This window comes from Oncorhynchus mykiss, chromosome 28, assembly GCF_057628025.1.
Source record: "Oncorhynchus mykiss isolate SJ-2025 chromosome 28, ASM5762802v1, whole genome shotgun sequence".
In the NCBI taxonomy this organism is placed as follows: Eukaryota; Metazoa; Chordata; class Actinopteri; order Salmoniformes; family Salmonidae; genus Oncorhynchus; species Oncorhynchus mykiss.
In genome coordinates this window covers 34,304,827-34,430,000 of record NC_143049.1, presented here as the reverse complement: position 1 = coordinate 34,430,000, position 125,174 = coordinate 34,304,827, and the positions used below count along the sequence as shown (strand labels likewise).

The 125,174-nt window shown below is 43.8% G+C and overlaps 6 protein-coding genes, 1 non-coding gene and 2 pseudogenes across 17 annotated transcripts in view; 6 read left to right on the top strand and 3 right to left on the bottom strand.

Moving 5' to 3' along the window:
- Positions 1-3,750: 3,750 nt before the first annotated feature.
- LOC110509039 (KN motif and ankyrin repeat domain-containing protein 4) lies at positions 3,751-31,356 on the bottom strand. 2 transcript variants are annotated; one of them, XM_021589984.3, is made up of 11 exons: positions 30,939-31,356; positions 27,387-27,487; positions 18,072-18,214; positions 16,247-17,887; positions 14,255-14,330; positions 11,307-11,666; positions 11,037-11,121; positions 9,198-9,417; positions 6,830-6,972; positions 6,225-6,425; positions 3,751-5,143 (listed from the first exon to the last, which is right to left on the bottom strand). In XM_021589984.3, the coding sequence occupies exons 3-11, from the start codon at positions 18,088-18,090 to the stop codon at positions 5,045-5,047; spliced, it is 2,844 nt and encodes a 947-aa protein (XP_021445659.3). In that variant the 5' UTR covers positions 18,091-18,214; positions 27,387-27,487; positions 30,939-31,356; the 3' UTR covers positions 3,751-5,044. The 2 variants fall into 2 exon arrangements, with proteins under 2 accessions (XP_021445659.3, XP_021445658.3); XM_021589983.3 differs by lacking the exon at positions 27,387-27,487 and having other exon boundaries at positions 30,939-31,221.
- A 1,786-nt stretch (positions 31,357-33,142) lies between these two features.
- On the top strand, positions 33,143-33,215 carry trnav-cac (transfer RNA valine (anticodon CAC)). The gene has a single exon. It is a non-coding gene; the product is annotated as a tRNA-Val (tRNA).
- A 7,058-nt stretch (positions 33,216-40,273) lies between these two features.
- LOC110509038 (angiopoietin-related protein 3) lies at positions 40,274-44,231 on the top strand. 2 transcript variants are annotated; one of them, XM_021589980.3, is made up of 7 exons: positions 40,274-41,050; positions 41,302-41,412; positions 41,949-42,072; positions 42,244-42,357; positions 42,680-42,775; positions 42,899-43,171; positions 43,385-44,231. In XM_021589980.3, the coding sequence occupies exons 1-7, from the start codon at positions 40,535-40,537 to the stop codon at positions 43,600-43,602; spliced, it is 1,452 nt and encodes a 483-aa protein (XP_021445655.2). In that variant the 5' UTR covers positions 40,274-40,534; the 3' UTR covers positions 43,603-44,231. The 2 variants fall into 2 exon arrangements, with proteins under 2 accessions (XP_021445655.2, XP_021445656.2); XM_021589981.3 differs by having other exon boundaries at positions 40,280-41,050; positions 41,302-41,406.
- Positions 44,232-47,231: 3,000 nt separating this feature from the next.
- Positions 47,232-50,391, top strand: LOC110508228 (phosphoglucomutase-1-like; annotated as a pseudogene).
- A 1,961-nt stretch (positions 50,392-52,352) lies between these two features.
- LOC110509037 (ubiquitin conjugating enzyme E2 U) lies at positions 52,353-59,473 on the top strand. Its single transcript, XM_021589979.3, has 10 exons — positions 52,353-52,511; positions 52,692-52,773; positions 52,951-53,043; positions 53,135-53,226; positions 55,273-55,399; positions 57,705-57,741; positions 58,209-58,297; positions 58,403-58,493; positions 59,032-59,150; positions 59,245-59,473. Exons 1-10 carry the CDS (start codon positions 52,443-52,445, stop codon positions 59,403-59,405), a joined length of 960 nt encoding a protein of 319 aa, XP_021445654.3. The 5' UTR covers positions 52,353-52,442; the 3' UTR covers positions 59,406-59,473.
- Positions 56,102-56,965, bottom strand: LOC118944849 (uncharacterized; annotated as a pseudogene).
- A 2,430-nt stretch (positions 59,474-61,903) lies between the features above and the next one.
- LOC110509035 (tyrosine-protein kinase JAK1) lies at positions 61,904-87,475 on the bottom strand. 8 transcript variants are annotated; one of them, XR_016492786.1, is made up of 26 exons: positions 86,911-87,030; positions 86,800-86,823; positions 83,617-83,812; positions 82,888-83,005; positions 82,559-82,697; positions 82,280-82,443; positions 81,943-82,147; positions 81,616-81,768; positions 80,707-80,889; positions 80,445-80,602; positions 80,148-80,262; positions 79,734-79,923; positions 75,873-75,976; positions 75,325-75,480; positions 72,186-72,273; positions 71,206-72,049; positions 70,236-70,371; positions 69,949-70,100; positions 69,446-69,596; positions 69,021-69,115; positions 68,436-68,616; positions 68,215-68,339; positions 67,737-67,909; positions 64,417-64,534; positions 63,786-63,896; positions 61,904-63,057 (listed from the first exon to the last, which is right to left on the bottom strand). XR_016492786.1 is itself a non-coding variant. In XM_090225164.1 (26 exons), exons 9-26 carry the CDS (start codon positions 80,707-80,709, stop codon positions 62,932-62,934), a joined length of 2,310 nt encoding a protein of 769 aa, XP_090081290.1. In that variant the 5' UTR covers positions 80,710-80,889; positions 81,616-81,768; positions 81,943-82,059; positions 82,280-82,443; positions 82,559-82,697; positions 82,888-83,005; positions 83,617-83,812; positions 86,800-86,823; positions 86,911-87,070; the 3' UTR covers positions 61,904-62,931. The 8 variants fall into 8 exon arrangements, 5 of the variants coding, with proteins under 5 accessions (XP_090081290.1, XP_036822624.2, XP_036822625.2 ...); XM_090225164.1 differs by having other exon boundaries at positions 71,206-71,333; positions 81,943-82,059; positions 86,911-87,070; XM_036966729.2 differs by having other exon boundaries at positions 71,206-71,333.
- On the top strand, positions 87,248-95,139 carry leprot (leptin receptor overlapping transcript). The gene is made up of 4 exons (XM_021589978.3): positions 87,248-87,387; positions 91,727-91,802; positions 92,080-92,266; positions 92,943-95,139. Exons 1-4 carry the CDS (start codon positions 87,372-87,374, stop codon positions 93,057-93,059), a joined length of 396 nt encoding a protein of 131 aa, XP_021445653.1. The 5' UTR covers positions 87,248-87,371; the 3' UTR covers positions 93,060-95,139.
- Positions 95,140-98,015: 2,876 nt separating this feature from the next.
- LOC110509034 (3',5'-cyclic-AMP phosphodiesterase 4B) overlaps positions 98,016-125,174 on the top strand; it is a 116,142-nt gene continuing 88,983 nt past the window's right edge. The window contains exon 1 of one of the 2 annotated variants that reach the window (XM_036966732.2): positions 98,016-98,708. The gene's annotated coding sequence lies outside the window, so the exon portion shown is untranslated. The remainder of the gene's footprint in view (positions 98,709-125,174) is intronic. The other variant, XM_090225166.1, reaches the window with a different exon arrangement.

Sequence of the window (125,174 nt, the reverse complement as noted above, 5' to 3'; positions counted from 1 at the left end):
TCTCCATACAGCCAAGCCTCACATACTCCTTCTATCCATTACAGCCAAGCTTCACACACTCCTTCTCTCCATACAGCCAAGCTTCACACTCCTTCTCTCCATACAGCCAAGCCTCACATACTCCTTCTCTCCATACAGCCAAGCCTCACATACTCCTTCTCTCCATACAGCCAAGCCTCACATACTCCTTCTCTCCATACAGCCAAGCCTCACATACTCCTTCTCTCCATACAGCCAAGCCTCACATACTCCTTCTATCCATTACAGCCAAGCCTCACATACTCCTTCCCTCCATACAGCCAAGCCTCACACACTCCTTCTCTCCATACAGCCAAGCCTCACATACTCCTTCTATCCATTACAGCCAAGCTTCACACACTCCTTCTCTCCATACAGCCAAGCTTCACACTCCTTCTCTCCATACAGCCAAGCCTCACAGCTTCACACACTCCTTCTCTCCATACAGCCAAGCCTCACACACTCCTTCTCTCCATACAGCCAAGCCTCACACACTCCTTCTCTCCATACAGCCAAGCCTCACACACTCCTTCTCTCCATACAGCCAAGCTTCACACTCCTTCTCTCCATACAGCCAAGCCTCACACACTCCTTCTCTCCATACAGCCAAGCTTCACACTCCTTCTCTCCATACAGCCAAGCCTCACATACTCCTTCTCTCCATACAGCCAAGCCTCACATACTCCTTCTCTCCATACAGCCAAGCCTCACATACTCCTTATATCCATTACAGCCAAGCCTCACATACTCCTTCTCTCCATACAGCCAAGCCTCACATACTCCTTCTCTCCATACAGCCAAGCCTCACATACTCCTTCTCTCCATACAGCCAAGCCTCACATACTCCTTCTATCCATTACAGCCAAGCTTCACACACTCCTTCTCTCCATACAGCCAAGCTTCACACTCCTTCTCTCCATACAGCCAAGCCTCACATACTCCTTCTCTCCATACAGCCAAGCCTCACATACTCCTTCTCTCCATACAGCCAAGCCTCACATACTCCTTCTCTCCATACAGCCAAGCCTCACATACTCCTTCTCTCCATACAGCCAAGCTTCACACACTCCTTCTCTCCATACAGCCAAGCCTCACATACTCCTTCTCTCCATACAGCCAAGCTTCACACACTCCTTCTCTCCATACAGCCAAGCCTCACACACTCCTTCTCTCCATACAGCCAAGCCTCACATACGCCCACTAGGATAGAGAATAAGTCCTACTGGTCCGGTTATAATTCATGTGCTCTATTATGGCTGACAGGGCATTGTATCTCAATTTGTAAGCTCAAGGTGGATTACTTTGAATGCTTTTGTGATTATTATAACACTAGTAATGGATTGGAGCTTTTGTAACTTCTAAATGCATTTAGCATTTTAAGGGGGCGGACTCACCTTATCCAGATGCACTACTACTACTACTGCTACTACTACTACTGCTGTTACTACTACTACTACTGCTGTTACTACTACTACTACTACTACTGCTGTTACTACTGCCACTACTGCTGTTACTACTGCCACTACTGCTACTACAGCTACTACTACTGCTGTTACTACTGCTACTACTTCTACTACTACTACTATTACTGCTGTTACTACTACTACTACTACTGTTACTACTGCTACTACTACTACTACTACTACTGCTGTTACTACTACTACTACTACTACTGTTACTACTACTGCTGTTACTACTGCTACTGCTACTACTACTACTACTACTACTACTGCTGTTACTACTACTACTACTACAACTACTACTGCTACTACTGCTGTTACTACTACTACTGCTACTATTACTACTACTACTACAACAACTACTACTACTACTACTACTACTGCTGTTACTACTACTACTACTACTACTACTACTACTACTACTACTACACCTGCTGTTACTACTACTACTACTACTGCTACTACTGCTGTTACTACTACTAGTAGCACTCATTGGAGAAATAAGACATTTCAGGTTGATGTGTCACTTTACAAAATTATTTTATTGCTAATCCCATACATACAGTTGAAGTCGGAAGTTTACATTCACTTAGGTTGGAGTCATTAACTTGTTTTTCAACAACTCCACAAATTTCTTGTTAACAAACTATAGTTTTGGCAAGTTGGTTAGGTTAGGACACCTACTTTGACACAAGTAATTTGTCCAACAATTGTTTACAGACAGATTATTTCACTTATAATTCACTGTATCACAATTCCAGTGGGTAAGAAGTTTAGATACACTTGACTGTGCCTTTAAACAGCTTGGAAAATTCCAGAAAATGATGTCATGGCTTTAGAAACATCATTTGAGTCAATTGGAGGTGTACCTGTGGATGTATTTCAAGGCCTACCTTCAAACTCAGTGCCTCTTTGCTTGACATCATGGGAAAATCAAAAGAAATCAGCCAAGACCTCAGAAAAAAATTGTAGACCTCCACAAGTCTGGTTCATCCTTGGGAGCAATTTCCAAACACCTGAAGATACAACGTTCATCTGTACAAACAATAGTACGCAAGTATAAACACCATGGTACCACGCAGCCGTCAGGAAGGAGACACGTCTCCTAGAGATGATCGTACTTTGGTGCGAAAAGTGCAAATCAATCCCAGAACATCAGCAAAGGACCTTGTGAAGATGCTGGAGGAAATGGGTACAAAAGTATCTATATCCACAGTAAAACGAGTCCTATATCGACATAACCTGAAAGGCCACTCAGCAAGGAAGAAGCCACTTTTCCAAAACCGCCATAAAAAAAGCCAGACTACGGTTTGCAACTGCACATGGAGACAAAGATCGTACTTTTTGGAGAATTGTCCTCTGGTCTGATGAAACAAAAATAGAACTGTTTGCCCATATTGACCATCGTTATGTTTGGAGGAAAAAGGGGGAGGCTTGCAACCCAAAGAACACCATCCCAACCGTGAAGCACGGGGGTGGCAGCATCATGTTGTGGGGGTGATTTACTGCAGGAGGGTCCGGTGCACTTCACAAAATAGATGGCATCATGAGGGTGGAAAATTATTTGGATATATTGAAGCAACATCTCAAGACATCAGACACCAAGTTAAAGCTTGGTCGCAAATGGGTCTTCCAAATGGACAATGACCCCAAGCATTCTTCAAAAGTTGTGGCAAAATGGCTTAAGGACAACAAAGTCAAGGTATTGGAGTGGCCGTCACAAAGCCCTGACCTCAATCCTATAGACAATTTGTGGGCAGAACTGAAAAAGCGTGTGCGAGCAAGGAGCCCTACAAACCGGACTCAGTTACACCAGCTCTGTTAGGAGGAATGGGCCAAAATTCACCCTACTTATTGTGGGAAGCTTGTGGAAGGCTACCTGCAACGTTTGACACAAGTTAAACAATTTAAAAGTAATGCTATCAAATACTAATTGAGTGTATGTAAACTTCTGACCCACTGGGAATGTGATGAAAGAAATGAAAGCTGAAATAAATAATTCTCTCTACTATCATTCTGACATTTCACATTCTTAAAATAAAGTGGTGATCCTAACTGACCTTAAACAGGGAATTGTTACTAGGGTTAAATGTCAGGAGTTGTATTTGGCTAAGGTGTATGGGAACTTCCGACTTCAAATGTATGTACGTCTCTGAATAAAATTTCAAGACATTCAGTCAGTACTGCATTCACAACATGCATTCATAACAGTATGGAAAGGTAGCGCCATCTGCTGTCCATTTCTGTTATTACAGAGTACAATGAGTTGTAATGTGTTTTCCCCAATACAAAATAATTGGAAAACTTTATTAAAACAGTTATAGGTCAACAGTCTTGCTTTGCTTTAAGAATAATGCATGGAAATAAGTAGTTAAATCAACAGTCGGGTTTGTCTACAATGGATATTGATCACAATGAAATCCATTTTTAACAGTATAGCTCAATATTTTACTTCATACAGTATTGAGATTAACATGCAACATATTGCTGATAGTAGGAAACAGTTCAATGTAAATGCTCTGTATATTAACTGTAATAATTGTCTCTGGCTGAAATGCCTCGAGGGTAGCGGTGCAGACCTGAAGACCATTGTCTTTCTTTGATATTTTAATCAGTCTGATGACACAGCTCTCCTTCCTGCTGCACATAGTACAGCTAGTATAAGCAGAGTCAGAATAACAGATCAAAATTAAAGTCACACATTACAATGTGAAGACAAAAAAAAAGAAAGCATTTAACACACTGATAGAACATCTTCCCCCAAATTCTTATTTGATTTCTTTTTTTATTTTACCGTTATTTAACTAGGCAAGTCAGTTAAGAACAAATTCTTATTTACAATGACAGTCTACTTGTAAAGCACACACACACACACACACAGTCTTTAAATATTTTTTTTCCCTGTCCAGGAACAGGAAGTGGAGAGCTCAGTCCAATGTCATTGACCTCACAACCTGATCCTTAGAGGCCCAAGAGGGAGTGAGGAAAGGAGACCGAATCAGACGAGCGGAGGTGAGAGATCTTCATCTGTGTCTGAAATAGAACCCTATTCTCTACTGTATAGTGCACTACTTTTGGCCAGAGCCTAGTAGTCAGCGACTAACGCGACCAGCTGAGCTCAGTCAATACTGAGCCAATAAGTGACCAACACAAAGAAGAAGAGAAAGAGACAGAAGGAGAAGAGAAAGAGAAACAGAAGGAGAAGAGAAAGAGAGACAGAAGGAGAAGAGAAAGAGAGACAGAAGGAGAAGAGAAAGAGAGACAGAAGGAGAAGAGAGAGAGACAGAAGGAGAAGAGAGAGAGAAAGAGAGAGAAGGAGAAGAGAAATAATACCGAAGGAGAAAGGAGACAGAAGGAGAAGAAAAAGGAGACCGGAGACAGAGAGACGGAAGGAGACAGAGAAACAAGGAGATAATTGACCTAAGTTGTGGTATAAAGAAGGGCTCTATATACAGTAGGAAGGGCTCTACTGACAGCACGGAACAGGGTTCCATTTGGACTTGGACATTCCTTGCACTGCAACATCTGTGTCTTTGAGTCCATCCACGGGGACAGGGCAAGGAGTCTCAGACAGACGTCTCAGCGTGTGTTTGGTGGGCCTGGAGAAGGGCTGTGATGTCAACGTGGGACCCCTGCTGTGCTACAGACAGGGCCGTGCGACCACGCTGGAGGAGGTGGAGACGAAAACAGGGAGATGAGAAAGAAAGAAGATCAATACTTGAGGTATGCACTATAAATCATTCTGGGTATGCTAAGTCAGTATTCCCTAAACCTCTCCTTGAGGAACCCTAGCTATTCCACATTGACATTCCTGAATTAGCACACCTGATTCAACAACTGAAGGGCTTGATGAATCAGGTGTGCTAGTACTGAACTGGGTGGGAGTACTGCAGGAGAGGTTTGGCACACACTATACTTAAGTATGCAACCATGCTAAACGACAGTGATATAAAATAAAAAACGTGAGAGAAAAGGGTATAGTGCAGATTCGCCAAGTGAATAAGAATTGATTCAATGAACACTTTGAGGATAGGCTGGAGTCAATTCAAAGCAGGAGGCCCTAAACTGAGAAAGCTTGGCTCTTATCCTCTACCAGTCTACGGGGAAAGTCGGACAGCGTACAGGGTTTCCTTTTTATTTTTGCCCTCTTTCCCTGCAGATTTATCGGATTAGTGATTAGCTTGTCAAAGCCCAGTGAGGTTTGCCTCAACAAAAGGCTTCATTAATCCACAGAGAGCTGAGTGTTATTATAGAACAGCCACTCACTGTCACTCTCAGCTCAATGAGTCACGGGCTGCATCCTAAACTGCACCCTATTCCTCGTTTAGTCCACTTCTTTTGACTAGGGCCCATAGAGAATAGGGTGCTATTTGGGACTCAAACCGGGGTATTTGGGCTATCAAATGCTTCCAATTGCCTAAGCTGCTCTTTCAGCAAAGTCGCTAATTGTAGTGAGAAAAGAGGACTGACATCCTGTTAACATTGAGTCTTATAATGGCAAAATAATTAACTTGAGATGGTTGATAATTCCCCCCAAGAGTGTAGTTTGTAGTCTTATTCACTAGGTGGCGTAGGAGGTTGTTAGATGTATTGTTAGATGTATTGTTAGATGTATTGTTAGATGTATTGTTAGATGTATTGTCATCTCCTGAAGTTACCGTTGGCCTCATGGTGAAACCCCTGAGGCTTTCAGGGGGTGGTTGGATTGTGTGTGTACAGAACGTAGTGTATCCATCTAGCACTCACCCTGTCAGTGACGCTGGTGTCACACTCGGCCGCCTGCAACAGCAGCCGGGCGATGTGTGTGTGGCCTCTCTCGCAGGCGCACACTAGGGCCGTGGCCCCCTGGCAGTCCTGGATGTTGGTGTCGGCCCCACAGCGCAGCAGCAGACGCACCATCAGGCCCCGGCCATGTCTCACTGCTAGCATCAGAGCTGTTTGACCCCCCTGGAGGGAGAGAGACAGGCAGAGGGATGAGGAGGGCCAAGAGAGGAGAATTATCTCGGCATGCAGAGAGAGCTGAAACTGACTAGCCAGGAGGCAGTTTGGGCAAATCCATCTTTAGTACAGAGGCTGGTCTTATAGGACAATGTTTTGTAGTGTGTTTAAAATAGAGAGGAAAATGATGCTGGCGCGGCCCTTGGGTCAGTTAAGACATGTTATGATGATTTCTGAGCAGAAAGACTCCACGGTATTCCCATGTGGCTCAGTTGATAGAGCATGGCGCTTAAAAACGCCAGGGTTAGAAGACTGAGATGCTTGGTCCTACAGTACAATATGTACCATATAATAGAGTTAGGATGAAGTATGAGGTGTGTATTTGGGGTGTCGACAGAGGCAGTGACAGTGACCTGGCTGGCTTGAGCATTGACGTCCCCCAGCTCCATGAGCCTGCCGACCACCTCCATGTCCCCAGAGCTGTCCGGGGCCGTCAGGGAGGCCAGCATCACCGCTGTGTACCCCGCCTTGTTCTGAAGGTCCACCTCACAAACACCTGCAGAGGGAACACACACTCATTTAGAAACGTGTATTGGACCATGTAGATGCACTGTGGAACCATGTAGATACACTGTGGAACCATGTAGACACACTGTGGAACCATGTAGATACACTGTGGAACCATGTAGATACACTGTGGAACCATGTAGATACACTGTGGAACCATGTAGACACACTGTGGAACCATGTAGATACACTGTGGAACCATGTAGATACACTGTGGAACCATGTAGATACACTGTGGAACCATGTAGATACACTGTGGAACCATGTAGATACACTGTGGAACCATGTAGACACACTGTGGAACCATGTAGACACACTGTGGAACCATGTAGATACACTGTGGAACCATGTAGATACACTGTGGAACCATGTAGATACACTGTGGAACCATGTAGATACACTGTGGAACCATGTAGACACACTGTGGAACCATGTAGATACACTGTGGAACCATGTAGATACACTGTGGAACCATGTAGATACACTGTGGAACCATGTAGATACACTGTGGAACCATGTAGATACACTGTGGAACCATGTAGATACACTGTGGAACCATGTAGATACACTGTGGAACCATGTAGACACACTGTGGAACCATGTAGATACACTGTGGAACCATGTAGATACACTGTGGAACCATGTAGATACACTGTGGAACCATGTAGACACACTGTGGAACCATGTAGATACACTGTGGAACCATGTAGATACACTGTGGAACCATGTAGACACACTGTGGAACCATGTAGATACACTGTGGAACCATGTAGATGCACTGTGGAACCATGTAGACACTGTGGAACCATGTAGATACACTGTGGAACCATGTAGACACACTGTGGAACCATGTAGATACACTGTGGAACCATGTAGATACACTGTGGAACCATGTAGACACACTGTGGAATCATGTAGATACACTGTGGAACCATGTAGACACACTGTGGAATCATGTAGACACACTGTGGAACCATGTAGACACACTGTGGAACCATGTAGATACACTGTGGAACCATGTAGATACACTGTGGAACCATGTAGATACACTGTGGAACCATGTAGATACACTGTGGAACCATGTATACACACTGTGGAACCATGTAGATACACTGTGGAACCATGTAGATACACTGTGGAACCATGTAGATACACTGTGGAACCATGTAGATACACTGTGGAACCATGTAGATACACTGTGGAACCATGTAGACACACTGTGGAACCATGTAGATACACTGTGGAACCATGTAGACACACTGTGGAATCATGTAGATACACTGTGGAACCATGTAGACACACTGTGGAATCATGTAGACACACTGTGGAACCATGTAGACACACTGTGGAACCATGTAGATACACTGTGGAACCATGTAGATACACTGTGGAACCATGTAGATACACTGTGGAACCATGTAGACACACTGTGGAATCATGTAGACACACTGTGGAACCATGTAGACACACTGTGGAACCATGTAGATACACTGTGGAACCATGTAGACACACTGTGGAATCATGTAGACACACTGTGGAACCATGTAGACACACTGTGGAACCATGTAGATACACTGTGGAACCATGTAGATACACTGTGGAACCATGTACACTACGTTCAAAAGTTTGGGGTCACTTAGAAATGTCCTTGTTTTTGAAAGAAAAGCTAATTTTTTGTCCGTTTAAAATAACATAAAATTGATCAGAAATACAGTGTAGACATTGTTAATGTTGTAAATGACTATTGTAGCTGGAAACAGCTGATTTTTTTCATAGAATATCTACATTCAGCTGTGCTAGCCTAATTGAAAAAGGGTTTTCTAATGATCAATTAGCCTTTTAAAATGATAAACTTGGATTAGCTAACACAACATGCCATTGGAACACAGGAGTGATGGTTGCTGATAATGGGTCTCTCTATACGCCTATGTAGATATTCCATAATAAATCTGCCGTTTCCAGCTACAATAGTCATTTACAACATTAACAATGTCTACACTGTATTTCTGATCAATTTTATGTTATTTTAAACGGACAAAAAATTTGCTTTTCTTTCAAAAACAAGGACATTTCTAAGTGACCCCAAACTTTTGAACGGTAGTGTAGATAGACTGTGGAACCGTGTAGATATCCCATACAGTGAGTTCTTATGTACACATACTGTCCTACCTTCACCATTCTCATAATAGTGTAATCATACACAGTGGTGCCTACCTGTGTCCAGTAGCAGGCTGACAATGGGGTAGTTGGTGTGAGACACGCTGTAGTGCAGCACTGTGTTGCCGTTGTCGTCTGCCATGTTAACTAAGAAGGGGAGGAGCGACGGCGTGGCCGTCCTCACCTCTCTGAGGTGCACAGACACTGTATTGGCCAGAGAGTCCTCCTCAGCCGCCACCCGGAACCAATGCTGGAACAGCACCACCAGGCCACGCCTCTGGGGAACAGACGGAAGATAACCGGGGAGTGTTAGTTAGTTTGGGGCTGGGACAAAAGCCTGCACACATTGTGGTCCATCTGGACTGGAGTTGCCCAGCCCTGCCATAGACTCTGATCTAAAATCAGTTTAACTGAAGACTTATTTCCATAATCCTTGAATATTTCAGGGAGAAAATGCGCAGAGCAGATGGACATGTTAACGACGCTAACAGCAGATGGACATGTTAACGACGCTAACAGCAGATGGACATGTTAACGACGCTAACAGCAGATGGACATTTTAACGACGCTAACAGCAGATCGACATGTTAACGATGCTAACAGCAGATAGACATGTTAACGACTAACAGCAGATAGACATGATAACGATGCTAACAGCAGATGGACATGTTAACGACTAACAGCAGATAGACATTTTAACGACGCTAACAGCAGATCGACATGTTAACGATGCTAACAGCAGATGGGCATGTTAACGACTAACAGCAGATAGACATGATAACGATGCTAACAGCAGATGGACATGTTAACGACTAACAGCAGATAGACATTTTAACGACGCTAACAGCAGATAGACATTTTAACGATGCTAACAGCAGATGGACATGTTAACGACTAACAGCAGATAGACATTTTAACGACGCTAACAGCAGATAGACATTTTAACGATGCTAACAGCAGATGGACATGTTAACGACTAACAGCAGATAGACATGATAACGACGCTAACAGCAGATAGACATGTTAACGACACTAACAGCAGATAGACATGATAACGACACTAACAGCAGATAGACATGATAACGACACTAACAGCAGATAGACATGATAACGACACTAACAGCAGATAGACATGTTAACGACACTAACAGCAGATAGACATGATAACGACACTAACAGCAGATAGACATGATAACGACACTAACAGCAGATAGACATGTTAACGACGCTAACAGCAGATAGACATTTTAACAATGCAAACAGCAGATATACAGGTAACTGCCCAAATAATGGAAACACTTGAGTAAATGAGGGATACAAAGTATTATGAAAGCAGGTGCTTCCACACAGGAGTGTTTCCTGAGTTAATAAGGCAATTAACATCCATTCATGCTTCGGGTCATGTATAAACATGCTGGGCAGGCCATTATTTTGTCTACCTTGGCTATGTCCCCATAGGATGACAACACTCCCATCCACAGGGCACAGAGTGGTCACTGAATGGTTTGAAGAGCATGAAAACGATGTAAGCCATATGCCATGGCCGTCTCAGTCACCAGATCTCAACCCCTCCGGTAGAGTTCCAGACACTTGTATAATCTATGTCAGGGTTCATTGAAACTGTTCTGGCTCGTGGTGGCCCTATTCAGACACTTTATGTTGGTGTTTCCTTTATTTTGGCAATTACCTGTACATTTTAATGATGCTAATGAAAGTAATGAGGTGCATAACTATGCTCCTCTTCGTTAAATGAAAAATGATTTCATCATTAACACACTGTGTTTTGGTGTTGCCTGCCTTATCTGTGTTGACAGCCATTCATGTTGAATAAGGCTTGTGTAATTAGGTTTGTTCCTATAGGGCCTATGTCTAAGTGTATTTCTGTACCATGCGTACCATTTCATCATTGGGGTTATCCATGTTATCCATGTGATCGCTGACGAAATGACATGCTGCTATGAACTCCCCTTCTACAGCCTCCCTATGAGGACATAGAATCATCAGTCCCATGAGTCCCATTCATATACTCTCACTAACGTCAATACGTTACAATAAAGATTGTCTTGACACTTTTCAAAATTATGAAATTAATATGCCAAAAACAACTGGCAAATCATCAAATTGTATAATTCATGAACGAAATACAATATACTCAGTTCCCCTCACCTGTCTTGTTTGGGATCTGTGTTTGGATCTGGTTCTGCTTCCATGGGTTCCTCTGGTGTTTTATCTGTCTTGTTCTGTTCCTCTGGTTCTGCAGCTTCCACATCCCCACCACTATCTGTCTGTTTGTCTGGTTCTGCAGTTTGAGTAGTCTGGTCCATCGGATCGGTTCCTTCCATCATCTCTTGACCTGGGCTTGGGTCTCCCTCTTTCTGGTCTCCATGGTTGGAACCCCCATGGTCTGCAAGTTTCTCTGCCATCTCCCCAGGGTAATGTTGTCCTTCTGGTTGTTGCTGTAGGGCTGACATGTCCTCCTTTGCATGGCTCTTACGATCCAAGTCCTCATTTGGTGTTGTTTCAAAGCTAAATGCATATCAGTAGGAACCAATGTGTTTTGCCATTATACTATTAGGAAAAAAGGGTTCCAGAATGGTTCTTCAGCTGTACCCGTATGATAATCGTTTTTGGGTTCCATTTAGAACCCTCTGTGGAACCAAAAAGGGTTCTTCAGCTGTACCCGTATGATAATCGTTTTTGGGTTCCATTTAGAACCCTCTGTGGAACCAAAAAGGGTTCTTCAGCTGTACCCGTATGATAACTGTTTTTGGGTTCCATTTAGAACCCTCTGTGGAACCAAAAAGGGTTCTTCAGCTGTACCCGTATGATAACCGTTTTTGGGTTCCATCTGTGGAACCAAAAAGGGTTCTTCAAAGGGTTCTCCTATTGGGACAGCCAAAGAACCCTTTTAAGTTCTAGGTAGCACCTTTTTTCTACGTGTGTACAGCCGTCCTGACAATCTAGCCATGTACATTGCCTTCAGAAAGTACTCATACCCCTTGACTTATTTCATATTTTTTTGGTTACAACCTGAATTCAAAATGGTTTCAATATTTTTTTTTCTTACCCATAATGACAAAGTGAAAACATTTTGTAAATTTATTTTTGCAAATGAAATACAGAAATATCTCATTTACATAAGTATTTACATAAGTATTCCCTGAGTCAATACATGTTAGAATAATCTTTGGCAGCGATTACAGCTGTGAGTTTTTCTGGGTAAATCTCTAAGAGCTTTCCAAACCTGGATTGTACAATATTTGCACATAACTAGGCAACTAGGCAACTCAGGAACATTCATTGTCATCTTGGTAAACAACTCCAGTGTACACTGAGTGGACAAAACATTAGGAACACCTGCTCTTTCCATGACATAGACTGACCAGGTGACCAAAGCTATGATCCTTTATTGATGTCAGTTGTTAAATCCACTTCAATCAGTGTAGATGAAGGGGAAGAGACAGGTTAAAGAAGGATTTTTAAGCCTTGAGACAATTGAGACATGGATTATGTATGTGTGCCATTCAGAGGGTGAATGGGCAAGACAACATATTTAAGTGCGCTTGAACGGGGTAGTAGGTGATAGTAGGTGTCAGGCACGTCGGTTTGAGTGTGTCAAGAACTGCAACACTGCCTGGTTTTTCACACCCAACAGTTTCCTGTGTTTATCAAGAATGGTCCACCACACATAGGACATCCAGACAACTTGACACAACTGTGTGAAGCATTGGAGTGAATGTGGGCCAGCATCACTGTGGAATGCTTTCGACATCTTGTAGAATCCATTACTGATGAATTTAGGCTGTTCTGAGGGCAACTCGATACTAGGAAGGTTTTCCTAATGTTTTGTACACTCAGTGTATATTTGGCCTTGTGTTTAAGGTTATTGTCCTGCTGAAAGGTGAATTTGTCTCCCAGTGTCTGTTGGATAGCAGACTGAACCAGGTTTTCCTCTAGGATTTTCCCCATGCTTAGCTCTATTCCGTTTCTTTTTATCCTAAAACAACTTCCTAGTCCTTGCCAATGACAAGCATGCCCATAACATGATGCAGCCACCATCATGCTTGAAAATATGAAGAGTGATACTCAGTGATGTGTTGTGCTGGATTTGCCCCAAACATAACACTGTGTATTCAGGACATAAAGTTAATTTCTTTGTCACATTTTTGCAGTTTTATTTTAGTGCTTTATTGCAAACAGGATGCATGTTTTGGTATATTTTTATTCTGTACAAGCTTCCTTCTTTTCACTCTGTCAATGAGATTAGTATTGTGGAGTAACTACAATGTTGTTCATCCATCCTCAGTTTTCTCATATCTCAACCATTAAACTCTGCAACTGTTATAAAGTCACCATTGGCTTCATGGTGAAATCCCTGAGCCGTTTCCTTCCTCTCCGGCAACTGAGTTAGGAAGGACGCCTGTATCTTTGTAGAGACTGAGTGTATTGATACACCATCCAAAGTGTAATTAATAACTTCACCATGCTCAAAGGGATATTCAATGTCTGCTTTTAAATGTTTTACCCATTGAACCAATAGGTGCCCTTCTTTGTGAGGCATAGGAAAACCTGCCTGGTCTTTGTGCTTGAATCTGTGTTTGAAATTCACTCCTCGACTGAGGGTACAGAGATGAGCTAATCATTCAAAAATCATGTTAAACACTATTATTGCACACCGAGTGAGTCCATGCAACTTATTATGTGAAGCACATTTTTACTCTTAAACTTTAGGCTCGCCATAACAAAGGGGTTGAATACTTATTGACTTAAAACATTTAATCTTATTATTTTTTATTTGTTTGTGAACATTTCCAAAAACATAATTCCACTTTGACATTATGGGGTATTGTGTGTTGGCCAGTGACACAGAATCTCAATGTAATCTATTTTAAATTTAGGCTGTAACACAACACAATGTGAAAAGTCAAGGGGTGTGAATACTTTCTGAAGGCACTGTACAAGAGGTTTTCATAGCTAAACGCAGACTGTACCCAACTTGAGTTGCTGCACAGTGAGCTCTTCAGGGTTAGCCATAAATTGGTCATACATTCAGAGGGTGATGCTCAAGTTAGTTATTTGTTAACAACATAAATGTCAGGAGTCTAGTGTCTTACCCTCCGTTCACACCAGCAAAGTGGAGGTTCTTTGACATCCGAGCACTCCCATTTCTCTTCATGATGGATTTTGGGACTGGGAGAGAAAACGCCAAGATTAGGATTGCAAAGCTACTGGTAAAAGCTATGGTAACCTATAGGAACTCTGGTAATTTATACTTGAATAACTTTAAACAAATGTATTCATATCTATTATTCATATTGCCAATGTGTTTCTAGTGCCGAGGTTCCCAACCAGGAGAACTAGGACCCCTGGGGGTACTTGGTCTATCCACAGGGGGTACATGAGAAGACACATGTGACCATAGGTCTACTGGTAAAATGAGGGGGTACTTCAGGGGTACTCCGGGCAGAGCAAAATTCAGTTGGTAGTACAGCAGCCAAAAGAGGTTGGGAACCACTGCTCTGGCCACATAATTCAAGAGAAAATAGCCTACTTAAATGAACAAAAAGCATCTAATGAACAATGGCATTATTTTCCATTAATTATGAGACTCTTCCAACTATTGACTTCTTACACAACTACCACCAGTTTGGCGCCAAAACATTTACAACAAAGACATATTGACATAGTAATATAAAAACAGTATAAAGGATATTTCATGCTGAAAGTCTCATATTAAACACCCTATGGTATTCACTAAGTTGATGGTCTATATTCATATTTAACATGTGATAAGGCCACACAGAGGGACAGAGATAATTACAGACACCTGTGATCATCTAAAGTACCCCCAAAAAAGGCCACTAGATAAAACTCCTAAAATACCTTGAAAGTTCTGGTAAACTTCAGAAGTTTCCAGTAATATACCCTTCCTTTGCAACCCTAGATGAGACGAAAACATTTTTTTAAGGCGTAGGAGTTGTTAAATCACACTTTGAATACAACAACAACTAAAGGTTGGTGAAGCTCGAACCCTTTATAAAAAATACAGAATTGTAAATGCTTTGCAAATTATTGTAATTTCAGGTGGGACCAACCACACAGTATGACATGGAAATAGACAGTCCTTAAACATACTCCATTATACATGGTTGGTAGCCTAATAACAATGGGACACTATGCGGGAAGTTTGATAACTACATATAAACTTTATTTATGTTAATTTCTTTGCTTTAATTAGACACACGAGTCTGGTAAGATGTGTCCTCAGCAGCATTGAATTGTCTTTAGCACAAGAACAAAATAATTTCCCTGTAACTATGACCAAAGTGCTAGTACAAAGGTAGAGAAGGGAAGTACTTGTAGGAACTGTAGAGTCATTCCAATATATCTTCATAAAATACATACAGTATGAGAGAGTTACAGTCATCAATACACATCTATCGTGAATAAAGCCAGGCCAGCTATAACCATTCATTTACACTGCATCGTGAATAAAGCCAGGCCAGCTATAACCAACCATTCATTTACACTGCATCGTGAATTGTGGGTCTCAATGTAAGCGAGGCAAGGAAAGTTGTCTGTGAGTAGTCTCTGACATGGTAATGGGATTTCGTGTGCAGTAAATTCCTGTCATTGACTCAAAAATCGGACCTAATCTTTCATGCTAGATGGAGAAATAGCTCAAAGCTACGAGTTAAATGTGCTGAGGTGACGTGAATGGCGTTTCAAAAGCATTGGGAATCGATTGTATTACATTATGACTGTGCTTTGAAATTCAAATGAGTTCGAAAATGTCTCATTTATTTAAAGACAAAAGAGCCCTGTTGTATAAAATAAACATTGGAATTGAATTTGCTTTATAAGGAACCTGAGAAAATGATTCCTTGTTCCAAATAACTTTTATTTTTATATTTAATTGAAGATATTTATTGTCAATGTAGACTGGCAATTGTTTTCCAGGTTCCCAGTCCTAGATCAAGTCTTCTCCTGGACTAGAAAGCACTTTCAATGGAGATTATTCATTGAGTATACTTTTTAGTCCAGAAAAAAAGGCTTAATCTGTGTTCTGGAAATCAACCCGAAAGACGTGTGAAAATAGGCTATACCTCCTTGAGAAACCTCTCTGTCACTGGATCCATGGATGTAGTAGGAGGAAAGAGTATGAACCAGACTCATCATCTCCTCCTGCAGTGAATTGACCTCGGGGTCTGGGTGCTCCAGGGCCTTGCCCCCCTCTGGTGCTGTCCCCCCACACAAACACTCCCACTGCTGTTCCAGGAGACACTGGATCCTCTTTACGTGGAGGGCTGCCACAGCTTGATCAATGCTCCCTGGGGGGGCTTCCTCCTGGGGCATGTGCTCCATGGGTACTGCTAGGCCTGGTTCTCTGACGGAGCAACGGACCACCGTTTTTGAACTGTGTTGACCAGCTCCAAGACTGTTCGCTTGGGCCTCCATCATGAAAGAGCTAGCTGAAACCCAAACTTGATCATCTTCTAGGTCCTCAATCTGAGTGCCTGGGTTTTGTCTATTTGTTCTAATGGTCACTGTATTTGTCGACAAAGCTTCTACATTCAAGCTTTCTCTAATGGATGTACCATGCACACCTGCTAAGACCCACCGAGAAGAATTCTCAGTCTGTTTTTCATCTTGCTCCACAGGGACTCTTTCTGCTCTCCCCCAGTCCCCAGTGTTCCTGATCAGCTGGCACATCCTCTCATCGTTCCTCCGGCCCTCCTCCTGCTGTTCTCTCAGTAGCACGGTGGCCTTCTGGAGGTCCAGGCTGCTCTCGTGAAGCCTCTGCTCCAGCATGGCTACTTTGGCCTGCAGAGACGTCACTGTGAGAAGCTCATCCAGGTCTGTGCTTGTCCTCCATTCGTGTGTCTGGTTAGAGTCGTCATCGGTGACGTCATTGTTGGCGAGGAAGAGATTACTCTCTTTCCTGGGTCTTTTGAGGTCAGAGGTCACGTAAGAGTGGTCTTTGGCCCTGTTGGAGAAGCTTCGGGATGCGGGTTTGGGGTTCAGTCCAAGACGGAGCATCTCCCTCTCCTCCTGCAGGATGTATATCTGTGCCTTGAGCTCTGGGATGACCCGGACCTCCTCCTCCAGCTTGCCCATGTGCTCCAGGGCTTCATTGAGGCGGCGCATGGTTCCAGAAAAATCCTGGTTGGACTGACAGTTGGACGAACGGTCCAGGGAGTAGAAGATGTCTTCCGTGGAAGTGTCCCTTCCTCTGAGATGGTCTCTGGAGCTTCGGAGACTGGCCGGGTCCTCAGTTGACTCTGAACCTTTCCTTAGCAGGACGGTGAGAGGCAGGCTGGAGGCCCGCAGGAGATTGGGCCTGATGTGCTCCCCCAAGGGCTGCTCATCAAAGGCCCTGATACTGGCTTCCATCTCTGCCACAGACTTGTATCCTCCAGGGGAGGCTGGCGATCTGCCGTCATAAGCCCAAGAGTCATAGCCTTGGTGGGGGTTGGGGAGGCGAGACCTGGAGGCCAGAGCTCCAGTGGAGCCCCAGGCGCTAGGCTGGTAGCCATGCCCAGAGAGATTGAGGTTCCTGGGGAGAGTGCTGGGCCTCTGCCCCCTGCTCCGGCGCTGGATGGGGACCCTCTTTATGGTGTGGCCCTTCTCGATGTCGTCAACGTACTTGAGGAAGTCCAGGTCCAGGCTGAAGCCATAGGGCGTCTCCACAGAGTACGGAGGAGGCTTCCCCTTCACCCTATTCTCTGGGGCTTCGGGCCCATTTCCTAAAAAAGGATTGCAGTGTTTCTATACTTGTTATCATAGCATTGATACATAATAAGCACTATAGTGTGTGGAGCATAAATGTGTTTAGGAATTATCTAACAAACATTTTGTTTCATATAACTATCAAAAATGTAGCCAATTTTCATTGATACATTTGATATGATATATTTTTAAAGCTGTTACCATTTTGTTTGTCCGTCATTGTCAGGCCTTGTTTTTTTAGCACATTATATGTCTGTTGGTAGTCTGAGTGTCAGTTTCAGCTCTCTGGCCAACCTCTACAGGCGTTGTGACTCTTTTCTCGTGATGGAAAGCAACTTGGCTGCCTGGCAAGAGAGAGCAAACAGGGGACAGAGGAGGAGGGTGAGAACATTTGTATATTATTGTTGTTAATGTCTCTGTTGTGTGTTCTAATGTCTCTGTTGTGTGTTCTAATGTCTCTGTTGTGTGTTCTAATGTCTCTGTTGTGTGTTCTAATGTCTCTGTTGTGTGTTCTAATGTCTCTGTTGTGTGTTCTAATGTCTCTTTTCTGTGTTCTAATGTCTCTTTTCTGTGTGTTCTAATGTCTCTGTTCTGTGTTCTAATGTCTCTTTTCTGTGTGTTCTAATGTCTCTGTTCTGTGTTCTAATGTCTCTGTTCTGTGTTCTAATGTCTCGTTTCTGTGTGTTCTAATGCCTCTGTTCTGTGTTCTAATGCCTCTGTTCTGTGTTCTAATGTCTCTTTTCTGTGTGTTCTAATGTCTCTTTTCTCTGTGTTCTAATGTCTCTGTTCTGTGTTCTAATGTTTCTTTTCTCTGTGTTCTAATGTCTCTGTTCTGTGTTCTAATGTCTCTTTTCTGTGTGTTCTAATGTCTCTGTTCTCTGTGTTCTAATGCCTCTGTTTCGTGTGTTCTAGTGTCTCTGTTCTGTATGTTCTAATGTCTCTTATGTGTGTTCTAATGTCTCTGTTGTGTGTTCTAATCTCTGTTCTGTATGTTCTAATATCTCTGTTCTGTATGTTCTAATGTCTGTTCTGTGTGTTCTAATGTCTTTTCTGTGTGTTCTAATGTCTGGTCTATGTGTTTTAATGTTTCTGTTGTGTGTTCTAATCTCTGTTCTATGTGTTCTAATGTCTGTTCTGTGTATTCTAATCTCTGTTCTGTAGTTATCAAACGGTTCTGCACACGGATCATGTAAAACACTGTTATTTTCACCATGATTTTCTTTTTACCATTTTGAAAAAATAAGTAAATTAGACACTGTAACTGATATTTATAAAAGTGGTTATTAAGTAACCTTCTGTTTACACAACCTTCTGTATCCTTCTAATTCATACTGAATGCACTAGGGCCTACATGTCTGGAACTGGTGGACTTGTGGTTTACTTCTGGTATTTCCAAATGAGGACTCGCCCTGGATTTTCGAGTGGACAGCTGATCATGAACTTGTGGCAGTAACATTGACCTCTCACTCACTCACTCACTCACTCACTCACTCACTCACTCACTCACTCACTCACTCACTCACTCACTCACTCACTCACTCACTCACTCACTCACTCACTCACCTGCTTCATCCATACATCAGAATTAACCCTACTGACTTGCGTATAACAGTGAAAGGCCTGATGTTCGCTTGATTATATCAGCCTTGGCATTTCTAACACACCGGCCCATTATTTTCCCTGAGGCCCCCATTATTAGCCAGATAATGGACCAGCCCATCTGGTAATTTCCCGAAATGCCAAATGGCCAGTCCGCCCCTGATTATAGACCTTCAGTCCAAATACAGATCTCAAAATAACTCCTAGACGGTTGAGACCAATAGCCAGGGAACCCAATACACTCCTACATATAAAAATGTCTCTCCTACTCTCTCGGCCTCCCTGCTTTCTCTGTTTCTCTCCCTCAATATATTTCTCTCCTTCAACTCTCTTTACTCATTCTACATTCTCCCCTCTTGTCCTCCAGCCATCTTGTCTACTTTTAATCTATCCTGACCACCCATATCTATCCATCTCACTCTTCTTTTAATCTATCCTGACCACCCATATCACTCTTCTTTTAGTCACTCCCCTCTTCCAAAGCGTCCTCCCTCCTTCCCCTCTATAACCCTAAACCCCCCTCTCTCTCCAGACCCCTCAGTGGGTAGGTGCTAGACTCTAAACCCCCTCTCTCTCCAGACCCCTCAGTGGGTAGGTGTTAGACTCTAAACCCCCTCTCTCTCCAGACTCCTCATTGGGTAGGTGCTAGACTCTAAATCCCCTCTCTCTCCAGACCCCTCAGTGGGTAGGTGCTAGACTCTAAACCCCCTCTCTCTCCAGACCCCTCAGTGGGTAGGTGCTAGACTCTAAACACCCCTCTCTCTCCAGACCCCTCAGTGGGTAGGTGCTAGAGTCTCTGGCCTCTTGGAGGACCACAGTGACAGCCACACGCAGCCACAGACCCAAACAATGTCAGCTATGCAGTAAACAGAGAAACACCACTGACTGAACAGTCCCGCTGTGAATGACGCCCTACACACAGGCGATAAGCACAATAACAGACGTGCACACACACACACACACACACTCTCCATGCATACAGAACATACTGTGCATACATTCATAAAGACCACTTACATACATGTGCACACTACTGTAAATAAAATAAGATAAACTGGACAGTTTTTATCTCCATCTCTTCATTCAAATACTCAATCATGAACACTCTTACTGACAGTTGTGGTTGCTTCACGTGATGTATTGTACCATGTTTTGTGCTGCTACCATGTTGTGCTGCTCCCATGTTGTATCGCTACCATGCTGTGTTGTCATGTGTTGCTTAATCCCAGCCCCCGTCCCAAAAGGAGGCCTTTTGCCTTTTGGTAGGCCGTCATTGTAAATAAGAATTTGTTCTTAACTGGCTTGCCTAGTTAAATAAAGGTTAAATACATTTAATAAAAAATGTACTGTGTCAATGGAATGTATTGTTACACACAGTTCTTGTTACATACACACAACACACAACGTGTGACCCACAACAATCCACACACAGTTCTTGTTACACACACACAACACACAACGTGTGACCCACAACAATCCACACACAGTTCTTGTTACACACACACAACACACAACGTGTGACCCACAACAATCCACACACAGTTCTTGTTACACACACACAACACACAACATGTGACCCACAACAATCCACACACAACGTGTGACCCACAACAATCCACACACAACCTGTGACCCACAACAATCCACACACAACGTGTGACCCACAACAATCCACACACAACCTGTGACCCACAACAATCCACACACAACCTGTGACCCACAACAATCCACACACAATGTGTGACCCACAACAATCCACACACAACCTGTGACCCACAACAATCCACACACAACGTGTGACCCACAACAATCCACACACAACCTGTGACCCACAACAATCCACACACAACCTGTGACCCACAACAATCCACACACAACCTGTGACCCACAACAATCCACACACAACCTGTGACCTACAACAATCCACACACAACCTGTGACCCACAACAATCCACACACAACCTGTGACCCACAACAATCCACACACAACCTGTGACCCACAACAATCCACACACAACCTGTGACCCACAACAATCCACACACAACCTGTGACCCACAACAATCCACACACAACCTGTGACCCACAACAATCCACACACAACGTGTGACTTATCCCTTATTCCCCAGGCTACACACATCATCGCTGACACCAATTGCCCCCCAGTATAAACAAACAATACAAATCACAGTACGAAGGTAGATGGAGACATTGTGGTGCCAGGCCTTTTCACTGAGATGAAAGTAGTCTTTGAACACCTGATCAGGCCTGGGGCTGTGACAGCCGAGGGTATAGACCAAGGCACGTAATCTTAATGTTCACAGGTGACTGTTGACAGAATACTCTAGTATCTTCAATGGGGTGAAACAAACAGAGACATCTTAGGAAGGAAAGAGAAGGGGAAATGTCAATCAAAACAAACTGTCTTAGGAGTTAGTGAAGAGAGGGAGAGCAGGGTGTTGACTGAGACGCTCTGTTACCTCTAAGATACTAAACCGTACACACATGTCTATCTATTCTGTGGTGTGATCAAGTGATAATGCCCGAGAAGCAGGTGATTGGAGGATATAATGGTCCGGATGTTGTTAACCCCGAGACGGAATGCCGTTTTAACCAATCAGCATCCAGGATGAGGCCGCTGTATGAAGCTATGTACTGTACATGACTGTTCCCATTGTAACGGCCTTAAACTAACACATAGGGACCTCCTCAAGCGGTTCAGATGTCTTGGCATAACGCTTAAGGTGTTGGCTTGACATTTGCTGGATCTTGGTTCGAGTCTTGGTCGGACTTCCATCAAACAATTTGCCACACTGTGGTGCATAGCTAATTAGAAACTTTAACTATGGTGCATAGCTAATTAGAAACGTTAACTATGGTGCATAGCTAATTAGAAACTTTAACTGTGGTGCATAGCTAATTAGAAACTTTAACTGTGGTGCATAGCTACATAAGAACTTTAACTATGGTGCATAGCTAATTAGAAACTTTAACTATGGTGCATAGCTACATTAGAACTTTAACTGTGGTGCATAGCTACATAAGAACTTTAACTATGGTGCATAGCTACATAAGAACTTTAACTGTGGTGCATAGCTACATAATAACTTTAACTGTGGTGCATAGCTACATAAGAACTTTAACTGTGGTGCATAGCTACATAAGAACTTTAACTGTGGTGCATAGCTACATAAGAACTTTAACTGTGGTGCATAGCTACATAAGAACTTTAACTGTGGTGCATAGCTACATAAGAACTTTAACTGTGGTGCATAGCTACATAAGAACTTTAACTGTGGTGCATAGCTACATAAGAACTTTAACTGTGGTGCATAGCTACATAAGAACTTTAACTATGGTGCATAGCTACATAATAACTGTGGTGTATTCATGGGTTTCATGTTTTTTCACAATATTGTTTTGGACCATTGCCCGACTGAGCATTCTACTCAATGCAGATTTGAGTTTAGATGAGTATAACATTAGCTAGAAGGACTGGGTTTATCACCACTTTAAGGCCGCCGGCAGAGGGTGGATTGAGAATGTTCATAACAATGGCATGACGCGACGAGTGACAAAGGTGCAACCTATGAATAGCTACAGACATACCTTTAACTATGGTGTTATAGCTACAGACATGACTTTAACTAGGGTGTTATAGCTACAGACATGACTTTAACTATGGTGTTATAGCTACAGACATGACTAACTATGGTGTTATAGCTACAGACATGACTTTAATTAGGGTGTATAGCTACAGACATGACTAACTATGGTGTTATAGCTACAGACATACCTTTAACTATGGTGTTATAGCTACAGACATGACTTTAACTATGGTGTTATAGCTACAGACATGACTAACTATGGTGTTATAGCTACAGACATGACTTTAACTAGGGTGTTATAGCTACAGACATGACTTTAACTATGGTGTTATAGCTACAGACATGACTAACTATGGTGTTATAGCTACAGACATACCTTTAACTATGGTGTTATAGCTACAGACATGACTTTAACTAGGGTGTTATAGCTACAGACATGACTTTAACTATGGTGTTATAGCTACAGACATGACTTTAACTATGGTGTTATAGCTACAGACATGACTTTAATTAGGGTGTATAGCTACAGACATGACTAACTATGGTGTATAGCTACAGACATGCCTTTAACTATGGTGTTATAGCTACAGACACGACTTTAACTAGGGTGTATAGCTACAGACATGACTAACTATGGTGTATAGCTACAGACATGACTTTAACTATGGTGTATAGCTACAGACATGACTTTAACTATGGTGTTATAGCTACAGACATGACTTTAACTAGGGTGTATAGCTACAGACATGACTAACTATGGTGTATAGCTACAGACATGACTTTAACTATGGTGTTATAGCTACAGACATGACTTTAACTATGGTGTTATAGCTACAGACATGACTTTAACTAGGGTGTTATAGCTACAGACATGACTAACTATGGTGTTATAGCTACAGACATTACTTTAACTAGGGTGTTATAGCTACAGACATGACTAACTATGGTGTTATAGCTACAGACATGACTTTAACTAGGGTGTTATAGCTACAGACATGACTTTAACTAGGGTGTTATAGCTACAGACATGACTTTAACTAGGGTGTTATAGCTACAGACATGACTTTATCTGTCTTTGTACTTAAAAAAAAAAAAACGTAAACACTTAACATAGGCCAGGCCCTGTTGTTACCTCACATCCCAGCAATAAGGCCTTACATTATGCCTGGGAAGAAAAAACTTCAACTTGCTCAATTTTCCATTGGCTCAACTTACCCCATGGCCATTGGCTCAACTTACCCCATGGCCATTGGCTCAACTTACCCCATGGCCATTGGCTCAACTTACCCCATGGCCATTGGCTCAATTTACCCCATGGCCATCCATTGGCTCAATTTACCCCATGGCCATCCATTGGCTCAACTTACCCCATGGCCATTGGCTCAACTTACCCCATGGCCATTGGCTCAACTTACCCCATGGCCATTGGCTCAACTTACCCCATGGCCATTGGCTCAATTTACCCCATGGCCTTTGGCTCAATTTACCCCATGGCCATTGGCTCAACTTACCCCATGGCCATTGGCTCAATTTACCCCATGGCCATTGGCTCAATTTACCCCATGGCCATTGGCTCTACTTACCCCATGGCCATTGGCTCAACTTACCCCATGGCCATTGGCTCAACTTACCCCATGGCCATTGGCTCAACTTACCCCATGGCCATTGACTCAACTTATCCCATGGCCATTGTCTCAACTTACCCCATGGCAAACATTTAGACTATATTGGCCCACACAGCTATAAGTACAGTATGCACATTCATGCTAGGTTTAGGACCTAATATTAAAACGTATAGACTCCAACTGATGTATAGAACAATCTTAAAATTATCTACTTTGTTTTTGATACAAGTATCATCTAACAAAATATATTCATTTGACTTGATGAAAATAAAACAATTTTTACCTAGAGACAAGGGTGGCTCAAATGACCTCTTTGGCTCAAATGACCCCTTTGGCTCAACTTACCCCTTTGGCCTAACTTACCCCTTCGGCCTAACTTACCCCACTCTCCCCTACTGCAGAACAATAAACTGTCCGCTGGTGTGGATGCTCGTCAATGTTTATAGTTACAGTATGTATAATTTATCGCTATAGTTATCATCCTTGGTGTGTATGGCCCTTAAAGCCTTTTCCCCATTGTAAAGAAAGAAGTCTCAATATTTTTCAATTGCAATTTTGGGGCCAATTTGAGGGCTTTGTTTCTCTTCCTGTTCCCACCACTGCTCTGTCCTGTGTATAAATGCATTGGTTTCTCCTCACATCGTTACAAACCAAAAATCTTCAGCCACAGCATTCTTAAAAAACGCAAATTAAATTTGAACTCATGACACTGTTAAAACGGTCGCCTCCCTAAGATGATATGTTCTAGAGCACCAAGGCCACCATTTTAGTTGCTGGTTTATGATAAGTTCTAGAACACTAAGGCCACCATTTTAGTTGCTGGTTTTAGATATGTTCTTGAACACTAAGGCCACCATTTTAGTTGCTGGTTTATGATATGTTCTTGAACACTAAGGCCACCATTTTAGTTGCTGGTTTTAGATATGTTCTAGAACACTAAGGCCACCATTTTAGTTGCTCGTTTTAGATATGTTCTAGAACACTAAGGCCACCATTTTAGTTGCTGGTTTATGATATGTTCTAGAACACTAAGGCCACCATTTTAGTTGCTGGTTTTAGATATGTTCTAGAACACTAAGGCCACCATTTTAGTTGCTGGTTTATGATATGTTCTAGAACACTAAGGCCACCATTTTAGTTGCTGGTTTTAGATATGTTCTAGAACACTAAGGCCACCATTTTAGTTGCTGGTTTATGATATGTTCTTGAACACTAAGGCCACCATTTTAGTTGCTGGTTTATGATATGTTCTTGAACACTAAGGCCACCATTTTAGTTGCTGGTTTTAGATATGTTCTTGAACACTAAGGCCACCATTTTAGTTGCTGGTTTATGATATGTTCTAGAACACTAAGGCCACCATTTTAGTTGCTGGTTTTAGATATGTTCTAGAACACTAAGGCCACCATTTTAGTTGCTGGTTTATGATATGTTCTTGAACACTAAGGCCACCATTTTAGTTGCTGGTTTATGATATGTTCTAGAACACTAAGGCCACCATTTTAGTTGCTGTTTATGATATGTTCTTGAACACTAAGGCCACCATTTTAGTTGCTGGTTTTAAAAATGTTCTTGAACACTAAGGCCACCATTTTAGTTGCTGGTTTATGATATGTTCTAGAACACTAAGGCCACCATTTTAGTTGCTGGTTTTAGATATGTTCTAGAACACTAAGGCCACCATTTTAGTTGCTGGTTTTAGATATGTTCTAGAACACTAAGGCCACCATTTTAGTTGCTGGTTTATGATATGTTCTAGAACACTAAGGCCACCATTTTAGTTGCTGGTTTATGATATGTTCTAGAACACTAAGGCCACCATTTTAGTTGCTGGTTTTAGATATGTTCTTGAACACTAAGGCCACCATTTTAGTTGCTGGTTTATGATATGTTCTAGAACACTAAGGCCACCATTTTAGTTGCTGGTTTTAGATCCAATGGGGACACAGACACATTGTTTAGATTTTTGTTCTAGAACACTTTGAAGTTAGCCTGGTCCCAGATCTATTTGTATTAACACCTATAATGTATGGTGACACTGACCATTGTTGGCAAGCACAAACAGATCTGGGACCAGGCTACATAAGTTGCTACAGTAAGACAAAGGGTTGGGAATTGGGCTCTCACACAAGCTTTGTGGAGAATGTCGTAGAAGACATAAAGCTGTCATCAACATATGAGTCCAGAAGATTCCTGGTATCTCAGCTGTTCCTGGACTGGTTCCTCTGATAAGATCAGATGTTCTTCTCTCTCTTTCCTTAAAGCGCCAATCAGCAGTTGAAACAATAACAAAGCAAAACAAGAACGAACCACCACTGGTTCACTAAAAAGCTGAGGGATGGGACTGGAGAAATGGAACCACTCTCATAGACCACTATGGATGCAAGGACTGACCATCCATGATATCAAAAAGATAGTTTTAACCATGTTTAGAGGATTTTTAGTGTTTGAAAAAACAAACATTTACTTTGTTTACAAACATTGGGGTAAAACAAGCGTATATTTTGGATTCTGATGGGGTACGACTGTTGAACTAAGCTCATGAGCCATTTATAAGTTATATTCTTCAAGAATCAATGGGTACATAGTCCAAAAATAGATGTACCTACTGCAGATTGACCCTTTAGCTGTGGCGGTGGTGGTGTGTGTGCATTTTATTTGTGATTCACTCTGAAGTGCTACTTACAAAGTGTTGTGGACTGGAATGAATGAATGGTTCCATTAATAACAAAGCAATCCATCCCACTTCTACATCCAGGTGATTGTTTTCTCTTCACTCATGGCACCCTAGTGGGTAGAACAGAAGGTCATGTGTTAGTTTTACTCTGTAGTCAGTGTACTAGTTACAGGCATGACTACAGATGCATCCCAAATGACCTCCCTTCCCCATTTGGTGCACTACTTTCAACCCATAAGGCTCTGGTCAAAAGTTGTGCACTAGATAGGGATTAGGGTGCCTTTTGGGACGTACTCTACAACTGGAGGGCGCAATGACTTTCTCATCTCTGTTCTGTTGTCAGGAAAAGGGATATTTTCTTCGTCCAGTTTGGCCATGCTGACTATGTGGTATTTCCAGTACATAACTCTATTCCTTGTCTTCTATTTGGAGTTGGTTTAGAAACTCAAGCCAACTTGTTGGACTCCAACCGCCCCTAACCAACCACTGTCTTTCTCTTCTCCCAACTTCCTGTATCTGTCACTCTCTCACACATGCACTCTTTCTCTCCCTCCATCCAGTTTGATTCCCTGTGGTTCTGTAGTGTTCTCTGTGTTCTAATGTCTGTATTCTGTGTTCTAATGTCTCTTTTCTGTGTGTTCTAATGTCTCTGTTCTGTGTTATATTGCCTCTGTTCTGTGTTCTAATGTCTCTTTTCTGTGTGTTCTAATGTCTCTGTTCTGTGTTCTAATGCCTCTGTTCTGTGTTCTAATGACTCTGTTCTGTGTGTTCTAGAGAATTTAGATAATTCTGCTATCTCTTCAACATTTTGAGACCTTTGCTTTTGACATGGACTCTTCCTGTTCATGGACTCTTCCTGTTCATGGACTCTTCCTGTTCATGGACTCTTCCTGTTCATGGACTCTTCCTGTTCATGGACTCTTCCTGTTCATGGACTCTTCCTGTTCATGGACTCTTCCTGTTCATGGACTCTTCCTGTTCATGGACCCTTCCTGTTCATGGACTCTTCCTGTTCATGGACTCTGCCTGTTCATGGACTCTGCCTGTTCATGGACTCTGCCTGTTCATGGACTCTGCCTGTTCATGGACTCTGCCTGTTCATGGACTCTGCCTGTTCATGGACTCTGCCTGTTCATGGACTCTGCCTGTTCATGGACTCTGCCTGTTCATGGACTCTGCCTGTTCATGGACTCTGCCTGTTCATGGACTCTGCCTGTTCATGGACTCTTCCTGTTCATGGACTCTTCCTGTTCATGGACTCTGCCTGTTCAAGTATGAGGATGATGCTGCCCTCTTGGTTTTACATTAGAATGAGAAGATATACTAAACTATATCAAATCCAAAACCATATGAAATCCATACCAAACCATATCAAACCCATACCAAACCATATCAAACCCATACCATACCAAACCATATGAAATCCGTACCAAACCATATGAAATCCGTACCAAACCATATGAAATCCATACCAAACCATATGAAATCCGTACCAAACCATATCAAACCCATACCAAACCATATCAAACCCATACCATACCAAACCATATGAAATCCGTACCAAACCATATGAAATCCGTACCAAACCATATGAAATCCATACCAAACCATATGAAATCCGTACCAAACCAAATAAAATGTATCCCATCTATACCATACCAAACCATATAAAATCCATCCGTATCAAATCCATACCAAACCATATCAAATCCGTACCAAACCATATCAAATCCGTACCAAACCATATCAAATCCATACCAAACCATATCAAATCCGTACCAAACCATATCAAATCCGTACCAAACCATATCAAATCCGTACCAAACCATATCAAATCCGTACCAAACCATATCAAATCCGTACCAAACCATATCAAATCCGTACCAAACCATATCAAATCCGTACCAAACCATATCAAATCCGTACCAAACCATATCAAATCCGTACCAAACCATATCAAATCCGTACCAAACCATATCAAATCCGTACCAAACCATATCAAATCCATACCAAACCATATCAAATCCGTACCAAACCCATACCATACCAAACCATATCAAATCCGTACCAAACCATATCAAATCCATACCAAACCATATCAAATCCATACCAAACCCATACCATACCAAACCATATCAAATCCGTACCAAACCATATCAAATCCATACCAAACCATATCAAATCCGTACCAAACCATATCAAATCCATACCAAACCATATCAAATCCATACCAAACCCATACCATACCAAACCATATCAAATCCGTACCAAACCATATCAAATCCGTACCAAACCATATCAAATCCATACCAAACCATATCAAATCCGTACCAAACCATATCAAATCCGTACCAAACCATATCAAATCCGTACCAAACCATACCAAACCATATCAAATCCGTACCAAACCATATCAAATCCGTACCAAACCATATCAAATCCGTACCAAACCATATCAAATCCGTACCAAACCATATCAAATCCGTACCAAACCATATCAAATCCATACCAAACCATATCAAATCCATACCAAACCATATCAAATCCGTACCAAACCATATCAAATCCGTACCAAACCATATCAAATCCGTACCAAACCATATCAAATCCGTACCAAACCATATCAAATGTATCCCATCCATACCAAACCATTTAACATATATCCCATCCATACCAAACCATATCAAATCCACACCAAACCATATCAAATCCGTACCAAACCATATCAAATCCGTACCAAACCATATCAAATCCGTACCAAACCATATCAAATCCGTACCAAACCATATCAAATGTATCCCATCCATACCAAACCATTTAACATATATCCCATCCATACCAAACCATATCAAATCCACACCAAACCATATCAAGTCCATACCTTAAGAAATGGTTTATTGGCAAAATGCTTTAAAACTGCACAGCCTAAAAGAAAGAATAATTGCTTCAATTAACTTACTGTCACTTGGTAATCCATTTTTTTATTTTAACAGTTTCCTCCCTATTGTGTTTGAGATGTATTTTGATTGATATGTGTATATATCCCCAATGGAAATACGTTTTACAACTGTTTTTGTGTCATCCTCAATTAATTGTAATACCATTGTTCTGTATCCACGTGTGTGGTTTCATTGTGTTCAAAAAGTGTGTGTGTGTGTGTGTGTGTGTGTGTGTGTGTGTGTGTGTGTGTGTGTGTGTGTGTGTGTGTGTGTGTGTGTGTGTGTGTGAGAGAGAGAGAGTTTGTGTGTGTGAGTGAGTGAGGGGTGTGGTAGACATCTGACCTCTAAAAGTCGACTGTCTGTCAGACAGTCCGATGAATAACTGTAAGGGCTCCAAGTCCAACCTGTATACCTGATTCTCGGACAACTGAATACCCCCTTTGCTATCTACTTGTTATTTAAATTCTAAGTTTAAAATGACCCATGTTTAATTCAAGACAATTAAGGACAACATACATATATTCTGAAAAATACAGCACCTACAAGTAGTATCCACCTTGTGAATTATTATAATACAAGCAAGCAGCACAGAACTGGAAGAAACAACAGTGTCCAACTTTACCTTTACCAACTCTGCCCCAGCTTGTTCAGAGTGTTCTACTGTAACCTGATGTCAGAGTGTCCACTCCAGTCTGAGTTCCAGTACTTCTCCAGTCGCTTCTCTCAGCCCAGCTTGTCTGTCAGTCTGTCTCCTAGAGGGAGGTACCAACACGGAGAATGGGATGCCTGAGCTGCTTGGCAAATTTAGAATCCTCTCATAGCACAGGCTGTACTGTTGTTGTGGGGATGGGTTTCAGAGCATGCCTTTCTCCCTCCGTCCAAATAGACTGCGGGTGGGGGCCCACACTGAACAGCCACACCCACGTTATTAGATATCGACCAATAGGAGCTTGCAGGTGGGGTCCCTCACTCAAAGCAGTGGACAGCAGCTCACTCGAGACCCGTGCTGTTGGATGTGACTTTTCAAAAATAAACTCCCCTAGGTAGTCAGTAATGTGTGTTTCCTACAAACAAGCACACTTCTATTTTAACTTGCCTAATGGCACTTCATCTACCCAGGCCAAGAGAAATATAGTCCTCCCAGCAATAGAGGAAAATTGAAAAAAAAAAAAATTACCAATCTCAAAACAGAAATCCTGTACTTAAACGAGTTTGTTCAAACTAACAAAAAACCTTCTTGACATAGTCAAAATAATATTCTGCTGAATTGAATTACACAGAAAGAGATGCCCATGGAGCATTAACCACGGCATTTCACTTTCACCGTGTTCCTAACACGGATAGAAAAGGAATGAGCAAAGAAGGCTCCTTTTCCATTACACACACAGACATCTGACTCCGAAAGGGATTGTTGTTTAACTCCGCAGGCAAAAAAAAACTAAACACTGGACCAAAGCACTGCAGAATGACTACATACTGCAGCGTACACAACAGAAAACTCTGAGCTGCCATAGCTGGTCTGCAGAAATGGACTGGCCATAGGGCAGTTTGTGCAAATTCCAGATGGGCTGGTCCATTTTAGCCCAGTGGACCAGTCTAAATTACAGTTTTGTGCAAATTCCAGATGGACTGGTCCATTTTAGCCCAGTGGACCAGTCTAAGTTACAGTTTTGTGCAAATTCCAGATGGACTGGTCCATTTTAGCCCAGTGGACCAGTCTAAATTACAGTTTTGTGCAAATTCCAGATGGGCTGGTCCATTTTAGCCCAGTGGACCAGTCTAAATTAGTTTTGTGCAAAATGATCATTATGTGGCTAATAATGGTGAGCCTAAAGGAAAAGAATGGGACGTTGTGTTAAAAATGCCCAGACGGATTTTTGGTTCCATTCTGCCCCTGCAGGTCTGGGCAGCTACAGTATAAAGTGAAGAGTTATCGTTACTTTACTGTGGTAAGGAAAGGCATACATTTAAAAAATGTGAATGTAGGCTAGTTGAAGATCACTCTCTCTTGATTAGTACTAAGACTGCAACTCATGTAGATGTTTGTTCCTACCTGTATAAATCCTTGTTCTACATCTTTGGGACATGCATTGTATGTTGGCCTGCAGGTAGTTAGCTTAGCGGTTAGAGCGTTGGGCCAGTAACCAAAAAGTCTCCCGTTCAAATACCCAAACAGACAAGGTAAAAAAATTATAAAAAACGGTCCATTTTTTGTCAACACTTGAGCAAAGCACTTAACCGTAACTTCATCTAGGGGTGCCGTACCCTGTAAAAACAATACATTTAGCTGTGACAATAAAAAAAAAAACATTTAGCTATGACAATAAAAAAAACTATCTAAAATCTGTTCCATGTCAACTTTCCCCAATGCTTATATTGTTAATTTGTCAAGAATGCCCTCTAGTGGTGAAAGGTGATCATCACATAAAGGTTAGGTTTAGGAGAGCTCCAATTGGTGCTTTTATTACGTGCATATTTGATATTGGTGACGACGGTACCAGCTTGCAGGTATAATACTGTATAATGTGTTTTAAGCATGTATGGCCCTTTTATAACGGAGGCTTTAAGTTAAAGTTTTACTTTGAGATTTTGTTGTAACTTTCCAAACTCAGGAGATTTTGTTGTAACTTTCCAAACCCAGGAGATTTTGTTGCATGTAGTGTTGCGTAATTTGCATAACTGAAAATATCTAAGTAAGAAATATGTTTATCTAAGTATGACTGAATTCACTCCATAAACATTTCTCTATTGGAAGTGGTACACAATCCATAGGACTGTGCCAGTGGTGTTGACAGTGATGGCAGACTGCAAGTAATACCTCTCAAGGTTTCCGTAGTGTAGTGGTTATCACGTTCGCCTCACACGCGAAAGGTCCCCGGTTCGAGACCGGGCGGAAACACATTTTAACAAAATTGTCAGCGTCGATAACTGAAAATAAACTAACAAATTCATAGGACTACCGTATAGGCTACATAAATAGAACAGGCTTGAACATTTCCTTAAATAAAAAACAGCAGCAATGCAATGATAATACGGAAGTGTTTCCGATGAAACAGAGGCTAGGCTAGTTTACCACAGTCACAGGCTTCATCAATAAGTGCATAGACTACGTCGTCCCCACAGTGATTATATGTAACGGATGTGAAACGGCTAGCTTAGTTAGCGTGGGCGCTAAATAGCGTTTCAATCAGTGACGTCACTTGCTCTGAGACCTTGAAGTAGTAGTTCCCCTTGCTCTGCAAGGGCCGCGGCTTTTGTGGCGCGATGGGTAACGATGCTTCGAGGGTGACTGTTGATGTGTGCAGATGCTGTTGACCCGGATTACTGGTTGCTGCGGAAAAAGGAGGAAGGTCAAAAGGGGGGTATGGGCGAGGGGACGGTCTAAATTTGTACTGTTACATATATGAAGGTATCCGTGCTGGGTTATTGTAAATCATAAATCTGGACTACAGTATACATGAATTTGATGTGCATTATGTAACTCTGTGCTACTGTAGGTCAGTGTGGTTATTGGTTCCTATTGGGTTCCTATTGGCAGTATTAGTATAGTCCTCTATGCTACTGTAGGTCAGTGTGGTTATTGGTTCCTATTGGCAGTATTAGTATAGTCCTCTATGCTACTGTAGGTCAGTGTGGTTATTGGTTCCTATTGGCAGTATTAGTATAGTCCTCTATGCTACTGTAGGTCAGTGTGGTTATTGGTTCCTATTGGCAGTATTAGTATAGTCCTCTGTGCTGCAGAGGTCTCCTCTCGATCGAGAGTTCATAGACCTCAAACTGAGCCGGCCTCTTTCAGCAAGAAGGACCAATCACAACCTATCTTACTAGAATCCACATCCACAAACTGATTACCTGTCGGTGTAGTATGTATTGCACTATCCAAACAGTTACTATAGCGACGATTCGACTTTACTGCAAAGGTCTATGCAGTTTAGTGTGAAGTCCTGTTCCTTTGTATATATTTCAAGGATCAAATACGTTCCATATTTACTTGTCTCTGTGTATCCTTTCCTTACACATTTTTAATTTGTAAAGTAACAATTTGTTCTTAACTTACTTGCCTAGTTAAATAAATATGCGAACCCATCTGGCACTACAGACTTAATCAAAACAAGTATTACACTACATAAAGAGAGACCTAGGACAAAAACACACATCACAACAAGAGGAACAACACTACATAAAGAGAGACCTAGGACAACAACACACATCACAACAAGAGGAACAACACTACATAAAGAGAGACCTAGGACAACAACACACATCACAACAAGAGGAACAACACTACATAAAGAGAGACCTAGGACAACAACACACATCACAACAAGAGGAACAACACTACATAAAGAGAGACCTAGGACAACAACACACATCACAACAAGAGGAACAACACTACATAAAGAGAGACCTAGGACAACAACACACATCACAACAAGAGGAACAACACTACATAAAGAGAGACCTAGGACAAAAACACACATCACAACAAGAGGAACAACACTACATAAAGAGAGACCTAGGACAACAACACACATCACAACAAGAGGAACAACACTACATAAAGAGAGACCTAGGACAACAACACACATCACAACAAGAGGAACAACACTACATAAAGAGAGACCTAGGACAACAACACACATCACAACAAGAGGAACAACACTACATAAAGAGAGACCTAGGACAACAACACACATCACAACAAGAGGAACAACACTACATAAAGAGAGACCTAGGACAAAAACACACATCACAACAAGAGGAACAACACTACATAAAGAGAGACCTAGGACAACAACACACATCACAACAAGAGGAACAACACTACATAAAGAGAGACCTAGGACAAAAACACACATCACAACAAGAGGAACAACACTACATAAAGAGAGACCTAGGACAACAACACATGACAACACAGCATGGTAGCAGCACAACATGGTAGCAACACAAAACAGGGTACAAACATTATTGGGCACAGACAACAGCACAAAGGGCAAGAAGGTAAAGGCAATAGTACATCACACAAAGCAGCCACAACTCTCAGTAAGAGTGTCCATGATTGAGAGTCTTCGAATGAAGAGATTGAGATAAAACTGCCCAGTTTGACTGTTTGTTCCAGTCGCTAGCTGCATCGAACTGAAAAGACGAGCGACCCAGGGATGTGTGTGCGTTGGGGACCTTTAACAGAATGTGACTGGCAGAGCGGGTGTTGTATGTGGAGGACAAGGGCTGCAGTAGACATCTCAGATAGGGGGAGTGAGGCCTAAGAGGGTTTTTATAAATAAGCATCAACCAGTGAGTCTTGCGACAGAAATACAGAGATGACCAGTTTACAGAGGAGTATAGAGTGCAGTGATGTCCTATAAGGAGCATTGGTGGCAAATCTGATAGGCCCGTATGGTAAAGAACATCTAGCCACTGCTACACAGATGACATGGATAGGAACATGATGAAGCAAAACGGGGTTATAGGGGGTGATTGACAGCGAGGACAAAAACGTGACATTCATCACTGTTGAGCTTGAAACGTGACTTATCGATTGCTCAAACACACACATTGGCTTTGGTTTGATTAGCAAGCTGTGTCTACTGTAGATATGCTGTCTGGCGAAACTGTTTGACTAGTCAATGATAAAAAGCCACTGTAGACTCGTATAGCATGCCTGGCCGCAGACAGTTCAAGGAAAACCAGTTATCTACTGTCAAGCGTGTGCCAGATGAAACCTTATCTTACTGAATCTTTAACTGAATCTTCAGATACAAATTAGCTCTATATTCAATTGGTCAAATCAGATTTTCCTCCACGAGACAATTCTAAAGCCTCATTTATTGTCTACATAGATAAAGCTGACAGTGCAATTAGCTACTCAAAATGACTACGTTGTGTAGTTGCGTCACATTACACTGCGTTCCAGCCTGACTGAGCTACAGACAGAAAGCATATGTGAGGCAAGAGTAGCTTCTCTTGCATCACATGAGACACATGGTTCCACGACCAAAAGTCAAAAGGCTGTTGGCAACCATGAGTAGAGTTTTTTTTTTTTAGCATAGCAGTCAACCAGGCATTTTGCGTAGCTAGTTGCATTTTTCTCACAGACTATAAACTAGCCTTTATGGTCACTGTCAGGTTAACAGGTACTTCCATTTGAAGTGATCAAGCAAAAATGTAGGGCAACAGGGCAATGTGTCAACTCCTGTTGACCAGTTCCAACTTACTTCTCCGCCGTGCCCCATGAAACTATCCCAAACTTCAGCACATTCGCCCACGCAAACATATGCGCTCACACACACACAGCATAGAGGGTTAGAGCCGCTCCCATCCAGAGAGTGACCAGAGACAGGGGCCTCTGGTTCAACACAGGGGTGAGGGCAGTGTTTGCTGTGTCCACACACTGGGGTTTGATGTCGGACCAATCAGTTAACATTTAACAGAGGGACCTCTGGAGCACGGGCATATCTTATGTTGCATCAGAGTTTGTTTATTAGGTTGTATATAGGTTCTATATAGGTTGTATATAGGTTGTATGGATCAAAATCACATCAGCACTACTGTACAGTAGCAGTATTTGCTGTATCAATATCCTATTTTCTATTTTAAACTGGGTGGTGGGAGCCCTGAATGCTGATTGGCTGACAGGCGTGGTATATGGGATCGTATGCCATGGGTATGACAAAACATATATTTTTACTGCTGTAATTACGTTGGTAACCAGTTTATAACAGCAATAAGGCACCTCAGGGGGTTTGTGGTATATGGCCAATATACCACGGCTAAGGGCTGTGTCCAAGCACTCGCCGTTGCGTCGTGCTATGAATAGTCCTTAGCCGTGGTATATTGGCCATATACCACACCTCCTCGGGCCTTATTGCTGAAGAGTAGAACCAGCCCAGGATGTAATCTAAGCGGTGTAAACTTTTATTTTTCTGCAGATGATTGCATGAATTAACTTACTATACACGATAGAGATGTATGACCTCACTGATGTTTTAATCAGCTGTTGGAGCTGGAGTTTTTCAAGGGAGTGTGATTTAATTCCTAAATTTACAAGAATTTCAGCGGAATTGATCGCTCTCTGGCATATACAGTCAATTCAGAACGTTTTCAGACCCCTTCCCCTTTTATAAAATGATGTTGAGTTATAAAATACATAAAACATCTCATCAATCTACACACAATATCCCAAAATGAAAAAGCAAAATTAGGTTTTTAGACATTTTTGCAAATGTATTAACAATTAAAAAAACTGTAATAGCTTATTTACACAAGTACTCAAACTGTTTGCTATGAGACTCAAAATTGAGCTCAGCTGCATCCTGTTTCCATTAATTATCCTTGAGATGTTTTACAACTTGATTGGAGTCCATCTGTGGGAAATTCAATTGATTTGACATGATTAGGAAAGGCACACAGAGCAAAAACCAAGCCAATTGTCCGTAGAGCTCAGAGACAGGATTGTGTCAAGGCAAAGATCTGGGGAAGGCTACCAAAACATTTCTGCAGAATTGAAGGTCTCTAAGAACACACTTGCCTCCATCATTCTTAAATGGAAGACTTTTGGAACCAGCAAGACTGTTCCTAGAGCTGGTAGCCCAGCTCAATTGGGCAATTGGGGGAGAAGGGCCTTGGTAAGGGAGGGGCTAAGAACTCGATTGTCACTCTGACAGAGCTCCAGAGTTTCTCTGTGGAGATGGGAGAACCTTTCAGAAGGACAACTATCTCTGCAGCCCTCTACCATTCAGGCCTTTATGATAGAGGGGCCAGACGGAAGGAAGCCAGTCCACAGGAAAGGAATATGACAGCCCGCTTGGAGGACTCTCAGATTATGAGAAACAAGACTCTCTGTTCTGATGAAACCAAGTTTGAATTCTTTGGCCTTAATGCCAAGCGTCACATCTGGAGGAAACCTGGCACCATCCCTTACGGTGAAGCATGGTGGTGGCAGCATCATGCTGTGGGAATGTTTTTCAGCAGCAGGGACTGGGAGACTAGTCAGGATCGAGGGAAAGATGAATGGAGCATAAAGAGATCCTTGATAACAACCTGCTCCAGAGTGCTCAGTACCTCAGACTGGCGCGAAGGTTCACCCTCCAACAGCACAACGACCCTAAGCACACAGCCAAGACAAAGCAGGAGTAGCTTCAGGACAAGGCTCTGAATGTCCTTGAGTGGCCCAGCCAGAGCCCGGACTTGAACCTGATCGAACCTCTCTGGGGAGACCTGAAAATAGCTGTGCAGCGACGCTCCCCATCCAACCTGACAGAGCTTCAGAGGATCTGTAGAGAAGAATGGGAGAAACTCCCCAAATATAGTTATGCTAAGCTTGTAGCGACACAGCCAAGAAGACTCGAGGCTGTAATCGCTGCCAAAGGTGATTCAACAAAGTACTGAGTAAAGGGTCTGAATGCTAATGTAAATGTGATATTTCTGTTTTTTCTTTGTCATTATGGGGTATTATGTGTAAATTGATGAGAAGAATAAGGCTGTAACGCAACAAAATGTGGAAAAAGTCACTTTCCAAATGCACCCTTATTGCTTGCAAGTACACTAAATATACAAAAGTATGTGGACATCCCTTCAAATTATTTCAGCAACACCCGTTGCTGACGGGTGTAAAAAATCGAGCACACAGCCATGCAATCTCCATAGACAAACATCAGTAAGAGAATGGCCTAACTGAAGAGCTCAGTGACTTTCAACGTGGCACCATCATAGGATGCCACTTTTCCATCAAGTCAGTTCGTCAAATTTCTGCCCTGTTAGAGCTGCCCCGGGCAACTGTAAGTGCTATTATTCTGAAGTGGTGTTGTCTAGGAGCAACAACGGCTCAGTCGCAAAGTGGTAGGCCACACAAGCTGACAGAATGGGACTGGCAATTCCTGAAGCGTGTAGCGCATAAAAATTGTCTCCTCGGTTGCAACTCTCACTACAGAGTTCCAAACCACCTCTGGAAACAAAGTCAGCACATAACTGTTTGTCTGGAGATTTACGAAATGGGTTTCCATGTCTGAGAAGCCGCACACAAGCCTAAGATCACCATCCGCAATGCCAAGCGTCGGCTGGAGTGGTGTAAAGCTTGCCGCCATTGGACGATGATCCAACTTTTAAAACAAGTCCTTTCTGGCTAGCCACATAAGTCAACTAGCTAGCTAAGTAGCTGTTTTGCATTCTAGCACATTCACTAATTTGTTTGTAAACAAATTAGTTAGCTACCACATGTGCTTGTCAAAACTGTCAACAGAGTAGCTAACACGGAACAAGATATGCCAAATAACAGTCTAAAAACCACTTGAGGGAAAATAAATCAGATTTGACAGTTCGCATGGCGAACAGACACAAGTCGCATGGCCAGGAATCAGAGGTCGTTTGAAATGGGGCTTGAAATATCTTATTCCATCTGCTTTTTGGCTGTTCAGACTGCAGGAAAAAGAACAGATTCGAATACGATATTTAACTCCCCCCCAAAAGAAATGTGTTACTTCAAACTGCCAATTTGAACAAGGCTTTAGAATCACTGTACTGCACTTCTGTAGCTTAATTTCCTGCAACTCACCCAAAGTAAATGTTATGAATGTCTATTTCAAAATGTTAAAAAATAAACTCCAATCAGATATAATAATTATACACAGTGGTTGTTGATTATTGTGTGCCCTGTTCAAGTCTAAATACATTTGGACTTGGAACTTTATTCCATTTTTTTTTGCTTAAGATGCTTTCTGAGAACCAACAAGAACATCTTATTTGGTCTTCCATGACGATTCCCTGACTGGCACACGGATGTGGCAGTTTTGAAATTGGCATCGATGGTACCAGACTGGTACCAATTTTGGAATTGGCATTCTTGTACCAGACTGGCACACCAGTGTGTTTTGAACTGAACATTCCGATTGAATGCATCACACACAGCTGCCCACTCAGTTATTTTCTTTTGAATTTCAGAATAGAACACTGAAATAATAGTCAGACTCCAGTCATTTCAAACAGAGTCTACTCATGAAGGAGTTAAGCTCTTTGTAAATTGGACTCGTGAACGCTGCATCCATATATGTAGAGATAAAATCAGTTGAGTAAGTTAATAATCAACCTCATCCCAGGCAGCCTATATAGTTTACTAGCTCTGTGTCCTGTGGTGTCTTTTCAAGGGAAGAGGGGACTGAAGCGGCTGGCCAGCTCACTACCAACACCTTGAAGGTCTCAAGACAGAAAAAAAAACACATAATGAAGCTAACGCTAACCTTTCTGTTCGTTCTTGTGGCTTCTTGGCCCCTGGTCCTCTGCGCCAAGGAGGAGCCCATGTCCAAAGATTCTCCTCTACCTCAGGTTCCCGCCGTTGAAACTCGCTCCCGCTTCGCCGCTCTGGATGACGTGCGCCTCCTGGCCAACGGTCTCCTCCAGCTCGGCCACAGCCTCAGGGACTTCGTCCATAAGACCAAGAGCCAGATAAACGACATCTTCCAGAAACTCAACATCTTCGACAGCTCCTTCAACCAGCTCTCCGTGCTGGCCAGCGAGATCAAGGGGGAAGAGGAGGAGCTGAAGAAAACCACAGTGGTGCTCAAGGCCAACAACGAAGAGATACGGAACCTGTCGCTGGAGATCAATTCAAAAGTGGAGAGCATCCTGCAGGAGCGTAGCCAGCTTCGGAGCAAGGTGGGAGGGCTGGAGGTGAAGCTGAGCAGCCTGTCTCAGGGCCTGGTCCCCGCCGAGCAGCTGGCTGAGATCAACTCACTGAAGGTGAGCCACCCCAAACCTGACCTTAACCCATGGGGGGGGGGGGGTTTATGGGGAGATTTGACAGGGTTTTCAGTCACTTCATCCAACCTCAAGAAGATACATTGACCAAAGTCACCTTTGAACCTTTGGTTCTAGTGATTAGCTTACTCCCTAACACCACTTTAGTACCAGATAGAACTGTTGAACCCTATAAGGATAAATAGTCATGTCTGGAGAAATGACCCATCCCTGTCCCGTCATGTGTCCCACAGGATGTGATCCACACCCAGGAGAGGAGCATCAGTGAGCTGCTGAAGGCTGTGAGAGAGCAGAGCGACCAGCTCGACCACCAGAGGAGCAAGATGAAAACTCTGGAGGTGAAGGTAGTTAATTGTACAACATGTAGCTTGAGCCTTACAGTCTTACAACCATGAGAACAGGCAAATTACTTCATTTTTTTATGTTCAATCCATTATAGTAACGATAATTATTTGGATGTATATATCACCAGATGCTCAAGGTGCTTTACATTATATGTGTGAAACTCACTTCATCTACTGTGATTATTCAGCAGGTTGACGTTTTTTGTCATGAATCTTGTCCTGGAGGTAGAACCGAGCGATTTCTGCTAGATGGGCCAGCTGCAAAGTTAAAATTGTCTATAGTGTAAAAAAAATAATTGAGGTTAGAGTTAGGTTTAAAATCAGACTTGATGACTTTGTGGCTCTGCCAGCTAGTGACCACTCTGCAGAGCTGCCTCCAGAACAAGATTCATGACTAAAAATGCTAACCTGCGATTATTTACCTCATCTACCAGGATTATTTGTGTGTACGCTTCAAACCTATTAAAACGACAATTGTGCAGAGTGACAGAAATGACTGCTTGTGCCGTAACAACACTATTCCTTCTCATTTTCAGCTCACCTACAACCCTTTCATGCAAGAGACCATTGAGAAACCATCTGACAACTTCCAGTCTGCCACACCCACCCTCGCTGGGTATTTGACCAACACCTCCACCAATGGCAGTTTGGACATGACGGGTAAGGTGCTTTAAAAGGGTCATGATCTCTTTGTTTATTTGTATTCCCATTAGCCGCTACTCTTTCAGGGTCCCTACAAAACACAAGGTCCACACTAAAACACAATGTTTGAGGAACAACAGGTTTCAGCAAGGTGCTGCTGATAGACTGTAAAATATGGTTGTGTCACAGATCTCTCATCAGACTGCAGTGAGCTATTCAACAAGGGCGAGAGAGCCAGTGGAGTGTACGCCATCAAGCCTAACCAATCTGAGCCCTTCATGGTCTACTGTGACATGGGTGAAGGTAAGACAGACGAGTAGCACCAATGCTCCATTGAATGCTGCTGAGGGGAGGACGGCTCATAATAATGGCTGGAATGGAGTGGAATGAAGGGAATGGAGTGTAATGGAGGGAATGGAGGGAATGGAGTGGAATGGAGTGGAATGGAGGGAATGGAGTGGAATGGAGGGAATGGAGGGAATGGACTGGTATCAAACACGTGAAAACCATGTTTTTGATACCATTCCATTTTCACCATTCCAGCCATTCGTATGAGCTGAAACATTTGTGTATTAATGTAGATTTATTGATTTGAAGTTAAGCATTTCTTCTTTCCTTTCTGCAGATGGAGGCGCTACTGTCATCCAAAGAAGGAAGGATGGGTCGATGAATTTCCATCAGAATTGGGAGAAATATGAAAACGGATTTGGAGACTTTCAAGGTGAGTGATCAAGTTGTGAGGTGTAATGTGTACTTCCCATGACCAGTGAACCAGACCAGTCACCTGCCTGGGTATGTGTGTACAACTTCAGCACTGAGCCTTATTGATTTGTCTGTGTCACAGGAGAGTTCTGGCTGGGCCTGAGGAAGATCCACTCCCTCGCTAGTCAAGGTGACACTTTCCTGAACATCCAAATGGAGGACTGGAAAAGGGGCAAGCGCTTCATTGAGTACAACTTCTCTCTGGATGGACCCGAGGCCCACTATAGAATCCACCTCTCACAGGCGTCCGGAAATCTGCCTGACGCAATGAGCAACCACACCGGTATGATGTTCTCCACCAAGGACCAGGACAATGACAAACTTGAAGACTCACACTGTGCCTATACCTACACAGGTAAAGTGGTGGGGAGTGAGGAGTGGGGAGGATGTTATAGGATTTTATGGATGCATGGTTTATCGTAGGGCTCAAGTACAGGGTTTGTTTGAATGAAATGATTTAATTTCCTCTAATTTATGAAGCATACTATTTAATGGAACATTAGATTGAATGCAGATTGCTATTGTTCACACCAGCATCCAGTTGAACTAATCCGATGGGTTTTTGCAGGCGGCTGGTGGTTCAACGCTTGCGGAGACACCAATCTGAACGGGAAATATATCCACGTGAGACCCAAGGGACGGTCAGAGCGTAGGAGGGGAATCCACTGGAAGCCAACCCGAGGGGCCTCCTACTTCCTCCGATCCACCCAGATCTCCATTCGCTCCACCCCTGCCACTACCTTCGCTTCAACCTCCTCAGAGACAGGCAACTTCAGCTCAGAATGAACACCAGACATTTGGCGAAAATATGTGATAAGTCTCTGACAACAAGGCCTTAAGGAGATTTAGGAGGTCAGTTTAGTGAGTCTCTTCTGTCGACTGCACAGTCGGACCAAGTTGATTGAATAGGACTCTGAATCTGTGTCTCTAAACCACAGTTTGCCTTATAGCTAGTCTGAAAAGGATTCACTTCTCCTCTTCGGTATTAAAGGCTTTGGGACACAAGGAACCAAATTAATTGTCTAACATTTTTATACTCAGTTCAGCGTTCTAATTTTAGGGTGAAATTGTTCGACAAATCCTCGTTATTATTACATGCACTTGAGGAATCCTCTGTGTAACTGTATTTCAGACTGTATTAATGGTGGATGGTAGTCATACCTGAGATCTGCACACAAACCTCATAAATATGCAAAACGTACATCATTCTTTCATGTGAACATTTGAGTTGAGCGTGCAGATCTTACTGTAAGTCTGGATACAACCAGGTATGAAGTGATGAGGAGCTGAATGGACAGCACACAGGCATCCACCTGAATAACAGCAGTTATCACCACTTAATGAGTCACATTGACTCTCAGCACATATGTACTGTAAATAGTGTATTTTTAAAAAATAAAGCATATTTATGACTACTGGTGTGGTTCTGAATAATTATCCTCGAAAGACTACAACAGTCGGTAGGTAACATGACAGTCCAAATAAACAAATAATTTGATTTCTAGCCAGCTCTATAGCCATGTTCCAAAAAGGTCTATCTGTAGCTATTAATAACTATACCTGTAAATATAAAGTATTACAGTATACAGTAGTATTACTACTCAATCAAAATGTTCTTGAATGGACTTACCCTCCCATAGCCTCTGATATCATGATCGGCAGAATAAGTTTAGCCTGGGCACAAGTCTGACTTCGTGTCATGTTTCACAATGACATGAGTACAAGGAGTGGGATGTTAGCTAAACAGACTGGTACCCAGGCTAAAACAAGTTGGTTCCTTTACGTCAACTGAGGGATGGCCTTTAGTGAGGGTACGACAACATGGTGAGTGTCTGACAGGTACCTTTTGGTTTCCCTCTGTTCAGCCTTGACCTGAAGAACATCACGTGTCTCACTGACCTCTGATGCAATCAGACCTACAAATAATTATTTTCTTAAATCAGGCTAATGAGTAGACGTAATGAGTGGACATGATGTAACAGTAGTGCACTACAGCACTAGTAGTTTTCCCCCAAAAAAGTGCACTTGGACATCAAAGCAGCTTTCAACTGAGTTGTGGCTAGAAATATTGTTTAGTCTGACTGGAAGGTCACAAGAAACGTTGAAAGGCTTAAGGTAGGTCAAGACGTTCATAACGTTTGGGAATTAGGCACAAGCCTCTCAAAACAGACCACATTAGCCCCAGGAGGCAGCATTGTATTCTACTCTCTGAGAAGTTGACCCTTCACACTGCTCTGCGATAGTATTACCAGCTTCTAAACCCAGAGGAGCAACACTGCGAGACTTACAGGAACGCTTGGGAAGCAGACTCGGCAGACCATACCCGGGTTTGGGGTTTGAGAAGTCAATGAGAAGTGAACCTTTTTTCCGTTGTTGTTAATTTTCTCAAACTCTAAAGGCACAACCTAGATTTGCGCCAATGTCTTAAAGTAGCTAAACATATTACTCCAACCTTATGAAAGTGACAAACAGCCACGTTTTCATTTTCGTTAAAATAACGACTTTATATCGAACGAGTGCCTTTCATTTAACGACTTGTACATGCGCACGTCGGCGCAAGACGACCGTTAGACCTGACTAAGTGTTTCTGTGCATGAGCTTAGCCAACGTCACCATGACATCACATACAAGCGTGATCGGGGATTTCTATTGGAAAAGCAGTTTCTGCCGAACTTCATACTGTACTGCCTTTGGTATTACCATCACAAATCAACACTGACCCTGAATCAGTGCTTAGGGTCTCTCTTACTGGAGACAACAGCCCTGACAGTGATCCCCCTGCACATGTGTGAACTAAGGAGCGTCTTCAGTTACCATCTGCCTGTACACACATACTAGTTAGTCTCCATGGTTATTTTTGGACCCATAGCCTCCCCCTACCAGCCCGTGAAATACTGGGCGTGCCTAAGACTTTTCCCTCCCGTAAACCCTGTAGTATATTTCATGTGTTTCTACCACAGTGACTGTAGTATATTTCATGTGACTGTAGTTTTTTCATGTGACTGTAGTATAATTCATGTGACTGTAGTATATTTCATGTGACTGTAGTATATTTCATGCGACTGTAGTATATTTCATGCGACTGTAGTATATTTCATGTGTTTCTACCACAATGACTGTAGTATATTTCATGTGACTGTAGTATAATTCATGTGACTGTAGTATATTTCATGCGACTGTAGTATATTTCATGTGACTGTAGTATAATTCATGTGACTGTAGTATATTTCATGCGACTGTAGTATATTTAATGCGACTGTAGTATATTTCATGTGACTGTAGTATATTTCATGTGTTTCTACCACAATGACTGTAGTATATTTCATGCGACTGTAGTATATTTCATGTGACTGTAGTATATTTCATGTGACTGTAGTATATTTCATGTGACTGTAGTATATTTCATGTGTTTCTACCACAATGACTGTAGTATATTTCATGCGACTGTAGTATATTTCATGCGACTGTAGTATATTTAATGTGACTGTAGTATATTTCATGCGACTGTAGTATATTTAATGTGACTGTAGTATATTTCATGCGACTGTAGTATATTTCATGTGACTGTAGTATATTTCATGCGACTGTAGTATATTTCATGTGACTGTAGTATATTTCATGCGACTGTAGTATAATTCATGTGACTGTAGTATATTTCATGTGTTTCTACCACAATGACTGTAGTATATTTCATGTGACTGTAGTATATTTCATGTGACTGTAGTATATTTCATGTGACTGTAGTATATTTCATGTGTTTCTACCACAATGACTGTAGTATATTTCATGCGACTGTAGTATATTTCATGTGACTGTAGTATATTTCATGTGACTGTAGTATATTTCATGCGACTGTAGTATATTTCATGCGACTGTAGTATATTTCATGCGACTGTAGTATATTTCATGTGACTGTAGTATATTTCATGCGACTGTAGTATATTTCATGTGACTGTAGTATATTTCATGTGACTGTAGTATATTTCATGTGACTGTAGTATATTTCATGCGACTGTAGTATATTTCATGTGACTGTAGTATATTTCATGCGACTGTAGTATATTTCATGTGACTGTAGTATATTTCATGCGACTGTAGTATATTTCATGTGACTGTAGTATATTTCATGTGACTGTAGTATATTTCATGTGACTGTAGTATATTTCATGCGACTGTAGTATATTTCATGCGACTGTAGTATATTTCATGTGACTGTAGTATATTTCATGTGTTTCTACCACAATGACTGTAGTATATTTCGGTTGGCTAAGTATAACCACCAGCAACCATAGCCTATGGATTTCTCATGTTAAAATCCAGAAGTGAATATGGAATAAAATGCAATCTATACCATCCACATTAAGTCATAAAATGTGTATAACTCCAAGCCATAGTGGCTTTTTTCAATAGCTAAAATGTGTGACCACAACAGAGATACTAACCTGAAAGACCTGTCATCTTGGCAGGTTGGTCAGCTCGTGATGGGTCATCACGGGATCATATCCACGCAGGCGGTTTCCTGTATGATCAGGAAGTACAAGGCCATCGGCGGTATCATCCTCACTGCCAGTCACAACCCCCGGGGGATCCAATGGAGACTTTGGCATCAAGTTCAACACTGCTAATGGAGATAGTGTAACTAGAGAACAGGGACCAGTGGGAAAGGTTGTTAGCCAAGTGCATTACAAGATAAGATAGAGACATTTCCCACAAGTATCTCAGTGATGCAGATCTGACACTTTGATACAATGGCATTCTAGATCAATAATTGGTGACTTCAGCAGCACAATTGAATAGACTAGAGCAGCACAATTGAATAGACTAGAGCAGCACAATTGAATAGACTAGAGCAGCACAATTGAATAGACTAGAGCAGCACAATTGAATAGACTAGAGCAGCACAATTAAGATCAACACAAATGAGTGTCCTTGTGTAACAACATGAAGTCATGCTTTTGTTTGAACCAACCTAGGCCCAGGAGGCAGTCACTAACAAAATATCCCTGATCAGTAGATCCATAGAGGAGTACGCCATGTGCCCAGAACTCCGTGTAGACTTGGCTACCCCGGGCAAACAGATGTTTGACCTGGAGAACAAGTTTAAACCCTTCACAGGTGAGCACAAACACATCGCTCACATCAACCTGACAAGAGTTCTGGAGAAATAAACAGGTACCTGATGTTTGAATAGAAGGAAATAAACGGAATTCCTTGTTGGCAGTTTTAGAGTAGGTGTAACAGTATAACTTTAGACCGTTCCCTCGCGCATACCCAGGCACGAACCAGGGACCCTCTGCACACATCAACAACTGACACCCACGAAGCATCGTTACCCATCGCTCCACAAAAGCCGTGGCCCTTGCAGAGCAAGGGGAACCACTACTTCAAGGTCTCAGAGCAAGTGACGTCACCGATTGAAAGGCTATTTAACGCGCACCACCGCTAACTAGCTAGCCGTTTCACATCCGTTACATAGGCAATAGAAAAAACGTCACTTACATACTTAGGCTAGATCTCAATACAACCTGCACTATAGAAAAACGAATAAAAACATTACAAGTTTGCAGTGCCAGATCAATGTGACTTTTTTTTAAAAAGCATAGGTTCTGGTTCGATTGAATCTGGCCACAGAACATGGCCTCTGTGTTTATTCTTTCAACTGGTTCCCTACTTGGATCCCTGAGGATCTTTGTCTTCTCACAGTGGAGATAGTGGACTCGGCAGAGTCTTGTGCCAACATGCCGAGGACCTCCCCTGTGATAACATTTACCAGACAAGCTTATCCAAAGCAATTAGGGTTAAGCACTTTTCTCAAGGGAACATTGACAGATTTTCACCTGGTCAGCTCAGGGATGTGAACCAGTAACCTTTTGGTTATTAGCACTAAATTCTTAACCACTAGGCTATCTGCTGCCCCACTTTCAGTTGTCTATTCATATTTCTCAATAATATCTCTCATTTTGGTTTACCAAATGTCTCCATCTATGAAACCCTCAAAGTCTAAGGCCGGTTTCACCCTAAACCTCACTCCCTATCCAATAACCCAGTTTCTCTGAACTTCTCTCTCAAAGACTGAGAGATTTCTCTAATTATAGTCTCTTTGAACAGTCCCAGTGGGGCACTGGAGAGTTCTCTAAATCAAATGATTGAATTATTCTTTAATCCTGTCCCTTAATACCTCTGCCCATGGACCCCATGTCACTTGTCCCATCAACCTGTTCATCATTAAACTTGACTATCCTTCCTTCCTTCCTTCCTTCCTTCCTTCCTTCCTTCCTTCCTTCCTTCCTTCCTTCCTTCCTTCCTTCCTTCCTTCCTTCCTTCCTTCCTTCCTTCCTTCCTTCCTTCCTTCCTTCCCTCTGTTTAATCATCAGAGGTAGGTCCCAATGTGAGGAGCTGGGCTGGGCTCCCCTGCTAAATGTGCCATTAAGTATGTCCCCCTGGAAGACTTTGGGGGTCAGCACCCTGATACTAACCTCACCTATGCAGCCGACCTGGCTGAGGCCATGAGGGATGGCCAGCACCATTTTGGAGCTGCCTTTGATGGTGACGGGGTGGGTGTTCAATCAACCAATAATTTAACGGTCCTTTTAATAGAGGCTACGCACGCAGCATGCCCACCAGCCCTGGACAACTAACACCTCGGCATTATCCAATTAGAAAAAGAGCCATTGACCATTACTGCATCTCATCCTGTCTCAAGAAATAACAAACTAGTGGACACTGTAAGGTTTACATGTACAGAATGATCAGAAACCGTAATCATGTAAGATCACCAAAAAAAAACTAAATGACTATATCCCCATCTCATAGTGTGTCCAGAGCGATAAAGATTTAACTCTACGAGACCCCCACGGGGTGGAAGTTCTTTGGCAACCTGATGGATGCAGGCAAATGGAGAAGAGAGTTTCGGGCACAGGTAGCTCATCAGTAACTCCAAATGTCAGGAACTAGTTACAAGAAGAGGTGGCTAACACAGCGAGAACCTCAACCAAACCTACACTGTATCTATCATGTCAGATGCTGACCATATCTGTGAGACGGATGGATTTTGGGCCGCGCTGGCGTGGCTGTCCATCCTGGCAGAGAGGAAGCAGAGTGTGGATGACATCATGAAGGACCACTGGCAAAAGTTGGGCAGGAAAAGTCTTTACCAGGTGAGCAATGGACAGTGTGAATCACAGTAAGGACCTCTGGTGGTCAAAGCATATCATTGCAAATAACTTATTTCTGAATGGTCACAAGACTTTCTCGGGGCCAGGGAGTTGTCGTTAAGGCAGGCTAAGTGCTGAAGTCTGAGTGAAACCTTGAGTTGTATAACAAGCTGAAAATGAAGTCAAAGAGACACTATGCAAAGTGCCTTGCAGTCAATAGCCTGTTCCTTCTTGAACAAATTACAAAAGGAGTTGGGCTGCAGAAACAAAAGAGGCAGCCAAAGCTCCTGGTTGTATCTTCTGCTGCGCTGTCTTGGGCAGGTATGACTGTGAGGAAGTCCACCTGGATGCGGCCGTTCAGATGATGGAGGATCTGGAGCTGACGATGCTGGAGAAGGCCTTCATAAGGGCGGCAGGGTAGCCTAGTGGTTAGAGCGTTGGACTAGTAACCGGAAAGTTGCCAGTTCAAATCCCCGAGCTGACAAGGTACAAATCTGTCGTTCTGCCCCTGAACAGGCAGTTAACCCACGGTTCCTAGGCCGTCATTGAACATAAGAATCTGTTCTTAACTGACTTGCCTAGTTAAATGAAGGTAAAATAAAATAAGCCACAGGTTCGCAGTGGGCGAGAAGCTCTATCAGGTGGAGAGGGCCTTCATAGGCCAGAGGTTTGCAGTTGGGTGAGAAGCTCTATCAGGTGGAGAGGGCCGACAACTTTGACACACTGACCCCGTAGACAGGCACGTCTCCAGAGACCAGCTGGCTGTTTTGGTGTGCTCACAGAACTGGACATGCTTATAGAATATAAGAATGACATCATCTTCTGTAGCTAGTGTAAGAGTCTCCAATACTTTAAAAAATGAACTTTATTAACTGGCTAATCTTGTCTCTCTATTGGGTTAAACGCAGAAGACACATTTCAGTTGAATACATTCAGTTGGACAGGGCTTGAGGATAATATTCACAGATGGCTCACGAGTCATCTACAGGCTCAGTGGAACAGGGAGTATGGGGGGAAACAGTGAAACAGTTTGGGTCTACATCGACAGCAACAAGACAGACCCCCAACAAGATCTTCCAGGATCCACATCAGACAAAGGATGATTCAGAGATTAGATCTCACTGAACAAACTGTGGTGTTTCTGAGACTATCATCATAGAACATGGGCATGTAGCTACATACTAGTGCATAACCTATGTCTGTGTGTGTGTATGTGTGCCCCCCCCTAACCATAGCCCTGAAGTTCTCACAGCTTCATGAGAGGACAGGCCGCACACACGATTGTCCCCTGCCACCCCCTGCCCCCTCCTAATAAAATACTCAAAACTACACTTTCTTTCCCCGATCCTATCTACAATTAGATGACCATTTTACCCTCTATCAAAAGCATCTTTGTGTGATATTGCATCTTTGTCCGATATAGCATCTTTGTGTGATATTGCATCTTTGTCCGATATAGCATCTTTGTGTGATATAGCATCTTTGTGCGATATTGCATCTTTGTGCGATATAGCATCTTTGTGCGATATTGCATCTTTGTGCGATATAGCATCTTTGTGCGATATTGTATCTTTGTGCGATATTGCATCTTTGTGCGATATAGCCCAACTCAAAACACTCACCACTCAGATTCACATTGAGCAAGAGTGTACTGTACCAAAAATAAAACATGATCAAATTCTTATTTAGTTGTTGTCCTTAGTCAAATCCCACAAGGTATAAATAATGGAGTCTTTCATAAATGGGTAGCCTAATGAGTAACCTAAATAATTATATAATCAAAATGAAACAAGTGAAAAATGCATCCCAAATAGGAAAACGTATAAATTCGGTGTTCATATAATGTGATTTAAAAGCCAAACTGCAGTTCAAACAACATCGACGCGCCAACCCGACAACCTTTTTTTTAGGTAAATGGCTTAGGGATGGAGACGGAGAACCTCTCTCAAATTCATAGACAGAGCTACAGATGTAGCAATATGATCAAAATTATAGTTTAAGTTATATGTGAAGCTATACAGTGTGTTTACAATTACGATGTCTATAAACAATGAAGTAAAACAAGGTTATGTTTTGGATTCTGATGGGGTTAGACAGTTGAACTAATGGCATGAGGCATTAATAAGTTATATTCTTCAAGAATCAATGGTTGAATATCATTCATTTAAGTCAAAACATGGATGTAGCAATCGCAGATTGCCCCCTTTAATACGGAGCTTGTTATAGCGACACGAGAAACAAGTGAAATTGGCTCCATACAAAGCTGTTCTTCCCACCAAATTGACCGACATGTTGCTTGACAACAGCTTCAAAACATTACACGACCTTGCTCCATTGTTCTCTTGGAAAACAGTATGTCTATGCGTTGCGCCAGTGTAATATTTTATCATTTCAGACTATGAAAGCATGCGTTTGTTCTATGAAATATTCGCACATACAGTTGTCAAATTGTGAAGGACCGAGTGAAATCCAATGATGCACACCCACGCTCACTTCTTGCTGCGAAACCAGTACCTTAAACTGCAGACGGCGAATCTAAAAGTACGTTTTTAGAACTTTATTTACAATTATGTTTTATGTATCCATCATATATATTTAAAAATTGTAGGTTATTCTGTGTGCTCATCAAAAACAAAATCTCTCACAGGAAACAAGCGTGTAATCAATGTCACCTTCAAATAACCAGTGAAGCACTAAAAGTAGTTTTTTTTTTATGACAAGGGAGTGGAGGCCAAGCCAGTAAGTCACAGCCTGCTTGAATGGGAGGCTAAAGTGGAAGGACTGAAAGACACGTTGTGGGAAGGTGTGATATGGCCATGAATGTTCAGCCTCCACAAAAATAAAATCCATGATGATGATCAGCTACTGATGATGATTACACGCGGTCTACATTTAGGGCTTGGGTGTCTGAACTACCAAAAGTACATTCTGGAGAAAAAAAAAATTCAATTTTAGTTTTAAAATCTTTCCATTCTATAAGGTGCTGTTTTGCTGCTGACATTGCTTTTCACTGAGTCTTACAACTCTGTTCCTCCAACCGTCGAATTCACTGCCATCCCTTTCCACCCCAATGGTGAGTTGCTGGCAATATCTATTGTCCATGAAAGTGTCATAAAAAGGAAAGGTGTTTAATTTCACCCTGTACATGTCTGTTGTGACTGAAGTGGACAAGGACACAGGTAGCCCATGTATCCCCTGCCTGGACAGCGAGTGGAACCCCAGCATCTCAATCACCAGTATTCTTCTGAGCATCCAGGTTGGCACCCATTTCACTGCACATATTGAGATACAGCAGCCTGGTCTAGAAGTAAACGTAAAGCCAGGACACAAAAATGTACAGTCCCTTGCGAAAGTATTCGGGCCCCCTTGAACTTTGCGACCTTTTGCCACATTTCAGGCTTCAAACATAAATATATAAAACTGTATTATTTTGTGAAGAATCAACAACAAGTGGGACACAATCATGAAGTAGAACGACATTTATTGGATATTTCAAACTTTTTTAACAAATCAAAAACTGAAAAATTGGGCGTGCAAAATTATTTTTTTCCAGAATGGTCCTGTATTTGGCTCCATCCATCTTCCCATCAATTTTAACCATCTTCCCTGTCCCTGCTGAAGAAAAGCAGGCCCAAACCATGATGCTGCCACCACCATGTTTGACAGTGGGGATGGTGTGTTCAGGGTGATGAGCTGTGTTGCTTTTACGCCAAACATAACGTTTTGCATTGTTGCCAAAAAGTTCAATTTTGGTTTCATCTGACCAGAGCACCTTCTTCCACATGTTTGGTGTGTCTCCCAGGTGGCTTGTGGCAAACTTTAAACAACACTTTTTATGGATATCTTTAAGAAATGGCTTTCTTCTTGCCACTCTTCCATAAAGGCCAGATTTGTGCAATATACGACTGTCCTATGGACAGAGTCTCCCACCTCAGCTGTAGATCTCTGCAGTTCATCCAGAGTGATCATGGGCCTCTTGGCTGCATCTCTGATCAGTCTTCTCCTTGTATGAACTGAAAGTTTAGAGGGATGGCCAGTTCTTGGTAGATTTGCAGTGGTCTGATACTCCTTCCATTTCAATATTATTGCTTGCACAGTGCTCCTTGGGATGTTTAAAGCTTGGGAAATATTTGTGTATCCAAATCCGGCTTTAAACTTCTTCACAACAGTATCTCGGACCTGCCTGGTGTGTTCCTTGTTCTTCATGATGCTCTCTGCGCTTTTAACGGACCTCTGAGACTATCACAGTGCAGGTGCATTTATACGGAGACTTGATTACACACAGGTGGATTGTATTTATCATCATTAGTCATTTAGGTCAACATTGGATCATTCAGAGATCCTCACTGAACTTCTGGAGAGAGTTTGCTGCACTGAAAGTAAAGGGGCTGAATAATTTTGCACGCCCAATTTTTCAGTTTTTGATTTGTTAAAAAAGTTTGAAATATCCAATAAATGTCGTTCCACTTCATGATTGTGTCCCACTTGTTGTCGAGTCTTCACAAAGTTGTATATCTTTATGTTTGAAGCCTGAAATGTGGCAAAGTTCAAGGGGGCCGAATACTTTCGCAAGGCACTGTATATGATATGTTACGTTTGGTATGGTAAATTTTTTTTTGACCATAACCTTTCTATAACTAGGCAAGTCAGTTAAGAACAAATTCTTATTTACAATGACAGCCTACCCCCCGGCAAACCCTAACGATTCTGGGCCAATTGTGCGCCGCCCTATGGGGCTCCCAATCACGGCCGGTTGTGATACAGTCTGGAATCGAAGCAGGGCCTGTAGTGACGCCTCTAGCACTGAGATACAGGGCCTTAGACCGCTGCGCTACTAGGGAGCCCTAGTCATAGCCATAAGACAGAAGTTTACTTAACCCTTTAACCTAACTCTTAACTTTAACCCTAAACTTAACCCCTAACCCTAGCTAACGTTAGCCACCTAACCACCTAGCTAAGTTAGCCACAACAAATTCGTTAACATATTGTAGGAATTGCAATTGCTAACATATCATAAATTGTAATTCGTAACATATCATATGAATTGGATGATGGACATCCACAAATTAATACCGTACAAAACATATCATACTAATTGGAATTTCCCAGATGTACGTTTACTATGCTACGTCTACCTCTGAGTCCAGGTTGGATACAGCAATTTGTAGTTTGTGATAAAGATAGTTCTATCACATACTCGTTTTAAAAAAGCACTGCCACTTGCTGTGTTCATAGACCCATACAACAGTAGTAGTGTAGTAATATCAAGTCTGTATGGTCTCCTCTCCTATGTCTCCTCTAGACCATGCTGTCCAACCCAGTCCTGGAGGGAGCGGTGAACCCCGAAGCTGCTGACATGCTCTGGTCCAGCCCATCCTCCTACCACCGTGTGGTGCTGGAATGTGTCAGGGCCAGCCAGGAACTGGAGAGTGAGTGAGCACCACCAAGTACAAGGATTAGCTATTGGTTACATTGGGCTACGTTACAAAAATATTATTGTACAATTGCAATATGATTGTGAGTTTGCACAACAAAAATGTTGTTGATCGAACTTGCAACAAAAAGTTTGTGTGTGAAAATGTTGTTGAGCAGAAATACATGCAATAATTACCATAAACGTTTATAGTAATGTTAAGACACAAACGGCAGCATTCTTTTTCAATGCTTCCTATTGGTTAGAGAGGAACATTGGAGGCTTTCTGCTCCTATCAGAGTTCATTACAGCAACGGTGCTTCCCTATGTGAGGGGCGGCAGGGTAGCCTAGTGGTTAGAGCGTTGGACTAGTAACCGGAAGGTTGCGAGTTCAAACCCCCGAGCTGACAAGGTACAAATCTGTCGTTCTGCCCCTGAACAGGCAGTTAACCCACTGTTCCCAGGCCGTCATTGAAAATAAGAATTTGTTCTTAACTGACTTGCCTGGTTAAATAAAGGTAAAATAAAATAAAAAAATAAATGTGACCCGGAAGCCACTGAAGGTGTTGTAGTTATTAGTACTGTCATAGAGCCCTTTCCCTGAGGGGAGACATATGTAGACCACATCCCAATGGTCCAGCTCTAGAGACAATGCCTTTGAAACATACTTACCACGATGGTCAGTGCGTACATAATTAAATACAACACTTTTTGGTCATCATGGAACAGGCCTACTCTCATGGTATTCCCAGGCAGTGAATCTGAAGTAGTAGACTCATCTCACTGGTGCTGGGAACATAGCAGTTATTGGGTTATAGACCGATCCAATGTTGATGATGACTCTCTTGTAGATCAGTTGGGTTTCAGTATTGAATGGTCCTACAGTTCCTGAATCAGTCAAACCAGCAGAGAACATATTGTCTGTTTTCTCCCTCTTCAGCTCCTCCTCCACCTCCTTCTCATTGGCTGACACTCTGGCCTCCATGACTGTGTTCTCCCTCTTCAGCTCCTCCTCCACCTCCTTCTCATTGGCTGACACTCTGGCCTCCATGACTGTGTTCTCCCTCTTCAGCTTCTCCTCCACCTCCTCATTGGCTGACACTCTGGCCTCCATGACTGTGTTCTCCCTCTTCAGCTCCTCCTCCACCTCCTTCTCATTGGCTGACACTCTGGCCTCCATGACTGTGTTCTCCCTCTTCAGCTTCTCCTCCACCTCATTCTCATTGGCTGACACTCTGGCCTCCATGACTGTGTTCTCCCTCTTCAGCTCCTCCTCCACCTCCTTCTCATTGGCTGACACTCTGGCCTCCATGACTGTGTTCTCCCTCTTCAGCTCCTCCTCCACCTCCTTCTCATTGGCTGACACTCTGGCCTCCATGACTGTGTTCTCCCTCTTCAGCTCCTCCTCCACCTCCTTCTCATTGGCTGACACTCTGGCCTCCATGACTGTGTTCTCCCTCTTCAGCTCCTCCTCCACCTCCTTCTCATTGGCTGACACTCTGGCCTCCATGACTGGGTTCTCCCTCTTCAGCTCCTCCATCTTGTTCTTCTGGAGCTGCAGATCAGTCTTGGTGATGCTCATCTCCTCTCTAAGTGCTGTCAGCTACTTTGTCCTGCTCTTCCACCTCCTTTTCGCTGGCTGTCACTCTGGCCTCCATTGGCGGACAGTTCAGCTCCTCCTCCACCTCCTTCTCATTGGCTGTCACTCTGGTCCCCATTGGCGGACAGTTCAGCTGCTCCTCCACCTCCTTCCCATTGGCTGTCACTCTGGCCCCCATTGGCGGACATTTCAGCTCCTCCTCCACCTCCTTCTCATTGGCTGTCACTCTGGCCCCAATTGGCGGACAGTTCAGCTGCTCCTCCACCTCCTTCCCATTGGCTGTCACTCTGGCCCCCATTGGCAGACATTTCAGCTCCTCCTCCACCTCCTTCTCATTGGCTGTCACTCTGGCCCCCATTGGCGGACAGTTCAGCTGCTCCACCACCACTGTCACTGTAAAAGGCTGTGTGTTAACTCCATGTGTCATTCAGTTGAAGCCCCTCTTTTTGTTTTTACTGGTGGGTGATTTGCGTCCTGCAGTTTCTTTGCTGATTTTCTTCATGTTGCACCATGAACGTTGGCTACTTTACATTCCACTGTGCTTTGGATTTTTGTTACTGAGTAGAAGAGTCTGTGGTTTCACTCTCAGTCTTCAAAGATGAAATGATTTACCGCTGGTAAAGGTGGGATGCCGCTAGTCTATTCTAAGATAAGGCGATCATATCCCGTCTCACACTGAGTGGTAATAATGATCTGTCTATTATCACCACCTCTCCTGTAGGGAACAGGAAAGCTGTGCAGTTGAACTCACACAACAGGTGAGAGAAATCAAATCAAATGTTATTTTGTCACATACACGTGTTTAGCAGATGTTAATGCGGGTGTAGCGAAATGCTTTGTGTTTCTAGTTCCGACAGTGCGGCAATATCTAACCATTTCACAACATATATCCAAATACACACACATTTGTAAGGAAGGAATGGAATTAAGAACATGTAAATATATAACGAGCAAAGTGAATATTTTCACTTTCCCTGTGCGCATCTCTTTCATTTCCAGAATATTTTTCCTCTTGTTTTCCCTTGATTAGTTAATTCACAAATGATGCCACTGACATCACAGTATTATATTCTGGTTTATCCTCTTTCTTTGACATGACACAATCAAAGTGAAATCATTATGAATTTCTTGCACAGTATCATGATAGTACTATACTGTTGATTACTGTAGTTACGGCAGTTCAGTGTAATATTCTCTGTTCCATGGCTAAATGTAATGCCTCCAGGCCTGTGAGGAGAATCCCCTTTGAGGATTATCTGAAGACATGGACAAAGATAGCCACCACTAAAGCTGGCTCGTGGATGAGGAAGGAATGTATGTCTTTCCATCTAAATACATGCACTCCTCATGACCTTGGAGTGTACATTAGGAGTTAGCACTGTTAGGCGTGTAACAGGTTAATCTGATGATGTATTCCAGCCCTGGAGGATCTCATCAAGCGCCCTGAGACCTTTGCCATGTATCATGGGACACCAGACAAGGACTCTCCCATGGGGACACAGTGTGAAACGTAAGTCTGTTTACTCTGAAAGATAAAGAGGAGCAGTAAATAAATAAAATAAGAGATGACCTCTTGGCTTGTAAGATTGCTGGTTAAAACACGTGTCTGATTTCCCATAGCTGCTGCCTTTCCTAAATATGATTTGGGTTTTGCATCAACTTTCCGTAATTCACTGTTTGTTTATAAACCATGCTATACAAAGGCAACATCTCACTCATTCAGAAATTGAAACCAGATGTGCTCTGTGACAGGTTCAGAACCCTAATAACCAGATGTGCTCTGTGACAGGTTCAGAACCTTAATAACCAGATGTGCTCTGTGAGAGGTTCAGAACCCTAATAACCAGATGTGCTCTGTGACAGGTTCAGAACCTTAATAACCAGATGTGCTCTGTGACAGGTTCAGAACCTTAATAACCAGATGTGCTCTGTGACAGGTTCAGAACCTTAATAACCAGATGTGCTCTGTGACAGGTTCAGAACCATAATAACCAGATGTGCTCTGTGACAGGTTCAGAGCCATAATAACCAGATGTGCTCTGTGACAGGTTCAGAGCCTTAATGTATGGTACCGTGCACCAGCCTAAGAAGACCAAACCAGTGAGTGAGTGGAGACAGGCGAGGATGGACCAAATGAGAAAGATTTACCTCCTCTACAGAACACCAGGTAAGTCTATGATGAATTCAGTGTGTGTGTGTGTGTGTATGTATGTGTTACTGTGAGCAATGACAGAGCCCATCATTTATGTGTGTCCTTGTAGACATGCTGACCCCCCAGGTGAATGTGCAGAGAGACTCCATGGCCACCAGGAGTCTCTGTCGAGCACATGACAAACAGCAACAGGACCTCTGGGAGAACGAGGTGGACAAACTGGTGGCCTGGACACACTCACTGTCATTCGAGGAGTTGGAGGAGGAGTGATGCCTCCACGTGCATGTACATACACGCCTTGCAATTAGATACACTTGACCAATAAAATGTGAAAACGTCTTGTACTTTATTATTATATAGAAATATTTTCTTCTTCTTGAACTGCACTGTTGGTTAAGGGCTTGTAAGAAAGCATTTCACTGTAAAGTCTACACTGTTGGTTAAGGGCTTGTAAGAAAGCATTTCACTGTAAAGTCTACACTGTTGGTTAAGGGCTTGTAAGAAAGCATTTCACTGTAAAGTCTACACTGTTGGTTAAGGGCTTGTAAGAAAGCATTTCACTGTAAAGTCTACACTGTTGGTTAAGGGCTTGTAAGAAAGCATTTCACTGTAAAGTCTACACTGTTGGTTAAGGGCTTGTAAGAAAGCATTTCACTGTAAAGTCTACACTGTTGGTTAAGGGCTTGTAAGAAAGCATTTCACTGTAAAGTCTACACTGTTGGTTAAGGGCTTGTAAGAAAGCATTTCACTGTAAAGTCTACACTGTTGGTTAAGGGCTTGTAAGAAAGCATTTCACTGTAAAGTCTACACTGTTGGTTAAGGGCTTGTAAGAAAGCATTTCACTGTAAAGTCTACACTGTTGGTTAAGGGCTTGTAAGAAAGCATTTCACTGTAAAGTCTACACTGTTGGTTAAGGGCTTGTAAGTAAGCATTTCACTGTAAAGTCTACACTGTTGGTTAAGGGCTTGTAAGAAAGCATTTCACTGTAAAGTCTACACTGTTGGTTAAGGGCTTGTAAGAAAGCATTTCACTGTAAAGTCTACACTGTTGGTTAAGGGCTTGTAAGAAAGCATTTCACTGTAAAGTCTACACTGTTGGTTAAGGGCTTGTAAGAAAGCATTTCACTGTAAAGTCTACACTGTTGGTTAAGGGCTTGTAAGAAAGCATTTCACTGTAAAGTCTACACTGTTGGTTAAGGGCTTGTAAGAAAGCATTTCACTGTAAAGTCTACACTGTTGGTTAAGGGCTTGTAAGAAAGCATTTCACTGTAAAGTCTACACTGTTGGTTAAGGGCTTGTAAGAAAGCATTTCACTGTAAAGTCTACACTGTTGGTTAAGGGCTTGTAAGAAAGCATTTCACTGTAAAGTCTACACTGTTGGTTAAGGGCTTGTAAGAAAGCATTTCACTGTAAAGTCTACACTGTTGGTTAAGGGCTTGTAAGAAAGCATTTCACTGTAAAGTCTACACTTGTTGTATTCGGTGCATGTGGCAAATTAAGTGTGATTTGATTTGAGAGTGTAGGCTGTAGAAGGACTGGGAGAAGGACAGGAGTGGGGCTTAGCCAGTAAGGGTTAGTAAGTAAGGGTGAACCAGTTCATTTGTAATCTGCTTGTGAGGGATGGTAGGCCAAACTGGTCATAGAGAGAACAGTGTTGGGTGTGGTAGGGGGATCCAGTGGGAGAGAACAGGGTTGGGTGTGGTAGGGGGCTCTAGTGTGAGAGAACAGGGTTGGGTGTGGTAAGGGGCTCCAGTGGGAGAGAACAGGGTTGGGTGTGGTAAGGGGAAAGAACAGGGTTGGGTGTGGTAGGGGGCTCCAGTGTGAGAGAACAGGGTTGGGTGTGGTAGGGGGCTCCAGTGTGAGAGAACAGGGTTGGGTGTGGTAAGGGGCTCCAGTGTGAGAGAACAGGGTTGGGTGTGGTAGGGGGCTCCAGTGTGAGAGAACAGGGTTGGGTGTGGTAAGGGGCTCCAGTGGGAGAGAACAGGGTTGGGTGTGGTAGGGGGCTCCAGTGTGAGAGAACAGGGTTGGGTGTGGTAGGGGGCTCCAGTGTGAGAGAACAGGGTTGGGTGTGGTAAGGGGCTACAGTGGCTAACCTAATGGCTGAGTGGTACAATGTCCAGTTTTCAATCTAGCCTATATTTGTTTTCCTATTGTAAAAAATATATTGCTTGTTATCGTTTGACAAGTGAGCTTTTGTCTGTGCTTTCTGTCTGCCTTTGTCGACTGTGTTTTCATCCATCCACCCATCTATCTATTTGGATAAAAGTGTCTGCTAAATGGCATAAATATTATGATATGAATTCTAATATTTAGGGTTGCACGATATATCAGTGAACATATCGAAATCGGCCGATATTAGCTAAAAATGCCAACATCATGTCTAGTTTAACGCCGATGTCAAAGCTGACGTGCAGACCTATATAACACAGGTACATGACGTAATGACATCACGTAACATTTTACACTACACGTGCAACACAGCATTCCTAACCTGGCCCACAATGTCTTCTGTGTGGATCGAGCCGCCAATACGTCCAGCAGTCATTTGAAAGAGTAAGAACATTTCAGCGAGACAACTCAAAGGTGAAATTCATTAACGACAAGATAATGGAAATCATTGCCCTTGACAATCAACTGTTCTCTGTCGTGGGTGATGTTGGCTTTCGCCGACTGGTCGGTCACAGGCAGAGCTGAAACTTCACTGCTTGACATGTATGATGAAATCCTGGCTGAGAATGAAACAACTGAACAATGAAACAGCACAGCAAGTAAGTGAAAGAAATAGATTGATTATGTTTTACTGGTAATGGGGACATATGTAAATACCAACAAAATAAATGTTTGGTCAGTGTGGTGTGTGTGACCTTTCTTTAACTAGGTAAGTTAGTTACGAACAAATTCTTATTTACAATGACGGCCTACCCCGGCCAAACCCAGAAGACGCTGGGCCAATTGTGCGTTGCCCTACGGGACTCCCAATCACGGCCGGATTTGATACAGCCTGGATTTGAACCAGGGACTGTAGTGACGCCTCTTGCACTAAGATGCTGTGCCTTAGACCGCTGCGGCTGTGTGTGTGTGTGTTAACTATTTAACTGTACCAGAATCCTTAAACGGCTGCTAAAATTTCAGTTTCTGTTTTTTTTGGCAAGGAAAATATGGGATATCGGTCAAATGTCATATCAGTGCATCACTAGTATTATTATCTATCCATCTATGTGTCGGCTTCGTCAGATCAGACAGCCAGTCCATCTCCTCCGTGCCTCTCGTCCAGCTGCAGCTTCGTCAGGTCAGACAGCCAGTCCATCTCCTCCGTGCCTCTCGTCCAGCTGCAGCTTCGTCAGGTCAGACAGCCAGTCCATCTCCTCCGTGCCTCTCGTCCAGCTGCAGCTTCAGCTTCGTCAGGTCAGACAGCCAGTCCATCTCCTCCGTGCCTCTCGTCCAGCTGCAGCTTCGTCAGGTCAGACAGCCAGTCCATCTCCTCCGTGCCTCTCGTCCAGCTGCAGCTTCGTCAGGTCAGACAGCCAGTCCATCTCCTCCGTGCCTCTCGTCCAGCTGCAGCTTCGTCAGGTCAGACAGCCAGTCCATCTCCTCCGTGCCTCTCATCCAGCAGCAGCTTCGTCAGATCAGACAGCCAGTCCATCTCCTCCGTGCCTCTCGTCCAGCTGCAGCTTCGTCAGGTCAGACAGCCAGTCCATCTCCTCCGTGCCTCTCATCCAGCAGCAGCTTCGTCAGATCAGACAGCCAGTCCATCTCCTCCGTGCCTCTCGTCCAGCTGCAGCTTCAGCTTCGTCAGGTCAGACAGCCAGTCCATCTCCTCCGTGCCTCTCATCCAGCAGCAGCTCCAGCTCTGTGATCAGGTCTTTGAACTGAATCCTGTTCTCCGGGGAACTCTCCCAACACCTCCTCATCAGAGAGTATACCTGCACACACACACAGAAGTGCAAAGACCAGAGGCCAGATAGAAAAATCGTCAATTTTTTTTTTTTTGGGGGGGGGTCGAGAAGCATAACAAATAAATATCCTGCAAGCTAAGGGTCAAAACGCTGCTATGATAAACACACCTGGGAAGACATGTTTATCCTTGTGGATGCAATTTTCCTTTTTATGCTGATGTACATCGGCGTTGATAACGAGCAACCTGCTCAAAGCCATTAGATATGCAGGTTGTTCTATTCCTACATGTGTCAGAAAGTTGTTGCAAGAAAGTTCCTGCAGGAAATGCAAACTTGTCATGTATTTAAGGTTTAAAAAGGCTTCTAAAGTTTTTAAATTCCACTTTTAAAATGTCAGACTTGATTTGTCCTAACAAAACATGTATAAACCCCTACAAAAATGTCAGTTAATTATAATCCACATAATAATTCCCATTTCCTGTTGCTGTAGGATTCTTTTCCTGCTGTGAAAAACTGGTCAAATTAAGATCCTACATCTGTAGAGTAACACTACTGACTTTGTATTTAGAAAGGGTGCGTGGGTCAGTGTAGCATTTTTTCTCACTAATGATTAAGGTTAGGATCGGGGGAGGGGAAGCTGATCCTAGATCTGTACCTAGAGGAAACTTCACCCCAGAGTATCAGCTTTCAGATGAAAGAGAAGGAACGACTACAGCCTTTTTCGAGCAGGTTACACCATTTCCCAGTTCTCTTACCGCATCCGGGCAGTGAGGTGGACAGGGCAGCCTCCTGCCGGCCATCAGCACTTCCACCAATTGGGTGATATTCATCTGACCCTGGATTGGACGAAGCATCTCCAAGAATACCTGTGAACAACCATATGATCAAAACCAAAACAGATGTAACACTGGTCCTACGCTCCAGTTCAATCCCTACCAACACCACAGTCGTTTCTCCCAAAGCATACACTTATGCACTCTTTCCATGCATTTAGAAGCATTGGATTGGTACAAGCATGGGGAAGGAGTTTCTAGTCATTTCCTTTATAAATCCACGAAGGGAAGTGGAAAAGTGCACCGCTCAGAGCATTGAACTTCAGAATTATTTGACCCCAAAACAGACAGACGCTAGTTTAATTAACTAAGACTAGAATACATCTCATCAGATACATGTTAACAGGTCTGACCCCTGGTCTCATCAGATACATGTTAACAGGTCTGACCCCTGGTATCACATCAGATACATGTTAACAGGTCTGACCCCTGGCATCACATCAGATACATGTTAACAGGTCTGACCCCTGATATTTGTCAAATCAATAAAGTTTTAGGAATTTGTATTAACATATTTTCATAGTGAGGTTAACAAAGAAACAAAGTTCTTTACCGTGGTAGGACTGCTGCTTGTCTCACAGTAGGTCAACAACTCATAGAGGGTCACTCCGAAGGACCACACGTCAGACGCAGAGTAAAACTTACAGTCCACCAGGCACTCGGGAGCGTACCTACAAGGCAACACATGGGTTAGGGCACGACGTAGCAAAATGTTCTGCAACCGAAAATGAGCGTTTCTTATTGGACAAGTTTAGGTAGTTCCTTCCGGTTTGTTTTCTTCCGTTGGGTGCCAACTGCCTAATGAACACAACCAAGGTTAATATGTACATTTTAGTCACTTAGCAGACGCTCTTATGCAGAGCAAGGGCACATCAACAGATTTTTCACCTAGTCAGCTCAGGGATTCGAATCAGCAACCTCTCGGTTACTGGCCCAACACTCTACCGTTAGGCTACCTGCCGCCCATGTGAGTTCATGTAAATACAATGAGCCCCGTCCTGTTAACATCATAGGAGCGAAAATCAGAATTGAATCTGATCCCCTTGACTTTTTCAACAAAAAAAATTGCATTACAGCTTAATTAAAAAATGTATTCAATCAATCTACACACAATACCCCATAGTGACATCACAATACCCCATAGTGACATCACAATACCCCATAGTGACATCACAATACCCCATAGTGACATCACAATACCCCATAATGACATCACAATACCCCATAGTGACATCACAATACCCCATAGTGACATCACAATACCCCATAATGCCAAAGTGAAAAGTTTTTTACATAAGTATTCAGACCGCTTGCTATGAGACATAATTATTTTTTAAATATTTGTATTTATTTAACTAGGCCAGTTAATTAAGAACAAATTCTTATTTACAATGATGGCCTACCCGGCCAAACCCGGACGATGCTGGGCCAATTGTGCACCTCCCTATGGGACTCCCAATCACAGCCAGATGTGATACAGCCTGGTTTCCATTGATCATACTTTAGATGTGTGTACAACATGGAGTCCACCTGTTGTAAATTCAATTGATTGGACATAATTTGGAAAGGCACACATCTGTCAATATAATGTTCCACAGTTGACAGTGCATGTCAGAGCAAAAACCAAGCCATAAGGTTGAAGGAATTGTCTGTAGAGCTCCGAGACAGGATTGTGTCAAGGAACAGATCTGGAGAAGGGTACCAAAACATTTCTGCAGCATTGAAGGTCCCCAAGAACACAGTGGCCTCCATCATTCTTAATTGGAGGAAATCTTGAACCACCAAGACTCTTCCTTGAACTGGCCTCCCGGTCAAACTGAGCAATCGGGGGAGAAGGGCCTAGGTCAGGGAGGTGACCAAGAACCCAATGGTCACTCTGATAGAGTTCCAGAGTTCCTCTGTGGACATGGGAGAACCTTCCAGACGGACAACCATCTCTGCAGCACTCCACCAATCAGAACTTTATGGTAAAGTGGCCAGACGGAAGCCACTCCTCAGTAAAAGGCACATGACAGCCCGCTTGGAGTTTGCAAAAAGGCACCTAAAAGACTCACAGACCATGAGATACAAGATTCTCTGGTCTGATGAAACCAAGATTGAACTCTTTGGCCTGAATGCCAAGCTTCACGTCTGGAGGAAACCTGGCACCATTCCTACGGTGAAGCATGGTGGCGGCAGCATCATGCTGTGGGGGTGTTTTTTAGCAGGAGGGACTGGGAGACTAATCAAGATCGAGGGAACGATGAACGGAGCAAAGTACAGAGAGATCCTTGATGAAAACCTAATCCAGAGTGCTCAGGACCTCAGACTGGGGCAAAGGTTCACCTTCCAACAGGACAATGACCCTAAGCACAGAGCCAAGACAAAGCAGGAGTGGCTTTGGGACAAGTCTCTGAATGTCCTCGAGTGGCCCAGCCAGAGTCCGGTCTTGAATCCGATCGAACATCTCTGGAAAGACCTAAAAATAGATGTGCAGCGACAGTCCCCATCCAACCTGACAGTGATTGAGAGCATCTGCAGAGACAAATGGGAAAAATTCCCCAAGTACAGGTTTTTAGCTTTGTCATTATGGGGTATTGTGTGTAGATTGATGAGGACAAAAATAGATTTAATACATTTTTATAATAAGGCTGTAATGTAACAAAATGTGGGAAAAGTCAAGGGGTCTGAATACTTACCGAATATACATAAAAGTATGTGGAAAACCACTCATTTGAAGGGTTTCGGGTATTTTAGCCACACCCGTTGCTGACAGGTGTATAAAATCGAGCATAGCGCGTAACAATCATCTGTCCTTGGTTGCAAGACTCACTACCGAGTTCCAAACTGCCTCTGGAAGCAGTTTCATGAAATGGGTTTCCTTCGCCAAGCAGCCACACACAAGCCTAAGATCACCATGTGCAATGCCGAGCGTTGGCTGGAGTGGTGTAAAGCTCGCCGCCATTGGACTCTGGAGCAGTGGAAACACGTTCACTGGAGTGATGAATCACACTTCACCATCTGGCAGTCCGATAGACAAATCTGGGTTTGACGGATGCCAGGAGAACACTACCTGCCCCAATGTATAGTGCCAACTGTACATTTTGGTGGAGGAGGAATACAGTGTACAGCTTACAAATGACATTTTAGACAATTCTGTGCTTCCAACTTTGTGGCAACAGTTTGGGGAAGAACCTTTTGTGTTTTAGCACCACAATGCCCCTGTGCACAAAGGTCCACAAAGAAATAGTTTGTCGAGATCAGTGTGGAAGAACTTAACTGGCCTGCACATAGCCCTGACCTCAACCCCACTGAACACCTTTGGGAGGAATTGGAATGCCGACTGACTGTGAGCCAGGCCTAATCGCACATCAGTGCCTGACCTAATGCTCTTGTGGCTGAATGGAAGCAAGTCCCCGCAGCAATGTTCCAACATCTAGTGGGAAGCCTTCCCAGAAGAGTGGAGGCTGTTACTGAAGCAATGGGGGACCAACTCCATATTAATGCCCATGATTTTGGAATGAGATGTTCGACGAGCAGGTGTCCACTTACTTTTGGTCGTGGAGTGTAGCACCAATAGCAATGAAATAGACTGGGATCCAGGCTTTAAAATGCACCTGACCTCATGTTCTTCACATTGATTTGGGAGACAACGATCATGTTAAGTTCTAGGACCTGATCTTGTCATTCAGTGGAGGCTGCTGAGGGGAGGACGGCTCATAATAATGGCTGGAATGGAGTGAATGGAATGGTATCAAACACATGAAAACCATATGTTTGATGTTGTTGATACCTTTCCACTTGTACCGCTCCAGCCATTACCACGTGCCCATCCTCCCCAATGAAGGTGTCACCAACCTCCTGTGTTGTCATTCTATGTATACATTTGCTCACCAGAACACAGGGCTGTCGGTCTCCTCTCTGACAGTGTAGTAACTCTTGTCCTCCTTCATGCTCTTGGTCAGGCCAAAGTCTCCGATCTTCACCGTGCTCTCGTTCTCCACCAGAACGTTCCGAGCCGCCAGATCCCGGTGGATGAACCGCTGGGATCCCAAGTAATCCATTCCCTGACACACACACACACACACACTTTCACTTGTTTTTATAGTTTGTATATTTGTATTGCTATTTACCTGGCAGTCTTGTGCTTTTCTACGAGTCTTTGAAACATTTACCACAACATTCCATTTGGTACTAGGCAACAGTTACCAAGTAACAGAAAGTGCATTTAAAGGAGTGCAATGGTTTAAATTCTGTCCAACTCTTTCCATCATCACAAACTGCAGTAAACACCTAATAGGGTGGGATTAACAGGATGAAATTAAAATGTCATTCATTTTGGGGGTATTAATGAATCTCCATTCTACTACACCTGGCAGATCTGGAGGGCGTAGTGGAGGAGTCTCCTGAGGTCAGTCTGGTGTTTCCTCCAGGGCAGGTAGTCCTTCAGGCTCCCCGCTGGCAGGTACTCCATGATCAGCTTAGTGGTTCTCCCACCTAGACAGAGAAACACAGTGTTAACACAAACCCCGTCACTGGGATGAGATGTGTGTGTGTGTGTGTGTGTGTGTGAGACTGCAGAGCTCTCCTCACCATCCTCGCTACACACTCCTCTGTATTTGACAATGTTGTGGTGGTAGAGTTCTCTCATGGTGTCTATCTCTCTCCACAGCTGACCTCTGCTCTCTGGCTTCAGAGACTTGACCGCCACAAGCTGCCCCCGGCCGTCCCCACGGGGGTCATACTGACACAACTCCACCTTGCCAAAGTGACCCTGCGAATAGTGTACACACACACACACACACACACACACACTTTAAAGAATAAAGCCACAGACATCGTGAACCATATTGATGAAAGCCATACAGGTACAGTTTATATTCACACCCCACACACACTGTTACATACCACAATCATCACATTACAGGGGAACAAACTGATTCATAAAACAAAGCCCCATTATATTTATATTTAAATTAAAAATGTATATTTATATTCTGGGTTCTGATTGGGTAAGACAATTGAACTAAGCTCATGAGACATTTAGAAGTGATATTCTTCAACAATCATTGGCTAGAATTCAAAAGTCCAACAATGGATGTATTGTACCAATCACAGACTGCCCCTTTAATGTGGGCAAGCACTCCAAAAGTCTACATGTATTAGGAGTCTCCCTACCTCACCCAGGTCTTTGATTTTCCTGAGGAACCTGGTTTCAAACACGGTGGGGTCCACTTCCTGGATGGGCACCCTACCAGGAGGCAGAGCTGGGTCTGGGAGAGGGGCCACAGAGGCAGGGCTATACTACTTATACTCAGACATTGCCTATAATAAACACAGGCACTTGCACGCACACACACACACACATTTTCACATGCATTTGAGAGAGCATGACCGACAGAAGATGACAATGACAAGAGTGAAGGTCAGAGAGAAACAGAGGGGTCACACAGAGAAACAGAGGGAAGGTGACAGAGAGAAACAGAGGGAAGGTGACAGACAAACAGAGGGAAGGTGACAGACAAACAGAGGGAAGGTGACAGACAAACAGAGGGAAGGTGACAGAGAGAAACAGGGAAGTTGAGTCCTCTTTGTTCTCTTACTCTGCTCAGCCACCCCGGTGAGGTCCCTGACTATGGCCCTGAAGAAGGGCCTCCTCTTGGGGTCGTAGGTCATGCATTTGGTGATGAGCTCACCCAGCTGAGGGCAGTCTGGGGTCACCAGGGAACACTGGGCCGAGTAGAACATCTCCTTCTGCTCACAGAGAGAAAGATAGGAGACAGATCAGGGACCAAGACGACTTTGGGTATATAACAACAGGTGTATTCAATGAAATAACTCCAGAAAGACCTCCCCTCTGAAAGAGAGATATCACCTGGGTAAATAAGGGATACATTCATGTTTTGTATGGGCAGTCTAGGGGGTGGTTGTGAGGGAGAGATCGCGTTGTTCGCTGTATGTTAGTAATTTTGTTGTGTTGTTAGTAATTCTGTTGTGTTGTTAGTAATTCTGTTGTGTTGTTAGTAATTCTGCTGTGAGGGAGAGATCGCGTTGTTCGATGTATGTTAGTAATTCTGTTGTGTTGTGAGGGGAAGTTAGTGTGTACCTCTATGAGTTTCTTGTCTTTGAGAGGAGCCTCTCCATCATAGCAGATCTCCCACAGCGTGGTGCCGAAGCCCCACTTATCCACCGCAACACTCAGGACCTGGCTGTCCCTCACACACTCTGGGGCGATCCACGGAATCCTCTCCACACACTCTGTAATACAACACAGCCTCATCAGCTAGACACACACACACACAAACTCTCACACACACACACACACACACACACACACACACACACACACACACACACACACACACACACACACACACACACACACACACACACCTTGTCTGTTGAGTGCGGAGATGGGGACCCCAGGGCTACTGAGTTTGATGAAGGGCCCAGTCTCTCCCTCCAGGCCATCCCGCTCCACTAGGATGTTCTTAGCAGACACATAACCATGGACCAGCTTCTTATCCTCCTGAGAGGGAAATACAGGGAAGGGTCAGGTCCACAGCCATATAGACGTATACCACAGGAGGTTGGTAGCACCTGAGTTGGGGAGGACGGGCTCGTGGTAATGGCTGGAGTGGAATAGGTGGAATGGTACCAAATACATCCAACACATGGTTTCCATTTTCTCCGTTCCAGCTATTATTACGAGCTGTCCTCCCCACAACAGCCTCCACTGACATATACAGACAAATATATAGCCACTTTCGCATGATTTCTTTTCAAATAAGTTGATATAAAAAAAAATGCATTTGTTTGATTGACAACGGCACAGGACTAAGGAAAAAACATTTATAACTGAAATTAAGATCTTGAAAGTCAAAAATGGCCTGGACTAAATTATTCAAAATTTGGTTGGAAGCAATGATTTTTGTTCAATGTATAATGAATTTTACCTGTGGTAAGTTGCAGGTGCCTACGTGGTAAAAAGAGCCATTCAGCCAGTTTTGTAAAGAAAAAAACAGAACATTGTACTCCATTGTAAAAGAGCAAAGGTGTCAATATATTTGACTGCATCTGTTCAAGTTTTAACAAACTACTGTCTACTCCGGGTTGGCACCAAGTTCCCAGATGCTTACATTCTGGTAAGAATACAGACTGTAATGTTATCATGGCACATTTTTATGCCTGTTTTATACTATAGGGCCAACGTGAACCATACTGGACTGGCTCTGATATTTTCCTTGCACATTGTCCTTTCCAGCACAGTTCCATTAACTATGGTGGATGCGTAAGCAGGCCGTCCCAGTACAGCTAGGCTTGGCCCTATAGTGTGAATCAGGGTTGATTGATGGTTTCTCACCAGGTAGCTGAGGACGCTGGCCAGTTGTTTGGCCACCTGGAATTTCCAGGAAGTGCTGAGTTGAAGACGACACCCCTTCATGAACACATCCAGAGGACCCAGCTTCACATGCTCCTCCACAATGATATCTGAACAGGGACCACACACAGGTTGAGGTCCCCAAAAAAGTCTAGCCCATTTTCAGATGTAAAAGCACTAGCAAATTTCTATATATTTTTTTTTAACTGTCAGAGATATGAAGTATTTTCCGCAACATATGGCATATTGCAAATGTAGACACTATGTCATTACATCTAGGACTTCAGCGAAGCATGACGTAAACAGCAGTATCTAAGAACTTATCACGTTGTAGCAGATACTCTGTTGCGAGTACATAGTCTAGCATCACAATCATCTACAATAACTTAGGTTCATCCTGCGGCTTGTGGCATATCGCTGAGTGTCAGTTTAAGAATGAAGATAAAGGCCTCCCAGGTGGCGCAGTGGTCTAGGGCAATGCATCGCAGGGCTAGCAGTGCCACCAAAAACTCTGGGTTCGCGCCCAGGCTCTGTCGCAGCCGGCCGTGACTGGGAGGTCCGTGGGGCGACACACAATTGGCCTAGCGTTGTCCGGGTTAGGGAGGGTTTGGCCAGTAGGGATATCCTTGTCTCATCGCGCACCAGCGACTCCTGTGGCGGGTCGGGTGCAGTGCACGCTAACCAAGGTAGCCAGGTGAACGGTGTTTCCTCCGACACATTGGTGCGGCTGGCTTCCGGGTTGGAGGCGCGCTGTGTTAAAGCAGTGCGGCTTGGTTGGGTTGTGTTTCGGAGGACGCATGGCTTTCGACCTTCGTCTCTCCCGAGCCTGTACGGGAGTTGTAGCGATGAGACAATATAGTAATTACTAACAATTGGATACCACAAACATTTGGGAGAAAAGGGGGTTAAAAAAAGAAAAAAGAATGAAGACAAGAGGAATGGTGGAATGAAGGGCGACTTACTGTCCTGGTTGCGAACACAGACACCATGCAGCAGAGCGATGTGTTGGTGGGACACCTGATGCATCATACTGACCGTCTCAAAGAAAGCCTGACGGAAAGAGCTCAGGGGTAAAAGGTCAAAGAAAGCCTGACGGAAAGAGGTCCGTCGTAAAAGATCAAAGTCAAAAGGTCAAATAAAGTGGTCACAAAGTCAGACAGGTAATGGAGGAAGGAAATGTGTGCAGTGGTGGAACAAGTACTCAATTGTCAATTGTACTAGACTAAAAGTAAAAGATACCTTAGTAAAAGTAAAGCCCAGTAAAATTAGCAATGCGCATGGCCAGCCCTCTATCTTTTTCCTGTGGTTGAGGGTCATTTGTCATTTAAATCTCGATGGATTGATTTTACTCCTGAGACTCTTTCATACTCTTGCTTGTGCTTGAAGTTTTTTCCAGGTAATGCTACAACCGAGGAAATGTTTGTAAAGACCTGTCAGCAGTGGAGGCTCCTCAGAGGAAGGGGAGGACAATACTCCTCAGTGAATTTCATATTTTTAAACATTTAAAAAAAGGTATTTTTTTGTTTGTTGATAAAATCATTCTAAAAGCAATCACCAAATAATAGTGTGTTTTAATTGATTAAAACACTATTTTGCAATGAAGGTCTACAGTAGCCTCAACAGCACTCTGTAGGGTTGCACCATGGTGTAGCTGGAGGACAGCTAGCTTTCGTCCTCCTCTGGGTACATTGATGTCAATACAGTAATTATGACAAAATCTGGATGATGTCCCCCAACCTATCAGAGATTTTGCAGCATGAATTGACATGTTGTCAATCCAATCAAAGGATCAAAATAATTAATCTAGTACTGAATGCATAAACTACAGCTAGCTAGCACTGCAGTGCATAACATGTGGTGAGCAGTTGACTCAGAGAGAGAAAGACAATATTTGAACAGTTTAACTAATTAATTTATTCCAAAATGAAGGAGAAGCGAGAGAGAGAGAGTAATTTTTTCCAGTTTTACTTAGCTAGTTTAGCCTGCTCAAACAAAGGGATACTATGTTAGCTAGCTGGCTATGACTATCCAACACAACACTGGAACTCTTCCAAGTCAAGGTAAGCTTTTGGTTTTAAAAATGTATTGCCACTGGGCCCCCCGGTGTAAGTTCTAAACTGCTTACTGACTGTACACTGTAATGTTAACGCATGATTGTAGCGGGTTTACTAACGCGTTAGTTCTATTAGCTATGTTGACTATGACGTTAGCTAATATGGTGACAACGATGTAGGCTGTGTGTAGTGGTTATGACATGGTTTGGCTTGGAAAGGTTTTTTACACCTGGTCACATACAGCTGATGTGTTGTGCATTGAAGTCCATAAGCGAAGGCAAAAGTTGAGAGGAGACCGCGTAGATGCGAGAAGGAATACAACGTGGCTGCTATGAAAGTAAAATGTGTTCAGCGGGTGTATTCATTAAAGCCGATTCTGTTTAAAAAAAAATATGTCTTAAATGGAAGCAAACAGGGATAAATATATCTGAATTTTTCCAATAGAAACGTTTGTTTGCAACTGTTGGACTAATGATTAAACCCTATATATCAGCTAGATGCAGACAACAGTGTGCAACAATGTATTGAATGTGTCACTGTCTGTCACCTCAAATGTTTCTCTCGACCTGTGTGCACCTACGTTGTAATCGTTCATTCATAGGCTAGGTTGTAGCCAAAGAACATGTGAGTATCATGTAAACCTAAACCTATCGCTGTTACATTGAACAGGGTGAATGGAATATGAAAGACAGTCATCCAATATTTTGTAATAGAAATAAGGTCATGATCATTATTATTATTTATTTTTAAATCTCCCTCCCTCATCTTAAACGGCACGGACCACAAATACCTGTCAAACACACCCCGGTAATGGCTGAAATGGACTCAACGGAATATACTGTCTTTGCATTGCATTTATAAGAACGCTAAAGCCTGGGATTTAACGCATCGTCTCCACACTTACATCAGGAGAAAGAGCACTTTATTTTGATAGGTCTTCATTTTACCGGGAATATCCTTTTTATTTTTTACACAGTTGAAATGTTAACAAATTTCGATGTGCTGAAATGAAAGCAACTTTCGTACGTGAACACTCAGATTATAGTGATATATAAATAGGTGTAATCTAACCTGTTGATTTTTAATCTTAGACTATCCTGCTATTAAATGATGCAAGAGAACGTGACAACCACAGTAATTAATGAGTCAGTCTAGACAGCGCAGGTGAGTGCAGGTAAGCCTAGACAGAGGAAGTTTTGGAGGTTGTTCCACCCCTTTATGTTAATGTTTATTTGTCTGTGCCAGTAAAATGTTTTATGTCCTATAATTCAATCAAAATCTGTTGGATTTAAACATTTCTAAAAGTTTAGAGTATGTTCATCCAACTGTTTCATTCCTTCAAATTAACACATTTTGCTTACCGTTGCTAGTAAAATACTACTTAAGTAAAAGTCTAAAAGTATCTGGTTTTAAAATCTACAGTGGTGGAAAAAGTACTCAATTGTCATACTTGAGTAAAAAGTTAAAGTAAATTCTATACATCAAATTCCTTATATTAAGTAAACCAGATGGCACCATTTTCTTTTTATTTATGGTCAGACAGGGACACACTCAGACACTCAGACACTCAGACACTCAGACACTCAGACACTCAGACACTCAGACACTCAGACACTCAGACACTCAGACACTCCAACACTCCAACACTCCAACACTCCAACACTCCAACACTCAGACATAATGTGTTTAGTGAGTCTGCCAGATCAGAGGCAGTAGGGATGACAACACGTTATATTGATAAGTGCGTGAATTGGAACATACTGCTGTGCTGCCTAAGCATTCGAAATGGAACAAGTACTTTTGTGTGTCAGAGAAAATGTACAGGAGTAAAAAGGTAGAGATGGTCTTTAAGAATGTAGTAAAAGTCAAATTTGTCAAAAATATAAAGAGTAAAGAACAAATACCCCAAAATACAACTTAAGTAGTACTTTAAAAAACATGTATACTTAAGTACTTTACACCACTGTGTGAATGTCAATCAAATATATTTATAAAGCCCCTTATATTTATACAGAACATGTGAGGGTATGCACGCGCTTGTTCTCACCATAGAGATGTCCCTGTGTTGGGACCGCAGCATTTTCAGGACCACTTTGACCTGGTGGTGGGTTTGGGAACCCCATACATCCTTCTCTTCCTCACACTTTATCTTCAGTTTGCCAGCATAGATGTTAGTTCTGGTGCCACAGCCCAAGTGCTCCTCCTAGATAGACATATGGGAGACATAGACCTGGTTAATGACAGAAAAGCAAAACTGTTGATGTCAAACAAATGAATGAAAAAGGTAGCATTGCCAGTGTAGGGCATCCTGTGCACACGAACATACTGTACACAGCCTAGCATGAAAACACGCATGCATACATTTTTTATTTAAAAACATATTTAACTGGCCTATCCCGTACAAACACTAACCCAGATGGCGCTGGGCTAATTGTGTGCCGCCCTATGAGACTCCCAATCATGGCTGGTTGTGATGCAGCCTGGAATCGAACCAGGGTCTGTGGTGACACCTCTAGCACTGAGATGCAGTGCCCTAGACCGCTGCGCCACTCGGGACCCCAATGCATACACACACACACACACAAGCACACACACCTGCAAAATGTCCTCTTTGTGGATCCTGTGGAAGATGAGTTGACTCTGTATGGGATGTGTCGGCTCCGCCTCTCTCTTTGTCACGAACAGAAGGTTAGAGATTTCTAAAGAAAACGAAAAACCACGCTGAAATAGGAAACTGAAATAGGAAACAAAAGACACGCCAAACACATCCCTCTAAAGTGAGATGAGGTAACAGAGAAAACCACGGTTACTGAGCAACATTTCCTGTTTGATATTGGTATGAACAGAAGAAGTCATCCAGCTCAGGGGCCTCATTTCTAACCGGTGTGTAAATGTAACACTAAATATCCGCGTGCACCATTTCTGAAAAGACCGCACACGCACAAAGATAGAGATTTATAAACTTGGCACTCGTCATACAGAGCCTTCAGAAAGTATTCATACCCCTTGACTTATTCCACATTTTGTTGGGTTACAGCTTGAAATCAACATGACAATAAATACACTACCATTCAGAGTTCTGGGTCACTTAGAAATGTCCTTGTTTTTGAAAGAAAAGCACATTTTGGGTCCATTAAAATAACATCAAATTGATCAGAAATATAGTGTAAACATAGTTAATGCTGTAAATGACTACCAAAACAACAGATTTTTTCATGGAATATCTACATAGGCCCATTATCAGCAACCATCCAATGGCACCTTGTGTTAGCTATTCCAAGTTTATCATTTTAAAAGGCTAATTGATCATTAGAAAACCCTTTTGCAATTATGTTAGCACAGCTGAAAACTGTTGTGCTCATTAAAGAAGCAATAAAACTGGCCTTCTTTAGACTAGTTGAGTATCTGGAGCATCAGCATTTGTGGATTCGATTAGACTCAAAATGGCCAGAAACAAAGAGCTTTCTTCTGAAACTTGTCAGTCTATACTTGTTCTGAGAAATGAAGGCTATTCCATGCGAAAAATTGCCAAGAAACTGAAGATCTCATACAAGGCTTAGTACTACTCCCTTTACAGAACAGAGCAAACTGGCCCTAACCAGAATAGAAAGAGGAGTGGGAGGCCCTGGTGCACAACTGAGCAAGAGGACAAGTACATATTAGAGTGTCTAGTTTGAGAAACAGATGCCTCACAAGTCCTCAACTGGCAGCTTCATTAAATAGTACCCGCAAAACACCAGTCTCAACGTCAACAGTGAAGAGGCGACTCCGGGATGCTGGCCTTCTAGGCAGAGTTGCAAAGAAAAAGCCATATTTCAGACTGGCCAATAAAAATAAAAGATTAAGATGGGCGAAAGAACACAGACACTGGACAGAGGAACTCTGCCTAGAAGGCCAGCATCCCGGAGTCGCATCTTCACTTCACTGTTGACGTTGAGACTCTTGAACTTATTTAGGCTTGCCATAACAAAGGGGTTGAATACTTTTCAGGTTAGAATTTTTTTATGAGTAAAAATTTTTACAAACAAAATTCCACTTTGACATGATGGGGTATTGTGTGTAGATCAGTGACACAACATGTCATTTTAAATTCATGCTGTAACGCGACAACATGGGGGAAAGTAAAGGGCTGTGAATACTTTCTGAAGGCTCTGTACATACGCCTTTTTCACATTATAAATCCGCCCGGTCGTAAAACTGAGCGCGTGTGAACCGGCATTATAACTCCATCATTCACCTTTTATGGTGACAATAACAGCCTTATTTGCTGTATACTTTGGAAGTGTTGGAATTAGGCCTAGTAAATGGCGAACTGGATCAAATGTCTTTGGAAGTGTTGGAATTAGACCTAGTAAATGGCGAACTGGATCAAATGTCTTTGGAAGTGTTGGAATTAGGCCTAGTAAATGGCGAACTGGATCAAATGTCTTTGGAAGTGTTGGAATTAGGCCTAGTAAATGGCGAACTGGATCAAATGTCTTTGGAAGTGTTGGAATTAGGCCTAGTAAATGGCGAACTGGATCAAATGTCTTTGGAGGTGTTGGCAGAATGTTTTCTTTTGTAGTGACATTTGTTGTATCTGACCGTTTCTGAAAGAAAAAACAACTACAATTTGTTGTGGACCTGTAAACGGATCGTTTGAACAGTTGAATTTTCCGGAACCTAAATATGCTGCACTGCCCGCGAATTCTGAAACATTGATCTACTCTGATGAAAACTACAGTAGCCCTACTTAAAGTGGTATCCTACACACTTCCATGTTCAATTCTACTGTATGTTATAAACCACATTCCCTGCCGGATTAAATTATAATAGCCTATCTACTAGGCCCAATTAAATGAGAGATGTGCAGGCTAACTTGTTGTATGGCTACTCAGGGAATATGAACTCATCATGGGCAGAAAAGGTGAGGAATTTATTCTGCAATGGTTATGATATACACCGAGTGTACAAAACATTAGGTACACCTTCCTAATATTGAGTTGCACCCGTTTTGCCCTCAGAACAGCCTCAATTTGTCAGGGCATGGACTATAAGGTGTTGAAAGCGTTCCACAGGGATGCTGGCCCATTTTAACGCCAATGCTTTCCACAGTTGTGGCAAGTTGGCTGCATGTACTATGGGTGGTGGACCATTCTTGATACACACTGGGAACTGTTGAGTGTGAAAACTCCAGCAGCGTTGCAGTTCTTGACACTCTCAAACCAGTGTGCCTGGCACCTACTACCATACCCTGTTCAAAGGCACTTAAATCTCATCTTGCCCATTCACCCTCTGAATGGCACACATTAACAAACCATGTTTCAATTGTCTCAAGACTTAAAAATCCTTCTTTAACCTGTCTCTTCCTCTTCATCTACACTGATTGAAGTGGATTTAACAGGTGACATCAATTAGCGATCATAGCTTTCACCTGGATTCACCTGGTCAGCCTGTCAGGGAAAGAGCAGGCGTTCTTAATGTTTTGTCCACTCAGAGTAGCGTATTATGTTTCTGAATTAAATATTAACATTACCGTATTCAAACGTAACCTACAAACGTCAATAGGAAAAGGTGAACCATCTGTTGTACTGTAGAAACTGCGCTGCGGATTGGATCTTCACTAGTTGTAGGCCTATAGGCTATTTCACCAGTATGAAACCATACCAATCAGAAATGCCGAAGAATGTATTCTGCAATGATCATGGAAATTAAATTAATCATAGGAAATATATATGCCTGTTTTCTAATTATTTTAGAATGTAGAGATAACATAGGCCTAAATAGATTTTCGCTCTTCTCACTAAATGGCAAATGATTGCATGATTTCATGAGTGTCATTATATTCTCCATTTGCACAAGGCTACAAGGCTACTGGGCTACAAGGCTACAGGGCTACATGGCTACTGGCCTACATGGCTACTGGCCTACATGGCTACTGGCCTACTGGCCTACATGGCTACTGGCCTACATGGCTACTGGCCTACATGGCTACTGGCCTACATGGCTACTGGCCTACATGGCTACTTTTGCCTTCTTACAATACATCAACTACATGGTCTAAAGTTAGCGGGAGGAAAGGCACATTCAAGTCAAGTTCAGTTTTTTATAAAAGCCACCTTTTGCGTGGAAATTGGCGCACGCATGTTTTGGGGCATATTTTGTGTGTACGTGATGTTTATAAATGAGGCCCCCTGGTGTATTGTATGGTATAATGTACCAATGCCTGTATGGTAAGGAATGAATTGCTGTGATGATAGTTTTGGGGCAGGGTATCATACCAAACCTCTGGACAGGACTATGGTAAGGCATTAGGTGCCATGGACAGGGAATCGTACCATACCTCTGGGCTGGGGAGGGCAAGACTATGGTAAGGCATTAGGTGCCATGGACAGGGTATCATACCATACCTCTGGGCTGGGGAGGGCAGGACTATGGTAAGGCATTAGGTGCCATGGACAGGGTATCATACCATACCTCTGGGCTGGGGAGGGCAGGCCTTGCGGAGCTGGAAGAAGCCTCTGTCTGTACTGAGAGTCTGGCCCCTCAGCTGTTCCATCAGCTCCCTGAGGGAGGGCTGCCTCAGGTCCGTACCATTCAGGCTGTAGCCCTCCGGCCCCACCTCGATCTTAAAGCTACGGTACAAACGACTATTGGTCAGGTCCACCTACAGCAGCCAAGAGGAGAAAGAGGTTAGAGAGCAATACATCAGTCCATTTATTAACACAGGAATTCATACAGCAACGAATTATCACAATTCAGTTCAGGCAAATTATGGTCACTAACAAGATAGACCTGTTTTCAAAATAAATAAATGTGCGATTGTCTTAAAAATGAGAGTCGTTGTATACATGACTGTGGGTGAGGCAGGTGGTGTTTGTGGTGCTGTACCTCGTTGCCTGTGACAGTCAGGAGGATGTGGTCATAGTTGATGCAGCTCCAGCGCAGGACGTACATGCCCTCCTCCTCGCCCTCCTGACGCAGCTTGTGGGAGGTGTAGTCCATGCTGGAAGGGGAGGGGCCAAAAGGGTTGGATCAATTCAGTTCTACACTAGTATAGAAGTATTTTTATATCAATATCTGTATAAATCAAACAAATTTGACTATAGAAGTACTACATTTTTGCATGGTACTAATATTTACATGTTCTCTATCCAATGACAACTGAATGGGGATATTTAAACTCACCTGATTGGCCCATGACAGCCTTCCTGCAGGTTCCGCACCACAGAGGGAGGGGCCACGTCTGTACACAGGAAGTGATGTGCGTCCACCGTCAGACGGAAGTATCCATCAATAAGGGCGGCAAAAGACAACGCCTCTGCGTGGAAACCCAGGCCCAGTTCCTGTGGTAGAAATAAAGTGACAACAAACGAAGAAGGTGAATGTCCAACGTAACAGTGGGCACGAAGAGAATACACCGGCGTAATGTAAAGCAATGGAACTCTACCATATTTTTGTTGTCCTGCTTGTGGACAGTGACTGCGGAGCCCTTGATGTTGATGTGTGTGATCTCATGGAAATCGGAGAAGGTTTTCCAGTCGTTCGAAACGCCTTGAGGTGGTTCGTTCGTCAGGTTGATGTTGGTTTTGTGCTTTAGGGATTTTTTCTTCTCTTTGGCAGTCCATGCATTCTGAGAAATAGATGAACATGACATTTTTTTTTATCTCTTGATAAACAAAATACCAGACGATGATCGTGGACTACAGGAAAAAGAGGACCGAGTACAAAGCCATTTCCCATCGACGGGGCTGCAGTGGAGCAGGTTGAGACCTTCAAGTTCCCTGGTCATCACCAACAAACGTGAATGGTCCAAGTACACCAAGACAGTCATGAAGAGGGCACAACAAAACCTATTCCCCTCAGGAAACTGACAAGATTTGGCATGGGTCCTCAGATCCTCAAAAGGTTCTACAGCTGCACCATCGAGAGAATCCTGACTGGTTGCATCACTGCCTTGTATGGCAACTGCTCGGCCTTCGACCGCAAGGACCTACAGAGGGTAGTGCGAATGGCCCAGTACATCACTGGGGCCAAGCTTCCTGCCATCCAGGACCTCTATACCAGGCGGTGTCAGAGGAAGGCCCTAATAATTGTCAAAGACTCCAGCCACCCTAGTCATAGACTGTTCTCTCTGCTACCACAGGGTAAGCAGTACCAGAGTGCCACATCTAGGTCCAAGAGGCTTCTAAACAGCTTCTACCCCCAAGCCATAAGACTCCTGAACATTTAGTCAAATGGCTACTCACTCACATACCTGTTGTATTCAGCATGTGACTAATAAGTAATACATACAATACAGATAGATACAAGGTGTGCCATAATTTACACATTATAAGTGCCAAAATAATATACTCACTGTCACAATCTGTAGCTTCCTCCGCCACTTGATCCCTGTATTTCCAGACACAAGGACTTGGTACTGGGTGGGCTGACCCTGGTTACAGGAAGTGGGTGTTCCTTGGATCTCCCCTTCGCTGTCCGTCACACGGAGCACTTTGGGCTCGTACTCCTTGTATTGATGAGACAGGACACCATTTTGTTAGCTTCAGGAACTTCTTTACACAGACCTTAGACAGACTATCGAAGTACCACCTGGTTCTGTCTTTGGCCCAGCACAATTTTTGTGTCTGTAAACACGGTTGCACAGAGCATTATGGGTACTGTAGTACATCTTGCTACACACCTCACAGCCGAACCCACAGGTCAGAGTTTCCAATGTAGCTAGGTATTTGACCTTGATGTCGTGGGTGCTGACGTTGTCACTCTGCACTGTCTTGTTGCTGAACTCGCTGAGGAAGTCCTGGAACACCCGGGAGATACGGAGTCGGGTCAGGAAGTTGCGCTGCCTGATGATTTGGTTCACTCTATCTGGGATATATTTCTTATAGCTGGGTGGGACGGAAGGAGTCGTGTGTGAGTCGGGGGTGTGTGTGTGTGTGAGTGCATGAGCGTAAATGGTTGTGTATTAAGAAAGATGGTAAACGGTTTAATTTTGAGCCTCTGGAATTGTGACTGGTTACCTGATTTGCCCCGCTACACCAGGGATGACGATGTTGTTGTCCAGGGCATGGTGTGAGATAGACAACACTGCCATCCCCAGGCACTCATTCTCAATATAGTGGACCTCCTCTTCATTCTGAGGGTTACGCACTGCGGCCCACCCCTTCAGGAAGTCATGCTGACCCTGGGAAAATCAAAACGCACAAACACATGATTCAAGATATATGATTGTGTATGCTAGAGCTCCCCATTTGAGTATATAAACTGTGTGAAAATGTGTTCTGAGTGTGAGAGGATACCTGGGCAAACAGATACTTCAGTGAGGCAGTGTCAAGGAGAGGGTTACCCTCAGGTTCATTGCTGTTCTTTCTCTTGAGGGTGTGTCTGCAAACACGTGGCACACTCTCATTCGCACCATGCCAGTTGGTGAAGTAGAACCTGAATAAAGAGATCAGGGTTATCTTTAAAAAAAAAGGTATTTCACTGTCAGTATGAACGTTTTGTAAGAAAGAAATGGTTTTAACTCAACAAGTTTGTTTAATTTACAGACCAAGTAGCTGCTGTATCCTAAAATGGTCCCTCTTCAATAGTTGTGACAAACTGAGGAGTAGCTTATCCTAATGCTTACCTCATGCGATAGTGGAGCTTTAAGCAGCTGCTTTCCTTGAAGGTGTGATTCGGAGGGAACCAGATTTTCCTGACCTCATCATACAGGGCAAACAAATTGCAGCAAAGAGGGGAAATGCCTAAAAAAAGAGACATGATTTCCCTCAACAAGAACCACCCAGGTACTATATGACAATGTCATATTCATGATCCATGATGTCATATTCATGATCCATGATGTCATATTCATGATCCATGACAAACATTCAAATAAGTCAGGAGGGAGAAGGAAGACTTTTGGAATTTCTCGAGAACACGGTCCGAGTGAAAATATCCTGCTGAATGTTCTACTCTGAAAAGAAGGATACAAAACAGAGTAGAAAAAACTGAGATGGGGCACCAAGTAATAGTGTGTGTGTGTGTGTGTGTGTGTGTGTGTGTGTGTGTGTGTGTGTGTGTGTGTGTGTGTGTGTGCGCGCATGTGCAAGAGAGAGAACAGAGTCGGGGAAACATACACAGTTTAACCAACAATAGGAACACCTTCTTAATATTGAGTTGCATCCCCCCCTTTTGCCCTCAGAACAGCCTCAATTCGTTGGGGCATGGACTCTGCAAGGTGTCGAAAGCGTTCCACAGTGATGCTGGCCCATGTTGACTACTTCCTACAGTTGTGTCAAGTTGGAAAGAGCAGGTGTTCCTAATGTTCTGTACACTCAGTGTATGTGCCAACACTAATGTGACTCAGACTCACCGCACTTCTTGGCTGCCTTTGTGCACAGCTCCTCAGCAGTGTAACAACCCCGGAGAAACTCCAGCTGGGGAGAGTCTTCCAGGTAGAGATGGACCTCGAGGCCCTGCACCATTACAGGAACTGAGGTGAACTCGCCCTTCCTCTTCATCCTCATCTTTACCAACAGTTGCCTGCCCACTTCCATTACCCTGCTTCACTGAATGAGATAATGTGAATGTTGAGAGGGTGAAGAAGTAGGTTACTATGTGGCTTTAATACATTACATGACCAAAAGTATGTGGACACCTGCTCGTTGAACATCTCATTCTAAAATCATGGGCATTAATATGGAGTTGGTACACCCTTTGTTAAAATGGAGTTGGTCCCCCTCTCCCCACACTCTTCTGGGTAGGCTTTCCACTTGATGTCGGAACATTGTTGCGGGGACTTGCTTCCATTCAGCCACAAAAGCATTGGTGAAGTCGGGCACTGATATTGAACAATTAGGCCTGGCTCGCAGTCGGCGTTCCAATTCATCCCAAAGGTGTTCTATGAGGTTGAGTTCAGGGCTCTGTGCAGTCCAGTCAAGTTCTTCCACACCGATCTCAACAACCATTCCTGTATGGACTTCGCTTTGTGCACGGGGCACTGTCAAGCCAAATCCAAACTGGCCTCCCTTGAGAGGCATTTTGCTGCACCAGGACAACCCACAGTTGAGCTCAGTGCAATGCTGATTGGCTAATTGTTTTATTTTAAAAAAATGATCACGGGAGGAGGCCAAATACTTGCTGGCATCAGTCAATCAAATGCTACGGCGGTAACATGTCATACTCTTTTGTTCCAGACAGCATCAGACACATGGGCTACACATACAGAGACAGAGGGGCGCTGTTTCCCTCAATCGGATGATTTCTCCAGTGAGATTCAGCCACTTGCGAATTGACAGACAATTATGAAAACACAGAGACGAAAGATAAATAAAATAATGATAATTTTTGTTAATTGGTCAAATATTTGAGGATACCTGGCTTCCCTTGGAATCCATGAATACATGCCACTGCGGTGGAAACGCTTTTATGCGCAAATATTGATATAATAACCATCATCTAGACGTAAACTTGTAGTCACGTGAAAATATGTTGTGGTCCTCCCACCACCACTCGGGAAAGCGTACAATTTATTCGGCTAAAGATTAAATTAATTATGAACTTCACAGGGAGGTGAAAGTGCAAGGCGATGAGCTTGATTCCCCTTTCCAATAAATATCGAGAGTCTTATTCTGGTGACATGATGATTGGCTGCCATTTGACAAATTAAAATAATCTCGCTCTTTTGTCCATAGTAATCTCAATGTGTAGGCTATACTCGCGAGCTGTTGGCAACAGCTCACTTGCCAATACCAGAGGGGGCACAGTCCCTATATAACGCTAAACATTTAGTGACAAAACCATCAGTAGAGTTGAAAATTCGAAGGAAACCCATGAAACAATGTTTTATTCAGTACATGGGAATTTAACCGCAAAAGTTATTTGATGGAAACACATCTCTAGTAAACACATCTCTAGTGGGAAAATGCGCATATTTTACTTATGTGGATTGTAGATTATTTTCATGAAAATCTGTCACCAATTGGATGGAAACCTAGATACTCAACACTTCTGCGCATTACTTGTGTTTGGGTAGGCTATTAAATACAACATAAAATGCCTTAAAAAAATAAAAATAATAGTGATAATAGCTAGGTTTCCATCCAATTGGCGAGATTTTCATGTGAATATTCTAAAATCCGCATAAAAACAATATGCGCATTTCCCCACCTGAGACGTTTCCATCAAATTGACTTGTTGCAGAAAAAAGGCTGCACGTGATGACGTAGTAAGTACCTTTTGTGGTTAAATTACCATGTACCGAATAAAAAAATACAAGTTAAATAGGTTTCCATTGAAACACCTCTACTTACGGTTCTCACAAAAAAAGTTATATAGGGGATCACTTATTAGCACGGCACAGAGCGCTCTAGCCAACATCGCTATATGTGTGTTGTTGGCTAGAGCGCACGCATAGTCTACATGATAAGATTATTATCATGGACAAAACAGCAATATTATTTTTATTTGTCAAACGGCAGCCAAGCATCGATTATCACGTCACAAGAATAAGACCCTCGATATTTATTGGAAAAGAGCATCAAGCTCATCGCCTTGAACCTTCAACACCCTGTAAAGTTAATCTACCTACCTAATAAACTGTATGCTTTCCTGAGCAGACAAAGTGGGAGGACCACACAACATGTCAACGCATGACTCCAAGTTCACTTCGATATGTTGGTTATTATATCATTATTTGCGCATAAAAATAACGTTTCCAACTACATGTCTGGCATAATTCATTTTACCGGCACAAAAAGATGCAACCTTGTCTATAGTGTTTTGTGTTGAACGACATTCGGAAAGTTTACCGGGAAATGTTCTGTTTCCATAAGGCTTGTCATTACTTTTTTTTTTTTATCCGACATGTACTTTACTCACATAAAAGGTTGGATGGAAACCTGGTCAAAGAAACCGAAATACACTGGGTAGAGCGTATAAATAATGAATGCACGACTCCTCGTTCCGCTCCGCTCACATGCTTTTGTGTAGTATTACAAAAAAATAACTACTTGCCTCCAGTCATGTAAGATAACTTAGAATTGCATGAAATGCATTTATAAAAGGCTTTTTTTTTTTCTGGGACCCACAAATAAATGATAGATGAAATCAATAATTTTGTTATAAAAGATATCTTGTCAGTGGTGGTCTTCGAACCCACAACCTTCTGGCCTGCAGCACTGTCAAAATTACTACATTGCCATGTAATGCTTATAAGAACAGTTACTAAAACGGCACATCTACGGCTCGTGTCCTCCCTAAGAGTGAGGCTAAACGGTAGGGTAGGCATGTTCTCTGCTATCCACTTTAGTTTTTAATTGTTATTTTGGGTATAGGGGAGGATCACTTATTTTTGTATTTTTTTAAGCGTTCAGGGAGGGTCACGTAAAACATATATTGTTGAAGGGAGGGCCATCCATTTTCATTTCAGAGAAGTTCGATTTCTTACAGGTATCTGTCATTATACATAACATACAGTCCTTTGCAGTATACAGTTGACCTGTACACGATGAAACAACTCATAACTCATGATGAAACAACTCATAATGAAACTCACCTATGTATTGCCGTCCACGAATCTCTGGAAAAACAACGCTGTATTTCACGAGTGCCTCAAAATCAATGTACACTTATTATGTTGTATTATAATGACTTTCTCGGCATTTACCATTGATAAAGGTGTTCAGTCCTGCGTAATGAAGTTTGCAAATCTCGGTCTTGGGTCTTCCAGGCAAGCGTTGTGTCAATTCCCGAAAAGGCTTTCGAAAATCCACGCCCAACTACGTCTATTGGTTAACCGATCTAGCGGAAACAGAATGAACCCGTGTACTACTACTACCAGGCTATTTCAATTAGTTACGATGAAATACTTCAATTCAGGAGCAATTTTACAGCAAATAATATTTTGCACAGTAGGTGTCAAGAACATTCCGTAGCTGAGCTCAATATTAACATTGTGATAATATAAATACAGTGGAAATGGAAAAGTAGACTAAACGCAGAGAGAACAAATGGCTCCTTTAAGAAAGTCAGCTGGTGCAAATAAAAAGTTCGAAGGAGGAAGTAGGAAGTCGTTTACGAACAAACCAAGCACAAAGAAGAGAAATTGACAATTTCAGACATAAGACAATGGCGGGTATTAAAGGTAAATTGATTGATACTTGCTCTACACAACTCTTGTTTCCATAAATGTTTTCTCCCCGCCACTGGCAAGCCAAGTTCAACATTGTATCGATTCCACGTATGCTACGAACACTTATTATGGGTCTTGGCTAGAAGGGATCTAGCTTTTGTCAAATTAACGTCAAAAGTAGATTTTTATTTTAGCTAACCTTAACTCTTTTCCTAACCTTAGCCCTATTCCCAAAACCTGCTACAAAAAGTAAAATCTGACGTTAATTAAAAAAATATGTAACCGTTCTATCCATGATCCTTGTTATGGTGTCACATAACTTTTGCTTTGTTATGATACGTTGCCGTGGCGTACACTGTCACATTGACATGTTAATGTGTTATGCAGTATTGCAATATAACATAATTATACAATGTGCTTGTGTATTTCCCTATAATTACGACTCAAGTACGAGTTATTTGGCTACTTGAGAGTTCGCAACAAATGCAGGCTTGCTTCGAAAACACCGACACCATAATTACATACATTTCCATTGAAACGCTGCGTTTTCCTTCCGGTATTGCTCTCAGATGCCGTTGTGGTGCATACGTTGATTTATCGAATGTATGCGGCTTGATAGAAATGGTAGCAGAAGGTGAATGTTGAACTTTTGTTGCATACATATCAAGATGATGCTTGCTATTTTGCGCAATGACGCTATCGGTGTGTTCGAAAAACATCTCGATCACACCGACAGTGTTTCCATTTTTTACACCAGAAGTACATTTCATTTCAAATGGAACGCTGCGTTTGCCTTGCAGCATTGCGTTGCAGTGCGTTCTGTGTTGTGCATATGTTGGATTTATGCGTCATGCTTCGAACACACCAGTGTTTTTACGCAAAGTAACACGCAGCATCATCAGGATATGTATCCAGCAAAAGTTCAACATTCACCTTCTCCTACAGTTTCTTTCAAGTCGTCTACGCATAGAGTTGGATTTTATTTAACTAGGCAAGGCAGTTAAGATTTTATTGTAAATTGTTTACAATGACGGCCTAACCCGGACAACATTGGGCCAATTGTGCCCAATCACGGCCGGTTGTGATACCGCCTGGAATCGAACTGGGGTTTGTAGTGATGCCTCCAGCACTGAGATGCAGTGCCTTAGACCGCTGCACCACTTGGGGAAATAGTAGGCAGCATCTTCTTGATGTGTGCAACAGAAGTTAAATATTCACCTTCTGCTACCATTTCTGTCAAGCGGTCTACACATACAGTTTGACGCATACATTCGACGATCCAACATCTGCACTACACAGAACGCACAGCAACTGCCTCTCCAACACAATGCTGAATGTCAAACGCAGTGTTCCAGTGAAAATTAATGTAGTTCCGGTTTATCAAAATGCTATGACGCTGTCGGTGTGTTCGAGGCGTAAGAGCAGGGGAGATGGCAGTGACGCTGTCGGTGTGTTCGAGGCGTAAGAGCAGGGGAGATGGCAGTGACGCTGTCGGTGTGTTCGAGGCGTAAGAGCAGGGGAGATGGCAGTGACGCTGTCGGTGTGTTCGAGGCGTAAGAGCAGGGGAGATGGCAGTGACGCTGTCGGTGTGTTCGAGGCGTAAGAGCAGGGGAGATGGCAGTGACGCTGTCGGTGTGTTCGAGGCGTAAGAGCAGGGGAGATGGCAGTGACGCTGTCGGTGTGTTCGAGGCGTAAGAGCAGGGGAGATGGCAGTGACGCTGTCGGTGTGTTCGAGGTGTAAGAGCAGGGGAGATGGCAGTGACGCTGTCGGTGTGTTCGAGGCGTAAGAGCAGGGGAGATGGCAGTGACGCTGTCGGTGTGTTCGAGGCGTAAGAGCAGGGGAGATGGCAGTGACGCTGTCGGTGTGTTCGAGGCGTAAGAGCAGGGGAGATGGCAGTGACGCTGTCGGTGTGTTCGAGGCGTAAGAGCAGGGGAGATGGCAGTGACGCTGTCGGTGTGTTCGAGGCGTAAGAGCAGGGGAGATGGCAGTGACGCTGTCGGTGTGTTCGAGGCGTAAGAGCAGGGGAGATGGCAGTGACGCTGTCGGTGTGTTCGAGGCGTAAGAGCAGGGGAGATGGCAGTGACGCTGTCGGTGTGTTCGAGGCGTAAGAGCAGGGGAGATGGCAGTGACGCTGTCGGTGTGTTCGAGGTGTAAGCGCAGGGGAGATGGCAGTGACGCTGTCGGTGTGTTCGAGGTGTAAGAGCAGGGGAGATGGCAGTGACGCTGTCGGTGTGTTCGAGGTGTAAGAGCAGGGGAGATGGCAGTGACGCTGTCGGTGTGTTCGAGGCGTAAGAGCAGGGGAGATGGCAGTGACGCTGTCGGTGTGTTCGAGGCGTAAGAGCAGGGGAGATGGCAGTGACGCTGTCGGTGTGTTCGAGGTGTAAGAGCAGGGGAGATGGCAGTGACGCTGTCGGTGTGTTAGAGGTGTAAGAGCAGGGGAGATGGCAGTGACGCTGTCGGTGTGTTCGAGGTGTAAGAGCAGGGGAGACGGCAGTGACGCTGTCGGTGTGTTCGAGGTGTAAGAGCAGGGGAGATGGCAGTGACGCTGTCGGTGTGTTCGAGGCGTAAGAGCAGGGGAGACGGCGTTGACAGACTGGAGCCTGGCCTGTATGGCTTCATCATGTGGCCACCTAGTCACAGCCTTGCCTGGCGTGAACATATTCACTTTTTCTGTGGGTGGGAAGGGGTGTATGATGGGGTGTTATTCTCAATGATTCTATGTATTTGTCTATTCATGTGGACATTAAAGTATATAATTCACTACCTTTCAAAAGTTTGGAGTCACTTAGAAATGTCCTTGTTTTTGAAAGAAAAGCACTTTTTTTTTCCCTCCCCATTTTTTTAAATAACATCAAATTGATCAGAATTACAGTGTAGACATTGTTCATGTTGTAAATGACTATTGTAGCTGGAAATTGAAGATTTTGAGGACTTGAGGTGTCTGTCTCTCAAACTAGACACTAATGTACTTGTCCTCTAGCTCAGTTGTTCACCGGGGCCTCCCACTCCTCTTTCTATTCTGGTTAGATCCAGCTGTTCTGTGAAGGGTAGTAGTACACCGCGTTATACGAGATCTTCAGTTTCTTGGAAATTTCTCGCATGGAATAGCCTTCATCTCTCAGAACAAGAATAGACTGACGAGTTTCAGAAGAAAGTTCTTTGTTTCTGGCCATTTTGAGCCTGTAATCAAACCCACATGCTGATGCTCCAGATACTCAACTAGTACACCGCGTTATACGAGATCTTCAGTTTCTTGGAAATTTCTCGCATGGAATAGCCTTCATCTCTCAGAACAAGAATAGACTGACGAGTTTCAGAAGAAAGTTCTTTGTTTCTGGCCATTTTGAGCCTGTAATCAAACCCACATGCTGATGCTCCAGATACTCAACTAGTCTAAAGGCCAGTTTTATTGCTTCTTTAAATCAGAACAACAGTTTTCAGCTGTGCTGACATAATTGCAAAAGGGTTTTCTAATGATCCATTAGCCTTTTAAAATGATAAACTTGGATTAGCTAACATAACGTGCCATTGGAACACAGGAGGGATGGTTGCTGATAATGGGCTTCTGTACATCTATGTAGATATTCCATTAAAAATCAGCCGTTGTTAACGACCATTGTAGTTGGAAATGCCAACACTGTATTTCTAATCAATTTGATGTTATTTTAATGGACAAAATGAGCTTTTCTTTCAAAAACAAGGAGATATCTAAGTGACCCCAAACTTTTGAACGGTAGTGTATATCATTATCAGTGAAGGCAATCCACACTGCAAACGGTCAACCAAAATGTAACTTAATTGTGTAAATTCCATTTATCCTTTTATTTATGTTCATGATGACAGAACCTTATTATTAGTTGCATAATACACTGTTATAAGTTGCATGCTACTTTTTTTTGTTGTTGTTGTATTTGAGTATTTATTTGGATGGGACATTTGGCTGCTTAGCGTGAGTAGACTACTGACTAGGATCCATGCTGCTTAGCGTGAGTAGACTACTGACTAGGATCCATGCTGCTTAGCGTGAGTAGACTACTGACTAGGATCCATGCTGCTTAGCGTGAGTAGACTACTGACTAGGATCCATGCTGCTTAGCGTGAGTAGACTACTGACTAGGATCCATGCTGCTTAGCGTGAGTAGACTACTGACTAGGATCCATGCTGCTTAGCGTGAGTAGACTACTGACTAGGATCCATGCTGCTTAGCGTGAGTAGACTACTGACTAGGATCCATGCTGCTTAGCGTGAGTAGACTACTGACTAGGATCCATCTTTGCTGGATAGCCAGTAAGAACCCTGTCTGTAAAAGTGACAACTGCCTCACCATCTCTGTTTCTGTCGTCCTATAGCGCTGGTTGGCTTGTCCTTCAGTGGAGCTATTGGCTTGACTTTCCTGCTGTTGGGCTGTGCATTGGAGCAGTATGGGTATGTATTTTGCACCTTTTTACCTCTGAAATCTGTGAAGACACTTGTTAAATGGGACCACATATGGAAGTTAGTGGTGTAGCTAACTCTGATGCAATGTGTCCTGATTTTCTCCAAGGTGGTTAACCCTATCAGAGCATTGGTTAGTGTGTTTCCATATGGGCTGGGTGACCCAGGTTCAAAACCGGCAAGGGGTGTTATGTTCTGCGTCTCTGATTAATTAAATGAATATGACCACAACTGATTTGAACCGGTTTTGTTTTCATTGATTTCTCAGGGTGTACTGGCCTCTCTTCGTCCTCATCTTCTACATACTGTCTCCTATCCCCACCTTCATATCCAGAAGGCTCAGTGATGACAGTGACGCCGCCAGCAACGCATGCAGAGAGCTGGCATGCTTCTTCACTACGGGCATTGTGGTGTCTGCGTTCGGGCTTCCCATCATACTGGCCCGGGTTGCATTAGTGAGTCCTGCCTGATATTGTCAATGGCCAATGACTGTCATGTGTCACTTTAGTTGCTTATGTCATTATAAGCTGATTTAGGATCAGTTTAAGTGTTGATGCTCATAATGGTCATAATGACTTGGGTAGGTAAAGCTGATCCTAGAATTAATGTAGTTGTGAATGGTAGATGCTGGTACGAGTCCTGATGATACCCAATAATAGCTAAGGTAACTGAAAGTGGCTCCCGAGTGGCGCAGCGGTCTAAGGCACTGCTAGAGGCATCACTACATACCCTGGTTTGATTCCAGGATGTATCACAACCGGATGTGATTGGGAGTCCCATAGGGCCGTGCACAATTGGCCCAGCGTCGTCCGGGTTTGACCGGTGTAGGGCACCATTGTAAATAAGAATTTGTTCTTAACTGACTTGCCTAGTTAAATAAAGGTAAAACACTACACCTATATTACTTGTTAGCAGAGCTGTAGTTAACATCTAATAAATCAAATTGATAAGACAGAGCACAACCAGTGACTGTATCTAGGTTTTGTTCATAACGTCACGCAACAGAAAAACGTTTGGCAAAATTTTGCGGGGGTGGGGGTAAAAGGCCATTTGTCATTGGACAGGTCCAGGAAGTCCCTTCCCTTTTAATTCTGTCTGGTGCCTAATAAACATGGCCCTGTTCTCCTCCAGATCCAGTGGGGGGCCTGTGGCCTGGTGATGGCTGGCAACGCTGTCATCTTCCTGACCATCCTGGGCTTCTTCCTGGTGTTCGGCGGGGGAGACGACTTCAGCTGGGAGCAGTGGTAGACCGTCTGGATCTCTGGCACCATCCCAAATGGACCCCTAGACCCTACGCCCTATGGACTTGTGGAGATCTGAGATTTGACCGGTGCAAGCAATATGGCAGTAGCTTCACCTTGCCCTCTGATAGGCTAGGTGGAAGTTTCACCATATTGTTTAAACCAATCAAATCTACTCTGATCTCTGAAAGTGCATAGGGTGTAGGGTCTAGGGATCGATTGGGACACAGACACGGAGGGAGTCAGTCATTCCTGTTATTAACAAGGTTACAGTGGTGGACAGATATGATAAACCAAAACGCTACTACGGCATAACGTCGCTACTAACTGACGTTTTAAGAAGCTGATGCTGACTATTTAATGTCCTATGAGAAAAGGGGGTGGCACCAGGAGTGCCCTCCCCTCCTGGTTAGTGAGGAGGGGGTGGCACTAAACAGGGTGTCTGGGATGTTAATGCACACTGCGATGTCTGTCCTTTTTTTCCTCCACAGACACCTGATCGGTTTTTCTTATAGTATTCGCTCCATTATTCTCTTCAACCTTTTTTTGCCTTACCTGTCCCCTATGCTGAGGGAGAGTCATTGAAAACCAGTGTCCCGGCCAGCCCCCCCCTCCCCCCAGCCCCCCCCCCCCCCCCCCCTCCCTAGGAACTTGTTGATCTCAGTGAGAAGACAGGATAGGTGTAAGCATGTGGTGAAATATCACCAAGGGGAAACGTTCTTTTAACATCTACACAAGTGTCTAGGGCTAGAGTGGTTGTTTCTGGACCAGGCCCACCTCTCTACATTCATATCTATAAAGCCAGATGCTAGTTTAAGGATCATGATAACTTGTACGTGTGTTATGAGGGATACTGTTGAATGATTTTTGTTGTAATCACCACTACGCCGTCTGTTTCCACTTCATTTAGGGAGTATTCTGTTTGTTTGTGGAAATCTTATTTAAGCGTAAGCATTTCAAATGATCTACTCATTCTTACAGTTGATTGTGTGTGTACCTTTTTTGTTTGTTTGTATGTTTCTATTTCATATGATCACTTTGGGTATGACTTCATAACCAGGTCAAGGTTTCTGTCTGTAGTTTGTTGTTTTCAACATGTTGCCCTTCTGCAAATGTTTCCACCAATACCAAAGGCCATTTTTAAGAAAATAAGGTAGACATGATTCATTCCCCCCACTAAGGTTTCTGATGTGTCTATGATTATGAAACACACAGTTCATATTAATTATGAAAACAACATTGTTATGCCATTATAAGCTGTTTGTCTTCACTGAGGACAGAGGCTGATGTAAGGGTTTGTGAATCATTGTCTACATTAGTATGGGAATGTTGATTTCACACATGGAATGTAAACACTATATGTTTTGTAGACCAGGTCTGTTTGTGTTCAAATGAAGTGCCCACATTTCTATTCACCAAAAAACTCATTGACAAGTGCCTGTTAAATATCAACAAAAAAAATGTACTTATTCAAAAATGTTTTATATAACTTAAGTCACTTTTTACATTCTGTACTGGTAAAGCCTGAAAAAAAAAAAAAATATATATATATATATATATATATATATATATATATATATAGTACATTAGTGACCAGATGTAACCAAACTACTTTATACTTAGCTTTAGCAACATGCAATCACTAAGTAGAAAGTAGGCCTACTTCCAATCAATGTCTTATTTTCACTGAAGGGTCTATTGAAAGTTGTTTCAGAGAGAGTGGCCATATGCAACAACAAACTTTCAACAACAACAAAAAATATGACTTTCCATTTCACTCGTGTGTGTATTATTGATACACTTGTGCATGTGTAATAGGACAAATATAATCACCCACCAAAGAAAAACATATCTAACATTTCTACATGATCTTATCTCATGAATATAAACATTGTTTTAAGAGCGATCGTTCATTATGACGCCTTCGTGTTGCACATGTACTGTAGGCGTCAACTCGAAACTTAACACATCACTTTCAAAACACTAGAGGGCACTAGAGACCTGTATTTAAACTCCTGACAAAAAAAACTACTCTGTTTTCTAACATTAATTAAAACACTTGAAATAAAACATTTCTTTTTTTTATATGTCAATATTTCAATGGCCATTTTTTGAGTCCAATATTTTTGCAGTTTTACATCACAAAGGAGAGGGAGAGACCATTGGGACAGAAAGACCACAACACAAGTGCAGTTTGCTGGCACTGTCACACAGGAGACTTGGTTAAGTACAGAGAGATCCATTTTAGGAAAACGTATTACTGAATCAGATATACTTAGACGTATTAATAATGGTACAGTCGTTAGTTTCTTCTGAGATTGTTGTACTGTATGCAACATTTAACAAATTGAGTGATGTGCTGATTTAACTAGATCACTTGACACTTTTTGTTGTTGTAGTCAACCACAGGAAGTATTTCTATACAGAATCATTGTATCTGTCTGTATACCATGGCCATTCCCTGAGTATTATTCATGGATGGAGCACTTTAGTAGACACCTGGATTTACACAGCAGCCATAATAACTAGAGAAATCTCTGTGAAGAGCTCCCCACGGGAGAGAGAGCTGGAGAGGGAAGATGTTATTTGGACACTAACCAATTGTCAATTGGAGCCTGACCCTAAATTCAGATGATTGGTCTAAACAGGGTTTTTCTTTAGTATGAGACATCACAAATAGACTTAACCTTTCAATCAAATCCATTTTTTTTGTCATGTACACAGTTTACAGCAGGTATAAAAGGTGCAGGGAAATGCTTGTGTGCTAGTTCCCTCAACATTGCAGTACAATAATCAACATTAATAGGTCAAATACAAAATTACACGTAATAGAAGATGTAGTATGCTTAGTACACAATACGATATACTGAATAGATTGTGAATGGATTTGCAGAATAGCAATAGAATATATAGAACAGATAATGAACAAGGTGCAGCTAGGTTCTAAGGTGCAGCTAGGTTCTAAGGTACAGCTAGGTTCTAAGGTACAGCTAGGTTCTAAGGTACAGCTAGGTTCTAAGGTGCATGTCTGCACAGGGAGACAGCTAGGGTCTAAGGTGCATGTCTGCGCAGGGAGACAGCTAGGGTCTGAGGTGCATGTCTGTGCAGGGAGACAGCTAGGGTCTAAGGTGCATGTCTGTGCAGGGAGACAGCTAGGGTCTAAGGTGCATGTCTGCGCAGGGAGACAGCTAGGGTTAGCTGTTCAGCAGTCTGATGGCCTGGCGGTAGAAGCTGTCTCGGAGCCTGTTCGTCCGAGACCCGATGCTCCAACACCGCTCAGCAGATGGTAACAGTGAAAAGTCTGTGGTTCGAGTCCTTTATGATCTTCCTCAAACACACAGATGTCCTGGAGGCACAAATTCAACTTATTTACATAACGAATTCAATGCCAATTCAATTCACCAACGAAGTAAAAGAAACATGATTAGATGTTTTAATGTTTATTTAATTAGATAGAAATCAATGGCTGTTTTATTTCAGGCTGTCTTTGTGTTGCCACTTTGTGTTTTAGCAACCTTTAAGAAGACAAAAGGGAGATTTAATGACACACATGTCACTGTGCTTTGGGTTTATCAGAATTGGCATGTAATTGGTTGTAGGATGCATTGGGCTGTGTATGGGCGTGTGATGACGCAGGATCGAGGGATTGTATTATCAGACAGACATGTCCTTATTTGGTTGGGAAACATTGATGTAGGGTGGAACTTGACTGGTGGCTGTGTTCACGATATCCATTTTGTTCTGTCAGAGAGAGAGAGGAGACTGTAGGAGAGAAAGAGAGATGTGTGTGTGTGAGAGAATGTCGTAGAGAAACTGTATGAGAGTGTGTGTGTGTGTGTGTGTGTGTGTGTGTGAGTGAAAGAGATGAAGGTGCAGTTGGATTAATGATTTAAGGCATCATGATGGAGTTCACCAGGGTCAGATAAAGCAATATACTGTTGATTTGTCAGAGGTGCTAACCCCATCTGGCCTGGAAGCTGTGAATACCTCCATGAGGGCTTTGGTCAAAAGCAGTGCACTACTGTATGTGGGGAACACGATGCCGTTTAGGATGCAGTCATGGAGCAATTCAAAGCTGCAAGGCCGGATGGGGTTTGTATACGTCAAGCATAAACTTCAGTAAGTTGTGATAGTTGATCCTGGGCCCATACGATTCTGGTCATCAGGCTTTTCAGACTTGAGGAGCCTCTGAGGCAGATATCGATGACACAATGATATACTGTGTGTGTGAGCGTACATGTTTGTTTGTATGTGTGTGTGTGTGTGTGTCGTGCGTGCCTGTACATATGTGATCGACGGGTACTATATAGGTCAGGGAGTAGGATGACGGTAGGATGAACAAGAAGGGGCCCTGGAAAGACCATCCATCATTGGCACCTGGGACAACTGTTGCCTGGCAACAGCATAGAAATCAAAACGGTTTGCACCGGCCCTAGCCTTGAACATCATAACTCCTCAAACGGTATAAACAGATGGTTATAGCCAGTGCTCACAGTTACCATGCAGGTGCCTGCCTTTGGAGTAGGGTGAAGTTGCCCCTAGACACAAATCTTGGGTCAGTTTTGTATTTCCCCAACTAATGGTTAAGGTTAGGATTTGGGGCAGGGGAAGCTGATCCTAGATCTGCACCTGGTGGAAAATTCACCCCATAGCGCTCACAGCTGGCTGCCCAACAGTTACAATGGAGGTGCATGTCTTTAGAGTTGGCAGGATATCATGGCCAGTGGCCGCTGCTGGATCCAAAAACTCAGCATTCTAGATGAGGTGAGATATGCAGGGAAGGTAAGGACACTGGGTGGCCCTGCTATGTGGGATGGCTAATGCAGTATAATGACTGCAGGATATTTTTAATAGCCTGGCTGGATGGCAGCTGGATTGACTGAGAACCTATCACATTCATGAATGCTGATGATGTCAGTTTGGTGTAATTTCTTCTGTAGGCTGGCCAGCATCAACCCTAAAAGAGTGAGGGAGAGAGCGACGCTTGTCAACAACAACAGAGAGAGCGAGTGGGGAAGCACGGGCAACGGTCAGAGAGAGTGAGTGGGGAAGCACGGGCAACGGTCAGAGAGAGCGAGTGGGGAAGCACGGGCAACGGTCAGAGAGAGCGAGTGGGGAAGCACGGGCAACGGTCAGAGAGAGCGAGTGGGGAAGCACGGGTAACCACCAGAGAGAGCGAGTGGGGAAGCACGGGTAACCACCAGAGAGAGCGAGTGGGGAAGCACGGGCAACGGTCAGAGAGAGTGAGTGGGGAAGCACGGGCAACGGTCAGAGAGAGCGAGTGGGGAAGCACGGGCAACGGTCAGAGAGAGTGAGTGGGGAAGCACGGGCAACGGTCAGAGAGAGCGAGTGGGGAAGCACGGGCAACCGCCAGAGAGAGCGAGTGGGGAAGCACGGGCAACCGCCAGAGAGAGCGAGTGGGGAAGCACGGGCAACCGCCAGAGAGAGCGAGTGGGATTCAGGGGTGTGTTTCGTCTGTAGTCTGCATCATAGCTAAATAGGTCCTGAGAGCGACCAAAATCCACCGCGAATAGAGAGAACAACGCGACGGAGCACATAGGATAGATAGTGCGCTGAAGTCAAGACGGTTAACAGAGACCGGACCGTATGTTCATAAATACACTTAAGTCATCTTATAAAGTGGACGATTCTCCGGGTAAGGCGTCTTCTACTTTGTTTTTTTGTGTGGGGGGGGCTCGCTTTTGTTCGAGGGGTTGAGGATGATTTTAACATATCATAGACGTAGCTGTACCTAGGCCTGTCTACCTTATCTAATAATATATATTCTAAACCATTAACTCACCCATGTTGTCCCTTTCAAGTCCAGAAACCTGTAGTTCTCGTCCATGCACCCCACGTTGTTAGTTTTTCCACGTAGATGTTGCCCGGTGGTAACAAATGTCATCTTGCATTCGACTATTACCAAGGTGTGGATAAATTAGAAGTTGCTACAGTGTAGCCTAGGTATGCTAACATCTCAAATAGATAGTTTGAGGACTGCTTTCTGTTCATCTCATCCCATAATCTTGTGTAGGTTACTAGGTTGTCTGTTTTGCATAACTCTTTCACCTAAAACAGCGTACATCTGTGCCTTTCACTGAGTATGCGACCATTAGGTTAAACTCATGAGAGAAGCCAAGTTTATTGAAGGGTAAAAGTAACTACCAAAATAAAGGGAAAACAAACCGAGTCTTTATGGGGCGTTGTGCCACCACGAGCCAGAACAGCTTCAATGCACCTTGGTATAGGTTCCACTGGAACTCTATTGGAGGGATGCGACAACATATTTCCACAAGAAAGTCCATCGTCTGGTGTTTTGTTGATGGTGGGGGAAAGTGTTCAATTGGGTTGAGCTCTGGTGACTGAGACGGCCATATGGTTTTCATGCGCATCAAACCAGTCAATGCCCTGAGTCGGCAGTCATGTGGGCATAGCCAAAATAATGGTCTATCCAGCCAGCATTTTTACACACAGCCATGTTGCGATGTTAATTGCTAGATTATCTCAGGAAACACACCTGTGTGGAAGCACCTGCTTTCAAATACTTTGCAGCCCTCATTTAGGCAGTTACCCTAAAGTGATGGAGAAGGGTGTATCTCTAACACACACAAGGTCAAATCCAATTTTATACTTCATAAACTACAGATGTGGACGAACAGGGAAATGCTTACCTAAGGCCCTGCCCAACAATGCAGAGAGAAAGAAAATAGAGAAAGAATAGACAAGTAAAACACGTAATAATGAAAGTAACAATAGATACACAATGAGTAATGACGACTATGTAGAAGAGGTACCAGTACAGAGTTGATGTGCACGGCTACGAGGTAATGGAGGCAGATATGTACATATAACTAGGATTAAAGTGACAGAAAATTAACTGTAGCAGCAGCAGGGTATTTGACAAGTCTCAAAATGTAGTGCAAAAAGGGTCAATGCAGATGGTTACATAGTTAACCAAATAGCGACCCAGACTAACTATTTAACAGTCTTATTATGGCTTAGGGGTAGAAGCTGTTCAGGGTCCTTTTGATACCAGACTTGGTGCATCAGTACAGCTTGCCGTGCTGTAGCAGTACAGTCTAATGACTTGGGTGTCTAAAGACACCGCCTGGTATAGATGTCCTGGATGGCAGGGAGCTCGGCCCCAGTCATGTACTGGTCCGCCCGCACACACTACCCTCTAGCCGCAGAAATGGGCAATTTCAGTCCTTGGGGGCCTGATTGGTGTCACAGTTTTGCCCCAGCTAACACACCTGACTCCAATAATCAACTAATCATGATCTTCAGTTTAGAATGCAATCAGTGTAATCAGCTGTGTTTTCTAGGGATGGAGCAAAAGTGACACCTATCAGGCCCCCGAGGACTGGAGTTGTCCCCTGCATCTAGAGCCCTGCGTTGGCTGCTAAGCAGTTGCCATAACAAAGTGGTGATGCAGCCAGTCAAGATGCTCTCAATGGCTCAGCTGTATATGTTTTTAAGGATCTGAGGGCTCTTTTCAGCCTCCTGAGTGAGAAAAGGTGTTGTCGTGTCCTCTTCACCACTGTGTTGGTGTGTTTGGAACATGACAGATCCTTAGTGATGTGGACACTGAGGAACTTGAAGCTCTCGGCCCGCTCCTCGTCAGCTCCGTCAATGTGAATGGGAAGAAGAAGACTCAAGGCTGTAATCGCTGCCATCGGTGCTTCAACAAAGTACTGAGTAAATGGTCTGAATACTTATGTAAATGTGATATTGAAGTAATTGCATTTTTAAAATAAATTTGCAAACATTTTGAAAAACCTGTTTTTGCCCTGTCATTAAGGGGTATTGTGTGTAGATTCAGTATTTGTATTTATTTATTTTAATCTATTTTATAGAATAAGGCTGTAACGTAACAAAATGTGGATCAAGTCAAGGGGTCTGAATACTTTCCGAATGCACTGTACCCATGAGTTGACCATTCAAAACGCGGGTTAGAGGTTCCAACTTCCAAGCCCATTCTATTCATTCTATTTATATGTGTGCTAGTGCAAAACTCGTTTGCTTGTTTCAGAAAGGAGCAACAAAGTTTCATCACTTTGTTAAAGAGTCCATGTTTCAGCTTAGGGCCCCAAAAAGGCTAGAGCCCTGGTCTTCATCCATAACAGTCGGTTGGTTATAAGGTCATAGTCCCAGCCCTAAGTCAGGGGAGTGAAAATGAAATCCCAGATCCCCACTCCGTCTCAGGCTGGTCTCTGATATGAAATATCAAGTCTGTGGCTGCTGGAGATGAAGCATCATAGTGTGCGGTGCCTTTTGACATATCAAAATATATGCACAGAGGGAATATGTTTTTGGACTTTGCCTAAAGGCCATCTATGGTACAGTTGTAGTCGGAAGTTTACATACACTTAGGTTGGAGTCACTAAAACTAGTTTATCAACCACTCCACACATTTCTTGTTAATAAACTATAGTTTTGGCAAGTCGGGTAGGACATCTTTTTGTGTATGACACAAGTCATTTTTCCAACAATTGTTTACAGACAGATTAATTCACTTATAATTCACTGTTTCACAATTCCAGTCGGTCAGAAGTTTACATACACTAAGTTGACTGTGCCTTTAAACAGCTTGGAAAATTCCAGAAAATGATGTCATAGCTTTAGAATGTATTTTTTTCTGAAAGGCTAATTGACATCATTTGAGTCAATTGGAGGTGTACCTGTGGATGTATTTCAAGGCCTACCTTCAAACTCAGTGCCTCTTTGCTTAACATGGGAAAATCAAAAGAAATCATTCAAGACCACAGAAAAAAAATTGTGGACCTCCACAAGTCTGGTTCATCCTTGGGAGCAATTTCCAAACACCTGAAGATACCACATTCATCTGTACAAACAATAGTATGCAAGTATAAACACCATGGGACCACGCAGCCATCATACCACTCAGGAAGGAGATGCGTTCTGTCTCCTAGAGATGAACGTACTTTGGTGCGAAAAGTGCAAATCAATCCCAGAACAACAGCAAAGGACCTTGTGAAGATGCTGGAGGAAATGGGTACAAATCTATATATCCACAGTAAAACGAGTCCTATATCGACATAACCTGAAAGGCCACTCAGCAAGGAAGAAGCCACTGCTCCAAAACCGCCATAAAAAAAGCCAGACTACGGTTTGCAACTGCACATGGGGACAAAGATCGTACTTTTTGGAGAATTGTCCTCTGGTCTGATGAAACAAAAATAGAACTGTTTGGCCTTAATGACCATCGTTATGTTTGGAGGAAAAAGGGGGAGGCTTGCAAGCCGAAGAACACCATCCCAACCGTGAAGCACGGGGTGGCAGCATCATGTTGTGGGGGTGCTTTGCTGCAGGAGGGACTGGTGCACTTCACAAAATAGATGGCATCATGAGGGAAGAAAAGGATGTGGCTATATTGAAGCAACATCTCAAGACATCAGTCAGGAAGTTCAAGCTTGGTCACAAATGGACAATGACCCCAAGCATACTTCCAAAAAAGTCAAGGTATTGGAGTGACCATCACAAAGCCCTGACCTCAATCCTATAGAACATTTGTGTGTAGAACTGAGAAGCATGTGCGAGCAAGGAGGCCTACAAACCTGACTCAGTTACACCAGCTCTGTCAGGAGAAATGGGCCAAAATTCACCCCACTTATTGTGGGAAGCTTGTGGAAGGCTACCAGAAATGTTTGACCCAAGTTCAAAAGTTTAAAGGCAATGCTACCAAATACTAATTGAGTGTATGTAAACTTCTGACCCACTGGGAATGTGATGAAAGAAATAAAAGCTGAAATAAATATTTCTCTCTACTATCATTCTGACATTTCACATTCTTACAATAAAGTGGTGATCCTAACTGACCAAAGGCAGGGATTTTTTTACTCTGATTAAATGTCAGGAATTGTGAAAAACAGAGTTTTTAAATGTATTTGGCTAAGGTGTACGTAAAACCTCCGACTTCAACTGTAAATTTGATTCACATATGGATTCGCATAGCTGAAGCGTTGACAGATGCGTGGTAGGTCGGTCAAAGCCGCACTTTGCATTATGTTCCCATCTGCAGACATTTTGAGGTGCCGTGGGCCTGATTTCAGTACATGTCATCTAGTGAAATTCACACGGGACTTGCCCCTTCCTTTGTCTCCCGGTTGACAATTCCTCCGTTATACTTCTCTGTCTGCCACTGTGACTCAGGAGGGGTTTTAATCCGCCGGGCAACACGGTCCACAGCCATTGAATGGGGGTCATTGACTAAGTTCTTACACCGTCAGTATATTAAATCAGTGATACCTCAATGGAGTTTTAATGGGTTGCCCTCAATATGATAGATCAAAAATGTGTGTTAGGCAGCGACAGACTTAGTTACCATGCTGATTTTATTGTGCTTATTCAGCTCTCCTACCAGACGATAACTCACCCAGATCATAAATGTGTCCGCGCAATTAGATTTTCCTGTGGACGGGTGGCCGTGGCACTTAGCCACAGCGCTCTGCGTTAGCGCACTAAAATCCTGTGATGAATTAGTCCCTACCGTAACTACTGTTCTCCCGTTGGTGGAGAAGTTTAATGGCCAATAGTCTTAGAGACAAGTGCTCTACAAAAGGGGACAGTTGGTGGCCTAGTGGGTAGAGAGGCGAGCCAGCCAGCACCCGGAGGGTTTCCTGTCCGATTTGGAAAAATCTGTCTGGAATTGAACTGGCAACCGGAGGATCGCTGGTATCAAATGCTCGATGCCATTGTGCCCTTGAGCAAGGCACTTAACCCATCACAACACAGCTGCCCGTATGGCAGCATCTCTCTCTCTCTCTCTTTGTGTGTGTTGGAGGGGTTGGATCAAAAGCCGAAGTCAGATTTCAGTTGGACCTTGTGTGTAATTGATCAATAAAGTGATCTTGATTGTACACATTTTTGTGGACATTAAAGCTTTGCCCAGAGAGGACAGGTAGTAAGCACATGCTTTGTGTGGGTACTCAATGGGTCTACTGCAGAAAATGAATCCAAAAAGATCCCAAAACTGGCATACTACATGTCCCAAAAAAAAATATATATATATTGTCATTGGGAATGTGGAATCATGCCAATCCTATTGGCTTGCTTTGGGACTCATTTGGAGGAGACAAGTGTCAGTCATCCCAGAGCTCTGTAGATGTACAGCTCAGTTTGAGTGTTTGACCATTTTGGCACCCATAGTTCAAAGATCATTACATTTTACTAAGGATGTAAATTACAATGTTACTGTCATGGAACATTTGGTTCCAACATGGCCAAAACTAGTTAACAACCCTGGCATCTCTGGCAGTGCCCTGGCATCTCTGGCAGTGCCCTGGGGTAGTCTGTCTTGTCCAGTCTGTGCCATATACAGTAGCCCAGCATTATCTCATCTCACAGCTGCTACACATGGCTGTCTCTCTGTCTGTCTTTCCCTCTCTGTCTTTGTGTCTCTCTCTGTCTCTCTGTCTGTCTGTCTGTCTGTCTGTCTGTCTGTCTGTCTGTCTGTCTGTCTGTCTGTCTGTCTGTGCCATATACAGTAGCCCAGCATTATCTCATCTCACAGCTGCTACACACGGCTGTCTCTCTGTCGCTCTTTCTCTCGCTGTCTGTCTGTCTGTCTCTCTCTCTCGCTGTCTGTCGCTGTCCGTCTGTCTGTCTCTCTTTCCCTCTCTGTCTCGCTGTCTGTCTGTCTGTCTGTCTGTCTGTCTGTCTGTCTGTCTGTCTGTCTGTCTGTGCCATCTGTCAGTGGCCTACATCTCCCTGCCCTCTCTTTCCATCAAGCATGGCTAATTCTGTCTCTGTTTGAAGAAACAAACTGCTGTCCCTGTCTTTGTCTGCGTGTTATCTTTCTGTCTAGTTGGCATGTAGATAAGCATTTTCGAGACACTTGGAAACACTTATTGATGTCTATAACAGGCCAAACGTTGAAGACCAGTCAACTGTCTTGGGATTTGTGGTCACAATGTTTTAAGTGGCCTACAAAGGTCATGTGCAATGACTTTTGGCTTTGAGCCTTTGTGATATGCGTTGCAGTCAGTGCCGATCTCCTGCAATAGATTAGGCCTAGAGAGGGTAATTCAATGTACAGTAATTGATCCATGGTCAATCATCAATCAAGAAAGTAAATTGGGATAACATGTTCAATTCATGATCCGGAGGCAGTTGACATTGGGATTGATAGGCTGAGATGATTAGATATAATTTATGAATACATCCTTTAACTTCTATAACATTAAACAGGTTTCCCGTGATACAATTATTTTAATATACTTCAGAAAGTATTCAGACCCCTTGAGTTTTTCCAAATGTTATTTTACAGCCTTATTCTAATATGGATTAAATAAATAAAACATCCTTAGCAATCTACACACAATACCACATAATGACAAAGCAAAAACAAGTTTTTGGAAATGTTTGCAATTTTATTTTAAATAAAAAAACGATACCTTATTTACATAAGTATTCAGACCCTTTGCTATGAGACTTGAAATTGACCCTTTGTGATATGCATTGCAGTCAGTGCCGATCTTCTGAAATAGATTAGGTCTAGATAGGATCATTCAATGTACAGATTTGGAAAAGCACACACCTGTTTATAAAAGGTTCCACCAGTTGACAGTGCATGTCACAGCAAAAACCAAGCCATGAGGTTGAAGGAATTGTCAGTAGCGCTCCGAGACAGGATTTTGACAAGGCACAGATCTGGGGAAGGGTACCAAAACATTTCTGCACCATTGAAGGTCCACAAGAACACAGTGGCCTCCATCATTCTTAAATGGAAGAAGTTTGGAATCACCAAGACTCTTCCTAGAGCTGGCCGCCCGGCCAAACTGAGCATTCGGGGTAGAAGGGCCTTGGTCAGGGAGGTGACCAAGAACCCGATGGTCACTCTGACAGAGCTCTAGAGTCTCTCTGTGGAGATGGGAGAACCTTCCAGAAGGACAACCATCTCTGCAGCACTCCACCAATCAGGCCTTTATGGTAGAGTGGCTAGACGGAAGCCACTCCTCAGTAAAAGGCACATGACAGCCCGCTTGGAGTTTGCCAAAAGGCACCTAAAGACTCTCACACAATGAGAAACAAGAATTTCTGGTCTGCTGAAACCAAGATTGAACTCGTTGGCCTGAATGCCAAACATTACGTCTGGAGGAAACCTGACACCATCACTACAGTGAAGCATAGTGGTGGCATGTTGTGGGGATGTGTTTCAACAGCAGAGACTAGTATAGATCAAGGCAAAATCAACGAAGCAAAGTACAGAGAGATCCTTGATGAAAACCTCCTCCAGAGCGATCAGGTCCTCAGACTGGGATGAAGGTTCACCTTCCAACAGAACAATGACCCTAAGCACACAGCCGAGACAACGCAAGGAGTTGCTTCGGGACAAGGCTCTGAATGTCCTTGAGTGGCCCAGCCAGAGCCCGGACTTGAACCCGATCTAACATCTTTGGAGTGAACTGAAAATAGCTGTGCAGCAACGCTCCCCATCCAACCTGACAGAGCTTGAGAGGATCTGCAGAGAAAAATGGGAGAAACTCCCCAAATACAGGTGTGTCAAGCTTGTAGCGTCATACCCAAGAAGACGACTCTAGGCTCTAGTTGCTGCCATAGGTGCTTTAACAAAGTACTGAGTAAAGCTAAACAATTAAAACATTTTTTTTACTTTAGTTTATTTAGTAAATATTTTCTTAACTGCATTGTTGGTTAAGGGCTTGTAATTAAGCATTTCACTGTAAGGTGTACGTACACCTATTCTATTTGGGCAGGTGTGACAAATAGAATTTGATACTTATGTAAATGTGATATTTCTGTTTTTTTATTTTAAAACATTTGAAAAAATGTCTAAAAACCTGTTTTTGCTTTGTGAGTTGCACATTTTGGGGAATATTCAGAGGTGGAAACTTTCCATGGGAATTAATGGGAATATATGGGAATTAATGGAAATATATGGGAATTAACGGAAATATATGCAAATGTAATATTAATACCATTTAAATGTAGATGTTTTTTGCATTGGATATATATATACCATATCACATGGAGACAGAAACATAAACCTTTTACCTTATCATAAGTAGACATAATTGCAAATGATTAAATCCTTCCAATAGAAAAAATAAATAAAACATTTATGAATTGAACTTTAATTAAATGAGTTGACTTTTCACATGGGATGATTTCACTGAACAACAAAATAAAGGGAACATTGAATGACCCTAATGATCCATCACATCTCCCAAAAATGTTTTCAACATATAATAAAATGATAGTCTAGAAACTAAAGCTTTCGTTGTCTCCCTCTCTGGCTTCCATGTCTTCTCCCTGGACCTCCTCAATGTCCACCTCTTGAACATCAGACTCTGAGGCCTCATCTTCACTGTCACTTTCCAACCTTGTTGAGGATGGCTCGTTGTCAGGCTCAAAAAGCCTCAAATTTGCCCGTAGGGCCAGCAATTTTTCAACCCTTGTATTGGTCAGCCTGTTGAGTGTTTTGGTGTGTGTGTTCCCAAACAAGGACCAGTTGTTATCTGAGGCAGCTGATGTTGGTGGGATTTTGGAGGAGGATGGAGACAACAGGGGAAAGAGCCTCAGATACACAAAATCCGTTCCACCAGGTGGCTGATGAGATATGTTGGCACGACTGCCATATTGCATCTCCATCCCATGTACTTCGCTAGACTGCCAAGAACCTTGCCCTCATCCAGGCCAAGGTGGCGAGACACGGTAGTGATGACACCATAGGCCTTGTTGATCTCTGCACCAGACAGGATGCTCTTGCCAGCATACTTGGGGTCCAACATGTACGCTGCGGTGTGTATGAGCTTCAGGCAGAAGTCTTCACGCTTTTTGATGTATTTCAGAACTGCAGTTTCCTCTTTTTTTTCTCATTTTGTCTTTCATAGTTGAAGTGTACCTATGATGAAAATTACAGGCCTCTCATCTTTTTAAGTGGGAGAACTTTCACAATTGGTGGCTGACTAAATACTTTTTTGCCCCGCTGTATGTAGAGGTCAGGGAGAGCTTTGTTATGACATTTTAATGTGCATCAGATGGCAACAAGATCATATTTTACAGCAATTTCATCAGATAACATGAATACAAAGCTGGCGAGAGGTGGTTAGAATAGGATGGGAGGCCAAGAGTCCGTGTATCCAATAGAGAGTCAGAGTCCCGAGTGTGGGAACAAACAGTCTGTCCCACAGTTGGGTAAACAAGCAAGTTCATAGTCAACAAAGCACGCAGGAGTCATGAGACATATTGCATAAAGCACAAGAAATATATATATATAAAGACTTGGGGCTAGCCATTGTAAGTTCAAAGAGTCACTCGCCCCAACAAGAACTTGAGAGAGTAGCTCTCTATCAGTCCAGTAGGCTAACATAGCTAGTAAATTACTGTCTACTGTTTTCTTTCCACTTGCAAAAGGAGGTCTTTAGCTTGCTATATTTTTTCAGTTTTGTCGAATGGTCCTTTACGACATAGATGATTAATGGATAGCTGGAACTCTAGCCATTTAATGTCTTAATGGGCACAGATCTGTCCTCAATTATAATCCGCTACTATTCCCTGAATATGACCAAGCCAATTCTAGTTTAGTACCCCATGCTATTATAATCTGCTACTATTCCCTGAATATGGCCAAGCCAATTCTAGTTTAGTACCCCATGCTATTATAATCTGCTACTAATCCCTGAATATGACCAAGCCAATTCTAGTTTAGTACCCCATGCTATTATAATCTGCTACTAATCCATGAATATGACCAAGCCAATTCTAGTTTAGTACCCCATGCTATTATAATCTGCTACTAATCCCTGAATATGACCAAGCCAATTCTAGTTTAGTACCCCATGCTATTATAATCTGCTACTAATCCCTGAATATGACCAAGCCAATTCTAGTTTAGTACCCCATGCTATTATAATCTGCTACTAATCCATGAATATGACCAAGCCAATTCTAGTTTAGTACCCCATGCTATTATAATCTGCTACTAATCCCTGAATATGACCAAGCCAATTCTAGTTTAGTACCCCATGCTATTATAATCTGCTACTATTCCCTGAATATGGCCAAGCCAATTCTAGTTTAGTACCCCATGCTATTATAATCTGCTACTAATCCCTGAATATGACCAAGCCAATTCTAGTTTAGTACCCCATGCTATTATAATCTGCTACTAATCCCTGAATATGACCAAGCCAATTCTAGTTTAGTACCCCATGCTATTATAATCTGCTACTAATCCCTGAATATGACCAAGCCAATTCTAGTTTAGTACCCCATGCTATTATAATCTTAATATTAATATTAATGATTGTGCCAAGATAGCCTTGAATGCATTCACTGTTCTTCACATGGTATTTGAACGTAATGTTAACGTAATTGAACACATGACGTCTGTAAACTCCTTTGTTTTGGTTTCACAAAAGCAATCTTTGTATGGGTGACTGGGTGCCCAATGACCTGGAGTGTGTGTTGGGCATTGCCTCACCCTCTACACAGTCTTCCTTTGTACACTTACGTCTTGTGAGACAGAGGATGTTTTCTCTTTACTGTAAACATTATGATTGAGGTCTCATCTGATGTTCGTATTGTCTGACTGAGCTCTGAAACCTAGCCCCTCTGGTGTACGGCAACAGATATCCCATTGTTAGTTCATGTGAATTCATGGCAGGTCTCAAATGGTTATTTACGACGCAGGGGATTTGAGTGGAGATCGGGGGTGTTTGGCATCCCCCCTTGTTGACTAAAAAACCCATGTTAACAGAACCGCCCAACACCACCACCCCTACACAACTAATACCACCCCCCTTGTTGACTAAAAAACCCATGTTAACAGAACCGCCCAACACCACCACCCCTACACAACTAATACCACCCCCCTTGTTGACTAAAAAACCCATGTTAACAGAACCGCCCAACACCACCACCCCTACACAACTAATACCATCCCCCTTGTTGACTAAAAAACCCATGTTAACAGAACCGCCCAACACCACCACCCCTACACAACTAATACCACCCCCCTCGTTGACTAAAAAACCCATGTTAACAGAACCGCCCAACACCACCACCCCTACACAACTAATACCACCCCCCCTTGTTGACTAAAAAACCCATGTTAACAGAACCGCCCAACACCACCACCCCTACACAACTAATACCACCCCCCTTGTTGACTAAAAAACCCATGTTAACAGAACCGCCCAACACCACCACCTCTACACAACTAATACCACCCCCCATGTTTACTTTTGACAATTCGTCCTCTGCGTGTACCCCATCATTTAGTGTGTCTTGGCGTGCTAATCTACACAGAGGCGGCATTTGACAGCAGTTAGCCTTAGATCAGTGGTTCCCAAGCTTTTTATAGTCCCGTACCCCTTCAAACATTCATCCTCCAGCTGTACCCCCTCTAGCACCAGGGTCAGCGCACTCTCATATGTTGTTGTTTTTGCCATTAATGTAAGCCTGCCACACACACACTATACGATACATTTATTAAACATAAAAATGAGTGTGAGTTTTTGTCACAACCCAGCTTGTGGAAAGTGACAGAGCTCTTATAGGACCAGGGCACAAATAATAATAATCAATCATTTTGCTCTTTATTTAACCATCTTACATATAAAACCTTATTTGTTCATTGTGAATAACTCACCACAGGTTAATGAGAAGGGTGTGCTTGAAAGGATGCACATAACTGCAATGTTGGGTTGTATTGGAGAGAGTCTGTCTTAAATCATTTTCCACACACAGTCTGTGCCTCTATTTAGTTTTCATGCTGGTGAGGGCCGAGAATCCACTCTCACATAGTGCCTTAACAGCGTGATTTGCCAAGACAGGATATATACTATATTGAGCGCAGCCCAATCCAGAAATCTGTCAGTGGCTTCTGATTGAATTCAATTTTCACAGAACCGCTTGTCGCAATTTCGATGAGGCTCTCTTGTTCAGATATCTATAAGTGGACTGGAGGCAGGGCATGAAAGCATAACGTGCCGCACATTGAATATACATACAGTGGTTGCTCCACTAAAAGTTTTGCGATTATTCTGCGGGACTTAGAGGTAATTTGTGGTTTAGTACGGTACCCTGCGTCACCACTTCATTGCTCCAGACCACCACCAGGGGGAGTTAGAGCACTGATTATGCTTTTGGGTCCTACTGTGTCTCTAACTGACAATGAATGAATGGGCAACATAAACCTATATAGAAACTGATAATTGTCCACGACTTCAGTATTACTTACTAAAACTGTTGTTACACTAATTTTTATTTTGTTAAGATTATTTTTGCTCATACTGTAGTATTGTAGCCTACTCCCGACAGGTCACATTGTACAGTGCCTGAGTGATGCAGCGGTCTAAGACACTGCATAGCAGTGCAAACTGTGTTGCTACAGATGCTGGTTCAATACCCGTGCCGGCCTTGACTGAGTGAACCATGAGATGACTAGGTTTTTGGTTTCTCTCTCTAAAAATATAAATAAATCATTCTCAATAACAAACTAGCTTTATTTACTTTATTTATTTATTTATTTAGTAACAATGTCTCACCCCATGTTCAAGAATGGCCTTTTTCTCAATCATTTTACTTTATTTGTAAACAAAATCATCTCCATAATATTGTTATTTTTTTAATCAAAGAGATGTATTATTATTAAAAATAATTTTGAATTATATAAAAGCCAGTTGGATATTCTCACAGATATATTATTAACCCTGTTATTAGCAGGACAATATATATATTGGTCATATTGGTCATGGCTCCCGAGTGGCGCACAATGGGACTTGCAGTTCTCCAGCTGCGGGGGTCACGGGATGGGCCTCAGAGCTGCGCACAGAAGACGGACCTAACCCGTGGGGGTAGTGGGGGGTGGGCCTCAGAGCCGCGCACAGAAGACGGACCTAGCCCGTGGGGGTGGTGGGGGGTGGACCTCAGAGCTGCGCACAGAAGACGGACCTAGCCCGTGGGGGGTGGTGGGGGGTGGGCCTCAGAGCCGCGCACAGAAGACGGACCTAGCCCGTGGGGGGTGGGCCTCAGAGCCGCGCACAGAAGACGGACCTAGCCCGTGGGGGGTGGTGGGGGGTGGGCCTCAGAGCCGCGCACAGAAGACGGACCTAGCCCGTGGGGGGTGGTGGGGGGTGGGCCTCAGAGCCGCGCACAGAAGACGGACTTGCTCGTGGGGGTGGTGGGGGGTGGGCCTCAGAGCCGCGCACAGAAGACGGACCTAGCTCGTGGGGGTGGTGGGGGGTGGGCCTCAGAGCCGCGCACAGAAGACGGACCTAGCTCGTGGGGGTGTTGGGGGGTGGGCCCTAATAATGCACTAATAATGGAGCTGACTAGAGAAACGTTCTCGCTGTTCTTAGTGAGTGATATAAATAGACTTTCAAAATGCCCATGTTTGTTTATTTAGTTATGGATCCATAACGAATTACTGTGGGAATAAATATCACTGAATACTGAAATATTGGAACAAAGTTGTCTAATGAAGGTCAACAAATGGTTGCATACTGAAAATTCTCTTTCATACACACAAACGGTCACGTCATACAGCGCCATTATGGCTATTAGCAGGTAGCTGGAAAACAGACTTGCCTGGAAGGAGGGTAGGGGGAGAATTCTATCGTCAAATGTATTTCTTAGTTCAATTGGCTGTATCACAACTGGTCGTGATTGGTTGCAATTTCAGTTTAATCCACCAGAAAAGACCAAACAAATAATACAACAATAAGTATTATTGTGATTATGTATCACATCCGACCATGATTGGGAGTCTCATAGGGCTACGCACAACTGGCCCAGCCTTTCTCCCCCTCTAAAAACAGAAATAAAGGTTTTGGCCTTTACAAATATTTATTTGGCCTTTATTCAGATTATAATCGCTCACTTTCGTTTTCTTGAAAACGAAATAACCTCCAAAATATCATTATATATTGTCAAGTTGATGGCACAGTCAAATAGCCTCAGCACCTACATAAAACTGAGTGACACAGTCATATAGCCTCAGCACCTACATAAAGCTGAGTGACTCAGTCATATAGCCTCAGCACCTACATAAAGCTGAGTGACTCAGTCATATAGCCTCAGCACCTACATAAAGCTGAGTGACTCAGTCATATAGCCTCAGCACCTACATAAAGCTGAGTGACTCAGTCATATAGCCTCAGCACCTACATAAAGCTGAGTGACTCAGTCATATAGCCTCAGCACCTACATAAAGCTGAGTGACTCAGTCATATAGCCTCAGCACCTACATAAAGCTGAGTGACTCAGTCATATAGCCTCAGCACCTACATAAAGCTGAGTGACTCAGTCATATAGCCTCAGCACCTACATAAAGCTGAGTGACTCAGTCATATAGCCTCAGCACCTACATAAAGCTGAGTGACTCAGTCATATAGCCTCAGCACCTACATAAAGCTGAGTGACTCAGTCATATAGCCTCAGCACCTACATAAAGCTGAGTGACTCAGTCATATAGCCTCAGCACCTACATAAAGCTGAGTGACTCAGTCATATAGCCTCAGCACCTACATAAAGCTGAGTGACTCAGTCATATAGCCTCAGCACCTACATAAAGCTGAGTGACTCAGTCATATAGCCTCAGCACCTACATAAAGCTGAGTGACTCAGTCATATAGCCTCACCTACATAAAGCTGAGTGACTCAGTCATATAGCCTCAGCACCTACATAAAGCTGAGTGACTCAGTCATATAGCCTCAGCACCTACATAAAGCTGAGTGACTCAGTCATATAGCCTCAGCACCTACATAAAGCTGAGTGACTCAGTCATATAGCCTCAGCACCTACATAAAGCTGAGTGACTCAGTCATATAGCCTCAGCACCTACATAAAGCTGAGTGACACACTCATTCATGGCTTTGGATCAAAATAAATAAGTATCAACATTCTTTCTGATAGTCTTTAATAAAGAAATGTTTTGGTGATCCTGACCTGGACACCGTGTACAGTATTATTATAGCCCATTATGGGCTATTAGCAGGACAATAATCCTTTACCAACACCTCTCTGTATCTTGATACTTTGTGGATGGGGCCTCCCCAGTGGTGCAGCTGTCTACGTCACCGCATCGCAATGCAAAATGCGTTGCTACAGATACCCGTGCCGGCCGGTACCGTTGGTTTTAATTCAGAATCCTCTATATGTAATTATTGGCAGAGAGTCACGTCATATTTTTCTAAATACTGCAGGCCCTACCGTAGGCGACATGAGTCTCACTCGTGTTGAGTAGAGATGAAACGGTATGAAAATGTCATATCACGATTATAGTGACCAAAATGATCACGGTTATCAGTACTATCAGTGTTATCAGTGTTAACAGTTATCAGTGTTATGATAGTACTGTTATCACTGTTATCAGTGTTATCAGTGTTATCAGTACTATCAGTGTTAACAGTTATTGGTTAACACTGATATCAGTACTATCAGTGTTATCAGTACTATCAGTGTTAACAGTTATCAGTGTTATCAGTACTATCAGTGTTAACCATTATCAGTGTTAAGTTATCAGTGTTATCGGTGTTAACAGTTATCAGTGTTAACAGTTATCAGTGTTATCAGTGTTAACCGTCATCAGTGTTAACCGTTATCAGTGTTAACAGTTATCAGTGTTATCAGTGTTAACCGTTATCAGTGTTAACCGTTATCAGTGTTAACAGTTATCAGTGTTAACAGTTAACAGTTATCAGGGTTATCAGTGTTATCAATACGATCAGTGTTATCAATACTATCAGTGTTATCAATACTATCAGTGTTATCAGTACTATCAGTGTTATCAATACTATCAGTGTTATCAGTACTATCAGTGTTAACAGTGTTATCAGTACTATCAGTGTCAGTGTGGTATCATTGTTATCAGTACTATCAGTGTCAGTGTTAGTGTTAACAGTGTTATCAGTACTATCAGTGTTAGTGTTAACAGTGTTATCAGTACTATCAGTGTTAGTGTTATCAGTACTGTCAGTGTTATCACTGTATTGTTCAAACGTACTGGAAATTTTGAAAAAGTACTGACACTGAAATAGTTTCAGCAAGTTTTATATTGAAAACCAGCAAACAAAAATAAAATTAGCAACACTATGCGCTTTTTGTGTGCATAAACATGTAACATAATAACATTAAAGATGGCACCATGTGGCCATGAGAGGTAAACGTTTCCCTAGTGCAGGTTTTAATGAACACAACCGTAAGTAAGCAAATAAAATAAACAAACAAATAAAATTAGCAGCACTCACGTTGTAGTGAGACACGGCTACCTTTATCAGCCTCAGAAAGCCAGACCTCTCCTTTATCAGCCTCAGAAAGCCAGACCTCTCCTTTATCAGCCTCAGAGAGCCAGGCCTCTCCTTTATCAGCCTCAGAAAGCCAGGCCTCTCCTTTATCAGACTCAGAAAGCCAGACCTCTCCTTTATCAGCATCAGAAAGCCAGGCCTCTCCTTTATCAGCCTCAGAGAGCCAGGCCTCCCCTTTATCAGCCTCAGAAAGCCAGGCCTCTCCTTTATCAGCCTCAGAAAGCCAGGCCTCTCCTTTATCAGCCTCAGAAAGCCAGACCTCCCCTTTATCAGCCTCAGAAAGCCAGACCTCCCCTTTATCAGCCTCAGAAAGCCAGGCCTCTCCTTTATCAGCATCAGAAAGCCATGCCTCTCCTTTATCAGCCTCAGAAAGCCAGACCTCCCCTTTATCAGCCTCAGAAAGCTATGCCTCTCCTTTATCAGCCTCAGAAAGCCAGGCCTCTCCTTTATCAGCCTCAGAAAGCCAGGCCTCTCCTTTATCAGCCTCAGAAAGCCAGACCTCTCCTTTATCAGCCTCAGAGAGCCAGGCCTCTCCTTTATCAGCCTCAGAAAGCCAGGCCTCTCCTTTATCAGCCTCAGAAAGCCAGGCCTCTCCTTTATCAGCCTCAGAAAGCCAGGCCTCTCCTTTATCAGACTCAGAAAGCCAGACCTCTCCTTTATCAGCATCAGAAAGCCAGACCTCTCCTTTATCAGACTCAGAAAGCCAGGCCTCTCCTTTATCAGACTCAGAAAGCCAGGCCTCTCCTTTATCAGACTCAGAAAGCCAGGCCTCTCCTTTATCAGCCTCAGAGAGCCAGGCCTCTCCTTTATCAGCCTCAGAGAGCCAGGCCTCTCCTTTATCAGCCTCAGAGAGCCAGGCCTCCCCTTTATCAGCCTCAGAGAGCCAGGCCTCCCCTTTATCAGCCTCAGAAAGCCAGGCCTCTCCTTTATCAGCCTCAGAAAGCCAGGCCTCTCCTTTATCAGCCTCAGAAAGCCAGACCTCCCCTTTATCAGCCTCAGAAAGCCAGACCTCCCCTTTATCAGCCTCAGAAAGCCAGGCCTCTCCTTTATCAGCATCAGAAAGCCATGCCTCTCCTTTATCAGCCTCAGAAAGCCAGACCTCCCCTTTATCAGCCTCAGAAAGCTATGCCTCTCCTTTATCAGCCTCAGAAAGCCAGGCCTCTCCTTTATCAGCCTCAGAAAGCCAGGCCTCTCCTTTATCAGCCTCAGAAAGCCAGACCTCTCCTTTATCAGCCTCAGAGAGCCAGGCCTCTCCTTTATCAGCCTCAGAAAGCCAGGCCTCTCCTTTATCAGCCTCAGAAAGCCAGGCCTCTCCTTTATCAGCCTCAGAAAGCCAGGCCTCTCCTTTATCAGACTCAGAAAGCCAGACCTCTCCTTTATCAGCATCAGAAAGCCAGACCTCTCCTTTATCAGACTCAGAAAGCCAGGCCTCTCCTTTATCAGACTCAGAAAGCCAGGCCTCTCCTTTATCAGACTCAGAAAGCCAGACCTCTCCTTTATCAGACTCAGAAAGCCAGGCCTCTCCTTTATCAGACTCAGAAAGCCAGACCTCTCCTTTATCAGCCTCAGAAAGCCAGGCCTCTCCTTTATCAGACTCAGAAAGCCAGACCTCTCCTTTATCAGACTCAGAAAGCCAGACCTCTCCTTTATCAGACTCAGAAAGCCAGGCCTCTCCTTTATCAGACTCAGAAAGCCAGGCCTCTCCTTTATCAGACTCAGAAAGCCAGGCCTCTCCTTTATCAGACTCAGAAAGCCAGGCCTCTCCTTTATCAGACTCAGAAAGCCAGACCTCTCCTTTATCAGACTCAGAAAGCCAGGCCTCTCCTTTATCAGACTCAGAAAGCCAGACCTCTCCTTTATCAGACTCAGAAAGCCAGGCCTCTCCTTTATCAGCCTCAGAGAGCCAGGCCTCTCCTTTATCAGCCTCAGAAAGCCAGGCCTCTCCTTTATCAGACTCAGAAAGCCAGGCCTCTCCTTTATCAGACTCAGAAAGCCAGGCCTCTCCTTTATCAGACTCAGAAAGCCAGGCCTCTCCTTTATCAGACTCAGAAAGCCAGGCCTCAGGACATGAAATGGCATCATGTCCTTTTTATTTATTCATTTTATGTCCTATTTGTTACTTTTATTTCTCTTTTTATTTTTTATTTTTTTTACTGCATTGTTGGTTAAGGGCTCGTAAGTAAGCATTTCACTGTACGGTCTACAACTGTTGTATTCGGTGACAAATAAAATGTGATTTGATTTGAACCTACAGTGCCTTGCGAAAGTATTCGGCCCCCTTGAACTTTGCGACCTTTTGTCACATTTCAGGCTTCAAACATAAAGATATAAAACTGTATTTTTTTGTGAAGAATCAACAACAAGTGGGACACAATCATGAAGTGGAACGACATTTATTGGATTTTTCAAACTTTTTTAACAAATCAAAAACTGAAAAATTGGGCGTGCAAAATTATTCAGCCCCCTTAAGTTAATACTTTGTAGCGCCACCTTTTGCTGCGATTACAGCTGTAAGTCGCTTGGGGTATGTCTCTATCAGTTTTGCACATCGAGAGACTGACATTTTTTCCCATTCCTCCTTGCAAAACAGCTCGAGCTCAGTGAGGTTGGATGGAGAGCATTTGTGAATAGCAGTTTTCAGTTCTTTCCACAGATTCTCAATTGGATTCAGGTCTGGACTTTGACTTGGCCATTCTAACACCTGGATATGTTTATTTTTGAACCATTCCATTGTAGATTTTGCTTTATGTTTTGGATCATTGTCTTGTTGGAAGACAAATCTCCGTCCCAGTCTCAGGTCTTTTGCAGACTCCATCAGGTTTTCTGCCAGAATGGTCCTGTATTTGGCTCCATCCATCTTCCCATCAATTTTAACCATCTTCCCTGTCCCTGCTGAAGAAAAGCAGGCCCAAATCATGATGCTGCCACCACCATGTTTGACAGTGGGGATGGTGTGATCAGCTGTGTTGCTTTTACGCCAAACATAACGTTTTGCATTGTTGCCAAAAAGTTCAATTTTGGTTTCATCTGACCAGAGCACCTTCTTCCACATGTTTGGTGTGTCTCCCAGGTGGCTTGTGGCAAACTTTAAACAACACTTTTTATGGATATCTTTAAGAAATGGCTTTCTTCTTGCCACTCTTCCATAAAGGCCAGATTTGTGCAATATACGACTGATTGTTGTCCTATGGACAGAGTCTCCCACCTCAGCTGTAGATCTCTGCAGTTCATCCAGAGTGATCATGGGCCTCTTGGCTGCATCTCTGATCAGTCTTCTCCTTGTATGAGCTGAAAGTTTAGAGGGACGGCCAGGTCTTGGTAGATTTGCAGTGGTCTGATACTCTTTCCATTTCAATATTATCGCTTGCACAGTGCTCCTTGGGATGTTTAAAGCTTGGGAAATCTTTTTGTATCCAAATCCGGCTTTAAACTTCTTCACAACAGTATCTCGGACCTGCCTGGTGTGTTCCTTGTTCTTCATGATGCTCTCTGCGCTTTTAACGGACCTCTGAGACTATCACAGTGCAGGTGCATTTATACGGAGACTTGATTACACACAGGTGGATTGTATTTATCATCATTAGTCATTTAGGTCAACATTGGATCATTCAGAGATCCTCACTGAACTTCTGGAGAGAGTTTGCTGCACTGAAAGTAAAGGGGCTGAATAATTTTGCACGCCCAATTTTTCAGTTTTTGATTTGTTAAAAAAGTTTGAAATATGCAATAAATGTCGTTCCACTTCATGATTGTGTCCCACTTGTTGTTGATTCTTCACAAAAAAATACAGTTTTATATCTTTATGTTTGAAGCCTGAAATGTGGCAAAAGGTTGCAAAGTTCAAGGGGGCCAAATACTTTCGCAAGGCACTGTATTTCAGTCCAAGTCAAGCACTGATGCCGACTGAACTACAGATCCATATTTAGGGTATTGCGGAGCCATTTTATGCGCTGGGGTAAAAATATAATCCACTAACCCTTACCTGCCACTTGAACGTCCCCGGCGAGTGATCATGCATTCTGCCCGGTGCATTTAAGTGCCCCGTTGCCACGGTAACGGGTCCCTCCCACATCAACAGGCAGTCCGTGTAGAGGTGGTCTTGATGTTGAGGTTATGATGATTCCTCATGCTGTAGTGGGGTGTGGTCTCTGAGTTGATGAAACCCTTGTCGTTTCCCACCTTTTCTCATCACCTTGACACAAGATCAAAGCATCCAGATTGGGTGGCAGGTAGCCTAGTGGTTAGAGTGGAGGGACGGCAGGTAGCCTAGTGGTTAGAGTGGAGGGACGGCAGGTAGTCTAGTGGTTAGAGTGGAGGGACGGCAGGTAGTCTAGTGGTTAGAGTGGAGGGGCGGCAGGTAGTCTAGTGGTTAGAGTGGAGGGGTGGCAGGTAGCCTAGTGGTTAGAGTGGAGGGACGGCAGGTAGTCTAGTGGTTAGAGTGGAGGGTGGCAGGTAGCCTAGTGGTTAGAGTGGAGGGACGGCAGGTAGTCTAGTGGTTAGAGTGGGGGGACGGCAGGTAGTCTAGTGGTTAGAGTGGAGGGACGGCAGGTAGTCTAGTGGTTAGAGTGGAGGGTGGCAGGTAGCCTAGTGGTTAGAGTGGAGGGACGGCAGGTAGTCTAGTGGTTAGAGTGGAGGGACGGCAGGTAGTCTAGTGGTTAGAGTGGAGGGGCGGCAGGTAGTCTAGTGGTTAGAGTGGAGGGGTGGCAGGTAGCCTAGTGGTTAGAGTGGAGGGTGGCAGGTAGCCTAGTGGTTAGAGTGGAGGGACGGCAGATAGTCTAGTGGTTAGAGTGGAGGGGCGGCAGGTAGTCTAGTGGTTAGAGTGGAGGGTGGCAGGTAGCCTAGTGGTTAGATTGGAGGGACGGCAGGTAGTCTAGTGGTTAGAGTGGAGGGGCGGCAGGTAGTCTAGTGGTTAGAGTGGAGGGTGGCAGGTAGTCTAGTGGTTAGAGTGGAGGGGCGGCAGGTAGTCTAGTGGTTAGAGTGGAGGGACGGCAGGTAGTCTAGTGGTTAGAGTAGAGGGACGGCAGGTAGTCTAGTGGTTAGAGTGGAGGGGCGGCAGGTAGTCTAGTGGTTAGAGTGGAGGGGCGGCAGGTAGTCTAGTGGTTAGAGTGGAGGGTGGCAGGTAGTCTAGTGGTTAGAGTGGAGGGGCAGTCAGGTAGCCTAGTGGTTAGAGTAGAGGGACGGCAGGTAGTGTAGTGGTTAGAGTGGAGGGACGGCAGGTAGTCTAGTGGTTAGAGTGGAGGGGCAGTCAGGTAGCCTAGTGGTTAGAGTGGAGGGACGGCAGGAAGTCTAGTGGTTAGAGTGGAGGGGCGGCAGGTAGTCTAGTGATTAGAGTGGAGGGACGGCAGGTGGCCTAGTGGTTAGAGTGGAGGGGCAGTCAGGTAGCCTAGTGGTTAGAGTGGAGGGGCGGCAGGTAGTCTAGTGGTTAGAGTGGAGGGACGGCATTTAGTCTAGTGGTTAGAGTGGAGGGACGGCAGGTAGTCTAGTGGTTAGAGTGGAGGGACGGCATTTAGTCTAGTGGTTAGAGTGGAGGGACGGCAGGTAGTCTAGTGGTTAGAGTGGGGGGGCGGCAGGTAGCCTAGTGGTTAGAGTGGAGGGGTGGCAGGTAGCCTAGTGGTTAGAGTGGAGGGACGGCAGGTAGTCTAGTGGTTAGAGTGGAGGGGCGGCAGGTAGTCTAGTGGTTAGAGTGGAGGGGCGGCAGGTAGTCTAGTGGTTAGAGTGGAGGGGCGGCAGGTAGTCTAGTGGTTAGAGTGGGGGGACGGCAGGTAGTCTAGTGGTTAGAGTGGAGGGACGGCAGGTAGTCTAGTGGTTAGAGTGGAGGGTGGCAGGTAGCCTAGTGGTTAGAGTGGAGGGACGGCAGGTAGTCTAGTGGTTAGAGTGGAGGGACGGCAGGTAGTCTAGTGGTTAGAGTGGAGGGGCGGCAGGTAGTCTAGTGGTTAGAGTGGAGGGACGGCAGGTAGTCTAGTGGTTAGAGTGGAGGGACGGCAGGTAGCCTAGTGGTTAGAGTGGAGGGACGGCAGGTAGTCTAGTGGTTAGAGTGGAGGGACGGCAGGTAGTCTAGTGGTTAGAGTGGAGGGACGGCAGGTAGTCTAGTGGTTAGAGTGGGGGGACGGCAGGTAGCCTAGTGGTTAGATTGGAGGGACGGCAGATAGTCTAGTGGTTAGAGTGGAGGGGCGGCAGGTAGTCTAGTGGTTAGAGTGGAGGGTGGCAGGTAGCCTAGTGGTTAGATTGGAGGGACGGCAGGTAGTCTAGTGGTTAGAGTGGAGGGGCGGCAGGTAGTCTAGTGGTTAGAGTGGAGGGTGGCAGGTAGTCTAGTGGTTAGAGTGGAGGGGCGGCAGGTAGTCTAGTGGTTAGAGTGGAGGGACGGCAGGTAGTCTAGTGGTTAGAGTAGAGGGACGGCAGGTAGTCTAGTGGTTAGAGTGGAGGGGCGGCAGGTAGTCTAGTGGTTAGAGTGGAGGGGCGGCAGGTAGTCTAGTGGTTAGAGTGGAGGGTGGCAGGTAGTCTAGTGGTTAGAGTGGAGGAGCAGTCAGGTAGCCTAGTGGTTAGAGTAGAGGGACGGCAGGTAGTGTAGTGGTTAGAGTGGAGGGACGGCAGGTAGTCTAGTGGTTAGAGTGGAGGGGCAGTCAGGTAGCCTAGTGGTTAGAGTGGAGGGACGGCAGGAAGTCTAGTGGTTAGAGTGGAGGGGCGGCAGGTAGCCTAGTGGTTAGAGTGGAGGGGTGGCAGGTAGCCTAGTGGTTAGAGTGGAGGGACGGCAGGTAGTCTAGTGGTTAGAGTGGAGGGGCGGCAGGTAGTCTAGTGGTTAGAGTGGAGGTGCGGCAGGTAGTCTAGTGGTTAGAGTGGAGGGGCGGCAGGTAGTCTAGTGGTTAGAGTGGAGGGACGGCAGGTAGTCTAGTGGTTAGAGTGGAGGGACGGCAGGTAGCCTAGTGGTTAGAGTGGAGGGACGGCAGGTAGTCTAGTGGTTAGAGTGGAGGGACGGCAGGTAGTCTAGTGGTTAGTGTGGAGGGACGGCAGGTAGTCTAGTGGTTAGAGTGGAGGGACGGCAGGTAGTCTAGTGGTTAGAGTGGGGGGACGGCAGGTAGCCTAGTGGTTAGAGTGGAGGGACGGCAGGTAGTCTAGTGGTTAGAGTGGAGGGGTGGCAGGTAGTCTAGTGGTTAGAGTGGAGGGACGGCAGATAGTCTAGTGGTTAGAGTGGAGGGGCGGCAGGTAGTCTAGTGGTTAGAGTGGAGGGGCGGCAGGTAGTCTAGTGGTTAGAGTGGAGGGACGGCAGGTAGTCTAGTGGTTAGAGTGGAGGGACGGCAGGTAGCCTAGTGGTTAGAGTGGAGGGACGGCAGGTAGTCTAGTGGTTAGAGTGGAGGGACGGCAGGTAGTCTAGTGGTTAGAGTGGAGGGACGGCAGGTAGTCTAGTGGTTAGAGTGGGGGGACGGCAGGTAGCCTAGTGGTTAGATTGGAGGGACGGCAGATAGTCTAGTGGTTAGAGTGGAGGGGCGGCAGGTAGTCTAGTGGTTAGAGTGGAGGGTGGCAGGTAGCCTAGTGGTTAGATTGGAGGGACGGCAGGTAGTCTAGTGGTTAGAGTGGAGGGGCGGCAGGTAGTCTAGTGGTTAGAGTGGAGGGTGGCAGGTAGTCTAGTGGTTAGAGTGGAGGGACGGCAGGTAGTCTAGTGGTTAGAGTGGAGGGTGGCAGGTAGCCTAGTGGTTAGAGTGGAGGGACGGCAGGTAGTCTAGTGGTTAGAGTGGAGGGACGGCAGGTAGTCTAGTGGTTAGAGTGGGGGGACGGCAGGTAGCCTAGTGGTTAGATTGGAGGGACGGCAGATAGTCTAGTGGTTAGAGTGGAGGGGCGGCAGGTAGTCTAGTGGTTAGAGTGGAGGGTGGCAGGTAGCCTAGTGGTTAGATTGGAGGGACGGCAGGTAGTCTAGTGGTTAGAGTGGAGGGGCGGCAGGTAGTCTAGTGGTTAGAGTGGAGGGTGGCAGGTAGTCTAGTGGTTAGAGTGGAGGGGCGGCAGGTAGTCTAGTGGTTAGAGTGGAGGGACGGCAGGTAGTCTAGTGGTTAGAGTAGAGGGACGGCAGGTAGTCTAGTGGTTAGAGTGGAGGGGCGGCAGGTAGTCTAGTGGTTAGAGTGGAGGGGCGGCAGGTAGTCTAGTGGTTAGAGTGGAGGGTGGCAGGTAGTCTAGTGGTTAGAGTGGAGGAGCAGTCAGGTAGCCTAGTGGTTAGAGTAGAGGGACGGCAGGTAGTGTAGTGGTTAGAGTGGAGGGACGGCAGGTAGTCTAGTGGTTAGAGTGGAGGGGCAGTCAGGTAGCCTAGTGGTTAGAGTGGAGGGACGGCAGGAAGTCTAGTGGTTAGAGTGGAGGGGCGGCAGGTAGCCTAGTGGTTAGAGTGGAGGGGTGGCAGGTAGCCTAGTGGTTAGAGTGGAGGGACGGCAGGTAGTCTAGTGGTTAGAGTGGAGGGGCGGCAGGTAGTCTAGTGGTTAGAGTGGAGGTGCGGCAGGTAGTCTAGTGGTTAGAGTGGAGGGGCGGCAGGTAGTCTAGTGGTTAGAGTGGAGGGACGGCAGGTAGTCTAGTGGTTAGAGTGGAGGGACGGCAGGTAGCCTAGTGGTTAGAGTGGAGGGACGGCAGGTAGTCTAGTGGTTAGAGTGGAGGGACGGCAGGTAGTCTAGTGGTTAGTGTGGAGGGACGGCAGGTAGTCTAGTGGTTAGAGTGGAGGGACGGCAGGTAGTCTAGTGGTTAGAGTGGGGGGACGGCAGGTAGCCTAGTGGTTAGAGTGGAGGGACGGCAGGTAGTCTAGTGGTTAGAGTGGAGGGGTGGCAGGTAGTCTAGTGGTTAGAGTGGAGGGACGGCAGATAGTCTAGTGGTTAGAGTGGAGGGGCGGCAGGTAGTCTAGTGGTTAGAGTGGAGGGGCGGCAGGTAGTCTAGTGGTTAGAGTGGAGGGGTGGCAGGTAGCCTAGTGGTTAGAGTGGAGGGTGGCAGGTAGCCTAGTGGTTAGAGTGGAGGGACGGCAGGTAGTCTAGTGGTTAGAGTGGAGGGGCGGCAGGTAGTCTAGTGGTTAGAGTGGCAGGGCGGCAGGTAGTCTAGTGGTTAGAGTGGAGGGACGGCAGGTAGCGTAGTGGTTAGAGTGGAAGGGCGACAGGTAGCCTAGTGGTTAGAGTGGAGGGGCGGCAGGTAGTCTAGTGATTAGAGTGGAGGGACGGCATTTAGTCTAGTGGTTAGAGTGGAGGGACGGCAGGTAGCCTAGTGGTTAGAGTGGAAGGGCGACAGGTAGCCTAGTGGTTAGAGTGGAGGGGCGGCAGGTAGTCTAGTGGTTAGAGTGGAGGGACGGCAGGTAGCCTAGTGGTTAGAGTGGAGGGGTGGCAGGTAGCCTAGTGGTTAGAGTGGAGGGACGGCAGGTAGTCTAGTGGTTAGAGTGGAGGGGCGGCAGGTAGTCTAGTGGTTAGAGTGGAGGGGCGGCAGGTAGTCTAGTGGTTAGAGTGGAGGGGCGGCAGGTAGTCTAGTGGTTAGAGTGGAGGGACGGCAGGTAGTCTAGTGGTTAGAGTAGAGGGACGGCAGGTAGTGTAGTGGTTAGAGTGGAGGGACGGCAGGTAGTCTAGTGGTTAGAGTGGAGGGGCGGCAGGTAGTCTAGTGGTTAGAGTGGAGGGGCGACAGGTAGCCTAGTGGTTAGAGTGGAGGGGCGGCAGGTAGTCTAGTGGTTAGAGTGGAGGGACGGCATTTAGTCTAGTGGTTAGAGTGGAGGGGCGGCAGGTAGTCTAGTGGTTAGAGTGGAGGGACGGCATTTAGTCTAGTGGTTAGAGTGGAGGGGCGGCAGGTAGCCTAGTGGTTAGAGTGGAGGGACGGCAGGTAGCCTAGT

Excerpts from the sequence above, each read along its gene's own strand:
- LOC110509037 (XM_021589979.3), top strand. The coding sequence starts at position 52,443 with ATGATGCACACCCACGCTCACTTCTTGCTGCGAAACCAGTACCTTAAA. Across the intron at positions 52,774-52,950 it reads GAAAGACACGTTGTGGGAAG|GTGCTGTTTTGCTGCTGACA; the intron begins GTGTGATATGGC and ends CCATTCTATAAG. Across the intron at positions 58,298-58,402 it reads CTCGTGGATGAGGAAGGAAT|CCCTGGAGGATCTCATCAAG; the intron begins GTATGTCTTTCC and ends GATGTATTCCAG.
- LOC110509039 (XM_021589984.3), bottom strand. Across the intron at positions 14,331-16,246 it reads CAGAGAGGTTTCTCAAGGAG|TCCCAAAATCCATCATGAAG; the intron begins GTATAGCCTATT and ends TTTCTCTCCCAG. Across the intron at positions 11,667-14,254 it reads TTTGCTGGTGTGAACGGAGG|CTTTGAAACAACACCAAATG; the intron begins GTAAGACACTAG and ends ATATGCATTTAG.
- leprot (XM_021589978.3), top strand. Across the intron at positions 91,803-92,079 it reads TGTGCATTGGAGCAGTATGG|GGTGTACTGGCCTCTCTTCG; the intron begins GTATGTATTTTG and ends TTGATTTCTCAG. Across the intron at positions 92,267-92,942 it reads TACTGGCCCGGGTTGCATTA|ATCCAGTGGGGGGCCTGTGG; the intron begins GTGAGTCCTGCC and ends GTTCTCCTCCAG.
- LOC110509038 (XM_021589980.3), top strand. The coding sequence starts at position 40,535 with ATGAAGCTAACGCTAACCTTTCTGTTCGTTCTTGTGGCTTCTTGGCCC. Across the intron at positions 41,051-41,301 it reads CTGAGATCAACTCACTGAAG|GATGTGATCCACACCCAGGA; the intron begins GTGAGCCACCCC and ends TGTGTCCCACAG. Across the intron at positions 42,776-42,898 it reads CGGATTTGGAGACTTTCAAG|GAGAGTTCTGGCTGGGCCTG; the intron begins GTGAGTGATCAA and ends TCTGTGTCACAG.
- LOC110509035 (XM_036966730.2), bottom strand. The coding sequence starts at position 83,800 with ATGGAAGTGGGCAGGCAACTGTTGGTAAAGATGAGGATGAAGAGGAAG. Across the intron at positions 72,274-75,324 it reads AACACAGGGACATCTCTATG|GCTTTCTTTGAGACGGTCAG; the intron begins GTGAGAACAAGC and ends TCTTTCCGTCAG. Across the intron at positions 71,334-72,185 it reads CTGTGTTCGCAACCAGGACA|ATATCATTGTGGAGGAGCAT; the intron begins GTAAGTCGCCCT and ends GTCCCTGTTCAG.